General features: G+C 40.2%; 4 protein-coding genes across 6 annotated transcripts; 2 read left to right on the top strand and 2 right to left on the bottom strand.

The window, feature by feature from the left end:
• Positions 1-8320: 8320 nt before the first annotated feature.
• syne1b (spectrin repeat containing, nuclear envelope 1b) lies at positions 8321-81167 on the top strand. 2 transcript variants are annotated; one of them, XM_053335086.1, is made up of 147 exons: positions 8321-8396; positions 9578-9639; positions 12465-12560; positions 13891-13974; positions 14887-14979; positions 15213-15391; positions 15559-15755; positions 16438-16547; positions 16911-16961; positions 17128-17160; positions 17460-17567; positions 17669-17806; positions 18263-18427; positions 18524-18636; positions 18775-18943; positions 19046-19142; positions 19268-19288; positions 19608-19810; positions 19949-20113; positions 20221-20373; positions 20472-20615; positions 21263-21430; positions 21556-21714; positions 21800-21964; positions 22198-22332; positions 22479-22637; positions 23074-23282; positions 24012-24120; positions 24268-24432; positions 24660-24827; positions 24934-25110; positions 26365-26505; positions 26634-26794; positions 26971-27121; positions 27341-27568; positions 27680-27778; positions 28006-28193; positions 28362-28485; positions 28972-29138; positions 29971-30124; positions 30249-30874; positions 30993-31172; positions 31348-31498; positions 31650-31808; positions 31991-32173; positions 32301-32402; positions 32588-32791; positions 33003-33210; positions 33474-33586; positions 33819-34024; positions 34114-34263; positions 34410-34701; positions 34827-34999; positions 35124-35433; positions 35833-35997; positions 36129-36485; positions 36618-36754; positions 37410-37587; positions 37812-37994; positions 38113-38256; positions 38800-38955; positions 39261-39425; positions 39522-39694; positions 39870-40023; positions 40229-40372; positions 40600-40764; positions 40916-41233; positions 41352-41507; positions 41864-42034; positions 42230-42556; positions 42653-42805; positions 42930-43097; positions 43214-43390; positions 43624-43770; positions 43877-44002; positions 44398-44574; positions 44828-45093; positions 45493-47653; positions 48202-48539; positions 48647-48791; positions 48888-49106; positions 49213-49481; positions 49671-49836; positions 50093-50248; positions 50353-50505; positions 50616-50798; positions 50945-51082; positions 51443-51628; positions 51770-51892; positions 52021-52203; positions 52382-52525; positions 52793-52972; positions 53208-53348; positions 53741-53854; positions 54122-54283; positions 54445-54639; positions 54739-54915; positions 55909-56100; positions 56491-56622; positions 56769-56869; positions 57010-57163; positions 57268-57396; positions 57514-57669; positions 57877-58086; positions 58214-58315; positions 58444-58563; positions 58858-59058; positions 59179-59352; positions 59871-60002; positions 60348-60544; positions 60776-60908; positions 61727-61909; positions 62088-62237; positions 62538-62714; positions 62809-62964; positions 63094-63249; positions 63401-63571; positions 63780-63913; positions 64012-64216; positions 64759-64941; positions 65138-65284; positions 65400-65554; positions 65783-65930; positions 66034-66128; positions 66292-66526; positions 66961-67155; positions 67428-67553; positions 67697-67852; positions 68506-68664; positions 69307-69473; positions 69602-69764; positions 70099-70286; positions 70407-70557; positions 70679-70861; positions 71154-71291; positions 71846-72037; positions 72173-72500; positions 73446-73514; positions 74271-74398; positions 74665-74791; positions 74987-75198; positions 75385-75585; positions 75700-75828; positions 76314-76526; positions 77064-77156; positions 78057-78115; positions 80034-81167. In XM_053335086.1, the coding sequence occupies exons 1-147, from the start codon at positions 8321-8323 to the stop codon at positions 80275-80277; spliced, it is 26430 nt and encodes an 8809-aa protein (XP_053191061.1). In that variant the 3' UTR covers positions 80278-81167. The 2 variants fall into 2 exon arrangements, with proteins under 2 accessions (XP_053191061.1, XP_053191062.1); XM_053335087.1 differs by lacking the exon at positions 17128-17160 and adding an exon at positions 14279-14299.
• Positions 81168-81362: 195 nt separating this feature from the next.
• ccdc170 (coiled-coil domain containing 170) lies at positions 81363-85032 on the bottom strand. Its single transcript, XM_053336136.1, has 8 exons — positions 85006-85032; positions 84658-84840; positions 84216-84518; positions 83573-83773; positions 83208-83381; positions 82759-83001; positions 82276-82479; positions 81363-81670 (listed from the first exon to the last, which is right to left on the bottom strand). Exons 1-8 carry the CDS (start codon positions 85030-85032, stop codon positions 81395-81397), a joined length of 1611 nt encoding a protein of 536 aa, XP_053192111.1. The 3' UTR covers positions 81363-81394.
• A 1169-nt stretch (positions 85033-86201) lies between these two features.
• On the top strand, positions 86202-91214 carry rmnd1 (required for meiotic nuclear division 1 homolog). 2 transcript variants are annotated; one of them, XM_053335653.1, is made up of 12 exons: positions 86202-86310; positions 86931-87388; positions 87492-87597; positions 87691-87766; positions 88181-88220; positions 88372-88472; positions 88568-88674; positions 88764-88828; positions 88985-89061; positions 89289-89409; positions 89633-89749; positions 90269-91214. In XM_053335653.1, exons 2-12 carry the CDS (start codon positions 86942-86944, stop codon positions 90299-90301), a joined length of 1290 nt encoding a protein of 429 aa, XP_053191628.1. In that variant the 5' UTR covers positions 86202-86310; positions 86931-86941; the 3' UTR covers positions 90302-91214. The 2 variants fall into 2 exon arrangements, with proteins under 2 accessions (XP_053191628.1, XP_053191627.1); XM_053335652.1 differs by having other exon boundaries at positions 86208-86310; positions 86916-87388.
• A 1194-nt stretch (positions 91215-92408) lies between these two features.
• akap12a (A kinase (PRKA) anchor protein 12a) lies at positions 92409-100382 on the bottom strand. The gene is made up of 3 exons (XM_053336271.1): positions 100278-100382; positions 98061-98160; positions 92409-97900 (listed from the first exon to the last, which is right to left on the bottom strand). Exons 1-3 carry the CDS (start codon positions 100380-100382, stop codon positions 92409-92411), a joined length of 5697 nt encoding a protein of 1898 aa, XP_053192246.1.
• Positions 100383-109783: the final 9401 nt, after the last annotated feature.

The raw sequence follows: 109783 nt of genomic DNA, 5'->3' as shown, positions 1-109783 counted from the left end.
AAGTGTCACTCTTTGCTCGGTTGGCTTACAGACCAAACACTCTCTCCTCCTGCACTGCTGTACAGTATATTGTGCTGATTCAATGCCTGGGCTGTGTGCCAGTGTGAAGTTTGCCGGCTTTTGCAAGTCAGGATGCACAAACACACACACGCACACTTACTCATTTAAGAGCATGAAGCATACAGTAAGAGAATTCAAACTGAAACTGGTTACTTTATTATCTGTTTTCTGTCCATCCTGTGTCTTTCTCTCTCATCTTTCTTGTCACTCTACAATGCGTGTTACCGATTTAAGCAAAGTTTGAAAAGGCTCGAAGCGTTATATTATACAGTATATTGGGTTTTTTGGACACTGCATTGCGTAATTGACCTGTTTTCGAACACTCCAAATTCAATTCAAGTGCTCAAATCAAACTTTGTCATATGTACTGAGACGTCTGGACAACTGGAGGAGAACACAGAGACGTCAGCCACTGTAGGCACCATCTTACCATCTTAGCATTTAGCACAGCCTTTGAAAGCATAATAGAGTCACACGTTAGAATGAAGTAATTTGATTTAATGTGCACATGGGTCTATTTTGTCACCATGTGTGGATTTTTTCAAGTTAGCGTATAATCTCATTTGGATTAATAAGAAAATTAATGTTCATTCTTGTGATACCTTGTGACCAAACTACAAAAACACATTATAAACATGTTTGGTGTCCTAGATAGAGTAATTGAAAAGGTATTCAGAGTAACGTGATTTGTTTCATTCTGAAAACATTGTATTAGATTTCACATTTGAAACTCCTGATCTCAACATATGATACTTTGATCAGCTCGTCTTCACAACTTTGACATTGTCTCACGGGTTAGGGTTAGGGTTAGGGTTAGGGGTAGGGACACTTAAACCTCTGTGAATTTGGTTCAGGATCAATTATACCAATTCTGACTTTTTTTGTTGTAAAATTTAAAAAGTTGCCTTCCAAATGAGACAAGCGTTATGACTGTAATCAAAAGGGTTGGAGAGCAGTAACTATTTCACTTTGGATACATTACTTTCAGTTAAAAAATAAGGGTGTCTGGTGAGAGAGTTTAAATCAGATTTTCTGCAGATATTGTTAAGCCAATTTTGTTGTAAAGAGGAATTCATTTTCACATGATGTCATGATTGCATCAAGTTTTCTTGGAATAAGCTTTTGTCCTTTTGTTTAATCACTTGATAGAATTTTTATGGAAGTCTTGGGTTAAAAGTTAGCTCCCTTAGTCAGTAACATTTAATCTGCCCTGAGTCTTGACATGGGATACTGAGTTACAACAACTGCGGCTTCATGAATGCACAGACAATGCACTGAACCTGACTAAAACCTGACACCCTCTCTGCCCTTGGTAAAAGAATGGATCGATAGTGGGAGTCTCTTTTTGTTGGTGTCCCCCTTTTGTTACAAGGGCATAGGCTACTACCATCATTACACCGGTCTAGTCGATTTTGGCATCCGCTGTGGCTCAGTATTTCTGGATGTATATCAGGAAATGTTGACATGTTATAGTTTGTTACCATAGCTACTGTTTTAAAACATTTGTCTGTGGTCGTGCCAGTGCTGGTCAGTTCCCACTCGAGAAATGCTTGGTTTCCTGTGCAATGCAGAGCTACTTCCATTTACTCCTTACTGTATCAATAAATACTCAGCGGTTGAAATGCGTCATCACAAAAAACACCTGTTCTTTGAGCATCATGCTTTGGCACGAACAGTGGTATAAGCTTGCTCAGAGTAAATTAAAAGATGTATTAGTGTGAAGTCTTTGTGGATAGATATGTTTGCTTGTTTAATGCTATATATTTTTTTGTGATCAACATTTTTTATTTTCAAAAGACACACAAAACAAACAACAGCAGTACAGCAGTACATGAATAATTAAAATAAGGGAAAACAAGACAGTCATCCTGTCAGTTATAAATTAAAAATTAAAAATATATTCACCAGCCAAATAAAAGCAGTAGTGGACTAGAAGGAAAAGTACATTATTAAAGGATATTATTACATAAAAATGTGGTACATATCTGTCAGTTTCTTTAAACTATTAAAGCTGGAAAAGAAAGTGCCAAAACTCAAGATATTCAGTTAATTATACTGTAAGCAGCAAATTCTCACATTTGAGAAACCCAAACCTACCAGATTGTTGGCATTTTTGCTAGAAAAATGACTTAAACATTAATATATCATCAAAATAGCTGCCAGTGAGTTTTCTTGATAAATCAGCTAATCATTGTAGCTCTAATATGTATCTTTCTGGTCTAACAGCAAAACAGGATTAAACACTTGACTTTTTTTCATTGTGTTGGGGAAATTTACTTGCGTAATGACATAGTCTGCAATGCAAAGAGCCACCTACTGCTGTATGTTTCATGTCAGGAAGTGGAATTTGGTATCAGGTCACATCTGGAAGACATTTCTATGCCAGTGGTTTTTGGTGCTCTGTAGATGGTGAACAGAAATGTAATCTGGGCTTTTTCGCTGGTAGTCAAATACAGCTTCCTGTCATTAAAGGCATCCTGCAGAGACAGTTACTGCAGGCTCACTTTAACTTGAGCAACAGTCCATCTAGGCAGATGAATTATCAGACATGACATGACATTAGCAAATCTGTAGTCACTGATTATCAAGTACTGATTGTACAAGTCTGTGATGTTGCATATTAAAACTGATTATGTAAATTAAGCTTCCTATATTAGGGAGAGCAAACAATGAATCTATGATTATATCTTCTGTTCCCTGAAGGAGAGGATGAGGTACAACACATCTAGTAATCAATATCATGCCCCTACATGGCCTGATTGAAGACACCTCTACTAATCTTTTTTAAAGCAGTTGATCTTTGGTGATGTATGTGAGGCCCCATGGCTCACCCCGGTCATCCTTCAGTTCGTTGCTATCCACCACACCCAGCTGTGCAACAGGGCATCCAAGTATTGCACCTCGTTGCTCACCTTCAAGGAACAGAAGTTATAGATTTTGTTCCCTTTAAGACAATTCATTTGGTACAACCCATATAGTATGGGACATGTATTCACACCCGTAGAGCAGCCACCAAACTAGAGTTAAACCTCCAGTACTCTATTGCATCGTAAACTCAGCTGAAAGGACATAATGAGCCCCTGAAAGGCCAGTCACATCCAAATGGTAAAACTGAATAAAAGTGTGCACTGATGACTATCTACCTGCAGTACATATATCACTCACAGATACCCCTTAAAGCAAAGCCCATTATGTTGACTTTGGCAAATATGTTGAATTATAACTTTGTAGCCATCTGAAGTGAACTGGGTACAAGAGGAATGCACAGATAAAGCATGAAGGTCGCCCACCTGCTTTGTGGAGGCCAAAGCAAAAGCAGTGCAGTCTTGTATGAAAGAAATGTCATATCTGCAGACTCAATGGGCTCAAATGGGGCACCGAAGCCTCAAGCACTGAAGCCAAATCCAATGAGGAGACGATTTTAACCACAGGCTTCAGCTGGCAGATTCTTTTTAAGAAACGCATGGTAAGAGGGTTTGTGTATCCATTCCCAAAGGCGTGTTACGGTCCGTTATGGAAAAGAACAGGTGGAAATGGATATTTGCTCCGGAGGCAAAGAGGTCCACTTCCACCCAGTCAAAAACAATTTCACATTTGAGACACCGTCAATGATTGCAACCTTCAGTCTCTCAAAATAGCCCCATAAATGGTAAAATAATCCGTAAATGCAGTTTTTGTTCCAACTGAAATTGATCGAGGCAGCAATGATAGCAAATCCTTTTGGGACAGGACCCCTGAATAGAACATGGAAGACACCTCTCCACTCAGTCCCAGAGCAGGGAGCAGTGTGGTTTCTTCCTTCTAGGTGCTGAACTGAGTTTGACTGGGTGGTTGCTCACTGAGAAGAGGCACCAGCCAACCTTCAAGGGACATCAAGGGCCTCAAGCTCACAGGACTGGGGTCTCAGTTAATGCTCACCTGACATGGACAATCCCAGACAGATGGGATGTGCCTTGTGCTGTTCCGGGACAGGCAGAAGACTACTTCTTCACCTGTTTAGGCTTTGGCTTGTTTTTCATTGCTTTTCTTTATGTTGTCACTTGTTCTGTCATCATCAGCTTGTCAGTCACATAATTGTAAAGCACTTTGAACTACACTAGCCTGTGTGAAAGGTGCTATATAAATAAAGTTTGATTGATTGGTGCTCTTTCAGAGACACAAAGCTTATGGACAAATCAAACTCAAACTGACTCACCAACTGAGGTGATAGTGGTGGCTAAAACTGTTATGCTAACTTTAAGCTGGAAATGGTCTATTGAAGAATCAGATAACTAGCTTTAGCTGGATAGCACAAATTGACAGAAGTTTTCTTTGAGAGGTGAAGAGCCTTAGAGCTGAGGGATGACTGTGGTGACAGATGTATGTATGTACAGACAGGGAACACACAAGTCACCACATGGGGGCGTGATATCCATTACTATGTGTTGTACAGAATGAATCGACTGAAAGGGAACTCATTTTTGTACTTGAATCAACTTGTTGCTGTCATCATGTTGCAGTTGTGTTTGTTTGTGCTTGTTGTGTTTGATTTCAGTGTCACATCACCATAACGTGGCAACCAGCTTACAGCCTTAAATGCCCTTAGGGTACAATCAGTGTCTTTCTGTTGCCTGCTGGAGTGTGCATGATAGGCGTGTTACTTTCATTATGACTGGATTCTTGTAGGTTTCATTTTAGCCTTAGCTGTGTTAAACCGGATGTGAAGAAACACAGCTGGTGAAGCATTTGTGGTGACAATTGGTAGTGTGATGAATCCTCTCGCTGGAAATATAGATAATCAATCAGATCTTTTGTCATGCAGAGAGATACAAACCTTTTTGTTTTTACTCAGATTTGTAGTAATTTCCTGTCATGCATTGTAGGTTGTTTTTTTGCCCTTTTTACTTCCTCTGATAAATAGTCAAGTAGCACAATTTGAAACAGCAACAAAAGTATTACTTTGTTATAAAATGTCAAAAGTTACTGTAAAAATATTGAGAACCCCTATGATAGTGCACACTCATTGTTAAAAAGCTGTGTTCACTGAAGGGGGTGTAGTACCTACCCTAAGAGTATAAATGAGTAAAAGAAAGACATCCATGCATGTTGTCAGCTGTAAGAGATGCTTCTACTCTACAGTGTCAGTAACAGGTGCCAGGCAGCCATCACACTGATATAATCTCATGAACGGAGAGCCTAATTACTGCTTTACACTGTTTCCAAGCTGCTCCAGGTTGTTGTCAGTACTTTTTAATGGGAGGAAATGGTTTAAAAGAAAACATATCTTATTTTTGTGGCCTGCCTTTTTGTTTGTTTGTTTTTAGATATTAGATTACAGTGTTGGCATATAGTTGTGAAGATCAGGAAACCATTCAGTAGGTAATAAATCCTGTAGAGTCGGGCATCTCAGAGTGGACTGGCTTGAGTCCAGCCACAGAAACGTTTCTTGTCCTGCTTGATTATTGCTGGTCTGTCTGAGCTAAAGTGGGGCTACTCTTGACTAAATGGAACAACAACCGAGTGAAAGGGCTTTTACAGTGCTCCCAGGTGACCAGGGCAGGCCAGTGAAGCCAAGCACCTACTACAGTATTGCCAAAGGTATCATCTGTCCTAAGATCACCTTAAGTACTCCATTACCCATGTGAATTGCAGATGCTTTAGTGATTTGTTGGTTTGCGTGGTGTTTGCTGCAGGGGGGTATCTGCTTTTAATTGCCACTTAGCCACTGGTACTACATCAGGCTTAATTAAATCAGTCGACTAAGGCATAATGACTCAATGATGGGGGAGCTTTTACATAAGGATGTCATGCTTGTCAGAGTGAGTATATATCCAGACCTGACCTACATATGTACACTACATCTCATTACACAAACTGAACCATCTAACTGAGTTCAGGACTCTGGACAGCTCCTTAATAGTTACTGTAGTTGGATTTGGGATTGAGCAGCTGGAATATCAGGAACATTTAAGTAATCATGCAAAGTACCAAAAACTGGCATTGAATGCTTTGTCAGATTCAAAATCCTGTTTTATAATCAGACAATTCCTGCTTAGAAACAAAATGTTACCAGTTTGACAAAAATTTCTTATGTCTCATGGGTTCAACTTACTTGTGGAGCCACATTGATTAAACAGATCAATCGACTGACAGAAAACTAATCAGCAACTATCTTTATGTTCAAATAAGCCTTTTTTTCAGCAAAATGCCAGAGATTTGCTGGTAGCAGCTTCTCAAATGTGAGGATTTGATGCTTTTCTGTGTCATACATGATAATACTGTTGATCAGAAAAAAGCAAGATGTTTGACAATGTCACCTAGGCTTTATAAAATTATAATTTGTCATTATTTTAGTAAAATTGATGGACAAAACAATGAATCGAGAAAATAATTGATAATGACAGTGATGAACTGTTAGTTGCAGTCCTACTTTCTTTTGTTTTCTACCACATTTCATAGCCTTCCTCAGAGGATGAAGTTGCATTTTTTTCTTAAAAAAAAAAAAAAAAAAAACAGCACTCAGGCCATAGTCATAGTCAGGCTTCAGAAAAAGGAGAAGCACAACTAACATTTGCATTAACTTTATATCATCCTCTGTTCTGCCTGTGAGATATCAACAGTGTGTAAGAAATGTACATAAATAGGAACAAATTATATTGATAAAACAAAACTTGATTTTATGGTGTCAGCCTTTGTGATTATTTTGAAGAAAGGTTGTTCTGACGTACAAATAATTAAATTCACAGCAGAGTATTCAAATAAAAACATAATAATATGGTGTCTTGAAGGGTTACAAAATAAATAAAAGGCTTTAAAAAATACAATTCAGTACAGCTTAAAGTCCTCATTTTATTTTATCTTGATTTGCCTAATTTTCCAGACAAGTTCAGTATCTAATCTTTTTTTTGTCTGGAACTTATCTGGCCATAAATGACCGTGACCGCTAATTGTAGCACATCTAAAAAGCTCCTTGTTCTCTGTGTGAGCATCTGTCAACATCATTGTAAGGGTGCTACTTCTAACCTTTTGCTGTTTTTTGATGTGAATAGGAAAAAAAATCCACTTTCACTCAAATAGCTTTTCTGGGCCAGTTCCACCAGCAGTCTATAGAGCAGTAATAATAGCATCACAAGCTCAGGTCTATTTTTAGTGTATCAGAAAAGCTTTTAGTATGTCGGTGGTCTTGAAAGAATAAAGGGATATTTCTGCAGGAAATGATAAGCTATCTTGTGCTGTACTTATTCACTATTGTGTGTGATGTTCACAAGAGAGGAGTAGTAGTTCAAGAGAATAACAGACTGGTCAGAGCTGAAGTGGTTCTACTAGGTCTTACAAAAAAGTGAGAGGCTTTAGAGCTTTGACATGATACTGAATGCAATGGGAATCCCGTGGTGGGTGTGTCTGCTTTGCCGTCACAATAGCATTGATGCTGAGAGAGAGAGAGAGCAGGTGGTGGATGTTATTCACCAGCCTCTTCATGAATTATTAAGATTAGTTGCACCATGGTGAGCTTTGTGTAGCAGTCTGTTAATTTTGGTTTTGGTCTATTTAATCAATAAGCCTTTGGGGACTTCTTTCAATGAAGAAAAAAAAATTAAGTGATTATTTTTAAATTTTACATTTATCCAATATTTTGGATATTTTAATACTATTTTTAAGTACAAATTCTCATAGAGGATTAGATCAATTTTAAACACAAGCCTTGAACACACACACCCCTCCACCAACACACACACACACAAAACCCAAGCTTAAATCGGGATAATGCAGCCAAGGCTGTGACATCACCTCTTCTCACATGCTGATTGGTGGAGCCTCGCTTCTAGCTGATCTCTCCCCAGCCTCAGACGGTACGATGATACAGCGAGGCAGTGCAGCGGGGGCTGTGCACATCCACACAGGCATGGCTTCTCTGGATGGGAAAAACACAGGAAGAAGGAAGGATGGGATTGTAAATCAAGCTTTCTGTTAGAGGTTTCTAATCTTGCTCTGTGTGCGTGAGTGTGTGTGTGGGTGTGGGTGTGTGTGTGTCAGTGTGTCTGTGTGTGAGAGTGTGAGGGAGGAGGGGACGTTTTCATCACAGCCTCCAGCTGCTTTTTTTTGCTTTCACCGGGGAAACCAGGCAGCCAGATCTGTTTTGTTTCCTTTGGAAAAAAGGGAGAAGGAAAGCTGTGTGTTTTTGTGCCAGTTTTTCCACTCTGGATCTTATTTTCGCACATACGTATATGTACCTTGGAACTCATGAAACGCAGAGGGAGAAAGCCGGAGAGTGGGGTGTAGAATGGCTCACTATAAGGATGTATCTGTCAGGAAGACTTCGTTAAACCTGGTCACTGGATTTTTTCAGTATCTACGTGGTAAGCAGGGCAGCAGCACCCATCATCTCTTATCAGTGTGGACCTACGTAGCTTATCTGGGATATAGCTGGTAAAATAACATATGCTAATGGTTTGTGGATAAATCCCTGCTGTGTGAACTAGTTGTCATGCCACACAAAAACAGCTGTATGTGTGCTGCATCTGTGTGTGTGTGTGTGTGTGTGTGTGTGGGGGGGGGGTGTGTGTGTGTGTTTGCTTGTGTGTTTGTGTGCATCTGTATGTGCGTACTCTGCTTCAGTGGGCATCCCCTGTGCATCAGTGATGAAGCATTTGCCTGTGGGTTAACATGATGTCTTTGCTCTCTGTATAGTGTTTGCATTGCTTCCTTGAACACGTGACTACTGTCTATATCGGTAAGGGTGGATGTTTAAAAATGGCCACTCCGTGCAGTGTGCAGCACTAGCCTACCGGCATGAGTGACTGGGTGTTAGAAATCAGTCCCAGACGCGACAACAGAATCACTAGAGCAAAGAAATCAGTTGTGTTGTTATAAGTGTTGCATAATGCATGAGGAACTGTGGCTGAATATACTATTAGACCACAAAAGAGGCTGGGGGTGACCTAAACAGTCACCCATGTTGTTATTGAACACAGAGGGGGTTTATCAGATATGTTGGTAGAAATTTCCCCTCCACTCATTCTCTAATCACCTCATGTGGCTTCTTTTTGAGAGCACTTGTCGGGAACATATAATAAACTAGCGCCGGGAAGCTTGTGTTATTCTATCGCACACATTCAGCCATTGCTGAAGTGGTACTTCTCAACATGCTTGCTGCATGGCTGCTGCAATGCTACTTGACACCCCAGTGGCAGTTTTTTAAGCTTATGCTGTGTAGGGGTTGGTTAAAGTAGGATTCAGGCTGCTAAAAGTCAATGACAAAGGTTATAATTTGGTATTAATATTTAATGCATTTTATGCTTCTGTGGTAGCTATAAATCCAGCCATTTCCATATCTAGAATCAATTCACAGCCACTTCTTTACACAAAACAATGCTGTTACAGGTGATGATCAAAGTCCTATTACATTCATTCTCCCCTGTTTGATTGTGTGTCTTCTGTTATGTCACAAGCTCTGTCTCAAGTCCTGTATGACAGTCAGCAGTGAGAGCATGTGGCATTAATCCGGTATTGAAATGTGCTGTGTGCCTTTCATTTTCAGATGAGCAAGAGGCAGTGCAGAAGAGAACCTTCACAAAATGGATCAATTCTCATTTAGCGAAGGTAAGCGTGAATTTTCATCCCTGCGCTCTGTTTCTTACACTACACTACACAACGACTCATGTGAATCACTTGTAACGCTTTGGATATTGTGGGACTTTACACGCTCATCATGTAAAACAGATTGTCAAAGCAGTTACATCATACTGAAGTTAGTAGGCTGTGCTATGCTCACATATTTCATCCGGGAGAGTTGTTATGTTTTTATTGCTCCTCGTGATTATGTAGAATCTCTTTGGTCACTGGTATTTCAGTCTACTGACCCGTCACGCCTGTGTGTGGAGAGAGCCGACTGCAGGACGAGTTTTGCCATGCAACAATAATGGCCTCTAATAATGGCGCTGCACAGGACAAATGAATTTGTCCAGTTAACTGTAAATAATGACATCATTTACTTCATTTATGAAGCATTCAAATCATGTCGGATGTCAGAAATGCTTTTTGTAATAACAGTTTGTTGGATTTAATGGTGGAGAAGGAGCACACACTTTTATCCTGAGAGGAAAACTATTGAAAAGGTCATGGTAGAGACTGCTGCTCATTACTTTGCTGTAAAGATGACACAGACATGACAGAGCTTATTACTCCACGTCTCATCTCAGAGGCATGATTGCAGTTCATTTTCAAGTCTCAGCAGGAGCATTTATACTTGGATGAGCTTCTGTACTCACTAGCAGGGTGTGTTTGTGTGGACATATGGGGGGTTTATGGAATTATGCAGAAACTGGTGGGTGGTGTGTATGTGTTTGTATTGTGTATTAGATGTTTGTGTGTCCACCTGTGTGTGAGCGTAGGTATTTGAGTGTGTGTGTATTTGTGGATTGGCAGGGACAGTGATGCAGTGTGCAGATGGAGAGCAGGGGGGTGAAAACAATTCCCTGCAGGCAGTTGTCTGCTTCTAAGGTTCATGGATGTAAATTACAAGGTACTAAGTGTACCAAAATAACACATGCTCATGGTGTATTACATCACACACTGTGACCCTAAAATAACATAATCTTTATTAGATTGTGTTTTAAAGTGAAAAACAGAAGTATGAGAAATAGGTGAAAATATTTCTGTTCAAAATGCAGAAAAAGTCACGGGTAATCTTTGTGTGACTGTAATCACAGATGACACAGCAGAGTGTACAACTAATCAGACACAGATACAGGGGTTAGATCTGAATCTGGAACCAGAGAGAAGGGTCTTTTGTTGAGCCTAATCTGCCCACAGTAGTTCAAAGAATGGCTTCTAAAACTTTAGAAGAATCTCAGTTATGTGGTGGGCCAACGTAGAGACGCTCTGTTGGTCCATTCTTCTTTATTCATGCACTGCCCCCAGCTCACTCTCTGTGCATACCAATAGGACCATTAGAAAAAAAGCTACATCATGAAAGAGCTTTCACACAGTCATATTTACACTTTAGCTGCCTCTGTATGACAGAGATTATTCGCTTATTTAACTGGATACTTTACAGGGGATGTGACTTTTTAATGTCAGTGCACTAAAGACTTGTTGCACTGATAATAAAATTCTACTGGAAATCATTTGGATGTGTGGAAAAGTGATGAATAGCAGAATCTCCTTTTTCTAGGTGAACGTGTTTTATTATCTGAGTTTAAACTTCCTCCAGCTGTCATGCTTTCCCTTAATGGCTTTGTGTCCATTTCCTCTGACGGTGTATTATTATCAGTTTTCCAGTGTTTTTCAAAGTTTTTCCACTGTTAGCACTTTTCATGTGACTCTGTTGCTCCGTAAATTCATTTTCCATGGTGGGGTTGATACTTTAAATGACAGAGGCTATTTTTGTGTGATTGAATATATTAGCAGTATAACTGGATAAGTATAAGATTACTTTTTTGTTGTTGTCATTCGACGAGTAGAAACAGACTAGTTGTATGTTCTTGCAGTAAAACAGTATATAATTATGGCTAACTATTATTTTCATTATATCTTCTGCTTATTTACTCAATTAGTCAATTATTCGAAAATGGCAGAAAAAGACTACAATTTCCTGGAGTCAATGTCACATCTTGAAATATCTCCTTTTGTCAACAGTCCAAAACCCAAAGATACTCTGTTTACAGTCAAATATACAAACACTGTTGTCAGTCATATACAGTAGTACTAATGGACCTTAGCTGTTAATTTAACAATGCATGTTTTGGTCAAATACATTGAAAACAAATTGTATTTGAATAAAGAATATAACATCCTCTACATTACTTACAAAGTGTACATGTGCAGAATAACAGGGCAGACGCTTGCCTCTTTACACAGCTTTGCCCCAAATAGGCAGCCAACTGCATCCTGGTATGAAGTATGTTGAGTTGTGAAATGGCCTGTATACTGTGCCAAATAAAGAATTCCCATGGTGAGCTTTCCTTTTAATTAAAGCTTCATTCTGCTGAAAAAATACACATCTGTTTAGTTTCTTTACACCGTGCTGCCTCTCTAATCCAGTAGGTTACGACACTTTTGGAGATTATACAGATCTGGAAATGTGTCGATATCATATCAGCAGACAGTATCCAGTTAGGGTTAAACGAGTACCATCGCCTCAGGACTGGGCACCAAGCCACCGCTGAGGCAAAGGCACCATCTTTTCAGCTGCAGGGAGGCTCTGTAGTTGTTGCTAACAAGCCTGTTTCTCACAAACAGCATTTGGTGTCTTCTCCTGGTAATGGGTTAGAATACCAATATCCTTTCACACTATAGAATCAACAATACAAAAAACATGACTGGTTCTATGAAAGCTGCTCCAAAGATTAGTTTATTTCTAATTACAGTGATTTTTCATGATGTTTAGCTTCTGCATGTTAAAGTTGTGTTTTTTTCTCCTCCAGCATAAACCACCCTTTGAGGTTAATGACCTTTTTGAAGACATCAAAGATGGGGTGAAGCTTTTGGCTCTTTTGGAAGTGCTGTCTGGCCAAAGACTAGTAAGTAATGCTTCTGTATCACTTTGCACAGGATTTTAGCATGAGTTGCATAGATATGTTGAGCCTGATTTGTATCTTTTTAAGATGTTTAAGTCACTCTTTTGAGCAAAGTGATTTACACAACAAATGGAGTGCTCCCTGCCTGAATAAGGCATGTGTAAATTAGGACACCTCATTTTAAAACAAATCAACTTGCTCTTTTATGAGTCGATTCTCTACATTATGCTTTATGATCCTGTTTATTTAACGATGTAAAACAAGAAACCCACAGGCATATTCAAGTGAATCTGTCATATTTGTTTTTGAGTTACAATAGTCAATTGTAATAGATTTTTAAAAATTGTCAAAGTTGAATGAATGACTTGCAAAATTTTGAGCCATGCTTGTGATTAGCCCAACAATTATTTTGTCTCACTTCATTCTGTCACTGAACAAATTTGAAATGCGGGCGGTGAATCAGAGGTCTGGAGCTGATCTTTGAAACAATTGAATCCTTTTTAAAGCTATTCTTTCACAGCTAAGCAATGAAGATCGTGCTTGATGTTTTTCATGTTCGTGTTTAGGAGATCATTAGATGTTTTTATCCCACTTAATTGGAGGAAAACAGAGATAACAAAATACTATAAACTTGTTAAAAAAATTAAGTGGAATTGATCTGTTTATTCCAGTGCTTTCATAGTTACAGCACAATTGAATCAGGCTGCAACCAAAACCTAATTAAAGATGTTATGTTCAATTCTACCTTCCTTTGTTAGGCAACATGAAGTTGAGGCAGATCTATTTTTTACCGTATATGCATTTACAACATGACGAAGTCCCCAGATAAGTTGTTCACATTAAGTGTTGGGTCACTGCACAGAAATGACACAATAATAATTAACATCTGAGCTTCCTCACTGTGAGAAGCTGCTGGCTCACCAGTGTCTCTCCCACACACACACACACACACACACACACACACACACACACACACACACACACACACACACACACACATACAGACTCAGACTGTGATAGGTATTTAGTAATCAGACCTGTCTTGATACAAACTGCCATGTCAGAAACTTATATGAGCTAAACATTTCAGGCAGATCTCAATTAAACCAATTTTTAGAGAACACAATTATAATGTTTCTCTTACTTCTAGGTCACTTTCCCTATTTTACCAGGCAACTAGTTCCAAATATGATGACTTTTCAATGTGGTTGGCTGGTACAGCAGACAAAATTAGCATCTGCACTTACTTCTTACCATTTTTCAAATCAGCAAATTATTAATTAAGCTATGTAAGCTTTGTATTGATCACCTAGTGTCATTTTTCTTTATTTAGCCCTCTGAACAAGGCCGCCAGCTGAAGAGGATTCACTGGGTTTCCAACATCGGCACTGCCCTCAAATTCCTCGAAGGCAGGAAGGTAATCATTGAACCTTTTTGAAGGTGACCTTTTCCAACACACTTTAAAAAATGATGGCATGTCTTAAAGAAGTCTTGAAAAAGGCTTTACAATATATCAGATATTTTTTAGTGTACACAAGGTGCCTCTGTCTGCACGGCTCATGCTCTGCAGAGAAGCATCAGCTAGAAACGGGACTTCTTGATTACATAACCCATCTCTAAATCCTTTGGCTCTATGAAGCCTGTGTCCCACTTTTCCCTGGGTTCCCTGAGGACTGAGACTTACATTGTTGTGATCTCTTCCCCATCATATGTGCCTTCAGTCTCTGTATCGAGGATCTCCGGTCAGTCGCCGTTAAACACCCTGTGTGATCATAAACTGTATGCATTCTTTTCATTTGATGCACGATGTGTACTACTCAATGCTTGGATACAGCCATTCTGTTTCTATGATTGAGGCCATTATGCTTTATTACTGACATGCGTTTTGACTAGCACAATGATTTCTGATGTGTCTGGCTACCTGCTTTTTTCTAAGCTGGTAAATTGTAGACATCCTGGATGTAAACATGGCAAATTATGACACTTCTCTGATGCAAGGTTTGCAGTGTTGTGGTGCATCTGCTTTTCCTTTACTGCCTAGTTGAACACAATCAGTCTTTTTTTCCCTGTTTGGTTCACTTTTTCTGTGGCTGTTTCTGCCTTCCTGGTTTGGCTATCGGGATGCTCCATAATTATAATACTTATCTGCATCAAAGATTTGACTTTGATGATTGTGAGCAACAACAACAGCAACAATAAAGCTTGCAATAGTTTTGTGGACGGTATGAAACTCAAAGGGCTAGATGGAAATGTAGAAAATTCTCACTTCCAAGCAGTCTCCATGATGACTTATTTTCTAGCATAATCCTCCGCATGGCTTTTGTTTCAGATCAAACTTGTTAACATTCATGCCACCGACATCGCAGATGGACGACCATCAATTGTCCTTGGGTTGATATGGACCATTATCCTCTACTTCCAGGTAATACTTCCCTAAATCCGTAGACTTTAATAACTGTGCTCACTCTAAGGTCAGTTGCTGCCCTATGAGTAAACCCTGCACATCACAAACTCTGTGATCAAATACATTTTAGTCAACATTTTAATCCAATGTGGAGGTTAGATTATGTCAGAAAAAAAGGGGATTCGGAAAGATCTTACGTTACTGTGGACTCAAAAACAACTTTTATCTTTTGTTATTGTTTTTTCATTTAGATTGAGGAATTAACCAGCAACCTGCCAGCCCTCCAGGCCCTGTCTAACAGCAACTCATCTGTGGAGAGTATACCTAACTCTGAAACAGGAAGCCCCCCCATGAAGAGGAAAGTGGTTAACAAATTTCAGGGCAATGCCAAGAAGGCCCTGCTCAGATGGGTGCAGTGCACGGCTGCCAAGTATGTCACTTACAAATCATTTTTTTGGCCAGATACAATTTGTGTGTAGATACATTTCTATTTGCTGAATAATATACATAGATAACGTTTAGATACTTGTTATTTTCAAGATTTCTGTCTCACATAAGAATTTGCACAACATAAATGCTTACATCTGTGTTTCTCAGGAATCATGGACTTGAGGTCAAGGACTTTGGTGCCAGCTGGCGCAGTGGCATTGCGTTCCAGTCAGTGGTGTATGCCATCAGGCCAGATCTGGTGGATATGGAGGTGGTACGGAGGAGGAGCAACAGGGAGAATTTAGAGGAGGCCTTTTCAATTGCAGAAAATGAACTTGGCATTCCTCGACTGCTCGATCCAGAAGGTGCCGTTGACCTTTCTTACCCAGAGTCAGATTCAATAGCAATAAGAATGTGTCACTAACTATATGGATTTGTGTTATTCTTACTTTTGCATGATAATTCAACATTTACCAAGCATAGCAAGAGCAACTATACAGTTCTGATTATCTGTAAAGTAAATAGTACTACTCCTTTGATCTATTCCTTTGAATGTTTTTGACAGATGTGACACATGTATTAAAAACATCAGCGTATGCCTCCAGAGGATTAGGAATCTTATGGCTCAGAGTTTTAGTCTGTAGAAGTGAAGCAGTCTGCAGTGGCTCTGCAGTTCTGTCTTCAGAGAGCAGAGTCGTTGTGCTTTATTGCACAAAGAGCTGCACCAAAACGGCTCTGCTTTTACAAGAGCTTGACCCTAATTTCCAGAAACATCAGGTCAAGGATGGAGATGAAAGTAGATATGTATAATTAGCTGTCAGGCCTCGGGAGATTTATCCTCTTGATGGCACAAAATGCTTTTTTAAAAATGCTTTATAGACTTATTACCAAATGTAATGGCTCTGTCATATCTGCCTTTTATTTCTTCAAGTATTAAGTCAGGTTAACATTTAAACGCTAACACGATACTGACATTTGGAAGCCAGAAAATCCTTTTCAGTGTATACTTTATCCTGTGCGTCATACATTGCTTGTGTTGCTTTGCAGATGTGGATGTAGACAAGCCAGATGAAAAATCCATCATGACATATGTGGCTCAGTTCCTCAAACACTACCCGAACCCTCACCACTCGGAAACTGATGGACAACACGATGAGGTAGCTTTTTTTTCACGCCTGTAGTGAACTGTATATTATGCCCAATTGATATTTAACTCCATGTGTTATTATTTTTCAACATTGTCTATATTGTTGCCATTCATTTGTCACTGTCTAGTATATCATGATTCATAGAGATCATTAAGAGTAAATGCTTAATGAAAAACATGCTATACCTGCTGCTGAGCTTAATTGATGTACGCCTGTGCCTTCAATTCTTCATATTTGTCATTTTATCAAATAAAGTTCAAATGAGCCAAAAATAAGCATGATCACAGTGGTAATATAATCATCAATCATTTGGTTTCCATCATCACACACTCATTTATTTTTTTCCATCTACTTATTTTTGTGCACATTAAGCTGCTTCTTGGCTCAATTCCAACTTTTGCACTGTCGATGCCAGTGCTTCAGGTGAGAGCTCAGGTCATAGCACTGCATGCTTTCTGTTTGGGGTTTATATTTTCACCTCTCCATCTCATTTCCCATCTATTTTGCCTTCTTTTTTCCCCTTTGCTATTCTAATGCATTGTGTGGTGTGTTTGCATCTCTCTGTGTGCCTTGCTGCTTTCCTGGATAGTTTGCTCCCCAAGATATAGAACAAATGCTTGAGGTATGTTCAACTAAATTAACAAATTTAATATTGAGGTTTGACGAGGATAGTAGTATCCATACCCCTTTTTCTTCTACCATGACTTCTAAAACTAATAACTAAGTATAGAATAACTTGGTGTGGAAATTTAACAGGTTCTGTTTTTTCCTAATACTTAACTGTGTGTTTTTTGTATTTAACCTTAATTGTTGAAGTGTTTCTGGGATGTCAGTGTTGTGTGAGTTACTTAACATATTGGCATTTAGCATCATATATTTTCCTGCTGTGACTCTAAGCAAAATGTGTCCTAATTATGGCAGAGAGAGGAGCGGAAAATGCTGAGAGAGCTAAAGGTGTTTTTAGACCAGCTGGAGAGAGATGTGCTGAGGGCCCAAGGAGCAGAGGGAAACCTCACTGACAAATATCAGGTGAACCAGGCCTGAAAATACACACAACAACGTTAAATAACATTTTTCTATGACAAAGATCTTACCTCCTCTTATCTCCTTTTTATTCCATTGTTTTGCAGGCATTCAAGAACTTCCGTGTACAGTATGAGATGAAGAAAAAACAGACAGATCCACTGCTGCAACCAGTCAACAGAGATGGCAAGCTGTCTGTGGACCAAGCTCTGGTCAAGCAGGCCTGGGACCGCGTGTCTGCCAGGGTAATTGTAACTGTATTATATACCTGCACAACATGAATTATGAGATTACCTAGCCACGAAGAAAATGAACAAAACCTGAGGATAGAATAGAATAGATTTTTTTTTTCTAAATTTGTCATTATGGTTTTCTTTGCTTGAAAATTGCATCATTGCACTGATCATAATGATAGAACACACAACCCAGAGCTCCTCTCTTTACCCACTGTGAGTGTAAGTTTAGTGTGTTGCAGGCGACTGAATTAGAGTTTGTCCAGAGGGGAGTAGATGGGAACAGAGGAGGTTTTGTTCCTTGGGGCAGTCTGCTCCTCTGGACATCTACAGCTTGTCTAGACTGGCATAACACTCCTTTGTAGCCTGACTGCTTGTAAACATGTGGTCATGTTTTGATCAGCATGGCCTCCTCTATGGTGGGATCTTGCTTTGGTTGAGTGGGTTTTTAATGGATGTCAATTGCAGCTGCTGGACTGGCACATCCATCTGGACAAGTCCCTGCCTGGCCCTCTGGGAGTGATTGGAGCCTGGCTTCACAGGGCAGAGATGGCTCTAAGGGAGGACATTCCCATCCAGCATGCTCATGACGAAACGGCCAATGTTCTTCACAGAAAACTAGAGCAGCATAAGGTAACAGAATGCCCACCATTTCTTTTGCTATTGTTTTATGCAGGTACAGGTGAAAAGAGATGCAGTGCAACATTTTCTTGGGTTTACATTTTACAGGAGGTACTGAAAAACTTGGAATCGCACAGGCAACCCTTTCAGCAGATCCACAGGGACAGATCAGTGAACGGGGTACCTGTCCCACCTGAACAGCTCCAGGACATGGCTGAACGGTAAGACCTTTAATACGTTATAATTTTATGTACTGTGTTATCTAAGAAAGTAATCCGTCTTTGATTTTTCTTTGCCTGTTGTAAATCAAAGCATAAATTGTATGATTATTGGGTTTAATCAATGCTTTAAATTTGCAGGTTCAACTTTGTGTCGACATCATCGCACGCTCACCTGATCAAACTGGAATTCTGTGAAATGAAGTATCGAGTGATGGCGTTTCTTGTGTTGGCTGAGTCAAAACTCAAGTCCTGGATCATTAAATACGGCCGACGGGACTCGGTTGAACTCTTGTTGCAAAGTTACCTTGTGAGTTAAAAATATTAGTGTTGCAGAAGTTGGCTATAATTAATATTACACTGTGCCCATCAAACTGTTTCATTTCATCAACCGTTTTCTTTTCTATTCCAGACTTTCATTGAAGGCCACAGGTTCTTTGAACAATATGAGATCATCTTCACATCCCTTAAACAAGCAGCAGAGGTGTATATAAAGTCTGACAGTTCAAGTAAGCCTCTTTCCAGTTGTTGCTATTGTTATTATTTAATAATTAATTATATATACGTGTATTTGTCTGGGCTCATTGTAAACATATTGACAACTCATTGTCATATTATCGATTTCCTGTTACAGGGTCTAAGACCTGTAACAAAGGTAAGTCCAAAAACAGCCTGACAATCTTTAAAACCCTAACTTTGCTTGTCTCGTGAGCTGTTTCTTTCTGGGGCTGCACTTTTCTTTTCTAACATTCTTTTAACATCCAGGAGTTTAAAAAAAAGAAGATAAATACAAAATTACATTTTGCATGAAAAAGTAACAATAATTGGAATGCTGTTTTAGCATGATCTTTTTGACATAACATAGGATCAACCAAATGGCTAATCAGAAGACATAATCAACTACTGTTTTTATACAGCCGTAACCCAACTTGGATTTCTCTAAATTGACCTGTTGGCATATTTTTAATTTTCAGTTGACGAAGCAGAAGGGGTGAGTAAATTTCTCAGTGATGCCACAGCTCAGTGGAGAAACCTGGCTTTGGAGGTGCGAAGTGTTCGTAGTATGCTGGAGGAGGTGATCTCTAACTGGGAGAAGTATAGTAGCACAGTGGCAGCTCTGCAGGCGTGGCTGGAGGACGCTGAGCAGATGCTCAACCAGTCAGAGAATGCCAAACGTGTAAGTACAGTCACACTGATTATAAATGATATTTGTCATGTACAGCTTTTAATTGTTGTGTTGAATGTTTCTACCATGTACACAAAGCATATGTGACTCTGACAACTATAAGGTCTTTGTTTTTCTTTCTTGTTCTAGGACTTTTTCAGAAACTTTGCTCACTGGATCCAGCAGCATATGGACATGAACGATGCCGGGAACTTCCTCATTGAGACCTGCGATGAAACAGTCTCACGAGATCTAAAGCAGCAGCTTCTTCTTCTGAACGGGAGATGGAGGGAGCTTTTTGTCAAAGTCAAACATGTAAATGAATTGTATCTTTTGAAAAACACATACCACAAAAAATATAAAATGATAGCTTTCATTACAGCAGCTCAAGTATTTACTGTCTTCCTCTGTTTCATTGGCAGTATGCAAGAGCAGATGAGGTTGATAAATTGAGGCAAGACTACCAAGATGGTATTAACACTTTAAAGATGTTCATGGATGCAACCAATGAGAAGATGACTGCTCCTGTCCAAGTATCTTTCTTGAATGTCAGAGCATTTGTTCAAGATGTTGAGGTAAACATCCCACACACTCATCCTCAGGTTAGACAGATGTTTCCACTGTGCTCTGTACAATGAAAAATAATTATACTGTGTATCTTAACTTCCTGTAGGAAATCAAGCACAAAGTGCCAGCAATGGAAGCAGCATGTAAAGCAGCGAGCCGTACCGCTCAGCTGTTGACCAAAGACACCCCGCAGGAGGAGGTTTCACAGATGATGGCTGTAATGGCCTCAATCAAAGAGCAGCTGAGCAAGGTCTGTCCAATGTTAATATACTGAACAGTCTTTCATGCAGTTGTTTTCTTTTCATCTTTTTGTCGTGCATGTGTCTTCGTTTTTTAAGGCAGATGCTGATGCCCATTTTGTATTGAACTAGCTCATAACTTACATTGTTATAACATGTATTATTTCAGCCTGAGTACTTATTTACATAAAAATATAAATAATATAAATAGGTTTTTGTCTGGAAAACACGCTGTTGAAAGATGTGGAAACAATGATTGTGCTTTATATATTAAAGTAAACAGAAGAATAACCATACTTTACCCTAACCTTAACCAACAGTAAACCAGAGCTTTAATGAATAAATGTTTCAGTTATTTTTGGTACTAAATAAAAAAAAATCTAATTAGCTTTACTATAATAAAATACAGAGCTTTTCATAATCTGCAAACGATTTATACAAATGATTACATTTTTGGAATATGTGAAGCTTGAATTAGCTGCAATAAAAATTATAATTCACAATTTAATCGGATCGATTTTCTGCAGTGAAGACAGTGAACACAACCTTAAAACTAAACTTAAATGTCAAGCTATCTCAAATTTGATGTCAGAATAGAACAAAATGATACATCGATCACTTGTGATTCACTTTAATCAACATGCTTTCCTCCAATCAGGTAAGGGAGCGATGCTTGCCTCTGCTGAGAGAGTCTCAGTCGCTTTTACCTCAACTTGAAGAAATGGAGAAGAACATCACAGGTTTCTATCAGGCTCTGGAGAAGGCCAGTCATATTACCAGTTCTTCCGACTCGGACGGACCTGTAGACTTTAAACAGAAATGCCAGGTGACTATTCTAATAATGTACTGTAACAATTTTATTAAGTGACTTCTATATAAATCAATTTTTAGACTAAAATACTTACTGTATGAATAAATGGTTAACACTTTGCTTGGCATTGAATGCTGCAGGAGCTTGCGACCTTCACGCACAGCTGTAAGAAGTGTCTGACAGTGATAGAGAGAAATCACCAGACCATCCAGAAAATAATGAACAGCAGTAAAACCCTGCAGCACATGGACATGGGTCTTCTGCAGAAAAGAGTTGCAGACCTCCAGGCCTCCTCACAGGTAAACCTCAAAGGGCCACATTATTCAATTAAAGTTAAATATAAACACGTTTTGCATTGTCATTGAATTATGTGTGTTTGTTTAGGGCATGATTAGAGAATCTACAGAGTGGCGGAAGCACGTTGAAGCAAACAGCAGCCTTATGAAGAGATTTGATGAGTCACGAGTAGAGCTGGAGAAGGTTCTTAAAATGGCACAGAGCTGCCTGACAGAAAGAGGCAACCCAGAGGAGCTGCTCAAGAAACACACGGTAAGAAAATGTATCATGTGCAGGATTCAGGCATCATACACAATCTAAACTACTTGATTGCAAATATCATACTGAATGTAACTGTTCAGAACCTGTCTAAAATAATTAAATATGCCTGTCTGTCTCAGCACAGCATGGAATAAAATGATGTATATAAGTAATTCAACCAGAGGATGCATGTAAATGAGGCATGACCTGCCCTGTACAAAGTGTGACGTATGATGTTTTTGCAGGAGTTCTTTGGACAGCTGGACCAGAGGGTTTTGAATACATTCCTCAAAGCTTGTGATGAGCTGACAGACATTTTGCCAGAGCAGGAGCAGCAATCGCTGCAGGAAACAGTCAGGAAACTGCACAAACACTGGAAGGTTGGTCACATCAGTAGTGACAGTGACAAGCTAATTTTGTACTTGTCTCTCTTTCTGTATTCCTTCTAGTTAATACATTTCTTGAAACATACTGCACAAATTTCTCTGAATCTAATCTCATAGTCTGTGTATTTCTCCTCTTCCAGGATATTCAAACAGAAGCCCCATTTCACCTCCTCCACCTGAAAGTCGAGGTGGAGAGGAGCAAGCTGATGGTGTCACTGCAGGAGTGCCAGGCGGAGGTGACCAGGGAGAACCGCCACCTGGCTAGCATGGGGAGCGAGAGGCTCATCAAAGAGCACAGGGTGAGCACAGAGTGGTTGACTGCCTGGCTGAGTTTCAATCAATCAATCAATCAATCAATTCATAATTTATTAATGACCACATGACTGGGGTCGATGGAATTTGCTTTCATTACAGCAGGGAGGGCAAGCTCAATTCAACATGTCATGTATTGATATGTGCTGATTCATTGCTCTGTAGCATTGTGGGAAGATGTTGATGAACTAATTCAAAGGAACTGTCATCTTCTAGTATCGAGCAAATACTGTCCTCATTCATCAGCATTCTGGGTCTTGATTTTTTTGTCTTGATTTAGATCTAATTATTTATCATCCTATAATCCAAATTTAAGGCAATTGAAATTACACACACCTACTTATGGTATATAAAACATATTATACCCTTTGTTCGTGGTGTGCACTTATAATGCAACTAGATAATTGTGTTCTCTTACTTTAGGCTTTCTTCAGGGAAAAAGGTCCTCAGTCCATCTGTGAGAAGAGGCTGCAACTAATGGAGGAACTTTGTCAGAAACTTCCTGAAGGCGATCCTGCCCACCAGATCCTTGACACAGCTGTTAAAGACTTATCTGAGGTCCGTGAGGAAATCGAGAACACCCATCAGAAGCTAATGCAGCACCAAGATAAATGGAAAGAGTACAACGCAAGGTGCAGTGATATTAAAAATTACTTGTTTTTTTTAAGCACTGTTTAGGAATGTATTGTGCTTTACCAAGCAATTAATCATGTTTTAAATTCTGTAATTCACTTCAGATACAGATTGACAGTTGTGATTAAGATACTGCACATAAAGTAGACACAATAGTAAACAGAGAGGAGCCTGAAACCGACCATTTACTGTACGTACCTTGTAGTCACCACGTAGCCCACGTAGACCTGATGATGTATTACATCTTGAGGGGTGAATATTAGCCGCAGCAAAACCTTGTAGCTCCTGAACTTTTTAATTCAACAGAGAAATTGTGTGTTGGTTATATTAAAGCACTAATACTGTATAATTTTTATTTACGGTAATAACTCCTAAAACAAAGTTTTATTTGAGATACAATGGTCCGTATAATGCATATGTTACTTTAATTTGTTTTCGCTGGATTTTTCCCATATATTGTTTGTCTCATTTTAAGGATTTTTTAATCAATTATTGATGTGATACTTGTCTCAGGTGAGATTCAGCACCACTTTTGGATAATTGTTACAGTCTGAGGCTGAAGTATAAAATGTTTCACATTGTGAATTTGATGCCTCACAAATGTATATGACTGAAACAATGTACTGACAGGGTGCAAGAATTCAGCCTTTTCTTTCCTCTCACATCCAATTATTCCTGACATCTTGTTGAGTTTATAAGTACATTTTTCCATTTCTGATGTGAAACAGGTATGCCGAACTCTCCTGCTGGCTTATATCTAAAGAGAGTCAGCTAAGGCTGCTGAGAAACCGAGCCAACGACCCTAGAAAATATAGCCAGGTGAAGGCTACCATCACGGTAAGTTAGTCCCTCTTCTACGGCAAACAACTTGATGTGCTGTAGCTTGTTCATGTCATTGTTGATGAGATGAGACTGTGAAAATGTTTCGCATCAGATGACTCTTTTGACCATATGGACTATATCACACTCTATTGTGGTGAGCAGGAGCTGAGGAATGATGCAGAGCTACAGGAGGGGAATCTTGGCTGGCTGAAAGCCCGTATGGCTGTACTGATCGAGATCTGTGCAGACAGCGATGCCCAGAGGCAAGGAAGTGCACTGAGCAAGCTCTCTACTGATTTTAAGGGTCTTCTTGCTTCCCTCATGGAGGTAAGTGAAGCTCTCAGTACAGATGTCATATCCCCTCTGGGAATCTACAGTTTACTGCCTAAACATTTAAACTTATTAATGGCACATACAGATAGAAAAATATTACAGTAATCTGTTATCACCTGTAACATATCAGAGCAATTTCATGTTTCAATGTGCAAATATGGACTATACATACTCCATCATTAAATCCATCATGTTTGTTCTTGTGCTGATTTGTCTTCCAGGCTGAGAAGATGGTGCTGGCTGTTGGGGACTGTGTGCAGTTCAGGGGAGAAGTACAAGCTACTTTAGATGATCTTGTCCAGGGGCAGAAAGAGGCTCAGGCTGAGGTCACCAGAATACTGGACTGCCCAACTGTTCGAGAAGCACAACAACTACTTCTTGTTCACCAGGTACAGCAGGACATGAAATGGATGTTCTTTATTTTGCTGGTTTTGATGGCATATAATGATGATGTATTAGTGTTTATCGGTGATTGTGTCATCCCTTTTCTTCTAGCAACTTTTGAAACGCCTAAAACTGAAGAGAAAGGATGTCCAGCAGTTGATCACTAGAGGCCAGCAGCTCCAGGCTGAGGAGGGTCTGGGCGAGACTCTGCAGCAGGACCTGCAGAGTTTAGAAAACACACTCAGCAAAATGGAACAGAATATGGATTCACAGGAGCAAAGTCTCGAGGTGAGCAATGTGACAAGGCAGCGTTTTATTTCACTTTTGGGACGTTGTTAGTGAGCAACATTTCACAGTAAATCACAACTACTATTGAAGAATAATAAATTACTGCAGTCTTTGCAAAATATTGGCCACATGTTGAACAGACAGAGTGTCAGAAGATTGACTAACAGAGGTGATAAACTCTGGCATTGTCTGATTGAGCTGTTTGTCGGTACTTTTCCGAACTTCTTAAAAGTCACAAGGTTTTTTCCCCCCTGCAATGTGCAGCTCTGATGAATCACTGTGAGATGAATGGACAATGTCATCGATAAATCACGTCAGCTGCTGAGCTGAATCCCGACATATATCCTCTTAATGATGTCATTGGTTTTACAAGGTGCTACAAATATATGCTGTAGAGTTTTGGAGTCCTTTGGAATATTTGATGATAAGTCTTGTCTGCTGTCATCTGTACATACTTATATGTGTCTGTTCTGCAACGGTTTTTACTGAGTGTCCCCTCCAATTTGTTCATTGATATTACTTTGTCTTGAAAATTGAAAATGAGGCTCTAAATCTGACGCCTTTGCACCATACCAATGTTAAGAGACAGATTTGCCTAAAGTTTTTATGAATAGAGAAGAGAGGGATTCTTTTTCAGATGCCGCATTTGTGGAAAAATGTCCTGAATAGTGGGCAGAGAGGTCTGATTGATGTTTTCTGCTGTAGGCTTTACAGTTCCTTTTGAAGATAATGATGCAGTGAGTCATTCATCATACTCTTCTCGATGCTATTATAGAACGTAGACAGGATGGCGTTAGAAGTCTTGAAATGGAACCTTTGTTGAGGTTTTTGTGTGCTAGACAGGAAGCATTAAGGGTCCATGTAGATGAAGGTGCACTAGACATTTCTGACTCTTTTCAGTACCACTGATATCCATAGGGCTGAGGAGGTACTTGCAGAGCAGTAGCTGTCCTATAGCTCTGTCAGTATGCTGACTCACTTCCCTCACTGATACGGCCAAAAAAAGGGTGGTGTCATTAGCATGCATAAGGACGTGGTTTTAGCTGGTTTGGCAGTACAGTCACGCATCAGAATATCATTTCAGTTGAGATTTTAATCAGGGATATCTGCCATTAGATGATACTTCTGGAGGGCCACATAAGTGTTATTAATGCCTTCTACCAATTTTGGATCAACTTTGTTTTATTTTATAAATAAAATGCTACTGTGTATAAAGTGCTTGAACTCACTGGTTTTGGGCTTTGTCATCCTCAGGTCACACTGGCAGCCTGGCAGGAGTTTGACAGCCAACAGGAAGCAGTGCACGAGTTTGTAAACAAGGCACGCTCAACAATGGAGAGAGACCTGAACTTCAGCAGCCCAGAGAGCCTGGCTGTTGAACTTGACCAGGCCAGAGTAAGAAAAGCTTGTCTTTGGGTTTACTTTCTGGAGACATATCCTGTGGTTTAGTCTTGGCATGTCCACTAAAGGAAATATATCAGCTAAACAGAGAAAGCTACTAATATTCTCTGTTTTGTGAACAGGTTTTGCTGAAGCAGTGTGAAGCAGAGGCCTCACATATGAACACCTTGCTGAAGAGAGCAACAGAAATCCAGCTTGGTCCAAAAAACAAGACTCTGCTCTTACAACAAGCTCGCTCCCTCAGTGAGCAAGTGGACAAAGTAGAGTCTGGGCTCAAAAAAGAGTAAGATTATGGATTTTATTACTTTTTTTTTTGCTGAATAATGTTTGAGTAGTCTTTAGATAGCTGTTGCAAATACTTAATGTTTTAGCCAAGTGTATTTGAAAGTTTCTTCAGAATATCTTGTTTATATTTAGCTTTTGCACAGCTCATTTATCATGTCAAATCTTGTGTTCCAGTGTTAAGACTCTCGAAGAAATGAAAATCCAGTGGGATCGGTTTGGAGCTGGGTTCGAAGCTTTTTCCTTGTGGATATCCGATAAGGAAAAACAACTGGATGTCCTGAAGAGTTCTACTTTGCCTCTTGAGCAGCAGATCAACACAGTGAAGGTACTACTGTGCATTATACAGCTACAGCTACTGTAGCGAGCAAGCACCAGCCACAAACCATAATACTACTATAAGAATCCATTAAGCCACCTGAAGCAACCACAAGCATAAGAGAGCAACACTACCGACCTTATTTAGCCAAGTGTCATCGTCACACTGTTTCTGTTTTTGCTCACTTGTTGTACGTACATTAATTTGCAGCCCTGTTTGCATTTGCAGGCTGTTGGTGGAGAGCTACAAGAGCGTGCTGAGGTTCTTTCTCAGCTGGAGGCAGACTCACAGGCACTGGCCCAGTTTGTATCTTCAGGGGAGGCGGCTCGCATCAAAGCCCGTCTGACCCAAATCGGCCGTTACTGGGAAGAGCTGAAGGAGAGCGTACAGCAGCTTGACGGACAGCTGGAGGAAAGCTCTTCTCACCAGCAGAAGTTCAAGATGAGCCTGGAGGAGGTACAACAAATAGGCTGATTGACCCTTCGTTTTTTGATATTATGACAACATGCAGTTCTAACACTGTGGGAAAATGTGGGCATTCAGTTAGTTTTGATCTTTATTTTCCAGGCTGAAGCCTCTCTCGGTGAGCTGCATACGAAACTGGAGAATCCGATCAAATCCTGCACCTCCTCCTCAGAGACCTACAAAGCTCTTCAAAACCACATGGTATTTAATTGTTTTTACTTTCTTGTTTAAATTAAAAAAAACATTTTATGTATAATTAAACAATTATTTCCTTTTTTTTTGCTCCTTTAATTTAAAAAAAGATACACTTTAGCAATATCCGAAAGAGAAATGCAAAACTTAATAAAGTGCCACTTGTTCCTTTCTGTCAGTCTTACAGCTCTCGGGTAATGCACTGTGGGTCACTTTCTTGTGTTGTTGTTTCCCAGGATGTCTGTCAGTGTCTAGAAAGGCTGAAGGGAACCTTGCTGTCCCTGTCAGCTGGCGCCCGAAGGCTCAGTGACAGAGAGCAAGCAGAAAGGACTGTGACACAGCTAAACTCCAGCTACGAGCAAAACGTACAGGAAGCAAAGGACAAACAGAGCACTTTGGAGACTCTGCTTTCTCTTTGGCAAAAGTAAGAGCTGTTGAACATACAGTACATTTATTATGTAGGATTTTAATTGCACTTAAAAGCAATTAATTAAAGTTGACCACTGGCTTAACCTAGACTTTTAGATAATGTAAGATGTATTCTCCATTAAGACTGTGTAAATGGAAAAATAATTCAGTTTTGAACTTTCAGGTATGAGAAACAGAGATCAAACTTTGTTTCATGCTTGGAGAGGAGTGAATCTGCATCCAAACCAGACAGTCAGTGTCTGTCAGCTGATAAAACCAAACTCCGCAGTGAGATACAGGATTTGCAGGTACAATACATCCACACAAACTCATGTACGTAGTTCTCTGAAACATAGTGGCACAATATTATTTTCTTTTCAATAAAGTTGCCATCCTGAACCTTTTCACTTTTCTATGAAACATACACACATATTTTTACTTTTACATCCTCCAGTCCCTAAGAGTAACTGATACCATCAAAACTAGGGTTAGGGTTAGGGGTTATCCCTATACTCATCTCTTGCCTAAACTGTAAACTGAACCTTATATAAACTAGAGCCTGATAAGTTGATAAGCTGCCGAGTGCAGGGTAGTAACGAAATACTCACTCTATATGTCAGCCAATACATAAGAAGAATTTGCAGTACAGACATGCGACACATGCGGTAGTCACTATTAAATAATTTAGCTGTCCCCAGACATGCTAATTCATGCAATAATTAAAACATTAAAACTCTGCATATCTTACTACAATGTTGAAAACATTTGTTTAAGAAAAGTATGTATTCTTGCAGGCCTTACACTCTGAAGTCAAGTCCCTTGAGCTCTCTCATGTTGAGTTGGTGTCTCTGGGGACATCATTGTACCCCACTGCTCCAGAGGAGACAGTGAAGCAGCTGAAAGATGAGTTGGAGACCCTGCAGAGGAGATTGCATGCTCAAAATGAGGTCCTCCCTAAAAGGTAAGAGAGTTTAAAAGTACCTTATTGTAATTTTCATTATAAATGCTGGTCCAATGACTGGTCTGATGAGGCAAGTTCAGCCTAGTCAGGCTGTCTTTGATTAAATTGGCTTCATAAGGCCTCTTGTATTGGCAGATGTCCTGAAGCTTGTTATTAAAGGAATAGGCTGACATTTTGGGAAGTACACTTATTGTTTTCTTGCCAAGAATTAGATTAGAGGATTAATACCACTCTCATATCTGTCTAGTAAATATGAGGCTACAGGCAGGAGACTGTGAAGTTTGCTCAGCTTAAAGACTACGAAAAGGAAAACAAGCGGGAAACGGCCACCCTGGCTGTGTCCAAACCTAACGTAATCTGTCTATCAGTGCCTTTAAATCTCACTCAATAGCTTTTTTCCCCTTTTTTTGTTTTGTTTTGTGCACGGTTATGCCTGTATTAGATAGCTGATAGTGGTGAGATGTCAGGACCTGGAGAGAGAGGTTTGGAATGACATGCAAAAACGGTCCCTGGCCAGATGCAAACTGGGGATGTTGCAGTTTATAGTCAATACATCAACCTTCAGGCCACCAGGGCACCCCATATGTTGTTTAATTTGTAATGTACAAGTGCCAATTTGTGGTTTTACAAGGGTAATGTGCTGTAATAATTTGTTGGCTAAGCACAGTGACTTCCTGGAGACTATGTCTTGTCCAATATATTAGGGGGTTAGGGGCTAACCCTTTTTGTATGGCAAACTTTACCCTGCATTTATTGTAATGCTAAAAAAATATTCAAATATTAGCTAAAGCAGGACTGATTGGACTAACAATACTGCTGTTATGTCCCCCAGAATCCAGGAGCTTCAGAGCCACCTCTCCCTGGTGGAGCAGTTTGACCAGGCCCTGCTGAAGTTCTCCCAATGGAGTGAGACCATGCTGTCAAATCTACACTCAGCTTCTCAAATCAACATCGGCAACCTGCAGCCTGCCACCACAAAAGTAAAGGTAAGAACAACACATAGTTATTGCTCATCCATTTTGTGCATGTACTATTATTTTCCAGGACCACTTACAGTCACTAGAAAGATGAGCAACAGCTAATCCTCCATTGGTTTTTGGTTTTTGACAGGAGACTCAGGTGGCCTTACAGAAGCAATCCAGTGTCAGACAAAGCTTGGAGGAGCAGACAGCAAAGCTCTGTCAGTTCTGTGAGCCTGGTGACGCACAGCTCCTACGAAGCAGAGCTGACAGCTGTCTCCAGCCCTACCTGGAGGCAGAGCACATAGTTGAGCTCCAGTTAGAGTGCCTAGAAAGACTTGAAGCTTTTCTGCAGACTCATAGTGTGGCTGCAGGGGTGTTGCGGGGTCTGAGACAGACTGTGGAGAGTGCCGGGAGCTGGGATCGTGGAAGAGTAGAGGAGCTGCAACAGGAGCTGAGCACCATTGTCCCAGATATTAGCCAGCTTGAAACTCTAGCTGTCAATCTGGACAGCAGTCTCTGCAAAGGCCATCTCCATATAGGTGCTGATGAGGGGTCTCATAAATCGTGCCGCATGCTGGCTGATTCACTCAGTGCTGAGTTAGATACAGTAAGGAACCTGCTTGGTACTAAGCAGAGTGAAGCAGAGGCCTTAGGGGCTCTGTGGACTTCATTTAGACAACGGAAAGAACAGCTGCTCAAATCTGTGGAGGACATTGAAGAAAAAGCCGACCACCAGAGCTTCAAAGAGCCCAGCCTACATGCTCTACAGCAGAGGTAAAGTCCATGACATAGTTCTCAGGTTGAATTGCTGGGGTTATTACCAATTTAGGCTAGTACCAAACATGCTTGTGTAGATACAACATGTGCAACATATTATCCTTCTTTTTGTCAGGCTACGGTTCTTTAATCAGCTGGAGGATGAGCTCCAGTCACACCTGCATGAGGAGCAGTGGTTGAGGGACAAGGGCAACCAACTGGCCCAGAGAGATGCAGAGCTGGGTGGGGAGGTACTGAGAGAAATCAGCCTGCTGGAGACCACATGGGAGGACACCAAGAAGCTCATTACAGAGAGGTTTGTAGGAATGCTAAAGGGTTTTCCATACCAGATTATATTAAATATTGCAAGCATTACTATTTTGACAGCTATACTGAAGGTTGACTTCAAATTTGTTGCACTCATGAGCACGCAGCTCATTGACCTTTAACCGTGCATATTTTGTTAATGCACTTCTCTCTTCTTTCAACAGACAGGAGCAGTGCAACGTTCTTGTTGAGCTTATGAGAGAATACCAAATCCTGAAAACCTCCATCAGCAGCATCATTGAGAGCTCTGAATCTCTGGTCGATATAAGCTCTGTTCTGAAGGACTATGAAGAAACCAAGAGGTCACTCAGCAAGGTCAGAGCAAAAGCCTTGTTGAACTTAGAAGAATATTTATCTTACATACAGTAATTCCATAAAAATGAAAAAAATATCTTATTTGTGGGTTTTGCCATTATGTTTGTTTATCAGATCACTTAAAAGTTTACTGTTTTTGCTCCATTTGTAGCATGAATCAGTGAAGGCAGAGATGGCTGGCAAGCAACATGAACTGGACCAGTTTTCCACCAAAGGAAAACAGTTGGTGAATGAACTAAAGAACATCCCTGACTGTGACTCTCAAATGATGAAAAAGGATATGGAGACACTTGTGGATCAGTGGCTGGATGTAAGTTTGACTTCAGGAGTAACATGATGTTTGAATGTGATGGTACAGGGGAATAATACAGTGCATGAATTTGTTTAGGCACATTACCAGAGCTGTGTAGTCTTCAACTCCTGATATAAAACATGAAAGCTGAACATACAACAGAAAGTAAACTTGAGTGACTGATTAAATCCACTCCCCAGGTTTCTGAGAGAATAGATGACAACATTGAGCGCCTTAAACAGTGTTTGGCTCTGTGGGATGATGTGCGTAAAATCACTGAGGACATTGAGAGCTGGACAAGCAGCTGTGTGATTGAACTGAACGAGAGCCTGAACAACCTCAACGACAGTCAGAAAGTGTCGGAAAGACTCTCCATGATACGGGTAAGATTTGATGTCGTAATAAAACTGGGTACTGATTTCTTTAATAGTAAAATATCTCACAGATTAGCAATGGAGAAATCAAGACGAGATATGTAAAACATGCTTCTCTTATTTGATACATCAACAGGTGGAAGCGGGTGAGAAGGTGCAGAAACTTGAAACCCTGCAGAGCAAAGTGTCCGAGCTTAAGAAGTGCAGTCAAAGTCAAGAGACTCCTGCAAAATTACAGGTACTAAATACAATTCTAATGTTATTTGTTTTTTAATGATTATGTTTCACAATTGATTGTACAGTACATGTGCAATCACTGAGAAAAAGATGACTGACTTTGCAGAAGAAGCAAGTTCTCCATCTCTTACCATTTGCGGTATGTCACTACATAAATACTCAAAAACCTTTATTCCATTGAATCAGCTGCTGGAGAATGACCTGCGGAACAAGATCAGCTCTGTGCAGAAGCTACATGAGCAGGCTAGAGGAAACCTCATGGACTTCAGTTCTCAGAGGAAACAGCTAGAAGATTACATCTCACAGATGTCTGCCTGGCTTAAAAGTATGGAGGAATCCCTGGTTTCGTCTCCCACTGGTTCAGATCCTGAGGACATCTGCAGAGTAAAGGTGCATCTTCAATAACAATTACATAGTGAATGGGTTATAGCCCTTGTAGATGTGAGGGCTATGTAATGTGGTTTTGTAAACTTGAGAAAAAGAGGATTTTAATCTCATCATAGTCATTGAGTGCTTTTTAAATGTTGTAGTAGAATGTGAGTTGTTATTGTTGTAAATCATCCATCTTTTCTTAATCTACTTTGTTAAACATGTTTTGAAGGACTTTCAGAAAGAGCTCCAAAACCAGCAGGGAAGTATTGACTCCACAAGAGAGAGCCTCAACACCCTGTGTAGAAAGTATCCCTCTGAAGAGCTGGCTGGTTTGGGTTCAGCACTCACTGACCTCATCAAGATTTATGAGTCTGTAAACCAGCTCTCTGCCAGGACGTTGGCATCACTGCAGAACTGTCTTCAACAGCAGTTCAATGGTGAGAACCTCCATAACCAACAAATAAAATGTGCAGTTGTATTCCCCCACACTGTTGTAATACTAAAGGTATTAAGTGTTAAATTTGTATGTTTTACAATACCTCACACTCTGAGCCTCCTATTTATTTCTGGGAAGGCAAGCTTATACTGTATATAGTGGACACTGAATGTAAATTTTGTTGTGCTTTTGCAAGGAAATATATTTATATGTATTTATATCATCACCAAATATTAAATCTCTTTTCCTCCCTTTTCCCTGTAGATCTTGTTCAGGAGTTTCATCGTTGGCTTTTAGAGCAGAGGGAGATCGTGAAAGAATGTTCCGACCGATCTGGAGACACTCACGTTGTGGAACGCAAACTTCAGAAACTAAAGGTAAAACTAATAGTCAAAATACTCTGACATTCCCTAAATCATGCTCCTACATTGAAATAAAAGTGGAAATTTGACTTTTTTCACATTACATCTACTGTACATTTTAGATATTTAGCTGATATTTAGCTACAATCTATGAATTGTAGAATAAGACAAAATTACTGATTGAAAAACATACATATAACTGTGAAAGACAAAGATCAATGTTATAGTGATCTTGTTTATTTGTCAGGGCGCCATGGAAAGAGTGGAGGAGGGTGAGGTGCGTCTCACTCAGGTCTGCGAGGAAGGAGAGAAGCTCCTACTTCATCTTCCCAAAGCCAGTGCAGGGCAGGTCCAGCAACACCTTTCTTCCATCCAACAGGACTGGGACAGCTTTGTGGAGCAGTGCAGACAGAACCAACAGATCCTGGAGGACAGTGCATCCCTCATGAAAGGGTAAGAGACAAGCACAAGCACAACCCAGTTCTACTAAACAGTTTATAGGCCCTCCATTTAAAAAGCATGCTATTTTTAATTCGTTTTAGGTTTGAGGGTCGCCTGAAAAAACTCAGGTGGTGGTTGGAGCATATGGAAAAGAGGATGACCACAGATCTGCTTGAAGCCAAGCAACGTGGTCCTGAAAAGGCTGTGCTGGAGCAAGTGGAGGAATATCAGCAGGAAGTGCTCAAAGAAAGGTATCAAAAAAAGAAAATACACAATTATGAGTTACAATCACTTGACATAAATAATTCTCCCCAGAAAAATCTGCAATGAATGTCCCAAATCAAATATCAAAGCACTCTTTGTAGCTTATTTAAAATTTTGACTTTCTTCTTTGCAGGGATTCCTTTGAACGCTTGTGTCAGGAGGGACAGGCACTGAATGAGGGTGGACGAGGCGATGGTAGTGAGACAAGAGTGTCAGCTCAGCTGCAGTCACAGCACCAGGCCTTGCTAAGACGTGTGAGAGAGAGGCTACGCAGCTGCCAGCTCACTTTACAGGAGCAGCAAGCCTTTGAAGAGACTCTGCAGAGTACCTGGGGCTGGCTGAATGGAGTCCAGGAGCGTCTGGCTTCACTCAACAGCACAGTTGGCAATAAAGAGACCCTGGAGAAAAGGCTTGGTCTTGTACAGGTCTGTAAATAATCCTCTGATCAACAAATATTGTTTGGGTGCAATATTGTCTGGATACATTTTGACATTCAGAAATATTTTCATAGTTGGACCATATTTTTGTTGCTGTTTCCTTATACATGTAGGATATCTTGCTAATGAAAGGGGAAGGTGAGGTGAAGCTCAACATGACAGTAGGAAAAGGAGAACAGGTCCTGAAACACAACAGAATGGATGGACAGCAGGCCATTTGTTCACAGCTGCAGAGCCTAAAGGATGCCTGGGCCAATATGCTCATGACATCTATGAGTTGCCACAGGTAGGAAATGTGCCCTCTTCTGCACTGCAGCAGAAATGTCAGTCAGAAAACAGTGATGCTATAATCAAGGGTAACATACACTTATTGGACTTTCTAATTGCTTTACTTGTATTATTGTCCATAGTCGCCTTGAATGGACAGTGGCCCAGTGGACCAGCTTTCAGGAAAGTAAGGGCCAACTACAGCAGTGGATGGAGTCAGTGGAGCAGGAAGTGGGGATGACCCTGCCTCAGCAGCCAGGCCGCAAAGAGAAATCTGCTTTTCTTGAGCGCCTCAGGGCCATCCATGTGGATGTGGATGCTCACGCAGCAGCACTGTCACGCCTTACAGACAAAGCCGTCGAGATGTATGAAAAAACTGGCGACCAGACCTTTGGACCAGAGTCGAGGGCAGAGCTCAATGTACACTTTGGCGATATCTCAGCTGTTGTCAAGGTGATCTAAATGCAGGCATAAGTCAAATAGTATTTGTAAATAACTGCTGAATCATAGATGATTAATCCAGGAAAAGAGTTCCAGCCATGAAGACACCAGAGCTGGGATGGATCCAAAAACACTGCTGTAGGGCAGACAGCACTGTGGCATGCGGCCACATTGTTGCAAAAATTGATAGATTGGTTGGATTAAACAATATGAGGCAGTATATTAGTATACTAGTTTCACTAAAATATTATGCCATTATGCATCTTTCTTTTATAAAGTTTGATCCTTCTTATCGTGGCAAAAACACACAGTACAAAAAAAAATTGCAAATAGTATTTAAAGCATTTATAGTCAGTGCCTTATTCATATCCAGTGGTTGATGTTTGCATACATGTTTTTTATTCTCCAAAGGGTAAAGTGCAGTCCATGCAAACCATTGTGTCTGAGCATGAGCAGTATCTTGATGCTGTGAGAGACTTCAATGACTGGCTGGTCTCTGCAAAAGAGGAACTCCAGCGCTGGTCCGACCTCTCAGGAGATTCACTCTCCATTAAAAGAAAGCTCTCCAAGGTGCAGGTGAGGAACTCCAAAATGTCTCACTTACTTTTTTATACTTGAAGATGTTTATCCTCCAGCGTGTTTTGTGTCTACTCCAGTGACTTTTAGAGTCAATGCCTCCTAAGAAAGTAATACTTTGCTCTTTCCAGGAGTTGCTTGACTCCAAGCAGCGAGGCAGAGAGAGGCTGAGCCGCGTCCAAAGATGTGGGGCAGTGGCAAGAGATCACACTGGCTCAGGGGGCTATGAGGCTATGGAGCGAGAGGAATCAGCCCTGTTGTCATCATGGGAACAGTGGGAACGTGGGGCGCTACAGACACGAGCTAGTCTGGAGACTGCCCTATCTCAGATAGCCAGCTCTGAACAGGAGTTCAGCAGCCTGTCGGCACAGTTGGAGCAGGACCTGCGCGAATTCAACCATCAGCTGCAGGACTGGCGTCTACAGCTGGCCCAAGCAGAGGGGAAAAATGATGGAGAGGAAGCTGTTAAAGGCTGGCAGATAGCAAAGGTATGATAGCAAAAGCTTAGCTTTGTAAATTATTATTATTTCGAATTAATGTTATTGGAAATAGGCAATGATAGTAGTAGATGACTAATGCATATCATGCTGGTGTTAATTTATGTTTTGTTTTTTTTCCAGGACACTTTGGAGGAACTTGTGAAAGCTGAACCCTTGTCCGATAGTCTGAAGACTCAACTTAACGACCTGTGCCGATTTTCCAGAGACATGGGAACACAGTCTGAGAGAGTTTCTGCACTCATTAAGGAATACAACAGGTGATAAAATTGCAAATAATGTTACAAAATAGTCTTGGTTATTCAAGAAAAACATACAACTGAAGATATTTAGCTATAGTTTTCCACAGAATGATGAATTATGAATCTGTTGTAGAACTGTACACCAGAAGTGACCAGTGAACAGTAAGAAAGATGACACTTCCATTCAGTGTACTGTAATATAATTTTGTTATTTCTGTGTTTGCCATGGAACATCTGAGGCTATATTTTGGGCATTATAGGCATTAAACCATTTTACGTTGCATATATGCGCTTAATTTGTGGTCCAGCTCATTCACGTATATGGGGAAGCAAATGTATTCGAAACACACAGCAACATGATGCAACTGTATAGGACAAAACCACAGCCACAAAACGTACCATACAGCTGAGTCAGCACCTCTCTGACACACTGTTAACATTGAAAAATGATCTCACAAAAGTAATATTTCCTACAGGACTGTATTAGATTGTGCTGCAAAATACAGAGGTTTCTATTTTTCTGGTCATACTGTAAGCTTTAATGTTTCAACAGCACATGGCCTAACAAATATGAACAAACTAGTCTGAGACAGTAGAACAAATAAGAACTGTATCTGAAGTGATTGTAATACATGTTTTAAAAAATATGTTTTTTCCCTTGATTTGTTCCCAGTCTGAGTCTCCAAGCCTCCAGGGAGTGCCAAAGCAAAGAGAAGCTGCTGGAACAAGGGTTTCGCTCAGCCTTCAGAGAGTTCCAGCAATGGTTTGTCAACGCCAAGATCAACACAGCCAAATGCTTTGACGTACCCCAAAATCTCAATGAGGCCTCATCTAGCTTGCAGAAGATTCAGGTATAATCTTGAAAGTAAAATGTCATTAAACATTTAGGCACTTATGCTGCCAGAATTACAGTTTGGTTACCACTTAGGGTGCCAACACATCGAGATATTATTTACAACAGCTTGTCTAAGTGTTACTTTCATAGAGTATATCTGTAACTAAATGAATATGACTAAGATATTTATATTTATTTTAAATGACAAGGGTCTTTTTTCTCTTCTGCTTTTCACCTCAGGAGTTCCTAAGTGACAGAGAACAAGGTCATTTAAAGCTGAATGCTGTGGTTGTCAGCGGTGAACTTGTCTCTAGTGTTGCAGCTAAAGACAAAGTAGATGCAGTTCGGGTTAAAATGAACACTGCCCGAGAAGACTGGAAAAATATGATGACAAATCTTCACAACAGAGAGACAAACCTACAAGTAAGCACCAAAACATCCCTTCTCACCATGGGTTCATGTAAAAACCCACAGCTTAACAATTAATTGTAAATCACAGAAATACCCCATCAGCCTTTTTTAACTGTCTTGTGTATTTCAGAACCTTCTGTCTCAAATGAAGGATTTTGAAGCAAGTGCTGAGCCTCTTCAGGAATGCTTGAATGCCACAGAGCTGGCTGTACAGGAGAGCAGCACAAGGCTTCATGATCTCACAGCCAAGAAGCTAGAGCTTCACAAGCTTCAGGTATAGGAGTCCAAAATCCAGCGAACTTGGAACACCCCTCACTTTGAAGATCACTCATGTTCAAGTGCAAAACCCACTCAGTGCAATGGCGCAAACTTGACTACTGCTGCCATTTGCAAAAGCTCACCATTTCAGCTATGATAGAGTTTCAACATTTCTTCTATTCACCTAGGATGCAATGCCAAGAGCTTATGCTAACCGCCAGATGCTTAACTTTTTTAAATTGCTTCCATCTTTTTGCTCCTGTTTGCTACTTTCACGTTTTCTAACACAGTGTCTATCATATGAATTAATACTCGCCTCATTTATAACAGAGAGAGTGCTGTTTTATTGTTTAAACCTGTCAACAAGATATTTCCAGAGGCCTTAATCGCACGTCATGACCACCAAGAGCTTGCCATCAGTAACATTGGCTATATATGTCATTCGCTTTACTTTTTGCCATGTTGCCATCTCTAACCCTTTGGTCTGTGTCTGAATGTAACTGTCTTATATCTGTGTCAGCTTGCATGCATCTTTGATAACCTGCTTGTGCTCTTCCAGTCTGTGCTTGAGGAGTTAGCCTCTCACGAGGTTCAGCTGAACAGGCTGAAAGAGAAGGCCCAGCTGCTGTGGGATGAACACGCGGCCGGCAAGGGTTTTGTGCACCGTGTCTCGCAACTCTCTGCTCAGTACCTAGCTTTAACCAACCTGACCAAGGTACAGTAATGCCTACCAATCTGCCTCTGCACTTTTTGCGCTTTTCTGGGGGTAGAGCTGGAGAGGAGACAGAGGCACTAGACTGGACAGAGCTCTGATTTAACATTATTTACAAATGATAAACAGTGAAGGTACTAACTCGCCATAACTTAACACAAATTTCTTTTGTCACTGCAAGTCTCTGTTTGAAGATACACAGGATGATTTAGTTTAGTTGTAAATCTGTATTAGTCGTCAAGGAATGCATTTGTAGTTATTGTGCCTACTTTAGATTACTAAATGTGTATTTTTCTGGTGGATTGTAGGAGAAGGCATCACGGATTGACCGCATTGTCACTGAGCACCAGCTTTTCTCCCAAGGATTAAAAGAGCTGCAGAATTGGGTGGCTGACACAAGCCACATGCTGCAGACCTACTGCGCCCCCACTGCTGACAAAAATGTTCTTGATAGCAGGATGATCAAGCTGGAGGTATAGAACGTTAAAAAGAGTTACCACTATGAATGCCACTTTTAATTGCTTAATACAAGTGTGTAATAAATGCACATGTTGTGATTCTTGCACCAGGCTTTGCTGACTGCTCGTCAGGAGAAGGAGATCCAGCTGAAGATGCTGACCACAAGAGGAGAGTCAGTTCAGAGAAACACCTCAGCTGATGGAGTGCCTGTAGTCCAAAAACAAATACAGGATCTAAAAGATTCCTGGGATGCACTACTCTCTACTTCTATTCAATGCAAAAGGTTGGTTTGAAGGTCGTATTTTAAACAGCCTTATGGTTGTTTCATAGCAGTAACCATTTCCATAAGAGGTTTTCCCCAAAATTGCTGTGTACACGTTCCACTTTATATCGTTAAGTGGAACGTGTGCACAACATAGACTACAGCGCCACTTAATTATTCTCTTTAAAATCAACAGTCAGCTGGAGGGTTCTCTGTCTCAGTGGACCAGTTACCAGGAGGATGTACGCCAGTTTGTGTCGTGGGTGGAACGTGTGGAGGAGAGTCTTGACCCTACTGATAAACAGTGCCCAGAGATGAGAGACAAAACTGCTAATCTGAGCAAAGCCAAGGTTCTGCACTCTTCTCAGTCATGCTATATATTGTAAATGCTCACATATGATTTACTGTAAATACAAGATATGTTTCAATTTCACATCATACATTTTACAAGAAGTGAAAATGAGCAGTATAGGCTTCAAAAGGCCATTTAACTACAGTAACTATTATCTTGAAATATGCACAGTCAGTTGTAACAAAACCTCTGTGCTGTTGCAGTTGCTGTATGAGGAAGTGCTTAGCCACAGCACCCTGCTGGACACCATCACTGCAAAGACTGTCAATATAGCTGAGAACTATGTCACTCAACTGGAGCTCCAAGATCTGCAGGAGCGCTACAACAATATCAAAGACAACGCCATGGTAATAAGAAAGGGAATGTGCACGTCACTGCATAGTGAATCTTATTTAAAATACATTTCAGCTTCAGTATTATGATACAATTCATAGAGTTATGTAGTATCTATAGTATATATAGTATATATAGTGTCTCTCAAGTTAAGTTTTATTTCTGCTTTTAAACTGTCTGAAACATTGTTTGAGTATTAAAAGTGTTAATTAGCTCAGATATTGTCATTTTGTGTTTGCAGAGGGCAGTAGGCAAAGCAGAGGAGCTGGTGAAAGCCCATCAGGAGTATCAGCGGGGCCTTCATGCATTTGAGGACTGGCTGGAACAGGAGCAGGAGAAGCTTGGCTGCTACACCCAGCTGGAGGGGGATGTTGATAGGCTCGAAGAGACTCTCCAAAAGCTGCAGGTTTGAAAATGATCGCTGTGCATGTGTTGTTTGCTGTCCTGTACTACTACTACTACTAATCCTGCATAGCCTGCAATTCTATTTCACACTATTAATATAGTATCGGAAAGTTTGGTGCTGACAGTGCTCATCTATATCTGTGTAACTGTAGGAACTGCAGCTGCACTGCACAGAGGGCCAGGCTCTACTGAACACAATACTGGTCAGTAGGGAGCTGGTGATTCCCTGGGGGTTGCCTCAAATAGAAGACCGAGCACTGGAGACACTGCAGCAGGAGTGGAGGCTGTACCAGGCCCGGTTGGCTGACACCCGGGCACAGCTCAACAGTGCTCTGGCCAAACTCCGTCAGATGGAGCAGAAGTTCCAGCGTCTGGACAGCTGGCTAAAGGGCATGGAGACCAAAGCACAACTGCGCAGCAATCGCCGGTCTGACCGCGCAACTAAAGAAGCGCAACTCCAGTTGATAAAGGCTAGGCTAATTTGCATTGGAGACTAATTAACAATTCCATTCTCATGAATATGCACAAATCGAAATAAACAGATGTACAGTGATCACTTACTGGCTTTTTGTTGCTTTTCTTGATCAGAGCTGGCAGGAGGAAGTGCTAGTATATCAAGACGAGATGGAGGGCCTCAGTCTCTTGGCTCAGCAGGTTCTGGATGAGACCCATATTAGCAGCCGGATCAGTACCAGAGCCACACAGATTACAGCCCGCTACCACGCCCTGCTATTGCATTTACTGGTAACATTCACTTAAACACAGCACACAGTATTGTGCAATATGTGAATATTACATGTATACACACATACATACAATATACATACATACAGTATATATATATATATATATATATATATATATATATATATATATATCAATAAATGGTTCAGTGCTTGTTGATAAATAATATATGTCTTTGTTGCATGAGACCTTTGAAAATGTTGCTTTAATTACTAACCAGTTTTTTTTGTATAAAATCTGCTACAATAAATTTTCATTTTGAGAAACAACTGAAAACATGACATTAGGTTAGCTATCCTTCCTCCAACATTCCTCTACCATAACTTTGTTTTTTTCCCTCTTCCTCTGTGTTGCAGGAGACAATCAAACATCTCCAGGAGGAGGTGTCTTGCATTGAAGATGCACAATGTGTCTTCGGCACCTTCTCAGACTGGCTCAGTACAGCTCAGAATAACTTCAGCACTGTGGCTATAAGTGTTGATGTAGTGGACCGCTTCGCCATGGAGAGAAAGATGAAGAAACTAGAGGTACACTCTCTGCCATACAGTACATGCCTTCTGTTTATTATTGTTTCTGGTTTAATGACCGTTTATATAATTAAACCAACCTCTGGTTCTGTTGGTCAGTACTGCTCTAAGATCTACGTTAGCAGCAACATTACTCAGGCGTCTGACATCTGTATAGTAAAATCTGAAACATAATTCTGTCTGTGTACCTTTCAGGCTCTTCAGGCAGACATGGAGCAGGGTCACACTTACCTGAAGACAATGAGAGAGAAGACAGAGCGAGCCATGGCATTCTTGGAGGAGCCTGAAGCGGACCAGCTGAAGGAAGAGGTGGACACTCGACTCTTCCAACTAGAGGAGTTGATGGTAGCTCTCCGCACAGAGCATAGCTCCCTCGAGAAATGTATTTCACTCTCTAAAGACTTTATGGATAAATACAAGGGCCAGGCCCAGTGGTTGCTAGAAACCAAGAACCTTTTAGCATCGAGTGTAGAGCCTAAAGCTGAACTCTATCAAAAGAAGGCTCAGCTAGCAAAGTACAAGGTAAATAAAATAGTATTTTTTTGATTCTAAAATTCCAATGAAAACCAAGCAATAAAACTCAATTATTCAATCTGCAATGTTTTATTCCCTTTACAGACCATCCAGCAGACAGTGCAGTCTCATGAGTCAGCAGTGAAATGTGTCATTGAGAAAGGAGAGGCTCTGCTGGATACAGTCCATGACCCGACGATAAATGACAATATGAAAAAACTGCAGGCTGACTACCAAGACATCTGCTTGATGGCTAAGGTATGGATACTGCTAATCTGTTTCCGCTCAGAGATAATTTTGGGAGTATATAGATATACTGGTACATACTTAATTATCACATATCATACAGATACATTCACCTCTGGTGTATTTTGTGTTTCAGACCCAGGTCCAGAACCTTGTAGAGTGGGTGAAGGAGCATGAGGATTACAACAGCGAATTGCAGGAGGTCGAGAAGTGGCTCTTACAGATGTCCAGTAGGCTGGTCACCTCTGATTCTATGCAGACCAGCAGTATGGAGATGGCCACTCAGCAGCTTGCCCGACACAAGGTGACCAACTCCATCCTGACCCATTAAAATTTACAGTTTTTAGTTGACATCATTACATTACACTAGAATACTGGATTATTTATCATAATCTGTATTTTAACCACCTTTTTTCCAAGGCTATAATGGAGGAGATAGCCAATTTTGAGGAACGTCTCACCAGCCTACAGCAGAAAGGAGAAGATCTTGTTGCCAGCTGTACAGACCAAGTCCAAGCTAAGATCAGTCAACAAGTCCAGGCTCATCAGCAGGGAGCCAAAGATAGCTACTCTGCTATATGCAGCACTTCCCAGCGTGTGAGTAATACAAGACTTCAACCATAGATGTTTATTGATTTTGTTAAAAGCTTTGCTGTAGCATTTTGAAACAGGAAGAACAACTTGTAAGTGGCTCAAAAGAGGTGTTCAATTATATATTGTTTTTAGCAGGGAAACCACCCCATCAGACAATTTTCAGAAAAAAACAATTTAATAAAGATGTTTATTGTAAAGTATTACTTATAATATATGTATTACTCTATATTCAACAGGTGTATCAAAGTCTGGACCGGGAGCTACAGAAACATGTTAACCACCAGGATACTCTCCAGCAGTCCCAGACCTGGCTCACCGCAGTTCAGGAAGAGCTGCAGCTCAATGATCAGGGACCATCCGGTCTGCAGGAGGCCCTGAAGCAGGTACCTGACACAGTATACAGTTTTGCCTGACCCTTGGTATTCTGCAGTATGTTTTTAGTTGTCATCTCATGATTTATTACTTGATTCATTCACTCCTCACAAACAGGTGAAGCACTACAGGGCCCTACAGGAGCAGGCCAGCACCTACCTGGATCTGGTGTGTTCTGTGTGTGACCTTTCTGATGATGCTGTGAGAGTGACAGCTGCTAAGGTCCAGCAGGTCAAACTCACGGTCAGTAATTTTGTTGCCTCCTTTCCCATTGTACAACATCAAAGACAAGTTGGATGATTCTAGCATCAGTGGTTTATCCTCCTAATCATAAAATCAAAAAATGCAAGCAATGCAAGGTAGATTAAAATTGCTGCAACTTTTCTTGGTGCAAAATAATTTGAGACATACTGCTCTATACCCATTTAGCTGAGCATATTGCCTATAAATATTCTTTTAACAGTAAGTATTTTATAATTTAGCAGCATGCCATGCAGTCCGATTGCAACAGAGAAAACACTTAATATGAATATACAGTATATCAATTTAAGGAGCAAATATATCATCAAGGCTTTTTTTCAGCAATGTGTGACCCTGCAAATATTCACCACAGAAATGTATAAATGTGTTTTTTGTAGATAGAGGAAAGGATGTCCAGTGCACAGGAGCTTTCAGAGGGCTGGAGGGAGATCAAGGAACAGAAGCAAGATCTGACCAGCTTGTTCCAGGATATGGAGCAGCAGCTCCTTAGCCTCTCCAGAAGGCCTGCAGAGTTGGAGACCAAAATAGCTCAAAACATGCTATCACAAGCCAAGGTAAGGAGCAGTATTTCAATCATCATCCTGTATCAAACTCAAACATAATGTATAATTAAGACAAAACTGATTTTTCCTTTTACTTGAACTATGAAGTAAAGCAATTTTGAACATCATTCTGGTGCCTACTTTGTTGTTATTATATAACCCCACATTTAGACCAAGATATTTGGGTAATGGCTGGATTAAAGACAGATCTGCTTACAGTTTGGATGTATTTAGGGTCATCATCCAGTGTTTGCTTGTCACACAGGAATGCAGCCAGCAACTGCAGTCCAAACAGAGTATCCTGACCAAGATGACAGAACGAGTGAGCAAGTTGACTGGGGGCCAGGACTCTCCAGAACATGCAGAGATTGACCGTCTGAGCCATTCCTGGCTTGAACTCTGTCACCAGGCCAACAAGCTGCAGAGCCAGAGGGAGGAGGACCTACAGAGGTCAAAAGAATACCATGACTGTATCACTGCAGTGGAGGCGCTGTTCGAACAGGTGTCCAAAGAATGGGACAATCTGGCCAGGTGTGTTTATACATAAAATACACATTAAAACTAGTCATCACAGACTGTGGTAATGTTATTCTAATTATCTTCTGACGGGATCAAACTAAAAATGTTATGTCATAGGCTGCAGGAAGACACCAGTAGGGCTTTTTTGACAATTGCTTTGTAATTCCTATAATTACTGTGTGTGGAAGCTATTTTCTCTGCAATAGTAGTTGACATTAGAGGATTATGAGCTCAAGGTCTTTTTTTGTTGTGATTACAATGGGATCTGATATCAAACATTATTTTAGAAGTTGAATTTAATTTCTACTGTGTAAATGAAAATATACAACAAATACTATTGTCATGTATTCCACGCATCGTTCATTTTATCTATGGTTTGTATGAATAATTGTCCATTTTTTAATGTCACAGAACGGATGCCGAAAGTTCATCTCAGCATTTGGAGGCATTACGGAAACTTGCAGTAACACTAGAAGAACAAAAGGGCTCTCTTGAGGAACTAAAGGATCAGAAACAGAAAGTCATCCAACATTTGAACTTGGATGACAAGGAGCTGGTAAAAGAACAAATCAGCCACTTTGAGCAGCGATGGTCTCAGATGCAAAATCTAATTGAGAGGAAAATCCAGGACTCAGTTGTAACCCTGGAAGACATGAGCCAGGTGGAGGCCCGTCTGAGAGAGGCTCGGGATTGGGCAGAGGAGCAGCAGCCTGCCCTGTCTGAGGCCATGAAAATGAGTCCTCCTCCAGAGCTGGCTCAGAGCTTCCTGTTTGACCACCTCAGCATTTGCAGTGAGTTGGAGGCCAAGCAGCTCCTATTGGCCCAGGCCATGGCCGATGCCGACAGGGTGCTGGCCCGCCTGGGCCTCAGTGAACGTCAGCGTTTACAGCAGCTGATTGCTGACACTCAGTCTGAGGTAGAATCTCTGAGTGTGAAAGTGGTGCAGCGCAGAAAACACCTCAGCAAGGCTTTCACAGAGAGGACTCAGTTCCTGTTGGCTGTGAGCCAGTCCATTTCCTGGGTCCAGCAGAATGAGAAGAAGGCCCAGGCAGAAGAGTATATTGCTTTGTTACCTGATGACCTTGCCAAACAGGTCAGAACATGTAGGAACATCCAAAGCAGTCTGAAAGCCTATCAGAGTGAGCTGACATCCTTGTGGTCTCAGGGAAGGGACCTGATGAGGGATGCCAGTGACGAAGAAAGGAATGAGATTCTCACAAAGCTGCAGGAGTTACAAAACATCTTTGACAAAACGCTACATAGATGTGGCCAGAAACTTCAGGAGCTTGAAAAAGTACTTGTTTCTAGAAAGTACTTCAAGACTGATCTAGAGAAAATATGCCAGTGGATAAAACAAGCTGATATAATCACATTTCCTGAAATCAATCTAATGGTTGGAGATGCTGAATTAGAGGTGCAGTTATTAAAATATCAACAGATAATCGAGCAGGCAATTGAATACGAGAACCTTCTCCTAATCGTACAAAGAGCTGGACAGGAAATACTGCCAACTCTGAATGAAGTAGACCACTGTTACCTGGATGAAAAACTCAATACCCTCCCCCAGCAATATAACAGCATATTAGCATTAGCCAAAGAAAAACAGGAGAAAATCCAGCAGGCCATCCTCACAAGGAATGAGTACACCTCTTTTATAGATGTCACTCACAAAGCACTGAAAGAGCTTGACGAACAGTTCAATCATCTGGGCACACACCCTGTAGGTTTGCAAACAGAAGAGGTAGTCAGCTTGCAGAGTGATTACAAATCAATACAGGCAGATCTGAGCAACCTGGGTCTAGCTGTGAGTGAACTGAACCAGAAAAAAGAGGGATTTCGCAGCACCGGTCAACCATGGCGCACAGAGGAAATGACCCAGCTTGTGAGCCTTTACAACGGCTTAAAGAGGTTGGTTGAACAGAAAGTAGAGCATCTAGATGAAACGTTGGAGTCATTTGAGGACCATAAGGCGATGGCCATGCAAGTTGACTCTCAGTTAAAGGCCACAAAAGAACAGCTGGTAAAAGTTAATGCAGAGACCCAGTCAGCTGAGGAGAGACTGAAAAACTACCATGCACTGGCAGGAAGTCTCCAGAGTGCTAACTCTCATTTGTCACGGCTCATGGACCAAATGGATACGCTTGCTCCTCGTGTGGACCAAGCAGCCCATGATGCCTCCAAGGAGCAAGTGGTTCTGTGGCAAGAGGAGCTGCGGTCCTTGCAGGGCGCAGTAGGGGACCTGATTGAAGAGTGTGAGAACAGGTTTATTCAGAGCAAAGACTTTGAGACAGAGATGAAAAGGACCCTGGACTGGCTACAGCAGGTCAGGGATGATCTGGGCTGTGCTGTGATTGTGGATGTTAGGGTGGAGAAGGTGCAGGAGGAGATCAGAAAGCAGCAAATCATGCAGGAAGAGGTTCAGTCCAGACTGAGGATAGTCGCCGCTCTTAGTAGCAGGGAGAAACAGCAGTACATCAGTGCAAATGAACTTGTCCCAATCCATGTAGACACAAGCCTGGAAGAAATGGCAAAGCTGCAGGCGGACGTTCAAAAATCACTAAGCTCCAAACAGGTGGGAAACATTTCATAAAATATTTTAGTGACATCCTATAATATTTTTTTTGCTGTAGTTTCCTTAAAGGAGTATTCCCTGATTTAGTATTGCACTTCCATAAAGCTTACAAGAGATAGATTTGAAAAAGAATAATCAAAAATTGAAGCAGAAGAGGGAGCAATGGCCTGAATTTTGTTTTGAAGTATGGGTCAACTCCCCAAAAACACTGGTGCATCTTTTGTTAGAGTGTTAGAGTTTGCCTGTAAATACCCTCATCGTTCAAACGCCATGCCTCCTGGTTGGGAGGAAGGCTTTCTGTTAAACGTTTGAAGTGTACAAGTCGAAAATAACCCTGATGACATCTCAGGATTTTTTTTTTTTTGGAAAGCTTTCTCCAGAGCCACAGAAGACTTTATGCACTGCTAGTAGTACTTACCATTAAAGTTAACAGTATTGGTTGTGTAAAATCAGTGGAATGCCTCTTTTGTGTCATAATACAGTATTTTATACCTAAACATAGGAGATCAACAATCTCATGTTTTTCTCTCAATTGCTTTCGTGTGCAGTTTACTTTGGAAGAATCCATGATGTTGTGCCAGAAGTACCACTTCAGGATGCAGTCAGCCTGTGAATGGCTGGAGGATTCTGTATCCTTCCTGCAGCAAGCTAGCTTGGGTGTGGATGTGGAGAACTATGAAGAGTGTCTCCGGCAGCAGGGGGACATTATGTCCACAGAGCAGGAGTTCCTCAGCCACCTGGAGGAGTTGCAGGTTCTGCTGCCTCAGCTGGAGAATGTGGTCAACCCGACAGCTAAAGAGCAGCTTCGGGTGAGCGTGGAGTCAGCAAAGCAGAGAGGCGAGGAGGTCCGAGATCAGCTCCAGTGTCACCAGAATGTCCTTCACAGGTACAGTAGTAAAGATAAAAGTGTGATAATGCATGTATAAAAGCAATTCATTTTGTGTTACTGTAAATTGTGGCATTTCATCCTCTAACATTTTCTGTTTTTCTTAGCTGTGTGACTCAGTGGAATTCATATCAGGAGGCGAGGCAGACTGTCATTGAGCTTATGAATGAGGCTGAAAAGAAGCTGACAGAATTTTCTACTGCAAAGGCAGCCACAAGCCAAGAAGCTGAAGATAAGCTGTGCAGTCATCGGGTATGAGAGACCAAAACAAAGCCATTTTCCATACAGAAAATAGGTGGTGCACCCATGAATACTTTCTATTTATTTACCATCTTTTCATCCTTTCAGTCCCTTGTGTCACTTGTGAGTGGCTTCCAAGAGAAGCTGAGTGGTTTAGAGGAGCAAGCTGCCCAGCTGGAGCTGGTGGGGAGCGATGCCAGCAAGGCCACCATCAGCCGCTCCATGACCACTGTGTGGCAGCGCTGGACCAGACTACGCAGTGTGGCACGGGGACAGGAGAGAGTACTAGAGGACACAGCACAGGAATGGAGGACTTTTAGAGAGAAGGTACACAAGCAATGGAACCGGACAATGGAAGAAAATATGGAGTTCAAGAATATATAAAAATATTGCTTTGCATCACTTGAACTGTCATAATTATCATTTTGTATAGATGGTGAAGGTAAGAGCAGTCTCCGATGAGCTCCAGAGTCGTTTCCCTGACAGTGCCGTGGAGAAGGCCTCCAAAGCCACTCTGCAGTCTCTGTTAGACCAGCATGACGTGCTCAGCCAAGACTTGGAGAGAGAGCTCTCCTCTCTCACACTGCTGCGGCAGTATGCACTCAGTCTGTTGCATGATGTAGAAGTGCCTTCACCAACAAATGAACAGGATGAGCTGCCCAGCCTGAAGGAGATCAGAGCTGTACAAGACCAAATGGAAAGGTAGTAAAACAAAAAACTAAAAAAGTTATAGGCAAGTTGTTTTTGTAAATAGGTTGTTCATATTTAATAGTTAGTATTATTCTTATGAACATGTTTTAAATGAATTGGTAGATTCAGTAAATTATTACTGTATTTACATGAAAACATTCAGTGCATTTTTCCATTCTCAATTTCTCTGTTTGCCTCCAGCCTCTTGACACAGTCCAGGACCAAGCGGGCTCAGACAGCTCAGGAGCTGAGGGACAGAGAGGAAGTGGAAAAGGAACTTAGTGTTGTAAAGGCCTGGATCCAAGAAAGCAGGGAGCTTCTTCTCAACCCCACACCGGACATAGATTCTCTACTCCAGGAGCTTGAGGTAAACCTGCTGTCTAAAGAGAGAAATGTTAACTTTGTGATTACATTATAGCCATCCATTGTATTTGAAGGTGATTTATAATTTTTCGAGTTTATAAAATAATTTTGTGTCATACATAACAAAATGTTCCAAATGATTTGAAGTTACACTGCAGTATTAGACAACATTGTTCAAAGCATTGTTAACTGAATATGATGTGTGCATTGGTCTTTATATCGGAGAAAGGTCACATTTGTCCCCTATTTGTCATATATAGGTTGTACATGGAGAGGTCATTACTTATCGTCAAAATGTGGATAAATTAGCGGAGCAGCAACAGAGCAAGTACCTGGATCTCTACACCATACTACCGTCTGAAATTTCCATGCAGCTAGCCGAGGTTTCACTTGCTTTGGGTGCTATTGAGGATCAGGTACGTTTCATTTTAACTTCATTCCTCAAGTAAACACCTATAGTATGTTAAGTGTTAAATGTTAAGTCATGTGGCATCACTTAATATTTCTGAATATGTTCTAGGTTCTTTCAAAAGAGAGAGAAATTCAGAAAACTAGAGAAATAAAAGAGGACTTCACCTCCAGAATCCATGACATCTCCGAGAAACTCAAAGCAATCTCCACTAAATTCAAGGAAAAATCACCAGATGTTGATCATGCCAAAGAGGAGGTCAAGGTGGATTACCTAATTTTCCCTGATCTTACTGAACCCTGAAGCTTTACTATAATTTAAGAGTATTAGATGTTGTCAGGATATGAAATTACACATTGCATTTCTTTGTTCAGAGCCTGGCTGAGGACTTGGACTCCTGTGGGCGCACTCTCTCAGAACTGGATGCTGCTATACAAGAGTTTGGCCGCAGAAACCCCCTGCTAGCCAAACAGCTGAGTGATGCCATCAGCAAGTTATCAGAGATGCATCACCACACATCCCGGCTAGCAGACTGCAGGAACAACTGGCTCAAAAAGGTTTGTTTTTATGTATCCTCATAGCATGTAGCACGTGTTTATGCAGGTTACAACATCCATAATTTGTGTGTCACAGTTACACGCACTTAATTCTTTTGTATTGTTCCTCAGTAGAATATATCCTCTCTCTTATCTTGGCTTTTCAGGCTGTCTGCTATTTAGATGAGTACAATGAGATGCTGGACTTCATTGTGAGGTGGTCAGAAAAAGCCAAAAGCCTTGTGAGGGCAAACATCATCTGGAACTCCTCTGTTCACCTACAGGAGCAGATTCGGATGTACCAGGTGAGTTGTAGATCTAAACACACTGATTCTTCGTTAAACAATCATGAGCTCTTTACCCTCCTCCATTTTCATTTAAGAAGAGACATTGTAAAAGAATGAATAACACATGGCACGAGCTGGATTCAAGCCTATACATTCACAATTCATGGACGCTAAGATTGCACTACTGATCACTACTGGATCCTTATTCATGTACACACTTATGAAAGGCAGGTGCAGCCCTGCTGGAGCAAAGAGAGGATCATTATTCTGTCTTTGACATATTGCCAACCTTCTGCAAATGATCGTCTGGTCTCTTCCCCCTAGAGTCCACACCACACATGCTCTGCATTGACTGCCTTTTTGTTTTTTTGTTATCAGGCTGTCCTGCGCGAGTCTCGGGAGCTCCATGGGGACTTGGAATCAATGGCTGAGAAAGTGGATCTTCTGTCTGAGGTGCTGCAGGTTGAGTCTATGAGCCAGCAGGTGTGTGAACTCAGTCGACACACTGAAGAGCTTCAGCAAAGCATCAAGACACGGCTGCAGAGCTTGGAGGATGCTGATAAGGTAAAGAAAAAAGCAAAGAATGCCTTATCTATCTCATCTTTTCTATTTCACACATGAGTCATTTACCTGAAGGTATACCACTAGTCATACTTTATATCTTGCGATAAATAAATAATTGACTCATGTATAATATGTCCTCAGAGTATGGAAGCCTTGGAGTACGAAGTTAAGGCCCTACATGTTGCTCTGGAGCAGGTTCAAGCCACACTGACCTCACCAGAACTGGCACGCCAGAGCCTCAAAGAGCAACTAGCTCAAAGACAGGTAGCCACATAACATTAAAATAATCCATATTACGGCCTGTAATTTACCATAAAGCACCTTGAATGCTTACTTTGCATGTTGTAGCGTGTCAACAATTTCACACATTGTAAACTTTCCCCCGTTTGCAGCGCCTGTTAGCAGATATGGAGAGTTTCAAGCAGCAGGTGCAGGCAGTTCAGCTGTGTCAGAGTGCTCTGCGGGTCCCAGAGGAGGTGATGCCCAACCTTGCCATCTGTCGCACAGCACTGCGTCTGCAGCAAGAAGCTAGTCAGTTGCAGCATGTGGCCATTCAGCAATGCAACATCCTACAGGTACAGTAGGGGGCACTATTACTGCAGGACAGTAAGGTCACAATATCAATTCTGCATTGTGACGAAAGATGCAATGCAGGATTACATGGTCCTCTTAATGTTTATATTCTAAAAAATACATTTTGAGGGTTTGTATTGTTCACATAATGGTAGCAATGAAACTTCCTGTTGTTTCCAGGAGGCCGTGGTGCAGTATGAGCAATATGAACAGGAAGTGAGAGATCTACAGGGGCTGATAGAAGAAGCACACCGTGTCATCCAGGACCGCCCGATCCCCTCAAGCAACATCCAGGAACTGCAGGCCCAGATCCTTCACCATGAAGTAAAAATACATACATTCCTTCACTTAAACCCATCTATCATGTGCAGGGTCAAGGACAACTGCAATGTAGGAAAGGAGGGAATTCACAGGAAGAAATGCTGACAACAATAAAGTCACATTTTTATTTATGAATGTTTGCAGCAGTGTGGTCAGATGGCTGTGTGTATATTGAATTATAACTAATGAATTTAAACAAATCAAGTGAAATGTCTTCATTACTATCACAGCATGAAATAAGTGGTTGAAATAAGTTACTGTTTTAAATAGGAACTGGCCCAAAAGATCAAAGGTTACCAAGAGCAGATTGCCTCACTGAACTCAAAATGCAAGATGCTGGCAGTGAAGGCTAAGCATGCCACCATGCTGCTGACAGTGAGCGATGTGGAGGGACTGCCTGAGGAGATGGATAGCGAGAAATCTAAGAAATCGCAGGCACAAGCTGTGATGGTAAGAGAACATAATGTTACCACATAACGTACTAATAAAGCTTTGTATTGTTTTTGTTAATGACATACGCTAATTAATAAACCCCTGAGTCATTCTGCTGTTTCTGACTTTTGCTCAAAAAGTTTTAATTCCTTTAATTTTACTAATTAAACTTTTTGGCTGCTTTATGATTAATCTATCCCACTCCATCTTGCATGTCTGCTCTCCTGTTAATGTTTTTTGCATGGCGTGTCAGATGACTGCTGGTCGCTGTCACACCCTCCTGTCTCCTGTAACTGAGGAGTCTGGAGAGGAGGGCACTAACAGTGAGATCTCCTCTCCTCCTGTTTGTCGCTCTCCTTCTCCCATCACTCACACTGAAGCCACTATAAGCAAGGTATCTGTCTTTTCTCTTACTCAGTATGGTTTCTCAGCAAAAATACACATACTTTGTGGTTTCCATTTGGCCCATGATCTTTCCTTTTCAATTAGCTTTCCAGCTTTCTCTAATTTTCCAGTAATCTTTTATGTGTCCTGTACGATGATAACTGTCTAGTGAAACATGCGAAAAAGGTCCCTGGCTGGAGCTGAACTGGGGACAAATTTTCACTGTGGCCATTCGCCTACTGGGCGCAATGCAAATGTATTCTGCCACTGCACCAGCAAGTTCATTAATGGACAATAACACAATACATTTTGGGATTTGATAAAAGTATACCTGTCAGGCTACAGGTTTATTTCAGAGCTGCTGCTGATTACTGCTGATGATGCTATTTGCATGTATTTCAGACTGGACGAGGAACACTTACAAGAGCCCCAATCCAAGAATTATATGACCCAACGTTTGAGTCAGTGGCCCATTTAGATGACTTACAGCGCTCATGGGAAACGTTAAAGAATGTGGTATGTGAATAATAGACCTCACCTTGATGGTCATTGATTCTCAGTGACTGTTTTCATTAAAACACAAAAACTCATCTTTTTACCTCATATTGTGCACTTTTAAATAAGATGTTTAGTAGCCTAGTTGACTAACTTGTGGAAAAAGAAACTTTGACTTTCTTTTATGTTTTAATGAGATATTTATAAGTAGATTAAACAAAAACAGTCCACTAAAATAAAATGTTATCTGTAAAGTTTTCAAGCGTACACAACTTTGTCTTCCAACAGATCAGTGAGAAGCAGAGGTCTCTGTATGAAGCTCTGGAAAAGCAACAGCATTACCAGGGTACACTCCAGTCAATCTCTGCTAAAATGGAGGCTCTGGAGGCCAAACTGAGTGAGCCTCTGGAGACAGATAAGAGCCCAGACAGTCACATGAAAACCCATGAGGTGAGTCCTAAACTTCACAATAGATAGATTAGATAGATTAGTTTGATGTATAAAGAGATTTGGCAGAGAAAGAATAGGATCTGTTATCTCAAAATTACATCACTGTCCTTGTTGTTAGTTTGCTGAAGTGAATTGAGTGTAAGAATTACTGTTTATTGCAGGATCTGATAGAAGAGATTCAGAGTGTGCAGGAGGATATAGACAGGCTGCAGACAAGCTTCACAGAGGATCTGGCCTCTGAAGCAGTGGACTCAGACATGGCCGACCAGCTGGCCATGCAGTCCTCCCTCGCTGTTTTAGCAGAAAGGATGGCCACCATCCACATGAAAGCTACAGGGAAACAGCAGATATTGGAGGTATTTATTGTGAGCATTGTGAAAGTAAATTTCTACTAATATTACCTTACATTATAATATGTTTATGTGGTAAATAAAATGTGATGTGTCGTATCCCAGGAGCGCGTTTGTGACCGACTGGAGGGCCAACGTCAAGAACAGGCCATACTACGTTATCACACCCAGGCAGATGAACTGGCCCAGTGTCTGGCCAGTATGCGCAGTGCTGTCACCTCCATCCTCGAAACCAAACCTTTAGAAGAGACAGATATGGAGGACCAGCTCACCGAATGTCAGGTAAGAGCTCCCCCTGCTGTCCATACAATGAATGTAAACAAATAGATCTGAACTATCACTTCAGACACCAATTAATGTATGAGCATAAATATGAAATTACAAAAAAAAAAAAAAAAAAAATGCAGATTATTAGGAATGACATCAGCAGCTCTGGAGAACTCTTTTACAGGTGTTCATGTGTTGTCCCTGGTCCGCACACTTAAGTCAATTTAGCAAAGGATTATTTACATCCATCTTAAAGTTCAATATTTCATCTTATCACATATGGATGATCCCAGGGGGCAGGAACCTTTCTATGGGTAAACAAGAGCATTAGTGGAGTTAGAGGGGCATTCACATGGCTGGGCTCCTAAGCGACTAGAGCACTAGTCTTAAGCAGATTATGCAGATGTCTCTGTGTGACAGGGGCCTGTTAGCAGCATAGGGCTGAGTAGTCAGGGGTTGTGGCTTTCAGATGATTAATAGATCCCACTGCTGGGATTGGTGTTGGTGACAAAGCTGCTAGAATATCCAAGTAGGGAATCCTAGAGGGCGGGGAGGGTGAAGCGGGAAGAAGGGATTGTTGCACTCTGCGGAAGCTATCGATCACAGAGTGGTGGCTGTGCTATTAGAAAACAAATGTTTTTCCAAACACCGGAGCTGCATTCACTTATGGACATCCTTAACTGTTTTGGACTTAAAATGGTGTTCTGCACATGGGCATTGCTTTTAGGTTTGAGAGAGAGGACATTTGCTGCAGAGCATGTAGCGTGAAGGATTAGTGGTAATATGTTGCACAGGAGGCGAGGCTGTAGAGGTGGGCCAAGGATGAAAGCAGAGGGAGAGCTATCCCTGTCTTGGGGCCCGGGAAAGCTGCTGGAGTAGGGGGTTCAAGCAGACCCTGGCCCCCTATTTGAATGCCACTGTCTGGAGGGTCTGTTGTGTAGAGAGAGGAGCTGCTGTAGGTGATGAGACAACATGTTTGAGCTGGCCTCTCTCCTTCTGCTGCTGCAGAACATGTTGCTGGAGATAGAAGAGAAGGTGCTGACCCTGTCGGAGCTGTCCATGCACAGTGAGAATCTGCTGCTGGAGGGCCGGACAGAGACCAGAGAGGAAGCTGAGCAGCTGGCCCGAAAGTTACGTACACTGAAGGGTGGCCTATTGGAGCTGCAGGGGATGCTGCAAGACAAGCAGATTAACATCCAGGTGAGGTGGCAACACATACTTTTAATGTTGACATATATGTAAGTGTGTGCCTGTGGCTACCATGTTCACAATGTAGATAAAGATATTTTCCAAAATAACATGTGAAATTTTCTGTCCAGCTGCAACATGATCATTTTTATACTTGGTGTGCACAATCCCATTTGCATTACAATAATGATACATTAGGTTGACCTTAGTGTTGAGTCAATTTGCTATCTGTCTACTAGCCAAAGATACCAATAAATGTTTCTCCTGAAGCTCCCTTGTGGCACCTCTTTTTATGCACATGGACAGATTTGCAATTACTGCCTTTAATGGTCTTGCTTCCTTGTTGATATGGATTTCTTAAAGAAAGCTTGTTGCTTTACAATATTTTATCCGTTCCTGCAGGGCTCTCTACAGGAGCAAGAGGACAGTGAATCAGACTCCAGTCTCTCTCAGAGTCCCAGTGTTCAGGACTGGCTGGCCCAGGCCCGGACCACACGTTCCCAACAGCACCAGGACAGCCTTCAGAGACAGAGGGTACATTTTTACAGACTTTTTTATATTGTTTCAGTACTCATTCTGCATTGCAGTGTAGAGTCAGTTAACTGATGCTGAGACTGAAATGTCCTGTTTTTGAACTTTTTATGGATTAAGCTAACAGTTTTTACATGTTTGCTCTTTAGGAACTGGAGGAGCAGCTTGCAGAGCAGAAAAAGCTGCTTCAGTCAGTTGCTAGCAGAGGAGAGGAGATCCTTATCCAGCAAGCGTCCCCTAGCAGTACCAGGTATTTACATACTGTTATACCATAATCATATGCATATGAGTATGGTAAGTAAACAGCACAATGGCATGATATGTATGTAAGTTATTATTCCTGTGGCAGATTATAAATGGATTAAATCATTCATATTTCTGTCACTGTAGTACAACGGCACCATTTTCACCAGAAGCTTTGGTTGAGAGGGAAGCTCAGATGGCACGGGAGCAGATGAAGCAGAGATGGGAGAGCCTGAGACTAGAGCTCAAAACTAAACTGCAGCTCCTGCAGAAAACCCTGGAGCAGGACCACAAACACCCGGTACTGTTATTGTTAGCACAAATATTAGTAGAAACAAAGTATATTCATTCTTGTGATTTTTAAAGCAGGGAACTGTTGTTAAGTGCTGTCTCTTTTATTTGCAGGTTTACTCCAGAGCTTCTCGTGTGACGACAGGTGGATCAATGTTTAAAGGAGAGATCCAGGCTGATAAATCCACCCTGAAGACTTTATATGACAGCTTCAGACAAACCATAGAAGACATGACCACTCAGGTTTCTATTGTTTCTATAACAATATTGTATATTCCAGCACATTATATTGCAACATTACTGAAGTATGTAGTTCAACATGTTTCAATGGGACTTGGCAACACTTTTGTGTGTACATAGCCCGGTGGTGGTGAGACACAGGTGGCGCAGATGGAACAGCAGCTCTACACAGCTGTGTCATCTACCTCCTCTTGGCTGGATGGTGTGGAAAACAACGTCTTTTCTGGCACAGTGCTGCTGGCTGAAAATACAGAGACTCAGCTACAAAAGCAGGAGGTAAAATCAAGCTTTATTTGTCTTGAAAGAATTATTAATATTTAATTTAATTTAATAATGACTCATACATTATATGGCTCAAGGGGAAATTTTTGGATTTTGCATGGGTAATAAAATTAAATGTAAAAAGATAAATCCATATCTGATGTAATCTTGTCAGTTTGGTTTTTTTGAGTATTTTTTCTTTGTTTCTGGTCTTCTCTGCAGACCTTGGAGAATGATGTGAGGCACATGACGGAGGAGGTGAAGCTCAGCCAGTCTCTGCTAGCTGGATCTTCAGGATTGAGGCAAGAGGACCAGGCCCTGCTGGAGGACAACCTTGACTGCCTGAAAGAGAGATTAGGAGCTCTGGGTTCTGCTCTGGGACAAAGCTGTGACCACATGAGGACCAGAACACATGAACTCACAGCCTACCAGGTTTGCTAGATGCTCTGTTCTCTTGATGAATGTTCCTGTTAAAACTGAAATATTGTATATAGTCAGATTTGCAGCGATTGTATGTATTAATATAAATGTTGCATCGTTTGTCTTCTGTGTCAAACAGACTGAGTTGCAACTTCTCCAAACTGCTTTAATTGAGACCAAGTGCCAGATCCTACAGGCCTTAGCTGGAGCCATGGATAGACCAGCCTCAAAACAACTGGAGGTAATCCAAGCTTTGATGCAGACATGAACACACACACACATGCAATCTGCTCATCTTCCATCAATCAAGATTTACAGAGTAACAAAAAAAAAACCTCTGTCATTCATCAGCACTGTCATTTCTTGCAGGTCATTGTCAGTGCAGAGGAAAACCTGAAAGACTTTGAACAGAGGATCACAGAGCTTAAAACCAAAGGAGCAGCACTACAGGCAGATCAGATATCAACAAACAAACTACTGAAACTTCAGGTAAAGAAGATCACTGGCAGCGACCAATAAAAGTTGCTCAAACTGAAAGATGTGCAGTAAAACCTGCTCAGTATAGTTTCTTTTCATATTTTTAAGTAAATCTGTTTACAATGATTAAGTTTGTTTGGTAAAACTTTGAAAAATCTTTAATCTTAATCTAGTAGAATAAACTTTACATGATGCTTGTGTGACATTTCGAGAATATTTAAATTGTCATGCTTCACATATGACTTTGTTTGATAGATCACATTAGCAAAACAAAACAAATTTATATAATACAATGTGTATCTTCAGGATTCCTATGAGGAGCTGGTGATGACGGTGGGTTCCCGGCGCAGTGGGCTGAACCAGAACATGGCCCTTAAGGAGCAGTATGAGCGTGCTTTGCAGGATCTGACTGACCTGGTGGACACAGCTAAGGACAAGATGGCTGCCGATCAGAGGATCATTGCCAGCTCTGTGGAGGAAGTCCAGAATCACCTGGACAAACATAAGGTTTGGTCAATTTGGGACTTTGCTTAGCTACAGGAGTAGGATTAAGGAACAATGTGAAATGTTGAACCCAAAGAGAAAGAAAGAGCTATTAAATTTTGTGTGTCTGCTTGTGTGTTCTAGGAGTTCTTTCAGGGTCTGGAGTCACATATGATTTTAACAGAGACATACTTCAGGAAAATCAGTGGCCTGATGCTTCCTGTAGAGAGTCAAACCCTGGAGGAGACCATGGCCCAGGCTCAGAGCGTCCTCAAAGAGGCTCACAGTAAAGGTGTTGAGCTGGAGTGTATCCTGGAGGTGAGAAAGAAAACAATTTGTATTAACTATGTTTTTGTTCTTTTGAAAGCGTCTTGACAATTTTTAAAATGTTCTGGCCCAGTACAAAAGCCTCTATAAATGCCAAATTATTTTTTATTCTTTTGTTAATATTTATTTCTTACTTGAAAGGAATAGATACTCTAATTCTCAATTTACTTTTTCTCGAGTTAAAGCTAAAGAAGCTTTACACACACTGTGCTGGAAAGCTTATTTTTACTCAATGACATAAGGGCACAGTAGTTGCTCAAGGCAATGTTTTCATATATTTTACAAAAACACACACAGAAAAGGATAAATTACCATATTATTTCTACATTTATTAACTTTTCATAGTGGAACAGTAATACAGTATCATACTTTTCCTGATCCCTTCACAAGTGAAAAAATGTTAAGTTGTATAGAGATAGAGAAAAACTGAAGATGAATATTGACTGACCTTGGTTTACAAGAATAGTATTTGGCAATGAATGTTTTGTCTTTATTACTTTATTTTCTAGACTTGGTGTCGCTTGGTGCAGGATTACCAGAGTCTGAATCGACAATTGGAGGCAGTTGAAGGAAGTATCCCTGCTGTTGGCCTGGTGGAGGAGACGGAAGAAAGACTCATGGACAGAATCTCATTGTATCAGGTAAAAGTGACATCAGAAGATGAAGGATACTAACGCTAAATGTCCTCCGTAGACCTCCTTGTCTAAATATGATACAGTCAAAGTGGGAATAAACACAGAATATACACGTCTTCTTCCTCTCTCAGCACTTTTGTTTTCCTGTGAGATGAATGCTTCATACTCACATTCATTTCTGGAGTCTAGTTAATTAAGATTTAGTTAGTTGAGGCACCATGGATATAGCTCTAGAAAAGGGCTACTTTTTCAATATCTTATTAAAGTCTTTTCAGATGGTGTCGATCCAGCTTAAAAACCTGCTTTTCTAAGATTTGGTTTCTATTTGCTCAACCTCCATTCTGTGTAAAGGGTCTGAAGGGTAGACTTACAGAGCACCAACACAAGCTATACCAGGTGCTGGATGAAGGGAAACATCTTTTGGTGTCAGTTTGCTGTCCTGCACTGGAGAATCAACTGGCGCTGCTGGGGGAACACTGGCTCGACAACACCGCCAAGGTCAACAAGGAGCTACAGCGCCTGGAGGCCATCCTAAAACACTGGACCAGGTCAGAAAACACAGTATAAATGATATCCCATAGGTACATTACAAACATTCTATTTAAGACCTCACATTTTAAGAAGGGGCCTTAAGGTGGAGACTGTACTGTAGCAGTGGGCATTAATTCCCCAAATCCGAGTCCATGTTTCAGATTCATCACTGCAGATAAACTGTGATTTTTAAACTAAGTATCATTTTATTGCAATGTTTTAAGTTTAGCCTGTGATTTTCTTTCTAGGTATCAGAGGGAGTGTGCAGAGCTTAGCGAGTGGCTCCATTCTGCTTTGGATCGTCTGGAGTTTTGGAACACACAGGCAGTGTTAGTCCCACAGGAGCTGGAAACTGTCAGAGACCATCTCTCCGCTTTTCTTGTGAGACAACACAAACTGTTCTTTTTTCTTAATGTGTATTTTTTTTTCTCATATTGATTCAGAGATTTTAGCTATTTTCCACAAATAGTGCTGCTAGACATGTAGACATTGAGTGTTAGCACTGCCACAATTACAACAGGCTTCTACTACTGCTAGACGTGTGGAGTAATTCCACTTTTGTTATGCTGCATTGTGTGGAAACTTCATCTGTACATTTATATAATGTTGGCGCATTGCAGTGAAATAAGTCCTCAACACCCACCCTACCTATGTAGGAGTAGTGGACAGCCACAGCGTCTAAAGACCAGCGCCCCTTAGTTAAAGGCAATTGTAGGAGAATTATTAGAGGTGTACTGCAGTGATTTAGTACTGCACTGCCATAAAATTGGGGAACCCAGATGTTAAAAAGAATAATCACAGTTGAAGCATCAGATATCAAGATTTTCTCACTTTTAGTCTCTGGTATGGCTCAAGCTCCTAAAAACACATGATCCTACATTTTCCATAATGCAAATGTATAGTGTCTTTCATTAGACTCCACACTGCCTCCAAAAGGGACTCTTATTTCATATCTCACTAGTCCAGTTTGTAATGCAGGCTTTCTGTTAAAAAATGTAGGTCCGAAGCCCAAGCTGACACCATCAGGTTTACTTTCTCTGACTTTCATTCACCCCATTTACATACATGAAGGAGGCAAACTAGCAGAGCTGTTTTATTGGATTGCATTAAATTGTAAAGGTCTAATTACTTAATTGGTGGCCAGTGAGTTTACTTTGGATTTCTTACCAGTTGGTGATTCCTGCATTTGTCTGTCTCAGGAGTTTTCCAAGGAAGTTGAAGGTAAATCCAGCCTGAAGAGCTCAGTGGTAGCTGAGGGCAACCAGCTGCTGAGGTTAAAGAAAGTGGACACGGTGGTGCTGCGGTCTGACCTGGCTCGCACTGACACTCAGTGGAGTGAGCTGCTCACACGCATCCCAGTGGTCCAGGAGAAGCTACATCAGGTATTTTCACATGCGGCCCGACTGAACAAGCTTAGCTGCTCCAAAGCAAATAGGATTACCTGTTTCTGCCACTTCACACGCATATAGAAGTTTTTAGACAAGGTTGCTTTCACACTAGCAGCATGTGTATTTTTTCATCTTGGGTATCTAATGTGCTTGCAATTTTTTTTCTTCTTAGATCCAGATGGAGAAATTGGCTTCCCGTCATGCCATTTCTGAGCTGTTTAATTGGATATCGTTGATGGAGAATGTCATTGAGGAGGACGAAGAAAACCTCAAGAGTGCAGTTGGATCAAATGTGATTCAGGACTACTTGCAAAAATACAAGGTAGTGTACTTTCCTATAATGTAATATATTACATGCATTTCAAGAATGCAAAAGGTTTTCTTTTTACGGTTTGTAATAAAAGTAAACCGGTTGGCAAGGAATGTTCCGAAGTATTTTTGTTAAGTTAATATATATACAGTATGCTCAACATTTAGATAGTTGAATTCATTTTGGCTTGCCTCTTTGAGTATTTCATGTATGTTCTCTTACTAATCTGATTATAATGGAGAAGTGATCGATATTGTAATTATAAATTTGTCGTTTTGATGGTGAATCTACTGTTTTGTTTCCTTCTTTTAGGGCTTCAGAGTAGATTTAAGCTGTAAGCAGCTGACTGTTGACTTTGTCAACCAGTCAGTGCTGCAGATCAGTGGTCATGATGCGGAGAGCAAGCGCAACGATAAGACAGACTTCGCTGAACGTCTGGGAGCCATGAATCGACGCTGGCAGATCCTACAAGGCCGCATTAATGAGAGGGTGAGGCCCTAAACAACGATACTGTTAATCAAACACATAACAGAGAGCAGAACAACCAAGTGCTCATGGTTTATTTTGTATAAAACATCCGTAGATCCAGTTCCTGGAGAGCCTGTTGGAGATGTGGCTGGAGTATGAGAGCAGTGTTCAGGCCTTAAAGTCCTGGATGGGAAATCAAGAAGAAAGACTAAAGAGGAAAAACAGAATAGAGGATTTGACATCTGTACAGAATGCTCTCAAGGACTGCCAGGTAGGCCTCACTGGCTGTGTCATTGATTCATCAAAACATATTTTTCCCATCACATGTTGTTATTATTAACAAAACTTTTTGAGTTAATATTTCTTTTTAAGTTAAAACAATGATTCAACTTTTTTTTAGGAAATGGAGGAGCTGGTGAAGGAAAAAGAGAAAGAGCTAGAGAGGGTGGAGGAGCAGGGCTGTGCCCTTGTCCAGAACAAAACCGATGAGGCCTGTGGTATCGTCATGGAGACGCTCCAAGGTGTCAATCACACCTGGGCTAACCTGGACCACTTGGTAAGCCCCCCTGTTCTCTTGTGTTTTTAATGTTGTACTTAAGTTATACTCCATTTGTTCTGCTCTACTCTGTCCTACCCTTTTGTATTTTGTAGTGTTAAGTGTCAGTGTGTATTTTGTGACTCACCTTCAATTAAATGTATTTTTACAGATAGGGCAACTAAAGATCAGCCTGAAGTCAGTGCTGGATCAGTGGAGTCTATACAAGCGGGCTTCAGAGGAGATCAATGGCTACTTAATGGAGGGAAGGTACTCCGTGTCTCGTTTCCGCCTCCTCACAGGCTCCCTGGAGGCTGTTCAGCTGCAGGTGCAAAGTCTGCAGGTATGTTGGGATGAAGAGGCGTTTGATTAACTGTACAACAATAACCATGTCAGTTGGATGTAGCCATGAAGACAGATGTATTTATATTAATTACATTAGGATATGTCTGTGATTCTTGTTGTGAGCCTTGCTTGTGTTGTACATACAACAATATGTTTATCGAAGCCATTAAATCAAGCAACATGGTTTTTGTGTCTCACCTCTGAAGGATTTGCAAGAGGAGCTGGAGAAACAGGAGAGCAGTCTTAGAAAGTTTGGTGCTGTGACCCACCAGCTGCTGAAGGAGTGTCACCCTTCAGTGTCAGACTCCCTCAACAATGCCCTTAAAGACGTCAATGCAAGGTGAGTAAAATCAAGACACTTGTTTTGATTCCACTGATGTTAAATCCTTTACATTATCCTCACACTGACACACTGATCCATGTCATTGTTCCGCTCAGATGGACTGGCTTACTGGAGGAAATTGCGGAGCGTCTGAGAAGCAGTAAAGCCCTGCTTCAGCTTTGGCAGCGTTACAAGGAGCTTTATGAGCAGAGCTGCAGTAGCATCCAGCTGCAGGAGGAGAAGGCAGACCAGCTCCTCAAGACTGCCTGCAGCAAGGACATCGCTGATGAGGAAGTGTCCGACTGGATTCAAGTATGCAGCGTGAGTGAAGCCACAGCTGTGCCAATGTTGACTCGTTTTAAATCAAGCAAACACTCAACCTGTTCCAGGGCTTTATTATGAAAGCCTGTAATAAGATTATAATTTGTGCTTGGCCTGCAAGGAAATTTTATTTTATGTAATTGTGCTGAAGAGTTGAACAGATTTTTGTTGAAAAGTAATTGTTCTCGGGGTTGAGCATAGCTCAGGGGGTAGAGCACCCGCCCCCTGTGTTGAGGCTATAGTCCTCGTTGCAGGTGACCCCGGTTCGAATCCTGAACCGAGCGGTCTTATCCTGCATGTCATTCCCCCTCTCTCTGCCTCCTGTTTCCTGTCTATCTCCACTGTCCTGTACATTAAAGGCAAAAAAGCCTGAAAAAATATACGTAAAAAAAAAAAAAAAGTAATTGTTCAATAATGTTGAAAAAGTCTCAAGCAGTGTACCTCCAAGTGTGTAGTACATTAATTTTCCATGGAGGATTTTGTTTTTCTTGGGGGTGTGAAAAAGACATTCGACTCTAAATTTTATGGATACTTTCTCTCAGGAGGTCCTACGGTCCCAAGCTCCAGTGCAAGCCTCCCTCCAGGTTCTTCATGAACTGGGAGATCAGCTGAAACAGCAGGTGGACACATCAGCAGCATCTGCCATCCAGTCAGATCACCTCTCTCTCACCCAGCGGCTGGCTGCTGTGGAGCAGGCCCTAACTAGACAGCTCACCGCACTGCAGGTAAAGAAAATAGATTCATGACAAACAGTTTTGACTCAAAGTTTAGCTCAATCATCTTTCATTTAAATTTGAATATTGTAGTCCAGTTTATTTATTTATGTCCACTGTGCTTTTACAGTTGAACAAAGCAAGAATAGAGTTATTTAATACTGAATCATGAATTTTACATTTTGATGACATTTCTCTTCCACGCCAGACTGGAGTCCAGGACTATGAAACCTTTAATGATCAGCTGGATTCATTGGGATCCTGGGTAGTTGAGGCTGAGGAGGCTCTGAAGGTGCAAGATCCCAACAGCTCCACCGACCTGACAGTCATCCTAGATCGCATGCAGGAGCTCAAGGTTCTTTGTTTGTTTTCTACTTGTCAGTTAGTTGCAAAAAATTGTACATAAAAACTACATAGTAGCCTAAAATTTAAAAAATAAACAAACAAAACTTTTTCATGTCCTTCTGTAGAGACTTATGCTGAAATTCAGCAGTATGGCCCCTGAATTGGAGCGTCTTAATGAGCTTGGATACCGACTCCCTCTCAACGATTCAGAGATCAAACGGATGCAGAACCTCAACAGGAGCTGGTCAACAGCCTCAGCACAGACCACAGAGAGATTCAGGTATGAAAAACAAAAGATAATATTCATACATTTGTTGCATGTTTTCTTGAAAGAGGTGATTTAAAATACTTTAAATCTGGTACAATGTCAAAAATGTAATAATGAGCGCATGAATAAAAAATACCACAGGATTAAGTTAAGGTCTGACTAGGATGTTGAAATGGATGGGCACCAAAATGACTCATGATCATGACAATGATTCATCATCTGGTGTTTGGTTTCTTGCAGCAAACTTCAGTCGTTCCTGCTGCAGCAGCAGACCTTCTTAGAGAAGTGTGAAACATGGATGGAGTTCTTGGTCCAAACAGAAGAGAATCTGGCTGTAGAAATTTCTGGAAACTACCAGAGTTTGATGGAACAGCAAAAAACTCACGAGGTTATAGTCATTTTTGACCAAAGACCAAAAAATAGCTACCTTATTAATTATAAGTATTTCTTTATTAATCATTTACCTTTATTATCATTTTGTCATCTTCTAGTTATTCCAAGCTGAGATGTTCAGTCGCCAACAGATCCTTCACTCCATTATCAGTGACGGACAAAGGATGTTAGAGCAGGGTCAAGTAGATGACAGGTAAAGAGCGCAGATGTATATTCTATTTCTAATCTGTTTGTTGTTATTCTGCCCACCACTGACTATCTAATATACTGTAAGAGTCTTATTTGAAGATTACTACACCTGTTAAGTCTATCATATATACAAAATATCACTACTTCCTTACTTCGACCTCCTGCAGAAATGAGTTCAACCTGAAGTTGGCTCTCCTGAGTAACCAGTGGCAGGGTGTCGTGCGGCGTGCTCAACAGAGGCGAGGCATCATTGACGGTCTGATCCGCCAGTGGCAGCGTTATAGAGAAATGGTGGAGAAGCTGCGCAAATGGCTGGTGGAGGTCTCCCACCCTGCAGAAGCCCTTGAGACAGGGACCACTGTACCTCTGCAACAAGCCCGCTCCATGCTGGATGCTGTCCAGGTATATATTGTAAAAGTGATTTTGTCTAGATGGTGGAGGTCAAAAAGGACACACACATTTAAGTTATGAGTCAGACCACTAATGCCCCCAGAACAGGCATTTACTCCCCATGATAATTAAGGTTTTTATTCCAGTTAGAGTTTGTCAGGATGACTAAACAATATTATGTAGTGGGTCCTAGCATGGGTGCTCTGAGATCAAAATTGGATCAATGCATGACATGGACTGGGTACGCAGATTGGGTGCAGAGAGGGCTTGAAAACTTCCACATCTGACAAACTCACATTTTTCTCAATGTGTGACACCTAGTCTATGATGATACCCTAAATACGTTAAGGCACTGTTATCTACTACAATTAGAACTATTATCAGTGAGTCCTGTATCTGAGTCCTGTATCTGTCCTGTATCTGAGTGATTGTGCTTTCTGATACAGCTGAAGGAAAAGGTGCTGCAGCGTCAGCAGGGCAGCTACATCCTGACAGTGGAGGCCGGCAGACAACTGCTTCTGTCAGCTGATAGCCGGGCGGAGGTGGCCCTGCAGACAGAGCTTACTGATATCCAGGAACGATGGAAACATGCCAGCGTCTGCCTGGATGAACAAAAGAAAGAGCTTACCACCTTGTTAAAGGTATACCAGCAGTCTGTGGAGTACAGGGATAATCAGGGGTTCTTGAAGTTATACTATAACTCTTTTATCTGTTGGAAGATTTTGCATTAGGAAGTTAATGTATTTGTTTTTTTCTTGTTTTTAAACTAAAAGGCCCAACCAGCTGTTACTTGTGATATCAATTATGATACCACAAGATAATGAGAAACTATCAACAACATTATTATTTTGCTGTCTAACTTTTAGCTATATTATATTGATGCAGTTGTAACCATTTTTTGTGTTTCATACAGGACTGGGAGAGGTGTGAGAGAGGTATCGGTGGATCACTGGAAAAACTTCGAGCCTTCAAACGACAGCTCTCTCAGTCGCTTCCTGATCACCATGAAGATCTTCAAGCTGAGCAGATGCGCTGCATGGTAAGAGTGGTTCCCATCCTCTAGGCCTTATATAGTAATTATTTAACTGGAAATTACACATTGGGAAATTACACTGATTAGCTGTGTCTGCAAATATTACAAGTGTTGGTAATGTTTCTCCTGTATCCGTCTATCATTAACAGGATCTAGAGGGTACAGTTGATGGCTGGACTGGGGATCTGGCCCATCTGACTGTGCTCAGGGAGTCACTGTCTTGCTTTATCAGTGCTGAGGACCTTTCTGTCCTGCAGGAGCGTATTGAGCTGCTGCATCGACAGTGGGATGAAATCTGCCATCAGGTACAGTGCATTACACAGTACCTCTGCATAGCTGATTTTTGGACGATGTGCATTTGGTCACTTTCAGATATAATATGGATAATGATTATACACATAACTTCACAACCATGCTCCATATCACACAGTATCAACTGTCACTATTTGCACTAGTCTGGTCTCTGCAGTTCTTTAAGATACCAAGTGGTGGTGCTGGTATCACACAAATTCATAAGACTGTTGTAGAAAAAAACAACAACAAAAAACACCTTATATGGGTATAAGACTAACTGTAGAATTACTAGGCAACAAGAAGACAAATGTGTTAGAGCAAAATAATTTGACTATTTAAAAAAGGAACTCAGTTGTTTCACTTAAGTTAAGTTTCACTACAGCACAGACAACCTGAAACCTCAAGTTCATAATATTTTTTTTACTGTTGCATCCTGTGTGGAGAAGATAAAACAAGCACACAGGAAACGGCACACACGCTACTGTATGCAAATGAATCACTCAGTGTGCAGTGATCTCTGTAACGCCGTTTCCTTTTGAACATTTTTGACATGAATTTCCTTCTTCTTTTTTTTTTGTAAGTTAACATTTGTAGATAAATAGTTTGTATGCTCTTTGCACAGTGATGCACTTAACTGTTGTGTTATATTACTGTGCCTCTGCAGCTGTCACTACGCAGGCAGCAGGTGAGTGAGAAGCTGAATGAGTGGACTGTATTCAACGAGAAGTACAAGGAGCTCTGCGAGTGGCTCACCAACATGGAGAGCAAAGTCTCCCAAAATGGAGACATCAGCATTGAGGAGATGATCGAGAAGCTCCGCAAGGTACGTAGAAATATACTTCTTGAGCAGAGTCATCTCTAGTGTGTGCAGATGTTATTGTCATTTTAAATATTCTCTTACAATGAATGTAACAGACAGCGATGTAACAAGTCATTGTACTTTGAAATCCACTGTCTCTCTTCTTCATGGTTTTGGCACTAGCATTTGTTTTAAAAAGTGCTGCTAAGTTTATTATCACCACCTTTATTTCTGCGTTTTCCAATTATTTTCTTAATGCTCTTTAAACATCGGTGTGCACTACATCCAGCTCATGTCCATCCTCTTTGATTCATTGGTTGCCTCTGATGACACTAGAGGAACTGCTTATGTTGCTGCTGAGGAAGCAAAGTACAGAATATACCTGAGCAGAATACCTGCATATAGCTTTGACTGTGCTCCAGCTGCACCCGTGTACTGCAGTTTGTAATTTTAGGCTCTGTGATACTTTTTCACTTTTTCAGATCTCATATCAGTATTTCCTGTTCATTGGTCATGAAAGTGTTCTGCTTATATGTACACCAACTAACTCCGAGCAAATCTCAATACATTCGACTAATTCTCATTCTTACTCTGCCGCTTTTAGGTTCAACATTCAAACTTTTTCAATTCTTTTTATGTACTGGTTGTATTGCATTGTGTCCTCAGGACTACCAGGAGGAAATCACTGTGGCAGAGGAGAACAAGCTGCAGTTGCACCAGCTGGGAGAACGCCTAGCTAAAGCCAGTCACCAGAGCAAAGCTGTTGAAATCGAACAAAAACTCAACAAAGTCAGTGACCGCTGGAAGCACCTCCTGGATCTCATTGGAGCCAGGTGAGGAGACACACACACTGGCTCCTGAGTCACTTAAATGGACCTGTAATTTGTTGTAGCTCATGCAGGATAATAAAAAATCCTTGTATTAAATTGTACTGACAGAGTTTCATGAATTGTGTTAACAGAGTGAAGAAGCTGAGAGAAACTCTGGTAGCGGTGCAGCAGCTGGATAAGAATATGAGCAGCCTGCGCTCCTGGCTGGCTCATATCGAGACCGAGCTGTCCAAACCCATTGCCTACGACTCCTGCGACTCCCAAGAGATTCAGAGGAAGCTCGATCTGCAGCAGGTAATGTAATATACAGTACAGTGCATAAAATATGTACAATGCTACATTATAGATGGTAATTTATTATTGTAGCAATTCCCTGTTTACCTGCAACCAACTAGCACTGAGCTGGTGCACTAGTTTGCCCCGTGTGGTTGACAAGAAGGTAATGAATTGTAATCTTTTTCCTTTTCTCCTCTTCCTTCTTCGGATAAAATAAAAAAACACTATGTGTGGATCTGTGGAGTAGAAAATGATCCTGCTCCTATATTCATCGACTTCATTGTTTCTCTTTATCTCTTTCTCTTATTAACTCATGCATACAAATTCTCTGTCTCTCTTTTTTGCCGCTCAGGAGCTTCAGCGTGACATAGAGAAACACAGTACCGGAGTGGCATCAGTACTGAATCTGTGTGAAGTGCTTTTGCACGACTGTGACGCCTGTGCCACCGATGCAGAGTGTGATTCCATCCAGCAGGCGACACGCAGCCTTGATCGCCGCTGGAGGAGCATCTGTGCCTTGTCTATGGAGAGGAGATTAAAGTAAGAGGATAACAAATAGTCAGATATTGAAAAAAGCAGATAGAAACTTTGTGTGGATGAAGACTTTTGAAATATGAAATTTTTCTTGACTAAATGATCATACATTTTTCCTGTTGTTAGGATTGAGGAGACGTGGCGTTTATGGCAGAAATTCCTAGATGACTTTGCACGATTCGAGGAGTGGCTGGCCACTTCAGAGAAGACTGCTGCTCTGCCCAACTCCTCTGGTGTCCTTTACACTGTAGCCAAGGAAGAACTTAAGAAATTTGAGGTACAGCTGTTTCAAAGATATTCACTTCAAGCTATTTTAAACCTGAACTGAGAAAGGTGAAAGTAAAAAAGGGGAGCTGATGATAATTAACATATTAACGTATACAATTTAATTTCTGTAGGCCTTTCAGAGGCAAGTCCATGAAAGCCTAACTCAGCTGGAGTTAATCAACAAGCAATACCGCCGCCTGGCCAGAGAAAACCGCACTGACTCTTCCTGTCGGCTGAGGGAGATGGCCAACGATGCCAATCAGCGATGGGACAACCTGCAGAAGAGGGTGGCATCCATCCTCCGCAGGCTCAAGGTACAATAATATCTACACATACTCATCACAATCCTAGTCTTATTAAATTCAAATGTATGCTTTAACATGCATTGCCCAATTTTGCTGTGTTAATTAGCTGTATCACTGACAATAATGCACAATTAAGATAGCAATCATAATGTGTTAGTTAACCTGAACCAATGAAGCACCTGAAAAGGCTTCACTGAGCTTCATGTACAAATTATAATGTATCTATATGGAGTATATGTATATGCATTCACGTTTAAGTGTAGATAATTCTTACAGCAGCATCTTCCTTTCAAATATGCAGCACTTTATTAGTCAGAGAGAGGAGTTTGAGACAGCCAGAGACGGCATCTTGGTGTGGCTGACAGAGATGGACCTGCAGCTGACCAACATCGAACACTTCTCTGAGTGTGACATTCAGGCCAAGATCAAACAACTCAGGGTAAGTTTGTCACAATTTTTCACAACTCCTTTTCCTCTAGGACTTTAAACACAATCTGGTTTTAAAAGTGTCGGTATAACATATTTACATATCCCTTTACTGTTGCTCTATATTGAAGCTATATTTACTCTAACTATTAACATCTAAAATATGTCTTATCTATATGAGAAGTGAGTGAAAATCAATCTAAAAGCAGCAATATGTGTAAGTGTTGCACTCTAATTTGGAAGACATATTGAGAAAGATTTTTATCTCTTGATATTGAAAAGTGTTTATCTACATAGTGTCTATGATTTTAAACACGTCATCTCATACATTCTTGTATTTTATCATTGTGAAAAGAAGCTAGACTTACACTGTGTAGTTAATATGGCAATATGACTATTTCTATTATGATACATAAGTCAAACTTTATATTACAATCATTAATGCAATGGATATTAACATCTGGGAATGTTAGGGCATTTTGAAATAAACTGGACTGTGTCTGTGTTTAGCATGAAAGGCAGAATTAATGAGGACTTGTCTGTCTGCTCCCTCCTACCGTCTCACAGTCGTTCCAGCAGGAGATCTCACTGACTACAGCCAAGATCGAGCACATCTTCTACCAGGGGGGAGCACTGATAGAGAAGAGCGAGCCTCTGGATGCTGCTGTCATCGAGGAGGAGCTGGAAGAGCTGCAGCGCTACTGTCAAGAAGTGTTTGGTCGAGTGGAGCGCTACTACAAGAAGCTCATGCGCCTTCCTGTAAGAGTAAAGATCATTGCAAAGCATACCAAAGATTTGAATGTTTTCAATTCATCTGATAATTAGGTATTTATTGTTGTGTGATTCATCACTTCTTAAATCCTCACAAACTATTTGTCTTTCCCTTTTCACCAGCTTGCAGACGATGATACCGAAGTGTCATTCTCGGACCGTGAGCTGGAGCTAGACGAGCCTGGCGACCTGACGTGCCTGCCATGGAATGAGCGTTTGGGCGATGGCTTCATGTCACCTCTTCCCTCTTCCGGCCGCTCAGCCTCCCTGGCGGCCCAGCTCCGCACAGAGCGCTCAGGCAGGGACACCCCAGCCAGCGTGGACTCGATTCCCCTGGAGTGGGATCACGATTACGACCTGAGCCGCGGGCTGGAGAGCGCCAGCAGGGCCCTGAGAGAGCAGCAGAGCGAAGAGGGAGAATTCCTCCAGCGGCCTGCTTCAGCGCTGTCAGGTCGGTGTCCATGCATGTGCAAGTTTCTGTTAAAAGTTGAAGAAATTTTTTTCAGCCTTTTAAGAAACCTCTACCTAAAGTGATGCAGTGTCTAGTATTACTTTGTCACAGGTTGCATAATTATATGAATTATGAACAGTTTCCCTTCTAAACATCTCAGCTTGTCTCAATAATTGTTAGAAGCCCAAAAAGGTAAAACTACTAAAGTATTTCACCAGAAAAAATAAAGATTAGATCAAAAATTTACATAATCTGAGTATCAGGACAATATTCACTTCACTGCCTTATTAATCGCCTTGCAACCCCTCAGATTTGTCTTTTGACCCAGTGGATTAATCTTGACCTCTAAGTTGGGAACCACTGCTTTAACCACTGCATCATCAAGCATCATCTGAATTAAGTAAAACTCTGAAGGCCAAAGTGTGCTTGGTTGGTGTTTTAATAGCTGACCCTGGCATGTTGGTACCCAGGGAGGAGGAACAGTTTGCCAACATGGACTAAATGCCAACAAGACTCAAGAGGATAACAGTACAAAAGATATATCTGAGAAAATGGCACATAACATCAAATGCTAGACAACATAACAAAGACAATCTATTGAGGGACTTAAATCTTGTTTTTCAGAGACACGGATGGAGAGGGATCACTCAAAAACCCAAATCCCAAAGCCTAAAAGCTTTAAAAAAAAGTTTTTAAATCAGGATCACAATTTGAGACACAGGCTAAGAAATATTTCTGAGTTTTCAAAATGTTTCTCTGTTCTTACTTTTAGTGGCTGAAATTACCCCAAAAGTAATAAGAGTGTCATAATCAAGTGCATTTTCCTGTGATTGGTAACTTGTCTTCATCAAGTGTTGCAGGCAAATGACAGATGTGATCAGTTAATAGAGTCAAACAGTGTAATGCTCACTGCTGAATGTGTGTACTGTACAATGTTTCTTCCAGATGTAGTGATCCCAGAGAGCCCTGAGGCCTATGTTAAACTAACAGAAAAAACACTGAGGTCCTCCACTGGTAGGCAACAGCAGACCCCAGCATGCCGCAAGTGTTTGGGGCCAGAAATAACAGCAGCACTCTGAGTGATACCACACTTAAAGCCTATTCACCGGCTTGGACTTTGATTTGTGTTGATTTTCTTCTTTGGGCACTTTGGGCACACACTGTAATCAATGGCGGCACTTTCTAACACTGGGGTATAGGGTTAATTCCATTTTTCCCACTTCTATTCACTGGTTCTGCATTGGTCTCTAATTCAGCAGAACTGAAATGGAATTGAGCCTAACCCTTCTTTCTAACTGGCTTTCTTATTTTTGTTTTGCAGTGTGCTGTGTAGCTAACCTCTTTGGATTTTTTTGATGTGCATTTTGTGTTTCAGAAATGCATGTTTTTAATACTGTCACAGCGAACAAGTCTGAACTCTGAACTCTGAAGGGATTGCAGATTTGTTTAAAGTTAAATTTTCATAGGCTCCGTTCACACAGAAGCACATTGCTAAAAATAAAGCATGGAAGATCCTTATGCAAGCGGGACTGGGGAGCACTGTGATGAAGCTTTTTGTCACAGTAAGAATAGAGTAGTTTTTAGGAAATGCAGCAGTGATCACTTGTCAAAGTGTGTTAGGAAACATTAGTGACAAGTGGCAATCTGCATTCCTTTGGACTCTCCGTACCTTCTGTGCCTCTGTATGAACAGGGCTTTTCTCTCTTGTGGGGATATTTTGCATATTTCTTATATGATTGAACATATAATCACATAATGTTGTGTCAACAGGGGAGGTTGCCTCTACGGACTCACACATGCACCCTCTGGACGCCAGCCGTTTCCACCTGCAACAAATGGACAGCAGCCGCAGTCGCACTCCCACGAGTACAGAAATGGATGCTTCATACATGGGATACGTATGTGTTTTCTTCCACAATTCTACTTTTTTGCAAATTAAAAACACCATAATACATAGTAGCAGTTTGTTAGCTTACTGCCAACCGTCAATATTGCTTCCTCTATTGACAGAAAGTCTTAGGGTTTGTTCTTATTTGAGTATTCAGTTTTATCCAAGATGTACATATGTGCCCTATCTTGAAATACATAATATATTTTGCCTGCACTGATTTTTATTATATTAAATTATACCTGTAACATAATCTATATCCATTCTGTACTGTAGATGCGACTGCTGGGAGAGTGCCGTGGCAGCATTGACACGGTGAAGAGGATGGGCTTTGAGCTAAAGGAGGAGGAGGACACAGTGTCTGGACTGGCTGATCCCAGTAGCTCAGAGTCCCAGACATCAGGTAATTCTGATCCACTACATATCCGAAATGCTTGTGTGACAGTAAACTCCCAGTAAACAGCCATGTATTTGAATTAGTGTAACCTAAATAACCTGGAATGGCTGAAAAGTTAAAATGTTGTATTTAATTCACTGGGATAAAGTTAATCTCGGGTGTCTTTGACTGTCTTTGACACTCATTCACTCTGCACCCTAGGTGTGATCGAGCGATGGGAGCTCCTGCAGGCTCAGGACCTCAGCAAAGAGATGCGCACAAAGCAGAACCAGCAGCAGTGGCAGCAGCTGAACTCTGACCTGAACAACATTTGGACTTGGCTGGGAGAGACAGAGGAAGAGCTGGAGCAGCAGCGGAGGCTGGACCTCAGCACGGACATCCAGACGATCGAGCAACGCATCAAAAAACTCAAGGTGACACTGATACAGCAATTGGTATTCATTATTTTATAACATGAAATTTTTTGCTGGATTTAAAATAATTCACCATTCATCAGTTTCTTATTCTATGGTGATTATTGTATATCTTCCGAGTTATTTGTTACATCCTAAGTTTGTATAGATGAGCACACTCTGTAAAATGTTAATATTTGCCTACAGGAGCTGCAGAAGGCTTATGACAAGCGGAAGGCCATTGTGCTGTCCATCAACCTGTGCAGCGCTGAGTTTGTGCAGTCAGACACTGAGGAGTCCAGAGAGCTACAGGCCAAACTGAAAGACATGAACAACCACTGGGACAAACTGGGCAACTCATTAGAGGAGTGGAGGTCTTCATTACAGGAAGCTCTCATGCAATGTCAAGTAGGTGCCAGTGAGCTTTGATGGGCCAGTTGAGTTGCCCTGTTTAGACAAATTTATCTGAAATGTGATCATACAGTTGAATTTCTACATTTCTGATCCACATCATATGAACAGGACTTCCATGAGATGAGCCACGGTTTGCTGCTCTGGTTGGAAAACATCGACCGCAGGAGGAATGAGGTGGTTCCCATTGACCCCATACAGGACAGTGATACTCTCCAAGAGCATCATAAAACACTCACGGTACTGAACTATATTACCTTATTGATTACAGTGTGTGAGTAGTGTGAGGTTTAGAGACCACATTTAATTAAAACTGTTGTTTTTACTCAGTGGTAACAGTGAGGGACTATGGTAAAAAAAAAAATGCAGCATAGCATACATTTCATCTAATTATTATTCCACACCTATCTTCTCTGTCCTGTTGTCCTCTACTGAACAGCAATTATAACATCCTAAAAATAACCTTTAAATATGACGTCTATTCTGGGTTTTCATTACAAATCTTTGCAGATAATTTACTGATATTACACAGTTTTTCAATTCTCTGAAATTTATGGAGAAGTCTCCTTTAAAGTTAAAGTCCAGAAGGTTGTAATTGTCGTCCCTAACAACATGAGCCCAGGGAAAATACATTAATTATTATGGGTCAAACTAACTAATTATCCATTTTAAATACAAGTGGACTGTATGAATAATTCTTCTACTCTAATTTACAATCCCCACAGCAAATCCGCCAGGAGTTGCTGGATTCCCAGCTGAAAGTCGCCTCGCTGCAAGACATGTCCCTCCAGTTGCTGGTCAACTCTCAGGGCAGCGACTGCCTGGAGGCCAAGGAGAAGGTTCATGTCATTGGGAACCGTCTCAAACTACTGCTAAAAGAAGTAACCCGAGACCTCAGAGAACTGGCAAAGATTCTGGACATCACCAGCAGTCAGCAGGTACGTACTATTCATTTAACAAAAAGTTGTCCTATGCATGAATGTATATTCAGAGGTAAGCAGTTATCCACAATACATTACACATTATACAGGGTTCTGCTTCGTGTACTGTTGACGTAGATCTGTTTTGGTTTTGGTCAAATATGCCAGAACTGTGAATCAAAATGTGTTTAAATTCAATGGATATTTGTTTCATTATAAATAAGATTATTCATCTGCTCAAATTATGAGTGTATTTCAGCAGTGAGACAGTAGCCCTGGTTTTGCATGTTTCAATTAATTAGAGACAATTTAAGATGTTTGTATTTATTGGAATTAACCTGAGTCTTGTAGAGTGTACATTTTTTTGAATAGGTTTATGGAAACTGTAAAAGTTTTAATATTAACTATGAAATGGAAAACTTTTCACAAGTCAGAGAGTCAGATACTGTAACGGGTTTTTTGAAAGGGCCAGATTGACTACAACTGCTTAATATCTCATGTCTCTGGCTGTGTGTCTTTCTTTCTCGTTCTTTTTATCAACGTTTCCTTTGACAGGATCTGTCATCCTGGTCGTCTGCTGATGATCTGGACACGTCCGGGTCCCTCAGTCCTGTATCAGGAAGGAGCACGCCAAGTCGACGGCGATCGGTAACGTATACACCTACCTGTACACGCTGCTCTATGAGAAGCCGGGTGCTTGGTAACCCCTATAAGACAGTGCATACAGTAACTTGTGCCCCGAATGCCCCTTCAAAGACCAGAGTCACCCCTGTCATCCCAAGATCTCTCCTCACACCTTTCTAAACCTCCACAACCTGCTTTACACTCCCTCCCTCTGAATCCTGAACTTTTCCCAGCCTTTTACTCTTCATGCTTGTCATCTGTTCCCAGAGCAAACCTTGCCAGAGAACGGGGGAATCCTTTCTTTCTAACTATTTTTTAAATTTTTTTTATCTCTTCCTTCCTTTCCTCAGACAACTTTTTCTTATTTTCTCTTCCAGACTGAAAACTTCTGTCCTACAAATCTCTCCTCCCAGTAGACTCTCCTCTAATTTCTTCTCACATTAATTTGTTTTTTTTATCCCTGTAGTATTATCCTTAGGAATACTGGCTGTGATTAAAATGCTTAAATAATAAAAGTAGCATAGAAAATGTTTTATGATGTAGCAAGTATGACATTTTTTGCATAAGTATTGATTCATTATTTATCTAATGATCAGTCCAAATAAGCATGTCACTGCTTATAGTATGTGTATGTTACTAGATGTCGCTGTTATCAAAGAAATCCATGCATCACACTGCATAATTTGTAGCTTCCTATTTGCAATCACAAGCCAAAGCACTTCAAAGTAGTCGTGCACTTTGAAAAGCCAGATTCCTGTTTTTTTTTATCACGGGTTACGAATCTTATCACCTTCACATATGATTTTGTTGCTGCTCTTCTTTCATTTTTGGGATTTCTTTTCATCGGTAGCTTTGTCTTGATTTGCCTGGACTGAAACATACTTTCTTTCTTTTACCCCCCTCCCCCCTGTTCATTGCAAACAGCAACGGGGCAAATGTAGTCTGTCACAGCCCGGACCCTCTGTGAGCAGTCCACACCACAGGTACCTTTCTGTTGGTTTCCTGCACACCCAGAAGATAATGGAACTCATCAGCCCATGATGCACATGGAGGCCTATTCATGTTTTCTAACCCCACTTACCCTCTCCCCTGAAGACCCCACGGTTTTAAACAGCTAACAGCTATGTTTTAAAGAATAAGAGAAAAAATCCATCCCAATTTCAGTTTTTAATGCTTGTGCCAGATTAGCAGCTCATGACAGTGAATTCCATCATCTTCTGTCAGTCTAGACGCTCTGTGTGTAGGCTAGGTGATGAGGTGAGTGGCAGCCCACACATCCTTTTGATAAAAGAGTTTCACAAGGAATGGTGCAAGGCCTCTTTTCTCCGCCAATGTCCTTGGCTGCTTAATATCGCTAACTAGAGGGCATTTCTTACATGTAACAACAAATATTTCTCTATAGCTAACACTCCCTTGCTATAACTGAGCACACACGAACACATACACACACACACCCTTTTCTCTCCGATTGCTGAGCCAGTAAATGTCTGCAATGAACAATGCAAAGGCTGCAGTTTCTATTTCTCTCGCTCTCTACGTCTCTCTCTCTCTTTCTCTTGTATGTGACATCTCTTCCTCCTCTTCTTCTGCTATCTCACTGGGCTATCCACCATCTCCCCCCCTCAGTCTGTCATCTGTGAGTCTTGCCTCTCAGGTCTCCATTTGTGAAGTGGTAAAGGGGCACTTTAGGCTACAGTAGAGTTAGGACCAGAGTTTAAATCATGCATTACTATCGTCCATGCATTCCTGGAGTCACTTGAATAAAATATGTTAAGAAAGCACTGCAGGTCAGTTTTCTCTGGATTCAAAGAAGTAAATTAACTTTCTTTTCATTGTAAGTAGGTTAAGTGATCGTCTTGAGGCTGTAAGAAGACAGTTTTTACTGAGGGTGATGGTGTCTATAAATTATGCAATTAAAATTATAGTTTGACATTTTGGGAAAAAAACTTATTTGTTTTCGTTTCTCCCTTTTTCCAGTATTTATGCTAAGCTAGGCTAACCACCTTCATATTTAGCGAGCAAATATGAGAGTGGAATCAATCTTCTCATCCAACCTGTCTTGCCCAAAATGTCAAACTGTTCCTTTAAAATAAAGCTTAGCTGAACTATCTTGTCGAAGAAGCCGTTTCTAATTGCTACGCTCTTCTCACCTTGGCATGCTTTGCATTTTTCAACAGGACACAAACTTTCAAAATGTCCTTTTAAAAAAATAATATCTGAATATGTAGCTGACACTTGCAGCATGCCTTTTGTCTTTTATCCTAACATCCTCTTGCAAAAGAATGCAAGCTCACATATGTATATGTTTGGTGCAGGATTGTATGTTTGCCTTGAAAACTGTTTTGTGACTGTCTTTGTAGTCGTGTTTATCCACCCAGTCTCAGTCAGCATGTAGATCACAGTGTTAAACATTGTCCCAACATTGCTTTGAACCATGTTGGCAATGTCTACCAAACAACAGCATGGTGCTTACTCTGTTTCCATGCAGTTTCTCTGTCGCTGAACTGAGATCTTATTTGGATTGAAAACTTGTTCAACACTTAAACAAGACGAGAAGGATATTAGATTAGAGTGCAGCTGAGTTGAAGTTTGTTTATTTTATTAGACTAATTGAATTTGTCAGTAATTTTTTTACTGAGTTGATTTTGGTGACCAGTAAAGACAAACAATCTAGCACATTTAAGGTTGGTCGCTTACAAAAAAGTCCTGCATAATTCCCATAGGACTCCACAACTGAAACATATCCCCGAGGGACTTTTTTGTAAGTAGTAATGTTGTGAAATTAGTGATTCAAATGACAAAAGCAGGTAAAGGGATTTTGTGTGTTCTTACTTATCAATGTGAATAACTAAACTTCAGTCTGTGCTGTGTTGCGTGTGCGTGTCGTGTGCGTGTGAGCAGGTCTCGCAGCGACGCTGGATCCGCTTCCTTCCCTTCTGATTCAGAGATGGCGTCGGTTCGTAGGTCCTCGTTTCTGTGGCGCGTCCTCTGGGTCGCGTTGCCTCTCCAGCTCCTCCTGCTCCTGTTAGTGGTCTTAGCCTTCCTGCTGCCAATGTCTGAGGAGGACTACTGCTCTCAGTCCAACAACTTTGCTCATTCCTTCTACCCAATGCTCAGCTACACTAACGGACCACCTCCAGTGTAAGCTGGCTTGAGGAGTGTTTAATTTCAGTATTCTTGCATCAATATGATCTAACTTGGCATCATGTTGACTTCCTTTAAATGGTCAATCATTGTGGGGAGCAAAAACTGACCTTTGTCATCCATTTGTACAGCAGAAACAAGCTGCCATCTACAGTTAAAATCTTTGTGTGTAGCACATAGGATCAAGCTCTTCACCATGTTACCATGTGTTACAATGCTGTGTCAGATAAGGCACAGCTTTGGTGTTACAGGACTAACGAAACACAGAAGTTTTTGCACACAGTTGACGTCTGCTGGATGAATGAACTGTTCAAGATCAACTCAATGGCGTAAACATGTTGTATGAGAGAACTGTCAGTGGATAGCACCAAAGTTCAATGCTGAAATATAGCCTGTGAATTTGCTTCTAACTAAAAAAAAAAAAGAAAAAAAAGAGAACAAACAAAGCATTTAATATATCTTACATTGCAATTATTTTTTTACCTGTATTTTGGCATGCAGTTCTAATCTTTGTTTTTATTTACCTACATCCTTCATTGTGTCTGTGGTAAACGGTCCATTTTTAACTTGAATTACATTGATTCATGTAAGATTCATTTAAGCCAAGTTTTGTGTGTTTTAAATCAAAGTCAGGCACAAATCAAGAGTTTAACCTTTAACATCTGCCATCCATGGTCTTTATACATTTTGCTGTTTTATTTTTAAAAAATATCAAATATGACTCTAAGATTGAGAATTATGACATATAGAACAATTGTATATTTTGTATGACTGTCAGTTCAGTATCAAATGTATAACAGTCCAGGATTATTTAACATGTGTATATAATGGTAAAAAAGTTAATATGAGACATGTATGTATATGCGACCATCAGAAACAATGAATGCCAAATCTCCATTTTGATATTTGTCTTTTTATTTGATTATTACATTTTACATTTTAATATTTTGTTCAGTGAATTATTGGTGAATCAAATTTATACTCAGCCTCATTTGATGACAAATACTTTTTGATTGATCATTTCATACTATGCAAGGTCATGGCTATCTTTATTTCTGGACTACAATTAATACCTCCAACATTTCAAGTGCACTTTGGTGTAAGTATAATATATAGTTCTAGACTTCATGATGGTGAGCTGTGTCCTGCGTCTTGTGAGACCTGGAAGCAGAAACATCCAAGTAGGCACTGTCAGGCAGATCCTGGATTTGGTTGAGATGAGGCCTTTGGTGAGTAGGACAGTGCCAGGGCATTTCTACATGATGGTGAAGGTGATGATGGTGATGAGCGTGAAGAAGAGTCTCCAGTAATTTGATGATTTCATGATTTGGGAGATCCAAGGCTGTGGCATCCAAACCCAGCATCTGGGAAACTACCGTCCGGAAATTGAACAGCTGAATAATGAAAACCAAAAAAGAAAAGAAAAATCTAAATTTGGTATGAACTGCAAAATCCAAGTTATCCAAAATGAAATATGAGTCTTCCAAACATTTGAATATAAGGTTTTAGGGTTCTCTGTTGCCCTTTAAGGTTTATCATATGTGAATGGAGGAGTTACTTTTAGTTCTTTATTTAAATGTAATTATAAGTTTGCTCTAAATCAAAAGTTAAACAAATGGGAAAAAATCATTCAATATTTATACAAACATATTCAATTCAGTATTGTTATATAAAGTAAAAACACCATTTAAAATACATTTGGGAAGGTTCACTCTTGTCTTATTGTTGCACTATTCAGCAGCTTAATAAAAAAGACACATCTAGATCTAAATGCATGGTCCAACAAAGCTTTCAACTGCATCTCATGGCCTTCCTCAGCAGACAATGTTGTTATAATTACTGCTGAGATAAGCCACAAGATGGAGTTGAAAGCTTTGGAAATGACAGAAATGAAGTACGTTGGACCATTAGTTGAGAATATTTTTTGTTAAAGTGCAAAATTAACTTTCTACTTTCACTCCAAAAGGATGAGATGTTGCAGAACATATCAACAATATACCTCTCTCTCCCTCTCAGACAGGTGAGCCATGCTCTGTCTGAGGGTGCTGAGTTGCTGCTGGTCCTCTTTGTTCTTCTTCTCTTGACTCTGCAGGTCTGAGCTCAGTGTGTTCAGCTTCCTCTCCGTCTTGGTTTTTCCCTCCAGCAGCTGATCCAGCTTCTTTTTCTGCTCCTGCATGCTCTGACTCTGTTCCACCACTTTCAACTTGGCACGTTGGACACAGCAGAGACCCGAGCGGATGTTGGCGTTTAATGAAATAACAGTGACTTTATCTAGGAGTTTATGTTTGCTCTGTAATACTCTGATAATTGGTTAAATATACATGTTTGATGTCAAAGCCAAGCTGCTTAACATAACTAATTCACAATTACAGTCCCCTTCATCCCACTCAGACATACACAAACATGAACACAAACACACCAAATATTATGAGGTAAAAATGCCTCTGGATGGAATTCGGGTCCGAAACCCTCTCCCCTCTACCTTGAGCTCATTGGTGTGGGAGAGCTGGGCCTTGAGTTCAGTGTTGGACAGCTTGGTGGTCTTCAGCTCGCCTTGAACACGCTCTAGTTTCTTCAGTAACCGTCTGGCCTCCAGATGAGCGTCATCTCGTTCCACCGCCAACGCTGATCTGCACCTCCTCTCCTCCTCCAGCTCTGAAACCTTCTTCCTCAGCAGCTGTATGTGGAGTCCTTTGCTTTCTAGCTGGTCTTTCTGTGACTTTAACTGTAAGGAACAAGAATAGTTTAATTACAGGTGCATCCCTTATGCCAACACAATTACATTTACTGCATGTTTAAGATCTATGGATGATCAGATTCCACTTACTGCACATGTGATTGATTGTTTGAAGCCATTTTAACATCTAAAGATATCATTGATAGAATTTTATTGCACACAAATTCCCACCACAATAGTTATGTGTCGACTACCTTTCGCTGCAGGCTGTAGGTCAGAGTTTTGCTTTCCACCAAAGAAGTTCCTTCGTGCTTGATAAGCTGTTCTGCCCTGGACAGGATGAGTTTTAGCCTCATGTCGAAGCCCAGATCCACAGCAATACTGTCAACCTTCATCATTTCTGACAGCTGCTCCAGGAACTCTTCATACTTTAGAAAAACGTGATCATTAATAATTAAAACTAAACATATATGCTGCTGGATTAAGGATGAATTCAATTATTTTACATTTAACCAATGTCTATGAGATTGCTTTCTAGTCTTTTACAATTATTAATGTATTACCTGTTCAATTTTGTTATAATGGCTCAGTAGCATTCATACTGATGTACATCACTTACGTGCTGATTATTGTGTTGCATCCCCTCTCGATGCATGTCTGCTGTCAACAGCTCTGTCTCCAGACCTTGCAGTCTCTCCCTCAGGTCCTGGACCTGCTGCTCTGCAAGCCGAGCCCTCTGTAGTGCGCTGTGCTGGAGCTCCGTCCGTTCACTCAGCTCTTCGGAGGCATGACAAAGCCTCACCTCCATCTCTGACATCGTCTGCAGAGCCAGAGCAGCCACAAAGGCCACTTAGAAGAATTATACTTAGGACACTAGTGTTTATCTTAGGTTAGGACTGCTTCTTTGAGAGATGGAAACCCAAAAATGTAATGCAAGGATAAATGCAGACAATGTAAAATAATAAACAAAATAATCACTGCTAACATACATAATGGTTTATAAATACAAGAAAATGGCTTGCCATAGAAAATATTACTCTTTAAAGTAATGAGTGCATGTTTAAAGAGCCACCACATGAATTAGACTGTATTTTTTTTTTATAATTTGATTTATAGGTCCAAAACTCAATACATATAAAAAATAATATAAAGGTCACAAGTCTAAAAAGTTCCCAAAATCAAGACACTTCAGCAAGTGGTTCTGCTCCATGCATCTTGGAAATATACAAAGTTGAGCCAAATCCCCTACTCTCAATCCTCACCTTATTGCAGAGGTTATCCAGTTGGTGTAAGATATCTTTCTCTTTGGGTGGGATGATGTCCTCAGACTCTCCCTGCAGCAGGGATGCAACCTTCTTCAGGAACTTCTGTAGTTTCTCCTCAGCTGCCTGGCTCTCTCCTTGACTTGTTTGGAGCTTTCTCTCAAGCTCCTCCACCTGTTTCTCCAAACAGTGTGATTCTCTCCTGGCTGCTTCTATGACTCGCTTGCTTGCTTCAAGTCTCTCTGCCTGTGTCTGCATCTCCATCTCTACACTCTTCTTTCCCAACACCAGGCCATCTAACTCCTGAAAGGGAGCAGAGACATCATGAAGAGTCAGACTACAAAATGTTGTCTAATATGTCTAATTACAGAGTCCTGCCTAACCCTAACTCTAAGTTGAGTGTAAACTTTAAATCAGGAGAGTTTAAAAGTTGGGTGATTACCACTTTGAGTGAATCAACTGCTGCTGCACCGCTGGCAGCCTTCCTCCTCTCTCGGTCCAGCTCTGCCACCAGCCTCATCACCATCTCTCTGCTGGCTTTACAGTCCACCTCACTGGACTTCACACTCTCCTCCAAAACAGCAATTCTCATCCTCAGCCTCTCCCTCTCGTTAGACTGGTCCACCTATTGAGATAATAATAAAAATGACTTCAGCTTTTATGAATATGACCATTAAGAACATACTTTTGTAAGCTAACAAAGTAAAGTCTGATTAATAAATTACCACAATTATGTGCAACTTAACAAAAAATAGATTAAGGTCAAATTGTTTTCTTTTGGGAAGCATACCTCTTCATGGTTTTCCATTACTTCCATTATTAGGAATGTAGCAGGGTGAGTGGATATACACAGTAGGGACTTGTCTGTATTTTAAGAAGTTTCCTGGCAACAGCAAACACAGGCTATACCAGGCTCCACCAGGTGGGGCGCTGTAGCTGAGAACTTCAGATATCCAGGGACTTTGTCTATAAGAGAAATACATTTCCTTTAATGGCCAATGAAATGTTCTACTTACGTATAGTTTAAAATGTACTTAATGTAACAGTAAAGAGCTAATTTAGGTCAAGTAAATGTATAAAAATAACAGAAAGGGCCCAAAACAAGTTTAACACAGATGTGAAGGTCAACAGTATGTGTGGGGGTTTTGCCCAGAGTTAAGACTGTCAGGTAGTGTTTTCGCTTTCTGCAAACTTCACCATGACAGTGGCTAAAATTGTTCATTCTTGTTTTACGGGGAATATAATTAGTCAATTGTTTCATCCCAGGATTTTTTAAATGCAGGATTGTGCCTTTTGCCGTGTAATAAGGCTACCTCTGGATCACCTTACCTTGTTTGGTCACTCACATTGACAGACCATGTAAATTAACTAAATATATGACTTCCTCTCACTTTAGAATTTAAATAACACTTACAAATTCCTCAATAAAGTAACCTTCAGCTGGAGATGACCAATAAAAGTCCTAGAAGGATTCATGTAGCCTATTTGAGATATAACAATATTCTTACACTTGGTCCCAAATTTATGGAGGTAAGTATAAATAAATAAATAGATAGATAGATTAAGAAATAAATACTTAGCTAATAATGATCATTTATTTATTGCATGGTCATGAAAAATGACATAATTAAGTTAATGTCTTTGTAATAATGTCATAAATAATCTGTTTTTATTTAGGCAACTTATTTATGCATTTCTACATTTATTAATGTACTTATATAAATATGTTTTTTAGGAATTTCTACATGTGTTTCTGTATTTCTATTTTATTAATTGTTTTCATTGATTTATTTATGGATTTCTGAATATATTCATTATTGATTTCTGTATTTCTATTTTTATTTTAATATATATTCATTTAGTTAGTGCCCATACAGCCTCGCAGTAACGTTGTGCCTGTGAGTCAAAGCTCAGGGCTTTGATATCCACATAACACGACCAATTTCGTCATCATCCCAAACAGGAAGTACTAACACACCTCCTTGGCTTGGACTGTCATACATGCAGCTGGTCATGTAGCTACATTTTGTCTTTCTGACGCCTTCAGTCGTTTCATCATCGGCTTGTTTAACATCGCTCCTTTGTTCACGTGCAGGTAAGTCAGCTGACGGCCAGCAATCACATATTATACCAACACTGTGATCTGTCTATGGATCTGTATCTGCACAATGCTCACTGCTCACTGCTGTGTATCCATATGAAGTTAACCAGCACCTCCAGGTACATTACTGTGTGTGTTTCTCAGTTATTATTAATATTATTCATTTGCGATGGCTCATATTGAAGATTTTAGTTATAGTGTCATTTGCAAATAATTATTTTGTTTACAGAAAGCTTGTGATGTGAAATTGGGATGCTTCATATTTAATGATGCAACTCCTGTCTGTACACCTGTGTTTGTGTCAAGGGTTGTAACTATCGATTGTTTTCATTATTGATTTAACTGTTACTTATTTTTATTGATTAATCGACCGAGTTTTGGTCTATAACCTGCCATAAAATGGTAAAAAACAAAAAAAACAAAAAAAAAAAACAGTTTCTCAAAGTCCAAGAGGCAAGCTAATATCTTTGAGGTTAGTTAGAGTAAGATCATTTTGGCCTTTTTTCTTTAAAAATGACAAAACACTTAATAATTATCTAAATAGTTGGTAATGAATTATCTGTCAGTGGACTAATCAATAAATGAACTCATTGTTGCAGCTGTGTTTGTTGCAGTCTGTGGAAAGATGCTTCTGCGGACGCTGTGGTCCAGACTGGGAGCTCAGCTGCCACTGGAGAGGAAACCAGTCTGCATCTTTGCCTCTTCCTGTCTCTCCCAGTCTACACAACCACACCAGTATGAATACAAGCCCAGGACTCACTCAGACTGGTCTGGTTCAGCACAAACCTCTCCAAGGACCTGTTATTTAAATACTTTTCATCATCAACAGCAGAAGAATATAAGACATGCTCTGCCTGCGTTTGGTGGATTTAAGAGTCTCAGCAGCACCTTGTTTATTGACTCTGGGATGCTGACAAAAAGTGGACAGAAGCGTCTGTATACGTCAGACCTCATAAAGCCTGTATTAAAAACTTTAAAACCAGTCTCAGTGCCTGCTGGGAAAAGAGTTCCCAAAGGACCAAGAACAAAGCAACCCTCCAGAGCCAATCAGCCTGCCGTGGATGAGGGCAAGGTGATGCAGCCTTCAGTCATCAGATGAGTTATTGATACTTTTAATATTTATACATGTTAGTGTTTGAGTCAGTTATTAATTAGGGTGTGTCTTTTCTCTGTAGGATATGATGCAATGTATCGCCTATGCAACAGCAGACCAGTATCACTTGCCAACACTTTGCCATGACTTGATTAGCCACGGCTTCAATGAGATAGCTTTGCCAAGAGGTATGAAAATTATTTATAAATTACAACTTTTGAGGGAATTTAATGTGATGCTTGGAACAATTTTATTTATTTATTTATTTTATTTTATTTCAGATGCTTCAAACATCCTTGTGATAAGCACAGACATGACTGCAAAACCAGAAGACAATGCTCTTATGTTCTTCTTCAGGTAGAAAGAAAGTCTTGATGATACACTCTCCAATGTTTGAGGAAGTAATATTTAATATGCAATGATTTGAATTGGTTATAGGCAGGGCTGTGTATCAAACCTGGAAACTGTACCTATTCTTCAATCAAATATTTCCTGATCAAAATAATAACTTAATATAATGTTTAGATTGTGCTTTATTGAATACTGATGCACTGAGAGTTTTTATTTTGTTAGATTAAAAAAAAAGGAAGTTATAGTAAGCCATGTTTATATGACTTAATTATTTATTTGTGATTGCTACAGAAACTCGCTATATTACATTGACACTAGTATTGGAAAACGTATATCTTTGACTTTGTAATAGTCTTTTTGTAAGATGTTACAGCTGTTTGTGGTGAGTCATGGACTGATTTTCCCAATGTGAAATTTCAGGGAAGGATCTGTAGTTTTCTGGAATGTCGAGGAGAAAACGGTAAACAAATTTCCAACCTACTACTTCTGGTATCTGTGTTTATATACAAACATTTATTAGAGTATATTATTTAATTAATTATCATTTTTGTCTACTTCTCAACTGTAGCATACTCCTTTTGACACATTCACTTTTTTCACGGTCTTTACAGATGAAAAAGGTGCTGAGAGTATTGGAACAGCATGAGATCCAACCTTATGAAGTAGCGTTAGTGCACTGGGAAAATGAAGAAATCAACTACGCTGTTTCAGAGTATGCTGATGTCCACTTTTCTTTTCTTTTTGTTTATTTGTACCTCCAGACGCTCTCTATCTTTATTTTAAATTTGAATCATTTCTTCCTTTTAGGGGAAATACAAAGCTTGAACGTGGCAACTTTATTTTGAGTGACAACATTGATGAACATGAAGCTGTTTTGGAGAAATTTGCATTTTCAAACGCATTATGTTTGTCAGGTGAGAACCTACATTTGAACTATAAGTCATTAACATTTTATTCAGGCTGTCCACTGATCTTTTTTTAAACCTTTTCCTTCCTTTTCCAGTGAAGCTGGCAATATGGGAGGTCTCATTAGACAACTTTGTAGAGTCAATTCAATCAATTCCAGAGGTACAGTCAACACTTACCAGGAAGTAGCAAGAAATTATGAATAATTGATTATCTGTAATGCTTGTCTGTCTGTACAGCAGGTCATGCTGATGAGATTTATCAGTTCTTCAACATAAGTGCTTTTCCTAATGTCCTAATTTATTTATTTCTCCTCAGACACTGAAGTCTGGCAGAAGAGTTAAGTTGTCCTCTGCAGAAGTTATGCGGAAGATAGGAGAGCTTTTCACGTTAAGGTAAATTCAGTTTTCTCTAAATAGCACTTCTCTGAGAGGCCTCTGTAAGTATTCAGTATGTTTGTTCAAAGTTTTAACAGCAAGCCAAAAACTTCTTATTATAACTGTAAATCAGCCTGGAATCTCAGATGGTGACTCTGATGTGAAGGACACTGTATTAACAAGAGCTATTTTCCTGTAGTGTGATTTTTAACATTTCTGTTTGTTTTTACATCCTCCTCTCACAGACACTGTATCAACTTGAGGTCAGACCTTCTCATGACACCTGATTTTTACTGGGACCGAGAAAATCTGGAAAAACTCTACGACAAGACCTGCCAGTTTCTCAGCATCAACCGCAGGGTCAACGTAATGAAACCAAATGTTAAAATATACACCTTTCATCTTATTTCTGATGTTATATTTGCTCAGGATGCTTAAAATTATTTGTATCTGTTTCCTCTTCAATGTTTTCCTTGGCATCCATCCACACATCCTGTTCAGATTCCTCCTCTGTTTGTTTAACTGGTTATTTTGCTTTTGCTTCATGGTCACAAGCTTCCTCTGTTTTTATTATTTTTCTCTGTTTTAGGTCATGAATGAGAAGCTGGAACATTGCACACAGTTGACAGACCTGATGAGGAGCCACCTGAGTGAGAAGCACAGCTTGAGGCTGGAATGGATGATAGTCATCCTCATTACTATTGAAGTAAGAGAGAGATCAAACCTTTTTTTTTTATTTTGAAAGTGAAAGAACGATGATGTTTTGAATCAAAAGTTTTCTTAATCAGATCAAATCTGGACTCTGCACTTTGCAAGCGCTCTGCAGCTATTGCAGCAACTGTATCAGCCCATCTGTCATTTAATTATAGGATAATTCAGCATTTGTGTGCCTCTCTCAGGTGAGGTTTTGGACAGCTGGGGTCCTGTTGAATGCAACCATCATTTATTCCACCTGTGCTTTTCCTTGTTTGACAAGATTTTTCTCTTTTTACTCGAGGTTTCTTCCCATTAAACGGGGAGTTTTCCTTACCATCGTCACCAAGTACTTACTCATGGGGGCAGTGTTGGGTCTCTGTTAGTTAATGAGTACAATCTAGATCTGCTCTGTGTGAAAAGTTCTTTGAGATAACTTCAACTTAAAATGTCTGCAGTGAAAAGGTTTATATACCTTTTAAAATACTCAAGGAAATGATATTAATAATCTGTTGCTCTCTTTTCATTGTAGGTTTTGTTTGAACTTGGAAGAATGATCTTCTAAACTGCACACAATGCTGCACAAATCCAAAAACAACAGTAGAAACTACATAAGAAGAATGCTGCACCATACAAAGGTACTCTGTCAGTAATACCTGACGATGAACTGAAATCATCACGTGGACCCAAACCATTTTGAATGTCTTACTGTTCATGTTGTACAGTATACTTCCTCCCTTTCAACAACATAAAGTACATTTCCTGGTCACAATTTCTTTGAAAGATGATAGTTAGTCAGGTTTTTACATACATTTGCTACTTGAAAAAGTGTATCTGGGACTTTTTAAACTGTTGGCATCAGCTGACAGTGGCTTTTTGTCTTGTTTGCTGAAGTTATGTGCTCAAGAACTATAATTTAATTTTTACATCATGTGGAAAAGTCTACGAATCTTGTTAAGTATGTAAGATGCTGTTTTTAAAAGATGTATTTGGAGCCTGAGGGACTCAACATGTGGTATCATTCTTATGATTCAACACAAGCAGTAGAAAAAGAAAAACCATGAGAGGCACAAATTTATCCAAACTCATCAAGTCCAAGAACTCCCAACTGTGAGCGCTGTGTTGTCGATGATCCAATAAAGCATTTGTGTTTGAATTGTTTGCCTGTTATGTGTTTACACAGAAAATATGATATATAAATCAATACCTATGATTACAACAACCGTCGCTATGAACACAGACAAGAAAGAAAGTATTCATTTGCTCAAATAAAATATTTTATTAATGAAATGTATATGTAAATATATATATAAACACAGGTAACTCAGGTTTATGCCTATTTAGTCATTAGTTAAGATGACATTATTTCAGATCAGCAGGAATTTTCCATCAAAGTCAGTAAATGTCCAAAGGAAAACAAACTAACCCTAACCCAACACAAATCTTGCAACCTTATTTTTTCTCTCAGCTGTAACAAAACTAGAGCTCAGTGAACAAACAACAGGGAAATACAACAAGGATGCGTAAAGCTGCCATGTTTGTTTACATTTAAGGCTCTGCATATTATAACTATATTAAAGATAAATACTTGTTTTAAGATTACTTTGAACTGCAGTATTTGCATAGTACAAATCAAAAATATAGTGAAAATTAATATTTTTAGAAACAATGCCATGCCAGTCAAACATTCTTTTCATGCTCTTGTTTTAAAACTGGTCACAGTAGAAATTGCTTTAGTTTTAAAATGAGTACAACTCTGCCTATATAAGCATTAAAATGTACTGTACTGTGTCATAATGTACAAAGTAATATACAGTAATACTATATATCTTTCATTATGCTCTGGTCTGTAATGGTTTACTTGCATAGATCCCATAGGAATAATACAATGTATTTAAGTGACTTAATTAAACAAATAATGACTGATAGAACAGTTAATGAACATGGATGATAGTTAAAGTTGTGAAATATCTACATATATACTATAAGTGTGTCAAGAGAAATGTTTGTTTTGTGTCTGAGTCACACAGATTTCTGAAAAAGCTGACTTTTCGAACACTTTCAAACATTTTACCATAAAAACATCTTAGAGATGTACGTTCAAAAGCAGAGTGAGTTTGATTTTTATGAAGAAACATGACATATGTTTGAAAAGACCTGATATGATTAGCAATCAAAATTGGACTACACATCAAACAGCTGATTAAATTCACCAAGTTCAGTGTTACACCCCTAAAATCACATTGCATGCCCCCTGAGAAGATGAAAACGTTCACAATGTATGCCTCTGCCAGATCTCTTTCGTTAATCACACACTTTGTAATGACGTTAATAAAATAAATCTAAAAAACTCCTTTCACCAGTAATTCTTGTAATATTTTTGGTTGAACATCATGTCAAATAACTGCAGCAAAATGCTGTTTCCTGTAGTTTTCCTCAACCACAGTCAGTCCTTATCTATAATGGCTTTTTGAACATTCTTAAAACTTGAATGGCTTCCTTTTTGATTGTCCAACCTAGAAAGAAAGAAGTGTAGCAGGATAATATTAGGATATTTTCATAAATAGGATTAAAGAATCATACTCACAAAAATTGTTAAATAGTTATTTGACACTAAAATAAGAAAGCATGTAAAAGCTTACCAATGGTTGTTCACTGAAGTCAGGGGGGATTTAATCCCACTCCACCGTGGCGTTGCTTACAGTTGCAGTTTCAGGATCCTCCAGTGCAACAGCAAAATCTTCACCTTCACTCTCAACTTCACATGTTCCTTCTGTTTTTTGCATTACTTGTTGACTTTCTTCTGCCTCCGTATTGGAACTAGGAGGCATTTCAAACTCATGTTCGAGTTCTGCCTTTTCTTCTTGGTCACCGTCTGTTTCACGTTCCGGGGATCCCTCAAGAGGGGACACCTCTGTTTCCTCTTCAATGTTTTCCTCGGCATCCATCCACACATCCTGTTCAGATTCCTCCTCTATTTGTTTAACAGGTTCCTCTGCTTTTACTTCTTGGTCACAAACTTCCTCTGTTTTCCTTATTGTTTCTGTTGTTTCCGATACCTGGACGTTGGGTATTACACTCTCTGCTGATTTGTTTTCTTCCACTGGTTCAACTTTTTCCATTGCTTGGGTGCCAACATCCAACAGGACTGGAGGATTTGTGATCTCTGCTGAATCTAAGGTTTCTGCTGTTCCTGTGATTTCTGTTGCCTGAGTAGCAGTCTCAGTTAGTTCTGTCTGTTTGTGGTTCTCAACTGGATTTGTTTGCCTTATGGGTTCTACTTCCTCTACTGCCTGAACTCCGACCTCTGACACGTCTGTCTGTTTGACGGGTTCAGCTCTCTCCGTCGTAGGTGGTGGGGAAACGGGTGCCTTTGTCTGCCCAAACTGTATGTTAAGTTTGAATTCTAACGAAAGGCTGGAGGGGGACTCCACATTGCCTATTGATGAGATTATTCCAGTGTTTTGAGGGACTACTAATCCAGTATTACTAAGTGTGGCAATCTGTCTTTGGGAAATCTGCGGTCCTTCCATGGTGTCTTCATTGACTGTCTTGATAGCTAAATCCTCTGATGAGCTTTTTGCGTCTTCTGCTTTGACGGCTACTTCTGATTTTTGAAGTTCAGCTTTAGTTTCCTCCAAATCCTTCTTGTGAGATTGTATACATACATCTGAACCTCCTGGAATATCAAGTGTTTGTATGATATCTTCAGACACTTGTTGCTCAGTCGTAATTGCAGAGGTATCACCTGTGATAACAAGCCCTTCTTCTTGTCTCTCACTTGATATTGCAGTACTCCCGTCCATCTCTTTTTGATCATCCACTTCACTTATTACACTTTCGACTGTTGCATCATTTGGCTGTTTTATAACTTCTTGCTCCACGTTGACATCTTCATTCTGAACACTGGAAAGAACGTCTACAGATTCAGGCTTCTCCTTCACATGTTGAATAACTTCTTGAATGGTCGCCTTGATTTCCTCATTATTTTGTTCTTCTTCAATCTCTGAAATGGCAGAGAGATCCTCTACTTTATTCACTGTTTCATGACAAACTTCTATAATTTCTTTGTCTTCTGACACCACTACCTCCAGCACTGTGTCCACATTTGCATCAGCTGATTTGATATTGACATCGACCACCTCCACTTGAATACTGTGGTTGTCCTCAAGTTCTACCGATGGCACGTGCATCATCACAACCATACTGCCTTCTTGTGCTGTCTCAGGTGCGTCATCGTCATCTTTCACTAATGGTGTTGCAGTCTCAATTTGGTCCTTGAACTCTTGCTCATTTGCCACTGTGTCAAGTAACGGTTCATCAATTTCTGATTTTTGCTCGATCAAAACATCAGGTGTTGCAGCTGAGACATCATTAACATCACATGTGCTTACTTCTGCCACTGCTGCATGTTCAACATCAACAGTCTTCATCTCAGCTGCTGGAAGTTCACCTTCTTTTTCTCCCTCAACACTTTCTTGCACTTCACTAATAAGCACCTCATGTTTGTCTTCCTCTGTAACTGCAGGAATATCCACACAAGGTAGTGGAGGTTCCTCAGAATTCACTGTCTTTTCCAGGACCTGAGCAGTACTTGTTTCCTCATTAACAGCAGACACATGAACAGCTGTTATTGTTTGTAACTGATCTACAGCTTCAGGGGTTTGGTCTTCCTCCTCAACCTGAACATCTCGGGGGACGTCATCAGTGGTGTCCTGAGTTTGCTGCTCCTGGTTTATCTCTAATGACTGATCCAGTTTTTCCACATCTTCATTCACAATTTCCTCTGAAGCAATGACATCCTCTGTTTCTGGTTTGGGAATTTCTTCTCCTAACAATGTTTGTTCTTCAAGTTCCTGAGCGCTACCCTCTTCAACACTTTCTGTAACTTCTTGTTCAGACGTTGGAGCTTCTGCCTCAGTTTCTGTTTCAGTCGTAGTATCTTTTACATCACATGGTGAGAGTTCTTGTTCTTGGTCGTGTTCAGTTTTGGCAGCTTCCACTTGCACGACTTCTGACTCAACACTGGCTTCAGTTGCCTCTTTTGGTTCTTCTATAACTGCTTCTTCTGCTGAAATGTCCTCTGATTTTTCTTCCTTTATAAGTGATTCGACACTAACATCTTCTGAGTCGAATTTTGATGCGTCTACAGCCTCTACTTCTACTGGTTCTTCGTGTTCAGCTTTTGATAGATCTACTGGCTCAACACTGACTCCAGTGAGAGGTGCTGTTTCCTCTTTGGTTTCCTCTGTTGCTGTTTCGACAGTTGTAATGTCCTCTGATGTTACTTCATTTTCAAGTGTTTGATCACTACCTTCTTTTAAAGCTGGTAAAGCCTGTAATTCCTCCACCACAACAGCTGAATCAACCTCAGCTTCAGCTTGATTAGTGATACTCTGTACAATTTCATCTTTTGTTTCCAACTGTAGTTCCTGCTCAATAGCTTCATCCTTAGTTTCTTCCACTTCTGTAGCAGCTGAGTCGGCTTCTTGGGAGTCCATTTTTGGCTCTATTTCAGTTTCATGTGTGCCAACTATTAGGTCTGGCTGTGAAATGTTGACCTCATGAACTTCATCTACATCAATATCAGCCTTGTCAAACCCCTCAGTGTGAATCTCAGGTACAATTTCTGTAGAAACAGCTTCAGTGATTTCAGATATGCACTCCGTTTGAGCTGTTGCTTCAAAGTTATTAACTGCTTCCAGTTCTTTCACATTTAGACCTGTGTTTATGGCACTTGCACTTGATTTTCTATGTATTTCCAGGAGTTTGGGCTCCTCTGTTTCAAATGTTTCAAATACTTGATGCAAGACAGAACCAACTATTCTTTCTGGGCTCAATTCATCTAAACACACTGGGACCACATCTGACGTTGTGGTGATGGTTTCCACAACCTGGTGGAGAAGTGCCTCTGTTTCCTTGATGTCATACTCTGCTGGGACCGGTGTGGTGTTGCCAGATGTTTTAGAAGACTCTGATAGCTGGGAAACTGCAGAGATCATCTCAGTTTCATCTGCCAGGGTAGTGTCTACAGGCTCTGGTGCAGTAATGGCCTCTGACGTGATTTCTATCAAGTCCTCTGCTATAGTGTCGTCTCTAGCTAACTCTTCAGTTACTGAAGCTGGTGTGCCCATGGTCTCTGTAATTACACCCTCCTCTGGGATATCACTGAGTTGTTGATGTTTACTGATTGATTTAAGGTCATCATCTTCTTCTTCATTTGTGGCAGAGGTTGTAGGTGCCTGATCTTCTAAAGCATCATCATTGTCTTGGACTTTCTTTCCTTCAGTCTGCAGATCATCACAGGGTAGGACAGGCTCAGCCATCTCATAAATGAGGTCTTGCTTGAGTTCATTGTCTGCTTCTTTGGGTACATGACTTTTTACATCTGTCTGTGTTTGTACGACAACATCTGTCTCAACTGTATCAAACTCTGACAATGGAACCACAGCTGGTGTCTCAGAGTCCTCATCACCTGAAGCTACGTCCTTATCAGCCTCATCCGAAGACACTTGGTCTTGCTTTTCGGCAGACTTTCTCTTTTTTCGGTAAGAGGATTCATCTTGAGCAACTTCACCATCAGACTGAATATTATCTTTGCTTTCTTCCTCATTCTTGCCTTTCCTTTTGGGAGTGATAAGTTTTTTAAATGATTTCCATGTTGACCCTCCATCACCCTCTGAAGGACTTCCTGCTTCTTTGGGGGATGAGACTAAAATCTCATCAACCTCATTGGAACTTTCTAAAGGCGATTCAGGACCTTGCTTTGCATCGTCCTTCTCAATTTGAGGTGTTTCGTCCTCAGAGTCTGATGTTTTCCGGCTCCTTCTTCTGCCAGATCCACACAAAACAGCTTCCCATGAAACAGACGAATCTTTCCTTTTTTTGCTCTCTTCTGTGCTATGATCTGATATTTGCTCTCCTTCACTTGGCTTTGGCTCCTCTGAGGCTGGTATTGGTGTGTCTTCACTGCTCAAGGAGGACTTCTTCATACGCTTTTTCGGAGTCACAAGTTTTTTGAAGGAGGCCCATGCACCATCCTCCTCTCCTACTGCCTCTGCACAGGGTTGTACCAGACTTTCATCTTTCTGGTGCTCTGCTGACTCGGTAGATGACAGGACATGATCTGAAACGTGTTCTCCAGAGTCAGACAGTTTTGCATCACTTGATGTCCTGCTTCTCTGCTTTTTGGAGAGTTTCTTTAAACTAGACCCTGACAGGAGCCTTTTTAGAGGACTAGCTTGAACTTTGTCCTTCTCTTGAGAATTCAGAATTTCAGGCTCACTGACAATTGCAGTTGATGAATCTGCAGGAGGCAATTTCTCTTCTAGCTCATTTTCTCCAATTTCGGGCTGAGCTGGTGCCGCTGGCAAGTTTTCTTTATTTTCTGTCTCAACTGCCGCTGCCTCAACACCTAGACTAATCTCTTTTTTATCCTCTGTCGCATCTACAGACTCCTTTTTCCCCATGTCCACCAGTTCTTTCTCAGTTGTCTCATCTTCTGCAGTCTTCTTCTTTTTCCGTAATCCAGAAAAGATTCCAGTTGTAAAAAACCTTTTAATTGGAGATACAACCACATCTGGGTCAGGACTAGGTGAAGATGTGGTATTTGGTTCTTCAGGTGTTGCATCCTGGTTTGTTTTTTCATCTTCAGATTCAGGTGAACTTGTAGCTGTATCTGCAATATCAGATGACACTTCCTCTTTGGCTTCTGTTGCTTTTTCTTCTGCATCTTCCAGAACGTCATGGGATGTAACATATGTCAAGGTAGGACATGTTGAATCATTATCATTAGTCTCCTGTGCAATGTTCATATCAGTATTCTGTTCATCACTTTCACTTTTGGCTTCAGTAGCAATGTCCTCGACATCACCTGTTGATTCTTCCGCGTTGCTCTCAACAGGCACATCTGTTGCATCACTTTTTTCTCCTGAACCTCTCTTTACTGTCAATTTCAAACCAATGTTACTGAAGAATTTCCTAAAACCTTCATTGATGTCATTCTGCTTTGCCTCCATGTCTGTCATTTCCATGGTTACTTCTTCGTTAGCATCAGCATCATTAGGTGATTCATTCTCAATAATGTTGACATTTTCTGATGGTGTTTCTGTCTCTTTAAGTGACTTTTCTGTTTCTGAAACATCTTCATTTTGACAGGGGGCAGCTAAACCAGAAAAGAAACAATATAAAATCACTTGGATTGCAGGAACTGTACAAAGAATCTGATGACAACAATGAAACTGCAGCAGCTGTACTCCATCAAGTTATGTGTCTTGTGAAATTATCTATCAATATGGACTAATACACAGATTATGAATACCCACCCTCTGCAGCAAACTCATCCCCACAGTAACCATTAACTTCTGCTATCGAGTCTTCTGCCTTTTCGTTGATCTCGGAGATCTGCCCATTGTTTTTGAGAGGCTGAAACAAAGCACAAAACATAGAATGTACAATGTGCCTTTGCTCTTGTGGCAAAGATTAGATTATATGTGAGCTGAAATCAAACCACTTTCTTTTGTTCAACAGTAGTTTTTAAACATTTTCTTTAGTTTGTGGTCGTGACTATGTAAGCACTGGTTTTAGTTAGAAGAAAAATATATGGGAAACCATTCTCAGTTTGTACCATGAACAAATCCATCACAATTTGAGCTTCTATGAAAGCAGACAAAGAAGTTCATTCCTTGATTAAGTGTGGGCTCCAAAGTCCTACAGCCTCAGCACACTGTAAACAAACAATACAATCTAGTCACTATCCGTTGGGTGTGATGGTAGCTTTACAGTTTAACAACCTCTAATTGTCCCAATTTCAAATCCGTGAGCCAGATTAGTCGGGAAAGTCTGAGCAGGGGTTAGGGAACAAGGAACACACACTACTCGTTAAACTAGTGTGAAATAACACACTGAATTAACAGCTATAAATATACTATGGCTGTTATGGTAATGGAATTGTGCACCTGTTAAAACCACTGTTAGACATTAATACTGTAGTTGTATAGTTGTTATGTATTAACTGCACCCGTAAAACCCATTCAGTTTAGATGGCCCATGATTTATTCTTTACTTCATTGTTGGGTGGCTTGTAGGGGCCTTCTCTTAATTTTAATGTGTAATTATGAGGTCTAATTTGACGACAAGATGACTAGGACTTGGCTTTAACGACTTAGATATAAAGATAAAAATAGCAGCATTTCTAAAATGAAACATGACTCGTAGGCCCAAAGATGAAAGGTCATAATATGATTATGGTTGGCAGTGCCCTGATTTTCCCAGTCAACAATTATTCACCGTTGTACATGCACGCACCTCGCCTAAATTAGGGGCTGTGGACAGGCATGTCTTTGTTTTCAGTCATCCAGACCTAAAAAAAAGTGCTACTAAAATGGATCATACCTAACCCTAAACTCAGAAAAGACATCCAAGTTTTTGAGGACTAAACTGAACTAGCGCTGCAAATAAGAGTGACCTAAAATAGTTTGGGCTTTTAGATTAGCCGGATTAGTCGGATTAGTTTTACAGTAATCATAATTTGGTGAAAAACAGAGTAGATTTTTGGAAATAACAAATTAAGTTATTAAATTAGGGTATTTTTTTCCTTTTTGAGTTTTTTGGAGACTTTTAACAGAATGTTTTGCCCCTTATTCTATCATTAAACTCATTAAATCACATCAGTCAAATCACCTGAAACAGAGGTCAAATGTACCATTAAATGAGCACAATTTAAATAATTACAGCTCATAAGACAACAGCACTCCTCTTTCTCATGGGACAATGCTGTCGAATTGACTTCCTTCTCAGCATGACCCAGTGATCATGTTGTACACAAATAATCAATGTTGCCTTTTGCTGAGTGCACCAAAGGCGAAATTCAATCCCTCCCTTGAGCTTTTCTTATTTTCCTCTTGGAGTGAAATGTTATTATTCCTCCATGCTGTTTTCTTATTCATATAATGCAAACCATTGCAACATGCACAACAACAAGGTCCTCAGATGAGCAATAGCAGCTCTTATTAGACTAAAACCAAAAAACTACCAAAACTAAAGTCAAGAGGTATGTAGCCTACAGTCTCTAAGCTATAACACATGAGCAACAGCTTCACTTGTGTATTAATAGGATGGTGGTAATGCATTCACTGTGCACCTGCACTCAGCAGGAAGATAATTTAATAAATAGTTGCTTTCTCTTAGAAAGCTGAAAAAGCATTGTCATCCATTAGAAGACACTATCAGTGGCAAAAAATAGTCAAATATGACAAGGACTTTCTCTTTATGTTAGGGTTAATGGATATGTTGGCAAGCAGCATCTGCACTGTCCTGACAAACAACAACAGAGTTCAGCCTCAGCATTTTTATGACGAGAAAAACTGACTGGCTTGTCTTGACAGTGTTTAGAGACTTTATACTGAATAAGCTGTTACTGCAGTTACTGGAAATCCTTAATGTGTACATAAAACGGACAAATCATAATGAAGATGGTAAGCATGGTGTTATTTGTTAGCAGCATGTCAACAATCTGAATCTGTGGGGAAATGAGATGATACCTTCTCTTCAATATGCTGCTCAGGCTGAGCATCATCCACTCCGCTCTCCTCCTCAGCCGCTGCATCCTTCTTGCCCTCCCGTTGTGCAGACTGAGTGTCTCCCATTATCGGAACTGCAGCGATTCACTTTCCGGAATGAGCCTCACCAAGTGATGGAAATATCCCAAATGTGCACGAATCGCAGCCCGGTAGCTCCGTGAGAGCGCGATGGGACGGTCGGATCTCAAATGGTGCAGCATGAATCTTGAAAAGTCTTTTTTAGCCAAACACCTCCCTGCAGGATCACATGAAGCCTATGAGTCTGGCCCGGCCCGGCCCGGCCCGGCACGCCTCTCTCTGCATCAAAAAAAAGAAAAAAAAATAACTGCAGAGAAAACACAGCCTGTCCTCAGTTGACTGAAGCAAATGTCCCAGCAACAAGCAAGCATGAACCTGCACCGATGTATGGTGTCATCAGGGGGCAGTTCAGTTTGAAGTTACACAAGAAAAACAACAACAACATTTAAATCGTTCATCTGAAGCAGGATGCAGAAATAAAACATCAGATAATGATGACTTACTTTGTTGCACATTGATGCAAGATTATTTCAAACTAGAGAGCTCGATTGCAAACTCCTAATAGTTTGCAGATTTGTCAAATGAAATTCATTATTTCTGACCATTTGTTTTCAAAATAGTCTTAATTTTCCATAAACAGACTCCACAGTTGCCTTACAGGGGACAAATGCAAAGTTGTGATCCAGAGATTCAGTTAATATGATTTTTAAAACTGCATAATTTAAAATGCATAAAGAAACCATCTTGATCATATAGACAATTAACATATTATGCAGTTTTTGTTAATTTTATACAAACATTTTGCTTTAATCAGCATCTTAAACCTGTTCAGGTCAGTGTGTTACATGAACTTGAACTTTGTAAGGTGGAGGTTAAAGCCATCTGACAAATGAGTGAGCTAATTTCATTACAGGTCTGTCATGTCAGCTCATGACACTGAAAACTGGCTGCTGCTGCTGCCGGATCTTGGTCAGTCTCACGGGAATAAGTCACCACCTCTTGGATTAATTTGTTTATGTAACTGCTGTCTGTGGTATGCAGTGTGTATTTAGTGACCCATCAGATTCTGTGACCTGCAGTGTTAGTTAGGTTTAGGCAGGAGGAACGAGATGGTTAATAGGGTAAGAATATTAGGACAGGATGCAGAATCTGATGGGTCACCAAATATAATGAACATCAGCTGTCCACATGGTGAAGAAAGTGCACAGCTGTCTTCTTGGATGGTGCTGCAGTTCTGATATACATCTTTAACATATCATGATAGAAGAACAATGCTTTTGATTGTTTTTAAAGCAACACACATGGATGTGAGCAAATTCTTTGGTAGCACAAATTACAGTGAAGCAATGTGTTGTTAAAATTAAAATCATCTGCACAAGTTTTAAGGGGGAAAAAAACTCTAATTGCTGATTACAGATGGCCAAAAACAGAGCGTGTTTTCTATTTAAAAATATTTTGGTACCACTTCCTTATAAAAAATGGTTTATAAGTTTGGAATTATTAACTTAATTAATGGTAAATAAATTACTTAATTCTTCTGACCACTTATTTCTGGAAAAGAGCTGCAGACAACTTGATATTGCAGATTGACAAATGAAACTGAAATTATGTGAAATTATTTGATATTTGACCACAAAGCCTCAAACCCATGAACATTTATTTATGCATTATCACCAAATAAAAAGGATAAGTGACTGCCAGTGGTTGTGGAAACTTTTGTAGTATAATAACTATTGTCACTAAAAGCCATTACTCACAGCTCTTTATAATGTGCCAACATGGTACTATAATTTCTACATTCAGAATTAGAATATTTCAAAAAGAGCTGTTAATCAAAAACAGATAATATCAAGTTTGCTAAAAAGCACAAAGATATCCGTGGAAATGAAGGTTTGGAGCAAATCTCTTTGGACATTAATGTTTTATAAATTGACAGAAAAAAACAAAAAAGCTGCCAAATGCATTCTCACAGATAGCATACTTGATATATAAGAGGTCATACTGTATACTGTGTCAGTCTTGTAATTGTTGTCATCCTAATAAAGTATAGTATGTAGGTATATTTCCTGATTTACCAATGATCCTCTTTAATAGTCATAAAATTAAATCACAACAGTATGAAAGCTTATGGAAAATATTAAAGTTTTTTTTTTTAAGTCAAGCAAGACGTTTTTCTTGAAAATGAAAATCAACTGACTGGTTGAATGTAACTCTGGGGCAAAACAGACTTAATGTAATTTGGAGATTTAGCTGAGACATGTGGGCAGAATATCATGAGCGGGCCAAGCAAACACAAAGTAGTCTGACTCGTCTCTTCTTCGTCTCTCAGGTTGTATATGCTCCCAAGACTTTCTCAAGAAGTAGACAAGGCAAAGCTTGACCTTTCATTAAAATTGACTTAGACTCAGATTCTTGATTATGTAGGGATCAACTATTAATATTTCTGTTTTATTAATTTATCCTTTACTGAAGTTAAGGAACAAATGCTGCTGTTGTTAAGCTGACATGATGTGTCCCGTTTCTGACATCATGTGTGGCTCTTCAATGAATCAGGCAAAACTGAATTGATTCAAATGTTATTCATGTGCTTTTATGAACTCGTATGATATTCATAATTAAATAGAATATCAAAGTGTAAGGCGCATTATACACAACTCTTTACTGTATCGTAAAAATATATTGAATTAAGACACTGCTATAATGTTTCAAATCCAATCATGGCGTATAAGAGAGATTCTTACATAGAGATGGCTAACAATTTAAAAGAAGAAGAATTAGAGTCATTACCAGTGGCTCTGTGAAGCTGCACATTGGCACAGCGGTGCTTGGAGCTAAATGCTAGCATGCTACCACACTCACAATGACAAAATAACATAGTGAGCAGGTATAATGTAACTATGTAACTATGTTCACTATCTTAGGTTACCAGGTTGGCCTTCTGACATTTTCTAATTAGTACCTAACAAAGCCACTAGTTATGCAGGTATGTGGTCATAAATTTAAGTATTGGACAATTTAAAATTTAAGAGATCAGCAAAGTTATTACAATTCATCCTGAGGAGGATGTGACTGTGTGCAGCAAATCATGGCAATCTGGCATTACAGGAAACATCAGACCATTAAAGTCAGCAGGCTTCATTCTATGGGGGCCAGTAATACTTGTTTAGATTTTAATGTCAATCCTTCCAGGGGTTGTTGGGATAGCACAGTCTGGACCAAAGTGGCAGACTGAGAATACCAACATTACCATTCCCAGGTCCACGTCACTAGTGTGGCTTAAGAGTGTCTTAGTAAGGTGTTGAGTCACCACAAACCAAGAAGAACGTCTCTGGAACTCTACTTGGGGAATGAACACCATTTTTCCAAAAGGCTACTCCCTTATTTAGTGCTTTCATGATGATGGTGGAGAGCTCTGTTCAACACTTTGCTCCACAATCTCTCTTAGGTGTAGAACTGGATTAAGATCTGGTGACTGTGAAGGCCACAGCATGTGATTCGCATCATTTTCATTCTCATCAAATCGTTCAGTCACCCCTCTGTTCTGTATGGAAGCATCTTAACTTGATGCTTCTCCAATCATTGATTCAGGTTTTCGCTTTAATTTGCCACTTACACGCCTGTATGTCCTCGTGTGTCCAATGTTCATTTTGTTAAATATAATTTTCTTGCATTGAACAAGGTTTCTGAATCCATGGCAGATATATCCTCAGAGCCTTTAAAATCTGTGATCCCTGCTGTGATATCCTGTGTTTTCAAGTTGTCAGTATTACTGCAGGAAGGTAAAAAGCAGTGCTAACATAGCAATGTGTGCCATCCTGACCATAACCATGCTAGTGCTTTTCTTATGTAGTCCAGACCATTTTAATCTGCAGGTGTGAGATCATCTGTGAGCGTGTCCCCACAGCCCTGTGTTCCCACAGTTTAATAATAACATAAAGAATTTAATCTGTCTTCCAAACATTTTCATAGATGGAAAAAAAAGCATAGAAAAATGATCATCCTCTGCCAGTGAGCCGTGGTCAGAGGCATTATGTTTTGGGTTGTTTGTATGAATGTACTGTACAGTATGTTCATCCCGCCCATTCTCATTGGCATGATATCTTATGAGCACCTTGACAGAATTGCTCCAAATTTGGTACTAACATCCACTTGGACTCAACAATGAATTGATTAGATTTTGGTGGCCAATGGACAAAGATCACTGTGTCTTCATGACAGTCAGCTAGTAGCTATAATCTAGCGTCCTCACATCTCATGTAGATGTTCATGAATATGCACTGTCCCTCAAAAAAACAAATCATATAAATTACCTTCAAATTAAATTGTGCTTTCTGTAACATGCATGCACAAGTACGTAAGTGGTATACAGCTAGAATGTGTACTTGTACTCGGCCTAATTTGGTGGAAAATCCTTTAGGACAATTTCTTAGAAATGAGGGAACATAGGGCTGTGGGAACATAGGAATGACCCAGATAATTTCTGTGCAGGATTTTGACACTATTGTCATGCAATCAGGATTGTTCAGGTTGAGCTGTGATTTCCAGACATTCTTGGATCAGTGGCAATAAACAGTGGTGGATTGTAACTAAGTACATTTACTTATGTGCAATTTTTAGGTACTTGTACTGTACTTGAGTCTTTTCATTTTATGCTACTTTATACTTCCACTTTACTACACTTATTTGACAGCTTTATTTACATTACAGATTCATTTCGTTCATCAAATAACATAATGTAAAGCCAATAAATTACTGCATTGTTACATATTAAAGTAGTTACCAAATGTTTTGGCTCGTAGTGCCTTACATAAAACCAGTGTGTATTTTTGTCTCTGTCATGTTTCAGATGTCTATCAGTTGTTCTAGATATTGTTGTTTCATCTCACATGGTCTTAAATAAGTAACTGTTTGAGGCCCAAAGAGATAAAACCCTCTAATATTTCACAAAACTGCCAAAGATCAAAGAAAAGTTCTGACAAATAAATCAAAATTTAAAATGTAGTCCCTTTTTATCCAATCTATCATCTCAAGACATCTCAGATTTATCTTGTGACCCTAATAAAGCCGTTCAATCTGGCTCCACTTCAGGCAGCTAAAACACTACCATGCTACTTATGCATTGAGACATGCAATACTAAAGATTGTACTTTGTTAAATGTATTTAATATATCACACGAGTAAGTACATTTAACTTATAATTCTTCTGTGCTTAAGTAGAATTTAGGTATTGATACTTTTATTTGAACAAATGAGCTAAGATCTTCTCCCACCACTGGCAATAAAGCAAAGTCCCTAACTGTTGGAGCAAATGCTACTGTGTCTGTGGTTTCCAAAACCTTGTCTGAAAAGAAGGGTGACCCACATTTCCTTTCCGGGGTATGTTGTTTCAGTTTACGGTCAACGTCATTTTCTGCAAATATGAATCAGCACCTAATCATTTTCTTAGTATTTCCCCATTTGCTTGTCTTCATGTCAGTGGTAATTAGAGTAGATTTTTTAAATTGAAATAATCTCATTTTAGAGAAGAAATGCCTTCATTCTAGACAATATAGTAAGTATTCAAGTATTATTTATGTGACTTAATTATTTGATGTACTTAAATAACCTTTGTAAGAAAGCCACGTTTAACTAAGGCAACAGCCTAGTAGACACCCGTCTACAGAGTCCTCCTTATCTGAATTTGAGGGTAGGCTTACTTCAAACAACAGTGATGTGTCGACACAGTTGAACCAAGTGAGATCTTGGGAAATCGCCGAGCTGAGAGACCTCTCCAAACCCATGACAGACATTCATGTTAATCTGATCAGATGTTCACAGACACTGGTGCTGTTATGTGAACCTCAGTACGAAGTTAATCAGTTGAATTAATTAGAGTCACTACTTTGGGTAACTGAAAACAGCTGATGTTTTCTCCACCGATTACAGCAACCTAACTCCTGAGGCCTGAGGCAATATAATGTAATAAAACAATTTTTAACTGTTTATGAGAGATGAGATCCAAGCTATTATTAACTATTCTTTACAGACAGGTGTTTTTTTTCCAAACCCCTCTTGAAGAAAAACATCTGCAATTTTAGACTAATTTCTAATCTTCCAATTTTGGGCAAAACTTTTTTAAGCAGCTTGCTGATTTTCTTACCTTAAACTACATTTTTGAAAAAATTCATTCAGGTTTTCAGGCCCATCACAGCACAGAAACGGCTTTGGTAACAGTTGTAAACAACCTTGTAAACAATCTTTGGTAACTCTCTGTCCTTGTTCACCTTGACCTGCGTGCAGCATTTGATACAGTACCACAATATCGTCAGACACAGTACATTAATGTGTTAGCCTCTGTGGCACTGTTCTTAAGTGGTACATCTTACCTCATAGGTAGGGAATTTTTTGTTGCCTTCAACCACAAGGCTCGATCCTTGGTCCGGTCCTTTTCAATCTGTATACGCTGACCCTTGGCAGTGTCATCAGGAGACATTGCATCAATTTTCACAGTTATGCCGATACTCAACTCTATATCGTTGTCTCCTGGCGACACAAGCCCTACACATGCCCTCCAAAAGTATATTTTAGATATGAATGCTTGGATGGCTCATAAATTCCTTCAGCTCAGCCAGTATAAAACAGACGTATTTGTCATTGGAGCAGAGGCACAAAGAGAGAAACTCCAATTTGAACTCAGTGGTGCTCAGTCCCAGGCACCAGGCTAAAAATGCTGGTGTCATCATAGATTTTAATTTAATTTTCAATGTCCAAATCCTGAATGTGACCAAATCTGCCTTTTGTCACTTGAAAAATATTTCCAGAGTGTGTTTGCTTTTCTCCCAGGCCAATACTGAATGCTTTTAACACTAATAAGCTGGACTATTGTAATGTTCTCCTTTCTGATCTACCAAGAACACATAGATCACCTTCAACTTACAACATTCAGCTGCTTGTTTGCTGACCAGGACCAGAGGGAGAGCACACATTACACCTGCTTTAAAATTGCTGCACTGGCTAACTTTTAGTTGTACAGTTAATTTCAAGATTATTTTATTGGTCTACAAATCACTAAATGGTCTCATTCCTGACTACTGATATGGTTTTATGATGTGTGCCCTCTTCATCCCTCAGGTCAATACGTTCTTGCTGTTCTACAGTATGTGTTGGTATTGAAATCCTACTGTGTAGAAAAGGTGCATAAAATACTTTCACATTTGGCATTGTTTTAACTTGCTGCTGAAAACAAAGACACACAAAAAGAGACATATTACTCTAGAATAAACGTGCTGGGTTATAGAAATAAAGTTATAACTCAAAGTGACAGTTAGCCTGTTTAAACATAATGTTTCTAAGCAGCAACATCAGTGAGACAGACCTATAAAGTTACGTATAAAATGTTTATTTGATTAACAATATTGTTAGTATTGTCACAAGACAGACTGAAAGAGGGAAGTAGAGGATTTACAGAGGAAATGTTGATCTTCTGACCTATTTTTGTGCAACAATTATGAAGTAATAAGATTTTCTTAAAACAGACTAAGTGTCTACAGCCACGGTAACAACACTGTGAGCCTTTTTTAGGCACAGTGGTGCTATGAACTAAATACTAACACCACATCCTAATGTGTCCCACAATGCTGACATGCAGGTTTATTGTTTACAGTGTTTAGCATCTTAGTTTAGTGAGTTAGCAAGTTAATTTGCAATAATTAGAACTAAACCCAAAGAAGAGGTTTTTGCAGGTATTTGGTCACAAACCAAATTAATGGACAATTTTGATTTGATGATAGTCTCAGATAAAGTTAAAGGATCACACGTTAAAGGATTTCACTTGAAACCACAAATGTCCTCCTCATGAGGACGCCAGTGAAAAAGTCAGGGCCACCATAATCATTTGAACACATCCTCTGGGGTCCATGGATGTCTGTCTAAACTTTCATGGCAAACCATCCAATAGTTGTAAAGACATTTCCCTAAGAGCCTTAGAGGTCAAGTTGGGGAATCCCAATTTCCCAACAATGTTTCCATACTCTTGGAACAATGTCTGGAAAAAAGGTCATGCTAATCCATCCACTAGTTGTTGAGTTATTAAATCTGGGTCAAAGAGATGGACAAACATTGCTGTTCCTAGAGCCTTATCATTAGGATGGCTCATTCAAGGCCCTATATTATATACTGTATATTGTCACAAATTAACAAATGTAATGGACCTTTGTCCCCCAGCTTAGCAGATTTAAAACCTAAATTAAGGGTAACTTCTTGTCCCTTTTGTGAACTGTTTCCTGGTATTTCACTCTGGTAGTTTTGAGTCACTGAGAAGCACTGAGGAGTGCATACAAGGCCAAGTTAGATTTCACCTGATCACATGCTCGCTTCCTGAATGGTGAACAGTATACATCTAAAACTCAGGCAATGGAGTTTATCAATAAAAACATGCTGCTCAAATTGGAACCAACTGACTGAAGAGATAACTAGATTTAAACTAGAACTTCTAATTTGTCATGTTTTTCAAGCTGAGTTTGATGCAAAGCAATGCTTTGATGAAAGTTTGGAAATATTTTTATAATATTCAGACATGCAAACTGTCAAAACAAATGAAAACATGTTTATAGACTAAAATGAAAGTGGCCTGAATGTTTTTTTTCCTAGTATAAAACAGCAGAAGTGCCTAAGTGTGCTTTTAAAATGTTGTACATCATCATCATCATCAATATTATAATTATTATTATTATTACTATTCGTAGTAGTAGTAGTGGTAGTGGTATTGTTATTATTATTATTAGTATTAGCCAGGGAATTATCATAAGATCAGGGATGTTTTACAAGGACATCCCTCAAAATCGTTATATTTATTCCTGAAAGGTGTCAACCATGTCAACCATAGAACAGTCTGTAGGTCACTGAGCAGCTGCTGGGTGTTACGGGCCTCGCTCAAGAGCACCTCAGTGGTGGTATCAAATGAGGGGAAAGCGTAGCTCCTTCACTTTCCCTACATAATTCTGGACATCATTATATTTTTTAGATACAAATAGTTTGAAAAATCTGTCTTGTTAATGACGGAGTTAATGTCAGAGTTGTCTTGTCATTACTTTTGCAGGTATTTAAACACCAGTAAATATTGTATAAATGCAGCCATAACTAGTACAAGATGTACAAGAGATTTCCTCCTGAATTATTATTCAACTTAAGTAAAGCATGGAGTACAGTTGTTAGGATGATCTTTATAGTTGAAAGGTGTTTCTGCATGTTCTGGGACTGATGGATGCACTGTTGCAACACTGACATCTGCTGGACAAAGTGAATATTCCAGTGTTCAATGGCTCAAGCTAGAAAATACAGTTTTCAGATAAGAATTTAAGATGAATTCTCATTTAGTGATTTAACATTTTGTTGCCATTTTGTTGTTATCTACGACTTCAGATTTTGTTTAGATATTTAGATTTAACATGATTCTGAATATCTACTTCAGA

This window comes from Scomber japonicus, chromosome 16 (genome assembly GCF_027409825.1).
Source record: "Scomber japonicus isolate fScoJap1 chromosome 16, fScoJap1.pri, whole genome shotgun sequence".
In the NCBI taxonomy this organism is placed as follows: domain Eukaryota; kingdom Metazoa; phylum Chordata; class Actinopteri; order Scombriformes; family Scombridae; genus Scomber; species Scomber japonicus.
Note: the sequence above shows the minus strand (reverse complement) of the source record. Positions and strands in the feature narration are given on the sequence as shown.

What these genes read in the sequence shown, in the direction of transcription:
- syne1b (XM_053335086.1), top strand. Translation starts at nt 8,321, where the DNA reads ATGGCTCACTATAAGGATGTATCTGTCAGGAAGACTTCGTTAAACCTG. An exon ending in GTGCAGTGCACGGCTGCCAA is followed by an intron (nt 15,392 to 15,558) that starts GTATGTCACTTA and finishes TGTGTTTCTCAG; the next exon opens with GAATCATGGACTTGAGGTCA. An exon ending in AGTGCATCCCTCATGAAAGG is followed by an intron (nt 34,025 to 34,113) that starts GTAAGAGACAAG and finishes AATTCGTTTTAG; the next exon opens with GTTTGAGGGTCGCCTGAAAA.
- ccdc170 (XM_053336136.1), bottom strand. Translation starts at nt 85,032, where the DNA reads ATGGAAGTAATGGAAAACCATGAAGAG. An exon ending in TGGATAACCTCTGCAATAAG is followed by an intron (nt 83,774 to 84,215) that starts GTGAGGATTGAG and finishes CTGGCTCTGCAG; the next exon opens with ACGATGTCAGAGATGGAGGT. An exon ending in TGCAACACAATAATCAGCAC is followed by an intron (nt 83,382 to 83,572) that starts GTAAGTGATGTA and finishes GTTTTTCTAAAG; the next exon opens with TATGAAGAGTTCCTGGAGCA.
- rmnd1 (XM_053335653.1), top strand. Translation starts at nt 86,942, where the DNA reads ATGCTTCTGCGGACGCTGTGGTCCAGACTGGGAGCTCAGCTGCCACTG. An exon ending in CTGCCGTGGATGAGGGCAAG is followed by an intron (nt 87,389 to 87,491) that starts GTGATGCAGCCT and finishes TTTTCTCTGTAG; the next exon opens with GATATGATGCAATGTATCGC. An exon ending in ATCAACTACGCTGTTTCAGA is followed by an intron (nt 88,473 to 88,567) that starts GTATGCTGATGT and finishes TCTTCCTTTTAG; the next exon opens with GGGAAATACAAAGCTTGAAC.
- akap12a (XM_053336271.1), bottom strand. Translation starts at nt 100,382, where the DNA reads ATGGGAGACACTCAGTCTGCACAACGGGAGGGCAAGAAGGATGCAGCG. An exon ending in AGCAGCATATTGAAGAGAAG is followed by an intron (nt 98,161 to 100,277) that starts GTATCATCTCAT and finishes GCTTTGTTTCAG; the next exon opens with CCTCTCAAAAACAATGGGCA. An exon ending in GGATGAGTTTGCTGCAGAGG is followed by an intron (nt 97,901 to 98,060) that starts GTGGGTATTCAT and finishes TTTCTGGTTTAG; the next exon opens with CTGCCCCCTGTCAAAATGAA.